Below are 121,896 nucleotides of genomic sequence, written 5' to 3'. Positions count from 1 at the left end.
GGTACAGTCCTGTGAGCTGTGTATCTCATCCTATGCTGTGTGGTACAGTCCTTTGAGCTGTGTATCTCATCCTATTCTGTGTGGTACAGTCCTCTGAGCTGTGTATCTCATCCTATTCTGTGTGGTACAGTCCTCTGAGCTTTGTATCTCATCCTATGCTGTGTGGTACAGTCCTGTGAGCTGTGTATCTCATCCTATGCTGTGTGGTACAGTCCTGTGAGCTGTGTATCTCATCCTATTCTGTGTGGTACAGTCCTGTGAGCTGTGTATCTCATCCTATGCTGTGTGGTACAGTCCTGTGAGCTGTGTATCTCATCCTATGCTGTGTGGTACAGTCCTCTGAGCTGTGTATCTCATCCTCTGCTGTGTGATACAGTCCTGTGAGCTGTGTATCTCATCCTATGCTGTGTGGTACAGTCCTCCGTGCCGTGTATCTCATCCTATGCTGTGTGGTACAGTCCTCTGAGCTGTGTATCTCATCCTATGCTGTGTGGTACAGTCCTGTGAGCTGTGTATCTCACCCTATGCTGTGTGGTACAGTCCTGTGAGCTGTGTATCTCATCCTATGCTGTGTGGTACAGTCCTCTGAGCTGTGTATCTCATCCTATGCTGTGTGGTACAGTCCTGTGAGCTGTGTATCTCATCCTATGCTGTGTGATACAGTCCTCTGAGCTGTGTATCTCATCCTATGCTGTGTGGTACAGTCCTGTGAGCTGTGTATCTCATCCTATGCTGTGTGGTACAGTCCTGTGAGCTATGTATCTCATCCTATGCTGTGTGGTACAGTCCTGTGAGCTGTGTATCTCATCCTATGCTGTGTGGTACAGTCCTCCGTGCCGTGTATCTCATCCTATGCTGTGTGGTACAGTCCTCTGAGCTGTGTATCTCATCCTACCTGTGTGGTACAGTCCTCCGTGCCGTGTATCTCATCCTATGCTGTGTGGTACAGTCCTCTGAGCTGTGTATCTCATCCTATGCTGTGTGGTACAGTCCTGTGAGCTGTGTATCTCATCCTATGCTGTGTGGTACAGTCCTGTGAGCTGTGTATCTCATCCTATGCTGTGTGGTACAGTCCTGTGAGCTGTGTATCTCATCCTATGCTGTGTGGTACAGTCCTCTGAGCTGTGTATCTCATCCTCTGCTGTGTGGTACAGTCCTGTGAGCTGTGTATCTCATCCTATGCTGTGTGGTACAGTCCTGTGAGCTGTGTATCTCATCCTATGCTGTGTGGTACAGTCCTGTGAGCTGTGTATCTCACCCTATGCTGTGTGGTACAGTCCTGTGAGCTGTGTATCTCATCCTATGCTGTGTGGTACAGTCCTCTGAGCTGTGTATCTCATCCTATGCTGTGTGGTACAGTCCTGTGAGCTGTGTATCTCATCCTATGCTGTGTGGTACAGTCCTGTGAGCTGTGTATCTCATCCTATGCTGTGTGGTACAGTCCTGTGAGCTATGTATCTCATCCTATGCTGTGTGGTACAGTCCTGTGAGCTGTGTATCTCATCCTATGCTGTGTGGTACAGTCCTCCGTGCCGTGTATCTCATCCTATGCTGTGTGGTACAGTCCTCTGAGCTGTGTATCTCATCCTACCTGTGTGGTACAGTCCTCCGTGCCGTGTATCTCATCCTATGCTGTGTGGTACAGTCCTCTGAGCTGTGTATCTCATCCTATGCTGTGTGGTACAGTCCTCTGAGCTGTGTATCTCATCCTATACTGTGTGGTACAGTCTTGTGAGCTCTGTATCTCATCCTATGCTGTGTGGTACAGTCCTCCGTGCCGTGTATCTCATCCTATGCTGTGTGGTACAGTCCTCTGAGCTGTGTATCTCATCCTATGCTGTGTGGTACAGTCCTCCGTGCCGTGTATCTCATCCTATGCTGTGTGGTACAGTCCTCCGTGCCGTGTATCTCATCCTATGCTGTGTGATACAGTCCTCTGAGCTGTGTATCTCATCCTATGCTGTGTGGTACAGTCCTCTGAGCTGTGTATCTCATCCTATACTGTGTGGTACAGACTTGTGAGCTCTGTATCTCATCCTATGCTGTGTGGTACAGTCCTCCGTGCCGTGTATCTCATCCTATGCTGTGTGGTACAGTCCTCTGAGCTGTGTATCTCATCCTATGCTGTGTGGTACAGTCCTCCGTGCAGTGTATCTCATCCTATGCTGTGTGGTACAGTCTTGTGAGCTGTGTATCTCATCCTATGCTGTGTGGTACAGTCCTGTGAGCTGTGTATCTCATCCTATTCTGTGTGGTACAGTCCTCTGAGCTGTGTATCTCATCCTATGCTGTGTGGTACAGTCCTGTGAGCTGTGTATCTCATCCTATGCTGTGTGGTACAGTCCTCTGAGATGTGTATCTCATCCTATACTGTGTGGTACAGTCTTGTGAGCTGTGTATCTCATCCTATGCTGTGTGGTACAGTCTTGTGAGCTGTGTATCTGATCCTATGCTGTGTGGCCGGCACGCAGGGGGTTACCGCTCTGTGCCGCCCCCCGCTGGACGCCCCCCGCATTACACAGAGGAGGAGGAGACGTCAGAGCCACAGCCCGGGAGCCGCCGCGCATCACACACACAGGAGAGGACGGAGCCGCAGCTCCCGACAGGTAAGTGCCCGGACCGTCCTACCTACCCCCGGGACACACCGCAAACTTTATCCAGCACACCCCACCCTGCGGGAGACCCCGCTACATCCCCACACAGCGGCGCCTCTGCTCAGCCAGATCCGCCCGGTGCACGAGCGCTGCTCCAGCCCCTGAGTCCCATACAAGAGGCCGGAGCCACAACCGCCCCAGCGCGGGGGCTAGAGTGTCAGCTCATGGGGCAACTGCACCCACCGGCATGTGATCATCCTATAATATACATCATACTATACACAATATCATCACCACACCCGGGGGGAACAGCAGGTAAGTACACAGTCCTCACACATAGGGGGCAGTATTATAGTAGTTATATTCTTGTACATAGGGGGCAGTATTATAGTAGTTATATTCTTGTACATAGGGGCAGTATTATAGTAGTTATATTCCTGTACATAGGGGCAGTATTATAGTAGTTATATTCTTGTACATAGGGGGCAGTATTATAGTAGTTATATTCCTGTACATAGGGGGCAGTATTATAGTAGTTATATTCTTGTACATAGGGGCAGTATTATAGTAGTTATATTCCTGTACATAGGGGACAGTATTATAGCAGTTATATTCTTGTACATAGGGGGCAGTATTATAGTAGTTATATTCTTGTACATAGGGGGCAGTATTATAGTAGTTATATTCTTGTACATAGGGGGCAGTATTATAGTAGTTATATTCTTGTACATAGGGGCAGTATTATAGTAGTTATATTCCTGTACATAGGGGGCAGTATTATAGTAGTTATATTCTTGTACATAGGGGGCAGTATTATAGTAGTTATATTCTTGTACATAGGGGGCAGTATTATAGTAGTTATATTCCTGTACATAGGGGGCAGTATTATAGTAGTTATATTCCTGTACATAGGGGGCAGTATTATAGTAGTTATATTCTTGTACATAGGGGGCAGTATTTTAGTAGTTATATTCTTGTACATAGGGGCAGTATTATAGTAGTTATATTCCTGTACATAGGGGACAGTATTATAGCAGTTATATTCTTGTACATAGGGGGCAGTATTATAGTAGTTATATTCTTGTACATAGGGGGTAGTATTATAGTAGTTATATTCTTGTACATAGGGGGCAGTATTATAGTAGTTATATTCTTGTACATAAGGGGCAGTATTATAGTAGTTATATTCTTGTACATAAGGGGCAGTATTATAGTAGTTATATTCTGGTACATAGGAGGCAGTATTATAGTAGTTATATTCTTGTACATAGGGGGCAGTATTTTAGTAGTTATATTCCTGTACATAGGGGGCAGTATTATAGTAGTTATATTCTTGTACATAAGGGGCAGTATTATAGTAGTTATATTCTTGTACATAGGGGGCAGTATTATAGTAGTTATATTCTTGTACATAGGGGGCAGTATTATAGTAGTTATTCTGGTACATAGGGGGCAGTATTATAGTAGTTATATTCTCGTACAGGGGGGCAGTATTATTGTATGCAGTGGTTGTCTTCCTTGCGTCCTCCGGGGTTAGGGCCCCTGACTGTGGCTCTATACATTCTCTTCCTGTGGGATCAGAGCATAGTGGGTCATTATCCCTCTGCTCCTTCCTCTTATCAGTAATGTAGGTCATAACCTTTGGATTTTGCGTGTATTAAAATATTCGCTGTGATCGGGGTAAGAAAATGAATAAATGGGTCGTCAGGTCACAAAATGTGGTGAGGAAGCCAACAACTGTTAGATTTTCACTGACTCTTAATAATCTCACTCCAGAAATTATCCTGTAATCCAGTGTGATAGGATCCTATTGGACACTGAATATGTAAAACTGCCATCCCATGTTTACATACACTGAATTTAGCAGCGCCTATATAGCAGTACTACATGCAGTATAGTATACCAGTAAAACTGCCACATAGTGCTTACCTAATAGTAACACTGTCAGAATAAATCAATAGTAACGCATGCCGCCATACAGTGCTGAGCTCATGAAATGAACACACGTCACCTAGATGCTGATACCACGCAGTGACACCTAAATCTGCTGTACAGTACCGCCATAATACAGTACTCTGAGCATATAAAGCCGCCCTATAGTGCTGGTATAGTGGCGCCATACAGTGCTTGCGCTATGGCTCAGTCATACCGTATATGTTTTTCAGAGTTATATGACCAGAACTTCACCATGTGGTGATGACGTAGGGCGTGTTTTGGGCCCATGACGGTTCTTCTGACATTATTATTGTTTAGGTCATGACCTGTGGAGGTGACGCGTGATTGGCTGCCCGTTGGGGGGTCCGGATTATAATCTGGCGCACCGTACCATAATCACGTTCTCTATATAATGAGTCAGGACATGAGTCACTAGCTGCTGGAGCCTGCTTGACTGGTCACTGACCGCTGTGTGCCGCCATCATAGAGAGATCACACTGGATAGGATTAGATACATTGTTCTGAAGACTTTATCACACACGGGATAGGATTAGATACATTGTTCTGAAGACTGTATCACACACGGGATAGGATTGGATACACTGCTCTGAAGACTGTAGCACACACGGGATAGGATTAGATACACTGCTCTGAAGACTGTAGCACACACGGGATAGGATTAGATACACTGCTCCGAAGACTGTAGCACACACGGGATAGGATTAGATACACTGCTCCGAAGACTGTAGCACACACGGGATAGGATTAGATACACTGCTCCGAAGACTGTAGCACACACGGGATAGGATTAGATACACTGCTCCGAAGACTGTAGCACACACGGGATAGGATTAGATACACTGCTCCGAAGACTGTAGCACACACGGGATAGGATTAGATACACTGCTCCGAAGACTGTAGCACACACGGGATAGGATTAGATACACTGCTCCGAAGACTGTAGCACACACGGGATAGGATTAGATACACTGCTCCGAAGACTGTAGCACACACGGGATAGGATTAGATACACTGCGCTATATAATGTTTGCTCTGTACATACATCACTCATTTTTTCTGGATGTTGGGACATGTGACGAGTCTTCTCTGTGTTTCTTAGATTTGTCTTGGAGGTGACCCCGGGGCGGTGACATCCTCAGGATGCTGGTGAAGGAGTATCGGATCTGTATGCCGCTTACAACTGATGAGGTGAGCTCCGTTTAGGGGTACAGCGGTCATGAGGGGCAGCTTCACTACTCTTGTAAGACCCTTTTGATCCTGCACGTAGGAGGGGTTACGGATGTTGGGTGTTAGGAGAAGGAGTGTGGGGGTCCAGGCTGATCGCCACCCATATTTACATCTTATAATGTATCACTCCTGGAGTACACCCTGATTTCTCTTCACACCCCGTGTATCACCACATATCGCACTCCTCCTCCTGGAGTACACCCTGATTCCTCCTCAAACCCCGAGTATCACCACATATCGCACTCCTCCTCCTGGAGTACACCCTGATTCCTCCTCACACCCCAAGTATCACCACATATCGCACTCCTCCTCCTGGAGTACACCCTGATTCCTCCTCACACCCCGAGTACCGCTACATATCGCACTCCTCCTCCTGGAGTACACCCTGATTCCTCCTCACACCCCGAGTATCACCACATATCGCACTCCTCCTCCTGGAGTACACCCTGATTCCTCCTCACACCCCGAGTATCACCACATATCGCACTCCTCCTCCTGGAGTACACCCTGATTCCTCCTCACACCCCGAGTACCGCTACATATCGCACTCCTCCTCCTGGAGTACACCCTGATTCCTCCTCACACCCCGAGTATCGCCCGCTCCTCGCACTTTCAGCCACGGTGCTTATTCCCACCCGCCGGGTATTTATAGACAGACGTGGTGACGCTTTGCTTGGAGACAACACACGTGCGGACGCCATCACTCTGCAAACCGGACAACCAGACCCCAAATTAGAGGAGATTTTTATAACAATGTGAGTGATGCTGAACGTATAGAACATGGAGAGCCTCCCCAGTGTAGACCCCTGTGTCATATTATCAATCAGCCAATCCCAGAAACAGATTCTCCCAAATATACTCTGGATTTATATTTATAGCGGAATTCTTAGCGGGTATGTACGTGTTAGTTCAGCGATGATGGAGTTAAATAGTTTTCTTTTTCTTCTAGACACGACTCGAGGTATGACGCTAAGGTGGGTGACAACATGACAGCTTCCGCGTGTTACCGTAGTAACACTGACAGACCTACATGGTTTAAGTGGGAATTACCATTAGCTGGTGAATTATTCTGGGGGGAGGGGTACAGGGTCGCGGGACCTGTTACCCTACAAAAAGAGAGCGCTTACAAGTAATTTCATTATAATATTATGCTCCGGGTCCTTTGACTCCGAGTTATTTTATTTGAACTGATGAGCGGCACATGGGTCAGCCAGAGGGGGCGCCAAATTTTGACATTCTGTAAAATTCAGACGCTCCAGACTTTCCGAAAAGGTCAGGGCTGAGCACGGTAAGAAAATTCAGAACAACTTTGTCATTTAAAAGGGCAGGGGGACGAAACACAAAGAATGACATCCCCTTTAAATGGGACTTGTCACTATTGTTGCTTATTAATAAAGTTTAGTGAAGAGAATCTATAGCCGGTTGCTATGTGCAGTGAGGACACAGTGAAGCAATCATACTTGGCAACCAATCAGATTCCATGATTCTCATGGATGTTTAGCAGATAAAAGCTGATTTGTAATTGGCTGCTAGGGGCCGGATAATAGACTGTAAAACTTTATTGCTTAGACCAGGATTACACAGTAACATTACAATATCAGGGGGTCATGTGATCTCGCTATATGCAATAATTACCGTATTATATTTCATCCAATATCACCTCCCTTCAATAAATGTCATGCATCAATTTCTCATGGTTTTCCACATCTCTGCTTGCTGTCAGTGAACAAGGGAATCCTTGTTCTCATCCTAAAACCAGACCTGAATGATTCTTTCCCTCATTGTTATAGCACACTGTCATGAGCTCTGCAGCTGTGCTACATATAATTGATGCTTCCATTCATTGACAGCAAGGAAAGATGATAAAATGTTTTAGTCAAAATTGCCGGAGGTTTCATAGTTTCATAGTTTATACGGTTGAAAAAAAGACACTTGTCCATATAGTTCAACCAAGGAAGGAAAGGGATTGGATGAGGAAGGGATTTAGGGGAAACAATTCTATATAGCATAGAATGTTGCGACTAAGCAAGTTGTTGCGACTAATTCACGAACATGTAGGTAACGCAGCATACATAGATCTCCCCCGCACCTTACAGAAGTCACGGGACAGAGCGCCTCATTGTCCGCTCCCTCTGTTTAATCTTCTCATCCGTCGCAGGTGTGACAGAGTTTCCATCCCTGTCTTATCACCAAGTAAATCGATGCAACATTTGCGCGTTCCCCCGGCAGAGCTCAGTAAACATTTACCCAGAGCGGCAGTGGCCTCCAGCTGGGATACCTCACGGAGCTGACCGCTATATTATGCTCCCATCATTCTACCCTTCACAGGGCACCCACATGAGCCAACATGTGCAGAAAGCTGAGTGACAACCCACATCAGAACCCATATTTGTTAGGGTGGTGGCACATGTGGCGTTTTTGGGCCGTTTTTAGCCATGCGTTTTCAGATGGTAAAAAACGCATGCGTTTTTTTTAAACGCATCCGTTTTTGGCAAGTTTTACCAATTATTTTAATGTAAACCGTAAGCGATGTGAAAACGTATGACTAAAAACGGCCCAAAAATGGCCTAAAAACGCCACGTGTGCCACCACCCTTAGGCAACCACTTCATCTCTCATATTCCTTCAGGTATCAGGAACCCTGAAATATCATTGTTGGCGCTCTGATAATTCACCCTCTCAAACCTGGGAACATATTTTGGGAAGTCGATGCTATAAATAATCGAACTTGCCCAGAGACGATCAGCAAGATGTGACAATGTGTCAGATTATCCTTATACGACGCGTCGGTCTTGGAGATGAACGTGCTGGGACTTGGAGGAAGGAAGCAGACTGATCCTGAACCACAAGCCCCAGCATCTCCTGCATGATGATATATTGTCACGGTGAAGTAGCCATTCTTATACTAGTCTTTATTCCTGGTCACATCCCATCCTGCAGGGTGACATGCAGACATCCAGCTTTTGGTATGACTGGAGGATAATGTATGATTTTAATCAGAGTTTAACCAAAATGCAAATTTCTCTGGGGGTGACATTAATGGTTGTGGCAGTGCAGAGAGGTTCATCAAATCCATCATTCATGAAACTGTAGTCGCAGCCTATCCCCAGCTTATATGACTTATATCAGAGGGTCTCAGGGAAGATGTAGTGTCCCTTTAAGAGTCCTCTAACATGGCAGAGTGGTGGCCCGGACAGGGAGGCAGCAGATGGCCATTCATGGAGTAAATGAGTCACTTAGTGACTTTTCTCCTGTCACCATTGTAATAACTAATTAACATTCTCCGGCTAATTGAGAATTCGGAGGCGCATATTGTTTCCAGCGGACACCGAAAAGCCGTAGCATACTGACTGCCATCTGGCACCGCCATCGCCTCAGCGTCTTTCTATTAAGACTCCTTATTCCTCTAACCCCCAGTGGATTGTCCCTGGCCATGCCGCGCCTCGTATCCTGTAGCACCAGGGCAGCCATAAGCTGACACCCTCTGTGCCCCTCCTTTCCAGCGCTGCCAACTCTGTACTGGGCACCAGGGACAAAAACATATATATACAGATACATATATACATCCATCTGCATATATGTGGGACAGCCATGGCCTGTCACCTCCTGTGCCCTCTGTTATACCCGCATATACATACAGCAATGCAACCATATCTGCCCATTGTCAGTCTATTAAGCAAAGAACCCTGGAATTTGTCAGGGCGGTCATATTGTCACCCAGCTTTCCCAGACCAGAGACAACTAAAAAGACATTTTTTGTAATTTCTCAGGAGGGGCGGCTGCATACGGGGGTATTCATAATACTATTCACCAGGAGATAAACAGGTTTTTTCGGGTCGTCCTGTTTGCAGGACGTGGGTGTCTTGTCAACACCCGTCCACGCCCGCTGCCGATCCTGGCGCACTGCTAGGGAAGAAGCGGCAGATGAGGAGCAACGAGAAGAACACAGAGACTGTCTGGACCAGAACACGAAGACGCTGGAGCGCTTACAACGCTTATGGGGTTACCACGGCAACTGGGGCGTCTGCCCAATCTGCGTTGTGTTACAATCTGTTTAAGAGTCACAATCTTCCCGTTGTCAATGACGACCACCTCTTCACAACGTTCAGATCCAAAGGAGCAGTCATATTTATCTCCACGGCCAAAAATACTGGAGAGGCTTGGATACAGCAACTCAGGAGACATGTAGCGCACAAAAGAAGTTTAGATACAGCCACTTAGGCAGTATCATGCAGGAGAGGCGTATACGTTGGCTCATTACACAGTTTAACACATCATAGTCTTTGGGGGTCAATATAAAGTATCACACAGGTCAGTCTTGGATACATTGGTGACAGCAGGACCCCATCATCATTGAGGGCTTTTATGGGCCTTATCTTTACAGCCACATAAAAAAAGCGGAGGCCGCCATGCTGACTTCCTGTCCCTGATGTCGCTGTGGAAACTGTCAGCGTCACGGAATCTTCCATGTTAGTTGTTGGTTATAACCTTCTACATCCCCATCCCCCACACATCACCGGCCCAAAAACATACATGTATATGACACCTTCCTGTACCCAAGAGGAGCAAATATACAAAGGGTCTATGAGATTGGTATCACGCGGGATGGGATTAGATACACAGCTCAGCAGACCGTATCACACAGGATAGGATTAGATACACAGCTCAGCAGACCGTATCACACAGGATAGGATTAGATACACAGCTCGGCAGACGGTATCACCTGGGATGGGATTAGATACACAGCTTGGCAGATGGTATCACATGGTATGGGATTAGATACACAGCTCGCCAAACAGTATCACGCAGTATGGGATTAGATACACAGCTCGGCAGACATATGTCAGTGTCACAGTTCTGCTGTGTATTGTAGTTCTATATAAATCACACATATTGAGGTTACAGAGTATGATGCACCTCTGATCTACCACAGCTGATCACAGCGGAGGTGTCGTCACAATGTGAGAGCGTCAGCAGCTGAGCTCATAATTCCCCGGAGATGAGTGATGAGTAAATGTTGATGAATGTGCGTCACGCTGCGACTTTTGTTACTGTATAAATAATACCTTCCTAATTATCTCGCCTTTATTTTCTGCCTCTGATTGGTCCCTCGCTGAGGTGATCAGACGCCATGTTTACTAACATCCTTGGCCTCTCATGTGCTCCAGGAGCTGAAATCATAATGCTGCAGAAATGATTTGTGATCCAAGCACCTTTTATGCTTATTTTATCTGGAAACCATCAGCAAGCTTATGTTGTTGGATCTTGTTTAACCCCTTTAATGAAGCAACCTTGATAAAATTTAATAGTGGAGATAAACTAGTACAAGCCCACGAATGACTGCCCCCCCCCCCCCCAACACAGCGGCCGTAGGTTATGTAGTAGCCATGTCTGATACCAGGAAACTGTCAGCATGTACCCTGCACACAATGTATAACAGACACAGGAAATGCAGAAACCTCAGGAAGTCTCCTGCCGCCTGCATCCGGTCCCACGCGTCACCTGTACAGGGAGGAGACTGCAGCCAGTGCTCTATATTGTCCCTGGAGAAATATGTAGTCATACTGCTGTGCATGTTGTCAGTAGGAGCAGTACTGTGATGTATGGATTAATCTCTGTTAGGGGGTGTGCCCTCACACTGCTGTGTTCTGTGCATTAACTGCCACTCAGTATTGCACAGCAGTGTGGGGACACAGTCCTGCTTCTACTAAAAAACATACACAAAGGTCTGATTACACATCTATCCTGGGACAATAGCTAACACTGGCTGCACAGAGCACAGCAGTGTGAGGACATGCCCCTGTTTCGACAATCCTTTGAAATATAAATCCATATTTCAACCGTATGATTGCACATCTCCTGAATATATTCTGTCAAGAAGCAAAAGTGAGGATGGAGATGAAGTGTTAGATATCAGGAGGGCGTATCGGGTAAGAAGATGGTGTCTCTATAGTAACAAGGGTGACTACCAGCGGCCGCAGCTCTAATTGTGTGAGCACCCGCTAAGGACAGAAGCAGACGCTGCCATCCCCTCACTGCTCCTTAACGTGGGTCAGCGGGTCACCAGTAACGCAGGCGTGACATCATGGGATGACACGAGCAGGAACTGTTTAACCCCCGGTGGGGGCTGCAGATACAGTTTCCTCAAAGGGGTGAATTATTTTAGCATCTGTGGAGAGTCTCCTGCAGTCCTAGTAACAAACTGGTTAATCAGATGCTCACAGAATAACGACATACAGCGGGTATGGAAAGTATTCACACCCCTTTAAATTTTTCACTGCAGCCAATTGGTAAAATTAAGATTTTTTTTTTTTTGCTCATTAATGTGCACTCTGCCCCCCAAGTTCTGTGCCCTTTGCGCCCCAGTAATGTGCACTCTGCCCCCAACTTGACAGAAAAACAACTGAAATGTAGATATTTTTGCTAATTTATTTTAAACAAGTAAAACTAAACTATGACATGGTCATAAGTATTGAGACCCTTTGCTGTGACACTCGTATTTAACTCGCCTGCTGTCCATTTCCTTCTGATCCTCCTTGAGATGGTTCTACTCCTTCACTGGAGCCCAGCTGTGTTTCATTAAAACTGATTGGACGTGATTAGGAAAAGCGCACACCTGTCTATATAAGAGCTCACAGTGCACGCCAGAGCACATAGGAATCATGAAGTCTAAGGAACTGCCCAAGGAGCTCAGACAGAATTGTGGCAAAGCAGAGACCTGGCCAAGGGGACAAAAGAGCTTCTGCAGCACTTAAGTCCCTAAGAGCACAGTGGCTTCCATAATCCTTAAATAGACGACCACAACTCTTCCTCAACCTGGCAGTCCAGCCAAACTAAGCAATCATGGCAGAAGAGCCTTGGTGAGAGGTAAAGAAGAACCACAAGATCCCTGTGGCTGAGCTCCAGAGATATAGCCGAGTCGCCTATCACTGCAGCCTCCAGCAGTCGGGGCTTTATGGCAGAGTCTGGAAGCTTTGCCTCAGTACAAGACATATGAAAGCCGCATACAGTGTGCAGAACACATGGAGGATCCCAGAAATAAGATTGAACTTTGGGGTTAATTCTAAGCGGTGGAGAAAACCAGGTGCCGCTCATCACCTGCCAAATACTCATCACCGGGGGATATTTCAGTTTATCTTCTTTAATAAATCAAATAATAATTAATTAAAAAATCTACATTTCTTGTTTTTTTTTTTTCCCTTTTCTGGCAAGATGGGAGAACAGTGCACATGAGCAAAAAATGAGCAGAACGAGCAGGAAAAGAACTTTTTTGATCTTGCCGATTCTTGTATCTGGTCCTGACTATAAAGCTTCTTTGGATTGATAATATGTTCTTCTTTTTGTGGTTGCAGTACAGGATCGGGCAGCTATACACCATCAGTAAGCATAGCCACCAGGAGAGTGATCGGGGCGAGGGTGTGGAGGTGATGGAGAACCGGGCCCATCATGATCCTGTCTATGGGGACGGCCAGTACACAGAGAAGAGGCTGCACCTGTCCAGGTGAGGGGCGCCAGGTCCAGCCAATAAACATGGCGGAGTGGGAGGAGCCTGTGTGTGAGCAGTAACATGGAGCGGGAGGAGCCTGTGTGTGAGCAGTAACATGGAGAAGGAGGTGCCTGTGTGTGAGCGGTAACATGGAGAAGGAGGTGCCTGTGTGTGAGCGGTAACATGGAGGAGGAGGAGGAGCCTGTGTGTGAGCAGTTACATGGAGGAGGAGGAGCCTGTGTGTGAGCAGTAACATGGAGGAGGAGGAGCCTGTGTGTGAGCTGTAACATGGAGGGGGAGGAGCCTGTGTGTGAGCAGTAACATGAAGGAGGAGGAGCCTCTGAGCAGTTACATGAGGAGCAGGAGCCTGTGTGTGAGTGGTAACATGGAGGAGCAGGAGCCTGTGTGTGAGTGGTAACATGGAGGAGGAGGAGCCTGTGTGTGAGTGGTAACATGGAGGAGGAGGAGCCTGTGTGTGAGTGGTAACATGGAGGAGGAGGAGCCTGTGTGTGAGTGGTAACATGGAGGAGGAGGAGCCTGTGTGTGAGTGGTAACATGGAGGAGGAGGAGCCTGTGTGTGAGTGGTAACATGGAGGAGGAGGAGCCTGTGTGTGAGTGGTAACATGGAGGAGGAGGAGCCTGTGTGTGAGTGGTAACATGGAGGAGGAGGAGCCTGTGTGTGAGTGGTAACATGGAGGGGGAGGAGCCTGTGTGTGAGTGGTAACATGGAGGAGGAGGAGCCTGTGTGTGAGTGGTAACATGGAGGGGGAGGAGCCTGTGTGTGAGTGGTAACATGGAGGGGGAGGAGCCTGTGTGTGAGCAGTAACATGGAGGGGGAGGAGCCTGTGAGAGCAGTAACATGGAGGGGGAGGAGCCTGTGTGAGCGGTAACATGGAGGGGTAGGAGCCTCTGTGAGCGGTAACATGGAGGGGGAGGAGCCTCTGAGCGGTAACATGCAGGGGGAGGAGCCTCTGTGAGCGGTAATATGGAGGAGCCTTAGGCTGGGGCTCAGCTCATTTTTCCACAGAAGGAGGAAGAATCTTCTAGAAGTAATTTATCATCGGTGGATAAGATATGAAAATGAGATGATTCAGGATGAGCTCATAGCTCCGGGACCAGCCAGTAATGTGTTCTGCCACATTGTAACAGACCCTCTGCATTGACAGGCATCATTGATGAGCCAGGAACTACTGGCCGACTGTCAGCCATGCTGATATACTCTGTGCTGCTGTGGGTCTCCACTTCTGTCCATGTTATCATCTCATGAGAGGAGAAGGTTCTCACTGCCCTCATTATAGCGTCCTCCTGAAATACTCTGTGCTGCTGCTGTCTTATTATCAGCCTATCTTCTTACAGCACGACACTTCCCCCATCACATTCCCAGCCTGAAATACTCTGTGCCACCGTGGACTACTACTCAATTATCAGTCCTTCCACTGCCTGATGTATTCAGCACCATGGACAGAACCTGAGAGCCATCCATAAGTCAGCAATATACAGGAGATATGTCCTGCAGTGATTGCTCCCTGTTATCAGCCATTTCATCCCCGGAAGAGGAGACTGTACAGGGGGGATACAATCTATTACTCTCTGTTATCAGCCATTACATCCCGGGGAGAGGAGACTGTACAGGGGGGGGGGGGGGGATACAATCTATTACTCTCTGTTATCAGCCATTACACTCCGGGGAGAGGAGACTGTACAGGGGGGGATACAATCTATTACTCTCTGTTATCAGCCACTACACCCCGGGGAGAGGAGACTGTACAGGGGGGATACAATCTATTACTCTCTGTTATCAGCCATTACACCCCGGGGAGAGGAGACTGTACAGGGGGGGTACAATCTATTACTCTCTGTTATCAGCCATTACATCCCGGGGAGAGGAGACTGCACAGGGGGGGATACAATCTATTACTCTCTGTTATCAGCCAGGGCTGAAACCTGACATTGTGACTGATATCATCCACTCCTTTCGCACTGATATAATCTCTATCCCTTTAAGGATCAGGCAGTATTTTATGCAGCAGGAAAACTATCTTGCAACCTGGGTTTCCATAACAACCACACATTTCACACAAGGGGTTAATTTTGGTGCCTTGCTGCGTGGTCCCGATGCAGGGGGTGCAGATATGAAAAGGTTAATAAGTTCTTCACTAAATCCGATGAAGGTAGCGAAGAAGGACCAGATGTAAAAATGGCTGCCGGGCAGGGGTGACATGGAGGGGGCATCTATGCCATTGCGCTTATTGGGGGGGGGGGTTGTTGTCACGACTGCCCCTTTAAATGTCCTCTCGGCTGTGCTGACGTTTTTGTCCATAAAGTTTCTATTTTCCGTCAGCGCACTTATTTCTGGACTGAAATAAATTTTAATGGGTTTCCAGCTGGAAATATTGGCAGTTCTTACAATCGGGGGCCCGGGGGGAGAGGTCTGTAGCGGCCAGGAATTGATATCCAGGTAGAAGGATCACACACGCCATACACCCAGGGGTTGTCACAGGAGGGGGGAGGGGGGCTGACAGCATCCAGCCGCTATTTATAGCCTCTCTCATCTCACACGGATCCACATTGGCGCTATTTATAGTAACAGTAAGTGGGTCCCTGTTGACAGGCGGCATCTTAATCGCGGCCCCCCTCCTCTCCGCTGCCTCATTCACAACCTTTCGCAGGAGGGGGAGGGGGTCTTATTGCTTTCTATTGATTCACTTTAGTGGTAAAAAAAAAAAAAGGCGACAATTAGTTACCACCTATAACACGGCGTGTGTGTGAGGGGGGCTGTCCATAAGGGGTTAATTGTATGTAATATGCATAAGGATAATCAATATATGGCAGTAATAGGGGGTGGGGTAAGTAGTATGTGAAAGAAAGGGGCCACTTATTGGGATATGTATTTGAGAGGCTAAAGATGGCGGACGAGGGCGGATTGTAAAATGAAATAAAATCGACATCTAGAACTTTCCCTCTTCATAGACGGTTCCCTGTAAGAGATGTGTAGCTATAGGAGTTGCAGAGGTCGTAGCCATCACAGGTTAAAGGTTATGGTCTCCTATAAGATCCATTATAGAAACCTTTTCTGTTTATATCATACCCTTAAAGGCCACGTATTTCATAAAGACCCCACTGCCTACAGAACGCGCCACATTTGTTGTTACCAAAAAGTTCACCAAACCCATAATTAGTTTTTTCATCTTTTAGTTGGCGCTGCGTCATTTTGTCAGTAATTTGTCACATAAAACTAATGAAAGGTCATATCAACCAATCAAATGTCAGTTCTCACTGTGCAGGAGCTTTTCTATAAATGAAAGCAGTAACCTAATTGGTTGCTGTGCAGTGTGGTCTCCATTGCTCTGGTTTCGCTGTGTGTGTCGTTTGTGTATGTGGAGTCACCATGTCCCTCTCTCCTCACAGTAAGTTACCCAGCTGGGCTCGGGCCGTGGTCCCCCGGATGTTCTACGTGTGTGAAAAGGCCTGGAACTACTACCCCTACACGGTGACAGGTAGCGCATACACTTTTTCATATTGTTGTCCTTCCTGACCAATCCTAATTCAGCTTTTATCTGTAAGCCGGCATTGGAAACATGTAACATGCTTCCTGATTGGCTGCACTCGTAACAAGGCCTTGTTTTACTCTGAAGCCTTTTTGCATTAGGCGGCGGCCATTTTATGTGTGACCTCAGTTCTCTGGGGATTTGTAAAGGGGGACAATGGGCAATGTATAACCTACACACCTATCACATCCTAACAGAATGTTTTTTATTTTTTTTCCCTTCCATTAACCCTCACCATCCCGCTCATCCCTGCACACACCAGAATATACGGTAAGTTATGTTCTATTATGTCCTCTGGTCATGATTTTGTCATTGCCTTTTGGAATGTTTTCGGAAGCTTTTATGGTCATGAGCCCCGTGCAGGTCTCTGCCGCGGCCTCCCAGCATGCAATGGGAAACTAGCCAAATTCTGAATGCAGCTTTGGATGTGACTAGAGTAGTATGCACCATGTGATAAGACTTCTCTCCTTCCTCCAGTGCTCCTTTCTCCCAAAATTCTCCATCCACATCGAGACCAGATACTCGGACGACTGTGGCGATAACGACAGTGTAAGTGATCGTGTGACCCGCTGCTTAGCCATCACCACAGGGGGCGCTCCTGAGGGCACTGACCACAATCATCCCTCTTGTTTTACAGATATTCGGTGCAGATGTAGCAGACGAGGCCCATGAGGTCACCCACCTGGACATCGCCTACGATGAGATCCCCGAGCGCTACTTCAAGAGTTCAGAGGTGAGGGGAAACCTCTACAAAGATATGCTGGGAGTAGTGGTTCTGGGATGATGGGTGTGAGACTGGGAGCAATCCGTGACTGACACTGAGATATTGGACCCCTCAATGCGGAGATGAGCAGCGGCTTCTCCCGGTGGGAGTGTGTGTACACATAACATGTCATTCAGCATTTACATGACCTTCTCCCCCAGTATTACACCCCACATGTATATCCTCTCATACCATACCCTGAGCTTCTTCCTCTATTGTAGGATCTCCGGCACTTTGTCTCCAGTAAAACCGGACGCGGACCCTTGAAGGAGGGATGGAGGAGCCACATGCAGCCCATTATGTGCTCATACAAGCTGGTCAATGTCAAGTTTGAGGTGTGGGGGCTCCAGACACGAGTGGAACAGTTTGTACACAAGGTACGTGTAGAGGGTGCACATAGGGGGCAGTATTATAGTAGTTATATTCCTGTACATAGGGGGCAGTATTATAGTAGTTATATTCCTGTACATAGGGGGCAGTATTATAGTAGTTATATTCTTGTACATAGTGGGCAGTATTATAGTAGTTATATTCTTGTACATAGGGGGCAGTATTATAGTAGTTATATTCTTGTACATAGGGGGCAGTATTATAGTAGTTATATTCCTGTACATAGGGGACAGTATTATAGTAGTTATATTCCTGTACATAGGGGGCAGTATTATGGTAGTTATATTCCTGTACATAGGGGGCAGTATTATAGTAGTTATATTCCTGTACACAGGGGCAGTATTATAGTAGTTATATTCTTGTACATAGTGGGCAGTATTATAGTAGTTATATTCTTGTACATAGGGGGCAGTATTATAGTAGTTATATTCTTGTACATAGGGGGCAGTATTATAGTAGTTATATTCCTGTACATAGGGGGCAGTATTATAGTAGTTATATTCCTGTACATAGGGGGCAGTATTATGGTAGTTATATTCCTGTACATAGGGGGCAGTATTATAGTAGTTATATTCCTGTACATAGGGGGCAGTATTATAGTAGTTATATTCTTGTACATAGGGGGCAGTATTATAGTAGTTATATTCCTGTACATAGGGGGCAGTATTATAGTAGTTATATTCCTGTACATAGGGGACAGTATTATAGTAGTTATATTCCTGTACATAGGGGGCAGTATTATAGTAGTTATATTCTTGTACAGAGGGGGCAGTGTTATAGTAGTTATATTCTTGTACATAGGGGGCAGTATTATAGAAGTTATATTCTTGTACATAGGGGGCAGTATTATAGTAGTTATATTCTTGTACATAGGGGGCAGTATTATAGTAGTTATATTCTTGTACATAGGGGGCAGTATTATAGAAGTTATATTCTTGTACATAGGGGGCAGTATTATAGTAGTTATATTCTTGTACATAGGGGGCAGTATTATAGTAGTTATATTCTTGTATATAGGGGGCAGTATTATAGCAGTTATATTCCTGTACATAGGGGGCAGTATTATAGTAGTTATATTCTTGTACATAGGGGGCAGTATTATAGTAGTTATATTCTTGTACATAGGGGGCAGTATTATAGTAGTTATATTCCTGTACATAGGGGGCAGTATTATAGTAGTTATATTCTTGTACATAGGGGGCAGTATTATAGCAGTTATATTCTTGTACATAGGGTGCAGTGTTATAGTAGTTATATTCTTGTACATAGGGGGCAGTATTATAGTAGTTATATTCTTGTACATAGAGGGCAGTATTAGTTATATTCTTGTATATAGGGGGCAGTATTATAGCAGTTATATTCCTGTACATAGGGGGCAGTATTATAGTAGTTATATTCTTGTACAGAGGGGGCAGTGTTATAGTAGTTATATTCTTGTACATAGGGGGCAGTATTATAGTAGTTATATTCTTGTACATAGGGGGCAGTATTATAGAAGTTATATTCTTGTACATAGGGGGCAGTATTATAGTAGTTATATTCTTATACATAGGGGACAGTATTATAGTAGTTATATTCTTGTACATAGGGGGCAGTATTATAGTAGTTATATTCTTGTACATAGGGGGCAGTATTATAGTAGTTATATTCTTGTACATAGGGGCAGTATTATAGAAGTTATATTCTTGTACATAGGGGGCAGTATTATAGTAGTTATATTCTTGTACATAGGGGGCAGTATTATAGAAGTTATATTCTTGTACATAGGGGCAGTATTATAGAAGTTATATTCTTGTACATAGGGGGCAGTATTATAGTAGTTATATTCTTGTACATAGGGGGCAGTATTATAGTAGTTATATTCTTGTACATAGAGGGCAGTATTAGTTATATTCTTGTATATAGGGGGCAGTATTATAGCAGTTATATTCCTCTACATAGGGGGCAGTATTATAGTAGTTATATTCTTGTACATAGGGGGCAGTATTATAGTAGTTATATTCCTGTACATAGGGGGCAGTATTATAGTAGATATATTCTTGTACATAGGGGGCAGTATTATAGTAGTTATATTCTTGTACATAGGGGGCAGTATTATAGTAGTTATATTCTTGTACATAGGGGGCAATATTATAGTAGTTATATTCTTGTACATAGGAGGCAGTATTATAGTAGTTATATTCTTGTACATAGGGGGCAGTATTATAGTAGTTATATTCTTGTACATAGGGGGCAGTATTATAGTAGTTATATTCTTGTACATAGGGGGCAGTATTATAGTAGTTATATTCTTGTACATAGGGGGCAGTATTATAGTAGTTATATTCCTGTACATAGGGGGTAGTATTATAGTAGTTATATTCCTGTACATAGGGGGCAGTATTATAGTAGTTATATTATTGTACATAGGGGGCAGTATTATAGTAGTTATATTCTTGTACATAGGGGGCAGTATTATAGTAGTTATATTCTTGTACATAGGGGGCAGTATTATAGTAGTTATATTCTTGTACATAGGGGGCAGTATTATAGTAGTTATATTCTTGTACATAGGGGGCAGTATTATAGTAGTTGTATTCCTGTACATAGGGGGCAGTATTATAGTAGTTATATTCCTGTACATAGGGGGCAGTATTATAGTAGTTATATTCCTGTACATAGGGGGCAGTATTATAGTAGTTATATTCCTGTACATAGGGGGCAGTATTATAGTAGTTATATTCCTGTACATAGGGGCAGTATTATAGTAGTTATATTCTTGTACATAGGGGGAAGTATTATAGTGGTTATATTCCTGTACATAGGGGGCAGTATTATAGTAGTTATATTCCTGTACATAGGGGGCAGTATTATAGTAGTTATATTCCTGTACATAGGGGCAGTATTATAGTAGTTATATTCTTGTACATAGGGGGAAGTATTATAGTGGTTATATTCCTGTACATAGGGGGCAGTATTATAGTAGTTATATTCCTGTACATAGGGGGCAGTATTATAGTAGTTATATTCTTGTACATAGGGGGAAGTATTATAGTGGTTATATTCCTGTACATAGGGGGCAGTATTATAGTGGTTATATTCCTGTACATAGGGGGCAGTATTATAGTAGTTATATTCTTGTACATAGGGGACAGTATTATAGTAGTTATATTCCTGTACATAGGGGGCAGTATTATAGTAGTTATATTCCTGTACATAGGGGGCAGTATTATAGTAGTTATATTCTTGTACATAGGGGGCAGTATTATAGTAGTTATATTCTTGTACATAGGGGGCAGTATTATAGTAGTTATATTCTTGTACATAGGGGGCAGTATTATAGTAGTTATATTCCTGTAGATAGGGGGCAGTATTATAGTAGTTATATTCTTGTACATAGGGGGAAGTATTACAGTAGTTATATTCTTGTACATAGGGGGCAGTATTATAGTAGTTATATTCCTGTACATAGGGGGTAGTATTATAGTAGTTATATTCCTGTACATAGGGGGCAGTATTATAGTAGTTATATTCTTGTACATAGGGGGCAGTATTATAGTAGTTATATTCTTGTACATAGGGGGCAGTATTATAGTAGTTATATTCCTGTACATAGGGGACAGTATTATAGTAGTTATATTCTTGTACATAGGGGGCAGTATTATAGCAGTTATATTCTTGTACATAGGGGGCAGTATTATAGTAGTTATATTCCTGTACATAGGGGGCAGTATTATAGTAGTTATATTCCTGTACATAGGGGGCAGTATTATAGTGGTTATATTCCTGTACATAGGGGACAGTATTATAGTAGTTATATTCCTGTACATAGGGGGCAGTATTATAGTAGTTATATTCCTGTACATAGGGGGCAGTATTATAGTGGTTATATTCCTGTACATAGGGGACAGTATTATAGTAGTTATATTCCTGTACATAGGGGGCAGTATTATAGTAGTTATATTCCTGTACATAGGGGGCAGTATTATAGTAGTTATATTCCTGTACATAGGGGGCAGTATTATAGTAGTTATATTCTTGTACATAGGGGGCAGTATTATAGTAGTTATATTCTTGTACATAGGGGGCAGTATTATAGTAGTTATATTCCTGTACATAGGGGGCAGTATTATAGTAGTTATATTCCTGTACATAGGGGGCAGTATTATAGTAGTTATATTCCTGTACATAGGGGGTAGTATTATAGTAGTTATATTCCTGTACATAGGGGGCAGTATTATAGAAGTTATATTCTTGTACATAGGGGCAGTATTATAGAAGTTATATTCTTGTACATAGGGGGCAGTATTATAGTAGTTATATTCTTGTACATAGGGGGCAGTATTATAGTAGTTATATTCTTGTACATAGGGGCAGTATTATAGTAGTTATATTCCTCTACATAGGGGGCAGTATTATAGTAGTTATATTCCTCTACATAGGGGGCAGTATTATAGTAGATATATTCTTGTACATAGGGGGCAGTATTATAGTAGTTATATTCTTGTACATAGGGGGCAGTATTATAGTAGTTATATTCTTGTACATAGGGGGCAGTATTATAGTAGTTATATTCTTGTACATAGGGGGCAGTATTATAGTAGTTATATTCTTGTACATAGGAGGCAGTATTATAGTAGTTATATTCTTGTACATAGGAGGCAGTATTATAGTAGTTATATTCTTGTACATAGGGGGCAGTATTATAGTAGTTATATTCTTGTACATAGGGGGCAGTATTATAGTAGTTATATTCTTGTACATAGGGGGCAGTATTATAGTAGTTATATTCTTGTACATAGGGGGCAGTATTATAGAAGTTATATTCTTGTACATAGGGGGCAGTATTATAGTAGTTATATTCTTGTACATAGGGGGCAGTATTATAGTAGTTATATTCTTGTACATAGGGAGCAGTATTATAGTAGTTATATTCTTGTACATAGGGGGCAGTATTATAGTAGATATATTCTTGTACATAGGGGGCAGTATTATAGTGGTTATATTCCTGTACATAGGGGGTAGTATTATAGTAGTTATATTCCTGTACATAGGGGGCAGTATTATAGTGGTTATATTCCTGTACATAGGGAGCAGTATTATAGTAGTTATATTCTTGTACATAGGGGGCAGTATTATAGTAGTTATATTCTTGTACATAGGGGGCAGTATTATAGTAGTTATATTCTTGTACATAGGGGGCAGTATTATAGAAGTTATATTCTTGTACATAGGGGGCAGTATTATAGTAGTTATATTCTTGTACATAGGGGGCAGTATTATACTAGTTATATTCTTGTACATAGGGAGCAGTATTATAGTAGTTATATTCTTGTACATAGGGGGCAGTATTATAGTAGATATATTCTTGTACATAGGGGGCAGTATTATAGTGGTTATATTCCTGTACATAGGGGGTAGTATTATAGTAGTTATATTCTTGTACATAGGGGGCAGTATTATAGTAGTTATATTCCTGTACATAGGGGGCAGTATTATAGTAGTTATATTCTTGTACATAGGGGGCAGTATTATAGTGGTTATATTCCTGTACATAGGGGGTAGTATTATAGTAGTTATATTCCTGTACATAGGGGGCAGTATTATAGTGGTTATATTCCTGTACATAGGGAGCAGTATTATAGTAGTTATATTCTTGTACATAGGGGACAGTATTATAGTAGTTATATTCTTGTCTTCTACCTGCTCTTTCTCTGTAGGTGATTCGAGATCTGCTGATTGTGGGGCATCGTCAGGCCTTTGCCTGGGTGGACGAGTGGTACGGTAAGTTATGCATCTCCTTTGTGTTGTCCATTTCCATCACTTTGTAGTATAATGAGGTAATTCTCAGACTGACATGACACAGGGTCAGGAAGTGGAATTGTCACATCATATCCAGTTACTATTTCCTATAATATTGTTCTGCTATCATGGCTTTAAAGCTGACTGTAAGCTCCTGGGACAAGTCTCCTGATGTGAAATCCATGTCTCTGCTGTATCGTATTTCCTGCAGGCAGCAGCGGATAGATTCCGGATGTGAATGATACGTCTGGGGTTTGGGATGACGCAATGTGATCTAAAATAACTTAATAAAATGAAAGCTATCACATGTGCGGCAGAGCGGCGCTATCATAAAACAGATTATAATACATGAGCATCATGTGTGCGCCAGGAGGGGGGTGCTGGAAATCACCCAGAATCCCCTGCAATCTGTTATTCATACATGAGGTTATCTCTACATTTCCAGGAGGAATAATAGAGGGACGGAGCACTACAGGACTAGAGGGGTGAATGTAATAACACTAAATACTTCATTCTATTTCCCCCGATAGGAATGACCATGACAGAAGTGCGGGAGTACGAGAAGGAGACGCAGGCGGCCACCAATGAGAAGATAGGCCCCGTGGCTCCGACCATCACCATCACACCGGAGAGCCACTGCCCAACCATCCGCAGCGCCCCCGCAACCCCCATCACCGGGGAACCTCCAGAATTCCTCACCCTCCCCAAGGAAAGACCACGCAAGACCTCGGCCCCCGACACCCTGACCCTACCTGAACTCAGAGAGCGAGCGAACGGCCCGGCCAGTAATCACCCGTCCCCTACCGACAGCTGAGAGCGGCCGCCCGGCATAGGGATCAGCCATTCCCTACACATGAATTATCCCGGATACCTGAAGATCACACCGGAAGGCGGAGAGGACACTGACATAAGATGACAGGGGTTAGGGGGCTTCTTCCAGGACTCCTGGGGGCGGAGTCAGGCGAGCGCCATGTGTCCTCCGGTCATTCTGGACTTGTACAGTTTATAACCTGGACCTGAGACCATGGAGGCCCCGCCCCTCATATCTCTCCCCGTGGTGCCCCCTGGTGTACGCCAGTGGTTCTGCCCTCCCAGGGGCCTTCATCAGCTCCACCTCCCGCTGACAATCCTACCTGGCGCCATTCTTTTCTGTGCTGTGGTGATATTTACGCTTTACCCCATGCTCATTTTTATTACAACTTTTTTTAAAAAAAACATTTTACGCCAGAGAAGTTGAACGTCCGTATCCGAACGTTACTCTGCCGCTGTTTTATGGATAAGTCGCAGGACTTTTAAGTTATTGACTTTTTTTTTTTTACCCTTCTACTTAATCTGCAAATTATTACAGTAACAAGAAGTACACGAGACTGTGGCGCCCCCTGGTGACAGAGCACACCCCGTGTTATCCAGGCGCATGTAAATATTAATGATTGTGTATTAAAAATGTCCATAACTTTATTATGTAGGTTGTGTTTTAACTCCTCATATTTGTCAAGATCTCTGCTGCCTGTCTGTGAATGAAAGCAACTTTGTTCATGTTCAGTTCCTATACACACATAGAATAGCAAAGGTTAGGATGTTAGTAGCAGCAGGGCTGTGATGTACATGGTTTTATTTTCTAGGATTGTACTGGAGTTGTCCTCACACTGCTGTGCTCCCTGCAGCCAGTGTTCGGTATTGGCCCTGGAGAGATGTGGACTCAGACCTTTGTGTAAGCCGGTCACAGACTGGAAGGGATGTACATCTTGCCCCGGACTGCTCAGATGGGTGAGATGAGAAAATCTAGGATGTCTGCTGAGCATTAAGTGCTGTGCACTGGGCTGGATTTTTTCGGGAATGGCTGGTAGTGGGACCTGCCATTCCCATCCCCCCCAGTCCACACCTTGTGGAGACACTTGAGGGAGCTCCGGTGATGGGGATTGTCCTCATCAGGGAAGTATAAGAAGCTGCTGGCAGAGTGGACAATGCCAGAGCTCAGCTAGAAAGCCATAAAGGAGTTTGTTCCTGTTGGAACTAGTTCAGACAGCGCAGGACAACCTGTTACTGCAGGTGAGGAAACCATTTTCGGTTTAGTTGGCGCCCAGACGGGTGATTATTTGATACTCTGTTTCTGTGCTGCATTTGAATAGCGCTGTAGAGTGAATAAAACTCAACATTTGGACTGTTCTCCTTGGAGTCTGTTATTGCCGAACACCCAGAAACCCCAGATCCTGACAATTGTTAGTAGCAGCAGGACTGTGAAATATTTATATTCCAGGATTGTACTAGGGGACGTGTCCTCACACTGCTGTGCTCTTAGCTCTCTGCACTGAACCGTGTCACAACCCCTCCCGTCCCCCTTGCTGTAGTCTTAGTATACAATTTATACTCTGAGAATAGGTGATGAGGCTGAATCAAGATGTTAGGAGCACAGCAGTGTGAGGAGACGCCCCAAATAGATGTTAGGAGCACAGCAGTGTGAGGAGACGCCCCAAATAGATGCTAGGAGCACAGCAGTGTGGGGAGACGCCCCAAATAGATGCTAGGAGCACAGCAGTGTGGGGAGACGCCCCAAATAGATGCTAGGAGCACAGCAGTGTGAGGATACGCCCCAAATAGATGCTAGGAGCACAGCAGTGTGAGGAGACGCCCCAAATAGATGCTAGGAGCACAGCAGTGTGAGGATACGCCCCAAATAGATGCTAGGAGCACAGCAGTGTGAGGATACGCACCAAATAGATGCTAGGAGCACAGCAGTGTGAGGAGACGACCCAAATAGATGCTAGGAGCACAGCAGTGTGAGGATATGCCCCAAATAGATGCTAGGAACACAGCAGTGTGAGGAGACGCCCCAAATAGATGCTAGGAGCACAGCAGTGTGAGGCGACGCCCCAAATAGATGCTAGGAGCACAGCAGTGTGAGGATACGCCCCAAATAGATGCTAGGAGCACAGCAGTGTGAGGAGATGACCCAAATAGATGCTAGGAGCACAGCAGTGTGAGGAGACGCCCCAAATAGATGCTAGGAGCACAGCAGTGTGAGGAGACGCCCCAAATAAATGCTAGGAGCACAGCAGTGTGAAGAGACGCCCCAAATAAATGCTAGGAGCACAGCAGTGTGAGGAGACGCCCCAAATAGATGCTAGGAGCACAGCAGTGTGAGGAGACGCCCCAAATAGATGCTAGGAGCACAGCAGTGTGAGGATACGCCCCAAATAGATGCTAGGAGCACAGCAGTGTGAGGAGACGCCCCAAATAGATGCTAGGAGCACAGCAGTGTGAGGATATGCCCCAAATAGATGCTAGGAGCACAGCAGTGTGAGGAGACGACCCAAATAGATGCTAGGAGCACAGCAGTGTGAGGATACGCCCCAAATAGATGCTAGGAGCACAGCAGTGTGAGGATACGCCCCAAATAGATGCTAGGAGCACAGCAGTGTGAGGAGACGACCCAAATAGATGCTAGGAGCACAGCAGTGTGAGGAGACGACCCAAATAGATGCTAGGAGCACAGCAGTGTGAGGATACGCCCCAAATAGATGCTAGGAGCACAGCAGTGTGAGGAGACGCCCCAAATAGATGCTAGGAGCACAGCAGTGTGAGGAGACGCCCCAAATAGATGCTAGGAGCACAGCAGTGTGAGGAGACGCCCCAAATAGATGCTAGGAGCACAGCAGTGTGAGGAGACGCCCCAAATAGATGCTAGGAGCACAGCAGTGTGAGGAGACGCCCCAAATAGATGCTAGGAGCACAGCAGTGTGAGGAGACGACCCAAATAGATGCTAGGAGCACAGCAGTGTGAGGAGACGACCCAAATAGATGCTAGGAGCACAGCAGTGTGAGGAGACGACCCAAATAGATGCTAGGAGCACAGCAGTGTGAGGAGACGCCCCAAATAGATGCTAGGAGCACAGCAGTGTGAGGAGACGCCCCAAATAGATGCTATGAGCACAGCAGTGTGAGGAGACGCCCCTAATAGATGCTAGGAGCACAGCAGTGTGAGGAGACGACCCAAATAGATGCTAGGAGCACAGCAGTGTGAGGATACGCCCCAAATAGATGCTAGGAGCACAGCAGCGTAAGGATACGCCCCAAATAGATGCTAGGAGCACAGGAGTGTGAGGAGACGCCCCAAATAGATGCTAGGAGCACAGCAGTGTGAGGAGACGCCCCAAATAGATGCTAGGAGCACAGCAGTGTGAGGAGACGCCCCAAATAGATGCTAGGAGCACAGCAGTGTGAGGAGACGCCCCAAATAGATGCTAGGAGCACAGCAGTGTGAGGAGACGACCCAAATAGATGCTAGGAGCACAGCAGTGTGAGGAGACGCCCCAAATAAATGCTAGGAGCACAGCAGTGTGAGGAGACGCCCCAAATAGATGCTAGGAGCACAGCAGTGTGAGGAGACGCCCCAAATAGATGCTAGGAGCACAAGAGTGTGAGGAGACGCCCCAAATAGATGCTAGGAGCACAGCAGTGTGAGGAGACGCCCCAAATAGATGCTAGGAGCACAGCAGTGTGAGGAGACGACCCAAATAGATGCTAGGAGCACAGCAGTGTGAGGATATGCCCCAAATAGATGCTAGGAACACAGCAGTGTGAGGAGACGCCCCAAATAGATGCTAGGAGCACAGCAGTGTGAGGCGACGCCCCAAATAGATGCTAGGAGCACAGCAGTGTGAGGATACGCCCCAAATAGATGCTAGGAGCACAGCAGTGTGAGGAGATGACCCAAATAGATGCTAGGAGCACAGCAGTGTGAGGAGACGCCCCAAATAGATGCTAGGAGCACAGCAGTGTGAGGAGACGCCCCAAATAAATGCTAGGAGCACAGCAGTGTGAAGAGACGCCCCAAATAAATGCTAGGAGCACAGCAGTGTGAGGAGACGCCCCAAATAGATGCTAGGAGCACAGCAGTGTGAGGAGACGCCCCAAATAGATGCTAGGAGCACAGCAGTGTGAGGATACGCCCCAAATAGATGCTAGGAGCACAGCAGTGTGAGGAGACGCCCCAAATAGATGCTAGGAGCACAGCAGTGTGAGGATATGCCCCAAATAGATGCTAGGAGCACAGCAGTGTGAGGAGACGACCCAAATAGATGCTAGGAGCACAGCAGTGTGAGGATACGCCCCAAATAGATGCTAGGAGCACAGCAGTGTGAGGATACGCCCCAAATAGATGCTAGGAGCACAGCAGTGTGAGGAGACGACCCAAATAGATGCTAGGAGCACAGCAGTGTGAGGAGACGACCCAAATAGATGCTAGGAGCACAGCAGTGTGAGGATACGCCCCAAATAGATGCTAGGAGCACAGCAGTGTGAGGAGACGCCCCAAATAGATGCTAGGAGCACAGCAGTGTGAGGAGACGCCCCAAATAGATGCTAGGAGCACAGCAGTGTGAGGAGACGCCCCAAATAGATGCTAGGAGCACAGCAGTGTGAGGAGACGCCCCAAATAGATGCTAGGAGCACAGCAGTGTGAGGAGACGACCCAAATAGATGCTAGGAGCACAGCAGTGTGAGGAGACGACCCAAATAGATGCTAGGAGCACAGCAGTGTGAGGAGACGACCCAAATAGATGCTAGGAGCACAGCAGTGTGAGGATACGCCCCAAATAGATGCTAGGAGCACAGCAGTGTGAGGAGACGCCCCAAATAGATGCTAGGAGCACAGCAGTGTGAGGAGACGCCCCAAATAGATGCTAGGAGCACAGCAGTGTGAGGAGACGCCCCAAATAGATGCTAGGAGCACAGCAGTGTGAGGAGACGCCCCAAATAGATGCTAGGAGCACAGCAGTGTGAGGAGACGACCCAAATAGATGCTAGGAGCACAGCAGTGTGAGGAGACGACCCAAATAGATGCTAGGAGCACAGCAGTGTGAGGAGACGACCCAAATAGATGCTAGGAGCACAGCAGTGTGAGGAGACGCCCCAAATAGATGCTAGGAGCACAGCAGTGTGAGGAGACGCCCCAAATAGATGCTATGAGCACAGCAGTGTGAGGAGACGCCCCTAATAGATGCTAGGAGCACAGCAGTGTGAGGAGACGACCCAAATAGATGCTAGGAGCACAGCAGTGTGAGGATACGCCCCAAATAGATGCTAGGAGCACAGCAGCGTAAGGATACGCCCCAAATAGATGCTAGGAGCACAGGAGTGTGAGGAGACGCCCCAAATAGATGCTAGGAGCACAGCAGTGTGAGGAGACGCCCCAAATAGATGCTAGGAGCACAGCAGTGTGAGGAGACGCCCCAAATAGATGCTAGGAGCACAGCAGTGTGAGGAGACGACCCAAATAGATGCTAGGAGCACAGCAGTGTGAGGAGACGCCCCAAATAAATGCTAGGAGCACAGCAGTGTGAGGAGACGCCCCAAATAGATGCTAGGAGCACAGCAGTGTGAGGAGACGCCCCAAATAGATGCTAGGAGCACAAGAGTGTGAGGAGACGCCCCAAATAGATGCTAGGAGCACAGCAGTGTGAGGATACGCCCCAAATAGATGCTAGGAGCACAGCAGTGTGAGGAGACGACCCAAATAGATGCTAGGAGCACAGCAGTGTGAGGATATGCCCCAAATAGATGCTAGGAACACAGCAGTGTGAGGAGACGCCCCAAATAGATGCTAGGAGCACAGCAGTGTGAGGCGACGCCCCAAATAGATGCTAGGAGCACAGCAGTGTGAGGATACGCCCCAAATAGATGCTAGGAGCACAGCAGTGTGAGGAGATGACCCAAATAGATGCTAGGAGCACAGCAGTGTGAGGAGACGCCCCAAATAGATGCTAGGAGCACAGCAGTGTGAGGAGACGCCCCAAATAAATGCTAGGAGCACAGCAGTGTGAAGAGACGCCCCAAATAAATGCTAGGAGCACAGCAGTGTGAGGAGACGCCCCAAATAGATGCTAGGAGCACAGCAGTGTGAGGAGACGCCCCAAATAGATGCTAGGAGCACAGCAGTGTGAGGATACGCCCCAAATAGATGCTAGGAGCACAGCAGTGTGAGGAGACGCCCCAAATAGATGCTAGGAGCACAGCAGTGTGAGGATATGCCCCAAATAGATGCTAGGAGCACAGCAGTGTGAGGAGACGACCCAAATAGATGCTAGGAGCACAGCAGTGTGAGGATACGCCCCAAATAGATGCTAGGAGCACAGCAGTGTGAGGATACGCCCCAAATAGATGCTAGGAGCACAGCAGTGTGAGGATACGCCCCAAATAGATGCTAGGAGCACAGCAGTGTGAGGAGACGACCCAAATAGATGCTAGGAGCACAGCAGTGTGAGGAGACGACCCAAATAGATGCTAGGAGCACAGCAGTGTGAGGATACGCCCCAAATAGATGCTAGGAGCACAGCAGTGTGAGGAGACGCCCCAAATAGATGCTAGGAGCACAGCAGTGTGAGGAGACGCCCCAAATAGATGCTAGGAGCACAGCAGTGTGAGGAGACGCCCCAAATAGATGCTAGGAGCACAGCAGTGTGAGGAGACGCCCCAAATAGATGCTAGGAGCACAGCAGTGTGAGGAGACGACCCAAATAGATGCTAGGAGCACAGCAGTGTGAGGAGACGACCCAAATAGATGCTAGGAGCACAGCAGTGTGAGGAGACGACCCAAATAGATGCTAGGAGCACAGCAGTGTGAGGAGACGCCCCAAATAGATGCTAGGAGCACAGCAGTGTGAGGAGACGCCCCAAATAGATGCTAGGAGCACAGCAGTGTGAGGAGACGCCCCAAATAGATGCTAGGAGCACAGCAGTGTGAGGAGACGCCCCAAATAGATGCTAGGAGCACAGCAGTGTGAGGATACGCCCCAAATAGATGCTAGGAGCACAGCAGTGTGAGGAGACGCCCCAAATAAATGCTAGGAGCACAGCAGTGTGACGAGACGCCCCAAATAAATGCTAGGAGCACAGCAGTGTGACGAGACACCCCAAATAAATGCTAGGAGCACAGCAGTGTGACGAGACACCCCATATAGATGCTAGGAGCACAGCAGTGTGAGGAGACGCCCCAAATAAATGCTAGGAGCACAAGAGTGTGAGGAGACGACCCAAATAGATGCTAGGAGCACAGCAGTGTGACGAGACACCCCAAATAAATGCTAGGAGCACAGCAGTGTGACGAGACACCCCATATAGATGCTAGGAGCACAGCAGTGTGAGGAGACGCCCCAAATGTAAATCCATATAGCGCAGTCCCGTTGCCACTTACAGGTGTTTGATTATAGATGTCCCCAGGGACAATACATAGTACTGGCTTCAGTCTGTATGGTCAGGCCTGCTGACAGGTTCCCTATCCTTATAGCATGGTGACAGCACAGCGCCCCCATGCTGCAGGTCATGGGATTCCCTTTGCACTGCGCTGTCTCTCTGTTATCAGGCGAGTGCTGATCCTTATCTATAAGGTGCAGTGTGATACTGGGAGAACAGCGCGATACATACAATAGATTGTCAGCCCCGAGGGCGATGTGTATAGTTATCACAATACTGTCTCCGACATCTGTGGAACATAATTCACTTCCATTACTGGGTGTGTAGTCTATTCATTGACAGCAAGCGGAGATCTAGTAAGGAGCCACCAGTTACTGTTCATTATTCTACAGCAGTTTATGCTTCACCCGGATACAGCACAGAACTTTCCAGGAATCTGAATTATTTATAATTCACAGAACCGAGACGTTCAGGTGTCATCAAACTAACATTATATTCAGCGATAACTGCGGGGGAGACTCATGTCAGACACCTCCCGAGAAACACAGGACCCCGTGTCATCCCTGACATCAAACACAATGTTTAGGCTCAAGGCCCCGAGGATCACCCAGAGGGAAATACTTCACTACCAAAACATTTCCAGTCCCTTCTACTTTAACCCCTATAATGCTGGAGGTTTTATGTGTGAGGACAAGTATAATACTGCTCCCTATGTACAGGAATATAACTACTATAATACTGCTCCCTATGTACAGGAATATAACTACTATAATACTGCCCCCTATGTACAAGAATATAACTACTATAATACTGCCCCCTATGTACAAGAATATAACTACTATAATACTGCCCCCTATGTACAGGAATATAACTACTATAATACCGCCCCCTATGTACAGGAATATAACTACTATAATACTGCCCCTATGTACAAGAATATAACTACTATAATACTGCCCCCCTATGTACAGGAATATAACTACTATAATACTGCCCCCCTATGTACAGGAATATAACTACTATAATACTGCCCCCTATGTACAGGAATATAACTACTATAATACTGCCCCTATGTACAGGAATATAACTACTATAATACTGCCCCTATGTACAAGAATATAACTACTATAATACTGCCCCCCTATGTACAGGAATATAACTACTATAATACTGCTCCCTATGTACAGGAATATAACTACTATAATACTGCCCCCTATGTACAAGAATATAACTACTATAATACTGCCCCCTATGTACAAGAATATATCTACTATAATACTGCCCCCTATGTACAAGAATATAACTACTATAATACTGCTCCCTATGTACAAGAATATAACTACTATAATACTGCTCCCTATGTACAGGAATATAACTACTATAATACTGTCCCCTATGTACAGGAATATAACTACTATAATACTGCCCCCTATGTACAGGAATATAACTACTATAATACAGCCCCCTATGTACAGGAATATAACTACTATAATACTGCCCCCTATGTACAAGAATATAACTACTATAATACTGTTCCCTATGTACAAGAATATAACTACTATAATACTGCCCCCATGTACAGGAATATAACTACTATAATACTGCCCCCTATGTACAGAAATATAACTACTATAATGCTACTTGTCAGTAGAAGAAAACCTCTGAGGTTCTGATAATCACCATAAATCAGTTTCAGATCATCTATGTATATAGTTCTCCATGTGTCCTGGTGTCATGTGACTATATACTACAGATGTGACATCACTGATGGATTAGATCCTTCTACTTGTCTCCATCTAGTGGTCATTTCCTGTACTTCTCCTCCTCCTTCACATTATATAGATATAATTTATAGAGATGAGTCTCGGTGGTTTATTATAACAATCACATACAGATGTTTATATGATGAGGAGAATGAGGGACTTCCGTGGACCCCCAGACACGGCTCTGGGGGGAGTGGGGGGGAGATGTATATAGTAGAAGCTTCTGGCCATGTGACGCTCAGTCCTAGGCCTCGTCCTCCAGCTCCCCCATGTTGGGCTCCTCATCCCCCCATGTGGCGCCTCTGATCAGCAGGTAGTAGGCGTTGCTGCTCACGGGGGTCTTGTTGGGGTCTGACTGGACCTGCTCCGGCTTCTGAGAAGAGAACGGGAATGGTCCAGAGTCCAGAACGTGAGCTTCCAGCTCCGCCAGGATCTGCAGGGAAGACTTCAGCTCCTGCTCACTGCAAGGGATAACACAGAGGAGAAACTACAACTCCCATCATGCCCTGACAGCTGGAGAGGTCAGAGGTCGCCTCCATCACTTACCTGTACATGGTGAAGAGGACCGGGATGTTGTAGTCACGCAGGAGCAGCAGTGTCGGGAGCCAGCCCTCCGTGAGACCCCGCGAGGCGTGAAACCCTGGCCACGGAGAACAAAACCGCTTAATCATAAGATGTGGATCAGTACCAGGAGAACCTCATCACTATCCTCAGTGGTGAAACCTACAACAACCAATCAGAGCTCAGCTTTTATGTCCTCAGCGGCCACGAGAGCTGAGCTCTGACTGGATGATACGGCAAATGTGGACAACTTTACACTAAGTCTATTGTTCTCTATTCATTGACTGCAAGCAGAGTCCTATGGAAAGAAAGCGTTGGTGCCCACCTACTATAAGCCTGAGTAATGGCCGCTTCCCTGTGTTGATGTTCTGCAGCACTGGCTTTCCCCCACCTGCCTGACTCTGAGCTCTCCTCAGCTGTCCCGGGACGTCTCGGCCGGATTATTACTGCTGTCTATCTCACGGAAACTAAGAACTTCTCCTGGCGGGCGTGAGGCTACCGGTCCTGGCAGCCGGGGGTAGGATCAACAAGCTGGACATGAAATTCAGGGCCACATGTCTACAAGGACTGTAAATACACAGGATTCTTTAGGGTCCAGGCTGAGGACTCGGTGGTAACCTCATCCTTCTGGAGAACCTCATCCTTCTTGTTTTGTATTATGTATGTCGGAGCTAACTATGGCTTACACGTATGGCTGCCCCTGGTTTGGGGTCTTCAGAATCCCATGTACGGCCAAAGAAAATAATAAAAATAGGTCTGAACTGCGACGGATCAAGTATCAAGACCAACAGATGGATGGGGCCTGACGTCACACATACCTGGATGGAATCCCACCACCAGATCGGGTCTGGCTGCTCGGTCATTCTCCACCAGCGTCTCCCAGAAGTCGTGGTATAGGCTCTTGTATCCGCTCACATACACTGTACCACGTGGTCCATAGGACGTCAGCGGTGGCCTCATCACTGGACCGTCCACCACTTCAGGTCCGATCAGAACAACTTCCAGGCCCTGGTTTCTGGGAAACATCTTTCCCAGCTCATCGTAGTCTGTGGCCCGGATGTTTAGGGTTTCTATGTGAGAAGCTCCAACTACGTGGACAGTGACCGGTCCATTGTATGGGTCAATGCGGAAGGTGTTTATGGCAAAGCCAATGGTCACCGGCCTCGTGAAGAAATCGGTGGTTAGACGCTTGACCGACTCTAGGAGGTCATTGTTTTCTGGTTTGGGTTTTCCGGCGTTGGACCAAAGGATTCCCATATAGCGTCCCACCATGATGGCCTCTAGTTTTTCCTCCAAATTTTCCTGCATAGCAAACCAGTCATCCCACGTCTTCATATCTGTGATGGACTTGGTCCAAGGCGAAGTCGGAAAAGGGATGTCACCTAAGGACAATGTACAACATCAATAAGTCATGGGCCACAACAGTGGTCACCAACCTGTCATCAGCTTCTGGAGACCACCGGTCCCTAGTGTCCTCAAGACAACATATGCAACCACAGACGTGGTGCATCGTCTGGGTGGAAACATACCAAAAATTCTAGAAACTTCATGCTTTGACTACCTGTAAATATCAGCCACTCCACGAGCCTGTCCATGGCCGCCAGCTTCAGCTTCTTGCAGAACTTCTTATGTACCGGCCAGTTCTCCCTCTGACACTCCGAAGAACAGTAGTAGATGTTCTGACACCTGGACGAAGCAATGGATGGGGGAAGGGTGAGATGTTTTTGTCAATTTGAACCATTTAAAAATAAGTATTTTCTGTTGGAACAGATCCGGAGATTGAAGTCCCACCACTGGAAGTCTACGTCACCATCCACATGAATATCTACATCCTTGATGCAGTGGGGTCCATTACCCAGTCCATTCGCGATCCAGCGGCGCGTTCTCTGCGGTGGATTGGGGTCTTCCGGCGATTCACTAAAGGCGGCGGTTTCTCCGAATGTTGATTGGTCTCCATGACAATGACTGAACCAGAAGAGGTCTTCTAAGTTGTGCCTCCTCAGGCTTTGGGGCTTTAGCCACAGATGTCCTCACAGGTTGTCACCACCTTCCCTCATGCTCCATCATGGACGTGCGGTTTAGGTTTCGATGAGCCTCGCTCTGAGTGGTTGCGATGTTTTCCTTAGTTCAGTTGTTGTGGAGGACCATCACTACAACCCATTAGTCAATATTTTTTTACGGGGCCCAGCTCTGGCCAATATCCTAAACCCTCTGGATTGTGAATGTAGAAGGTTACGAGGGGATTGTGGTGGAGATCCCGAGTGTGAGATTCTTGATCATTTATATATAGCGCTGATAGGTCACCGGTAATCTCCAGGAGATTAGAGGGGCTTAGAGACCACACACTGATGGAGCCGCACCACCGCTGGGCCTGGAGGACACATGAGGAGGGTGAGATTGTTACAATACACATTCTTCAAGGTTTGACCACTTTGGTGTCCACCATGGACCTGTGGCATCTAGTATTCCTGCATCTATGGGGATCGTGTCTACTCCACCCTCTACGGTTGTGTCTTGATCTCACGATTATGGTAGGAGATGTTCTGATGGTGTCTGAGAATGGTCACTTACCTCTTACATCTCCTCATGGCACGTGGATCAGGAAGCCGGGACGGGAGCTTTTTGCACTGTGCACAGAATTTGTAGGTGTCCTCCATTTTCTGAAACATCTCGGAATACGTCCGAATGCCAAAATTGGTGGCAAAACTGTTGCCTTCGACGGCGGATCTGGTCAGAGAAGAGATGACAGGTGACCACTAGAGGTCAGGGGTGAGAGCACACAATGGTGGAGGTCAGGAGAAGGAGGACACATGAGCACCTGTACTCCTCCAAGCTCTTCATGTTCAGCTTCTGGAGGATGACGCTGGACAGGCCCGGGACGTTACTGTCCATGGCCATGAACCCCAGGGAGTCGGTGTAGTAACTGCTGAGCGCTGTAGGGGGCTCCACACTCTGCTTCTTGGAAGCCTTCAGCTTAGAGGAGACTTTCTTAGGAGACATCGTGATCAGCTAAGGACAACTACGAGGGAGAAGAAGACAACATGACCTACCTACAGGTTATCATCTTTTATCATAGACTCCTCAAGGACACTTACCTCTCATCTCCGGACCCCATGCAATATCATGGAGCCCTCACTGTTCTTATACAGAGACTGGAGGAACACCTACCTCTTCTTTTACAGACAAAAGGAATACTAACCTCTAGATGAACAACCACCACTTCTCATGCATTGACCATACAAACACCTACCTCTGCTTACAGAGACCTCAAGAACACCTACCTCTTATGTACAGAGACTGTAGGAACACCTACCTACTCTTTCAATAAGACCATAGAATCACTACCCTTTCTTATACAAAGTCTACAATAACACCTACCTCTACTTATACAGAGACTATAGGATCACCTACCTCTTTGTATATAACCTTCCTCTTCTTATACGGAGGCTATGAGATCTCTCACCTACCTCTTGTTATTATTGACATCCCACAGATGCCATTGGCCGTCACCCTGGACACTTATCGCCTGTCACCGGTGATTACAGCCGGGCACCAGGACGCGTCGCCCTATAATTAGACGCTTCCCGCATTGTCCAGGAATCTCTAGACGGGAGTGACACCAGGAGCCGACAAGTACGGGGTCATGACCTCCAGGCACCCAGCTCATTGTCACTTTCATCATGACACTAATACACAGGTATCAGCCCCTACCCTCCTCCTAATACAAAGGTATCAGCCCCTACCCTCCTCCTAATACACAGGTATCATCCCCTACCCTCCTCCTAATACACAGGTATCAGCCCCTACCCTCCGCCTAATACAAAGGTATCAGCCCCTACCCTCCTCCTAATACACAGGTATCAGCCCCTACCCACCTCCTAATACACAGGTATCAGCCCCTACCCTCCGCCTAATACAAAGGTATCAGCCCCTACCCTCCGCCTAATACAAAGGTATCAGCCCCTACCCTCCTCCTAATACACAGGTATCAGCCCCTACCCTCCTCCTAATACACAGGTATCAGTCCCTACCCTCCGCCTAATACAAAGGTATCAGCCCCTACCCTCCTCCTAATACACAGGTATCAGCCCCTACCCTCCTCCTAATACACAGGTTCAGCCCCTAACCTCCTCCTAATACACAGGTATCAGCCCCTACCCTCCGCCTAATACAAAGGTATCAGCCCCTACCCTCCTCCTAATACACAGGTATCAGCCCCTCACCTCCTCCTAATACACAGGTATCAGCCCCTACCCTCCTCCTAATACACAGGTATCAGCCCCTACCCTCCTCCTAATACACAGGTATCAGCCCCTACCCTCCTCCTAATACACAGGTATCAGCCCCTACCCTCCTCCTAATACACAGGTATCAGCCCCTACCCTCCTCCTAATACACAGGTATCAGCCCCTGAACTCCTCCTAATACACAGGTATCAGCCCCTACCCTCCTCCTAATACACAGGTATCAGCCCCTGACCTCCTCCTAATACACAGGTATCAGCCCCTACCCTCCTCCTAATACACAGGTATCCTCCGTCCTCCGTATAGTGACATGTAATGCAGTTATATAGGTCGGGGGTCCGCGCTGTCCTCTGTATAGTGACATGTAATGCAGTTATATAGGTCGGGGGTCCGCGCTGTCCTCTGTATAGTGACATGTAATGCAGTTATATAGGTTGGGGGTCCGCGCTGTCCTCTGTATAGTGACATGTAATGCAGTTATATAGGTCGGGGGTCCGCGCTGTCCTCTGTATAGTGACATGTAATGCAGTTATATAGGTCGGGGGTCCGCGCTGTCCTCTGTATAGTGACATGTGATGCAGTTATATAGGTCGGGGGTCCGAGCTGTCCTCTGTATAGTGACATGTGATGCAGTTATATAGGTCGGGGGTCCGCGCTGTCCTCTGTATAGTGACATGTAATGCAGTTATATAGGTCGGGGGTCCGCGCTGTCCTCTGTATAGTGACATGTGATGCAGTTATATAGGTCGGGGGTCCGCGCTGTCCTCTGTATAGTGACATGTGATGCAGTTATATAGGTCGGGGGTCCGCGCTGTCCTCTGTATAGTGACATGTGATGCAGTTATATAGGTCGGGGGTCCGCGCTGTCCTCTGTATAGTGACATGTGATGCAGTTATATAGGTCGGGGGTCCGCGCTGTCCTCTGTATAGTGACATGTGATGCAGTTATATAGGTCGGGGGTCCGCGCTGTCTTCTGTATAGTGACATGTGATGCAGTTATATAGGTCGGGGGTCCGCGCTGTCTTCTGTATAGTGACATGTGATGCAGTTATATAGGTCGGGGGTCCGCGCTGTCCTCTGTATAGTGACATGTGATGCAGTTATATAGGTCGGGGGTCCGCGCTGTCCTCTGTATAGTGACATGTGATGCAGTTATATAGGTCGGGGGTCCGCGCTGTCCTCTGTATAGTGACATGTGATGCAGTTATATAGGTCGGGGGTCCGCGCTGTCCTCTGTATAGTGACATGTGATGCAGTTATATAGGTCGGGGGTCCGCGCTGTCCTCTGTATAGTGACATGTGATGCAGTTATATAGGTCGGGGGTCCGCGCTGTCCTCTGTATAGTGACATGTAATGCAGTTATATAGGTCGGGGGTCCGCGCTGTCCTCTGTATAGTGACATGTGATGCAGTTATATAGGTCGGGGGTCCGCGCTGTCCTCTGTATAGTGACATGTGATGCAGTTATATAGGTCGGGGGTCCGCGCTGTCCTCTGTATAGTGACATGTAATGCAGTTATATAGGTCGGGGGTCCGCGCTGTCCTCTGTATAGTGACATGTAATGCAGTTATATAGGTCGGGGGTCCGCGCTGTCCTCTGTATAGTGACATGTAATGCAGTTATATAGGTCGGGGGTCCGCGCTGTCCTCTGTATAGTGACATGTGATGCAGTTATATAGGTCGGGGGTCCGCGCTGTCCTCTGTATAGTGACATGTGATGCAGTTATATAGGTCGGGGGTCCGCGCTGTCCTCTGTATAGTGACATGTAATGCAGTTATATAGGTCGGGGGTCCGCGCTGTCCTCTGTATAGTGACATGTAATGCAGTTATATAGGTCGGTTTAGGTTTCGTGCTCTGTGTGACATCTCCATTACATGCGCTAAATATATGTTTACATTCCCCCCTCCTTATACAGGGGCCGCTCAGACAGATGAGGGATGGATGGACCCTATCACATGGAGCCCACCCTGACTAATGGCAAGTATGTGACATGACGGATGGTGGAGGGAACCCGAGCCCCAACACATACAGGGGGGCAGCACCCAAATACGGTACTACAGGTGGTGGTGGGGGGGGGGGGGTAATTATTAGATACATACACTGGGAGTTATTTATCATTGGCAGAAAAAAGTGGGGAAAAAAATTACCAGAGACTTTTCCCACCAGTCACAAATCTCGGCTTCAACTCCACGAAAAGCCAGAATTATGGCGGACAATCGCACGTGCTCCCAGAGGATGCGCAGCCCCCATTATTCTACTCATCTGGGGATTATTATCAAATTATAACAAATTACAGAAACTGCAGAAAGATTCATTAAAGGTCCAGGACACAGGAGCACCACGAGGAGCCCCCCTAATAATACATAACCCCCCAGATATCAGATAGAGAGAGATAGGAGATACATCACTATATATAAGAAGACATAGATAGAAAGATAGATAGATAGGAGATAGATAGATAGGAGATACATAGATAGGAGATAGATAGATATGAGATAGATAGATAGATAGATAGATAGATAGGAGATACATAGATAGGAGATAGATAGATAGATAGATAGATAGATAGATAGATAGGAGATAGATAGATAGATAGATAGATAGATAGATAGATAGATAGGAGATAGATAGATAGATAGATAGATAGATAGATAGGAGATACATAGATAGGAGATAGATAGATATGAGATAGATAGATAGATAGATAGATAGGAGATACATAGATAGGAGATAGATAGATAGATAGATAGATAGATAGATAGGAGATAGATAGATAGATAGATAGATAGATAGATAGATAGATAGGAGATACATAGATAGGAGATACATAGATAGATAGATAGATAGATAGATAGATAGATAGATAGATAGGAGATAGATAGATAGATAGACAGATAGATAGGAGATAGATAGGAGATAGATAGGAGATAGATAGATAGATAGATAGATAGATAGATAGATAGATAGATAGATAGCTAGCTATGAGTTCGATGAGATGTCCCCTGGTCGGGGTGTTACCTGCACGCTCCTCTCTGCTCTCCCGTCTTATAAGGTCCTGGGTTGGGGCTGATGACCCTGTAACTCTCTGTCCGTCTTCCCCCTCCAGCACATTAGTGGGATCACATCCCGGGGCGGCCCTCACAGCTGCCAAATTTTTAACAACCTGTCTCTCTATTAATATCCATCCTGTCTGTCTCACAGGTTGGTGTAATGGTCTGCAGGAGCCGAGAACCTCAATGTATCACCTGCTGCATGCCAGTTATACAGTACCACACAGGATGGGATTAGATACACAGCTCAGCAGTCAGTACCACACAGGATAGGATTAGATACACAGCTCAGCAGTCAGTACCACACAGGATGGGATTAGATACACAGCTCAGCAGGATGTACCACACAGGATAGGATTAGATACACAGCTCAGCAGTCAGTACCACACAGGATGGGATTAGATACACAGCTCAGCAGGATGTACCACACAGGATGGGATTAGATACACAGCTCAGCAGTCAGTACCACACAGGATGGGATTAGATACACAGCTCAGCAGGCAGTATCACACAGGATAGGATTAGATACACAGCTCAGCAGGCAGTATCACACAGGATAGGATTAGATACAAAGCTCAGCAGGCAGTATCACACAGGATAGGATTAGATACACAGCTCAGCAGACAGTACCACACAGGATGGGATTAGATACACAGCTCAGCAGACTGTATCACACAGGATAGGATTAGATACACAACTCAGCAGACTGTATCACACAGGATAGGATTAGATACACAGCTCAACAGACAGTATCACACAGGATAGGATTAGATACACAGCTCAGCAGACAGTATCACACATGATAGGATTAGATACCCAGGTCAGTTGACAGTATCACACAGGATTGGATTAGGTACACAGCTCAACAGACAGTATCACACAGGATAGGATTAGATACACAGCTCAACAGACAGTATCACACATGATAGGATTAGATACACAGCCCAGCAGACAGTATCACACAGGATAGGATTAGATACACAGCTCCGCAGACAGTATCACACAGGATAGGATTAGATACACAGCTCAACAGACTGTATCACACAGGGTAGGATTAAATACACCGCTCAGCAGACAGTATCACACAGGTTTGGATTAGATACACAGCTCAGCAGACAGTATCACACAGGGTAGGATTAGATACACAGCTCAGCAGACAGTATCACACAGGGTAGGATTAGATACACAGCTCAGCAGACAGTATCACACAGGATAGGATTAGATACACAGCTCAGGAGACTATATCACACAGGAGAGGATTAGATACACAGCTCAGCAGACAGTATCACACGGGATAGGATTAGATACACAGCTCAGCAGACAGTACCACACAGGATGGGATTAGATACACAGCTCAGCAGTCAGTACCACACAGGATAGGATTAGATACACAGCTCAGCAGTCAGTACCACACAGGATGGGATTAGATACACAGCTCAGCAGGATGTACCACACAGGATAGGATTAGATACACAGCTCAGCAGTCAGTACCACACAGGATGGGATTAGATACACAGCTCAGCAGGATGTACCACACAGGATGGGATTAGATACACAGCTCAGCAGTCAGTACCACACAGGATGGGATTAGATACACAGCTCAGCAGGCAGTATCACACAGGATAGGATTAGATACACAGCTCAGCAGGCAGTATCACACAGGATAGGATTAGATACAAAGCTCAGCAGGCAGTATCACACAGGATAGGATTAGATACACAGCTCAGCAGACAGTACCACACAGGATGGGATTAGATACACAGCTCAGCAGACTGTATCACACAGGATAGGATTAGATACACAACTCAGCAGACTGTATCACACAGGATAGGATTAGATACACAGCTCAACAGACAGTATCACACAGGATAGGATTAGATACACAGCTCAGCAGACAGTATCACACATGATAGGATTAGATACCCAGGTCAGTTGACAGTATCACACAGGATTGGATTAGGTACACAGCTCAACAGACAGTATCACACAGGATAGGATTAGATACACAGCTCAACAGACAGTATCACACATGATAGGATTAGATACACAGCCCAGCAGACAGTATCACACAGGATAGGATTAGATACACAGCTCCGCAGACAGTATCACACAGGATAGGATTAGATACACAGCTCAACAGACTGTATCACACAGGGTAGGATTAGATACACCGCTCAGCAGACAGTATCACACAGGTTTGGATTAGATACACAGCTCAGCAGACAGTATCACACAGGGTAGGATTAGATACACAGCTCAGCAGACAGTATCACACAGGGTAGGATTAGATACACAGCTCAGCAGACAGTATCACACAGGATAGGATTAGATACACAGCTCAGGAGACTATATCACACAGGAGAGGATTAGATACACAGCTCAGCAGACAGTATCACACGGGATAGGATTAGATACACAGCTCAGCAGACAGTACCACACAGGATGGGATTAGATACACAGCTCAGCAGTCAGTACCACACAGGATAGGATTAGATACACAGCTCAGCAGTCAGTACCACACAGGATGGGATTAGATACACAGCTCAGCAGGATGTACCACACAGGATAGGATTAGATACACAGCTCAGCAGTCAGTACCACACAGGATGGGATTAGATACACAGCTCAGCAGGATGTACCACACAGGATGGGATTAGATACACAGCTCAGCAGTCAGTACCACACAGGATGGGATTAGATACACAGCTCAGCAGGCAGTATCACACAGGATAGGATTAGATACACAGCTCAGCAGGCAGTATCACACAGGATAGGATTAGATACAAAGCTCAGCAGGCAGTATCACACAGGATAGGATTAGATACACAGCTCAGCAGACAGTACCACACAGGATGGGATTAGATACACAGCTCAGCAGACTGTATCACACAGGATAGGATTAGATACACAACTCAGCAGACTGTATCACACAGGATAGGATTAGATACACAGCTCAACAGACAGTATCACACAGGATAGGATTAGATACACAGCTCAGCAGACAGTATCACACATGATAGGATTAGATACCCAGGTCAGTTGACAGTATCACACAGGATTGGATTAGGTACACAGCTCAACAGACAGTATCACACAGGATAGGATTAGATACACAGCTCAACAGACAGTATCACACATGATAGGATTAGATACACAGCCCAGCAGACAGTATCACACATGATAGGATTAGATACACAGCTCCGCAGACAGTATCACACAGGATAGGATTAGATACACAGCTCAACAGACTGTATCACACAGGGTAGGATTAGATACACCGCTCAGCAGACAGTATCACACAGGTTTGGATTAGATACACAGCTCAGCAGACAGTATCACACAGGGTAGGATTAGATACACAGCTCAGCAGACAGTATCACACAGGGTAGGATTAGATACACAGCTCAGCAGACAGTATCACACAGGATAGGATTAGATACACAGCTCAGGAGACTATATCACACAGGAGAGGATTAGATACACAGCTCAGCAGACAGTATCACACGGGATAGGATTAGATACACAGCTCAGCAGACAGTACCACACAGGATGGGATTAGATACACAGCTCAGCAGTCAGTACCACACAGGATAGGATTAGATACACAGCTCAGCAGTCAGTACCACACAGGATGGGATTAGATACACAGCTCAGCAGGATGTACCACACAGGATAGGATTAGATACACAGCTCAGCAGTCAGTACCACACAGGATGGGATTAGATACACAGCTCAGCAGGATGTACCACACAGGATGGGATTAGATACACAGCTCAGCAGTCAGTACCACACAGGATGGGATTAGATACACAGCTCAGCAGGCAGTATCACACAGGATAGGATTAGATACACAGCTCAGCAGGCAGTATCACACAGGATAGGATTAGATACAAAGCTCAGCAGGCAGTATCACACAGGATAGGATTAGATACACAGCTCAGCAGACAGTACCACACAGGATGGGATTAGATACACAGCTCAGCAGACTGTATCACACAGGATAGGATTAGATACACAACTCAGCAGACTGTATCACACAGGATAGGATTAGATACACAGCTCAACAGACAGTATCACACAGGATAGGATTAGATACACAGCTCAGCAGACAGTATCACACATGATAGGATTAGATACCCAGGTCAGTTGACAGTATCACACAGGATTGGATTAGGTACACAGCTCAACAGACAGTATCACACAGGATAGGATTAGATACACAGCTCAACAGACAGTATCACACATGATAGGATTAGATACACAGCCCAGCAGACAGTATCACACATGATAGGATTAGATACACAGCTCCGCAGACAGTATCACACAGGATAGGATTAGATACACAGCTCAACAGACTGTATCACACAGGGTAGGATTAGATACACCGCTCAGCAGACAGTATCACACAGGTTTGGATTAGATACACAGCTCAGCAGACAGTATCACACAGGGTAGGATTAGATACACAGCTCAGCAGACAGTATCACACAGGGTAGGATTAGATACACAGCTCAGCAGACAGTATCACACAGGATAGGATTAGATACACAGCTCAGGAGACTATATCACACAGGAGAGGATTAGATACACAGCTCAGCAGACAGTATCACACGGGATAGGATTAGATACACAGCTCAGCAGACAGTACCACACAGGATGGGATTAGATACACAGCTCAGCAGTCAGTACCACACAGGATAGGATTAGATACACAGCTCAGCAGTCAGTACCACACAGGATGGGATTAGATACACAGCTCAGCAGGATGTACCACACAGGATAGGATTAGATACACAGCTCAGCAGTCAGTACCACACAGGATGGGATTAGATACACAGCTCAGCAGGATGTACCACACAGGATGGGATTAGATACACAGCTCAGCAGTCAGTACCACACAGGATGGGATTAGATACACAGCTCAGCAGGCAGTATCACACAGGATAGGATTAGATACACAGCTCAGCAGGCAGTATCACACAGGATAGGATTAGATACAAAGCTCAGCAGGCAGTATCACACAGGATAGGATTAGATACACAGCTCAGCAGACAGTACCACACAGGATGGGATTAGATACACAGCTCAGCAGACTGTATCACACAGGATAGGATTAGATACACAACTCAGCAGACTGTATCACACATGATAGGATTAGATACCCAGGTCAGTTGACAGTATCACACAGGATTGGATTAGGTACACAGCTCAACAGACAGTATCACACAGGATAGGATTAGATACACAGCTCAGCAGACAGTATCACACATGATAGGATTAGATACCCAGGTCAGTTGACAGTATCACACAGGATTGGATTAGGTACACAGCTCAACAGACAGTATCACACAGGATAGGATTAGATACACAGCTCAACAGACAGTATCACACATGATAGGATTAGATACACAGCCCAGCAGACAGTATCACACATGATAGGATTAGATACACAGCTCCGCAGACAGTATCACACAGGATAGGATTAGATACACAGCTCAACAGACTGTATCACACAGGGTAGGATTAGATACACCGCTCAGCAGACAGTATCACACAGGTTTGGATTAGATACACAGCTCAGCAGACAGTATCACACAGGGTAGGATTAGATACACAGCTCAGCAGACAGTATCACACAGGGTAGGATTAGATACACAGCTCAGCAGACAGTATCACACAGGATAGGATTAGATACACAGCTCAGGAGACTATATCACACAGGAGAGGATTAGATACACAGCTCAGCAGACAGTATCACACGGGATAGGATTAGATACACAGCTCAGCAGACAGTATCACACGGGATAGGATTAGATACACAGCTCAGCAGACTGTATCAGACATGGAATTACACATCATAGGCTTGGACGTGCCATGTCTAGCAGGCACTTACAGCCCAGGAGGCAGGTGGTCTGGGTGTAAGAAGGGCTGCAGGGCTGTAAGGACCTCCCTGGGGGTAGTAATGGTCCCGGGCTGATGGTATAGGGGAGGCCGGTGATGATAGAGCAGCCGGCCCAGGGACACACAAGGAGACAGTAATTCTTTTAATGGACCCGGATCTCAAACAGCGGTAAAGGATGTGTAGGATCTGTAACTGGTAGCAGGCAAGGCCGAGGTAGAACTGGTTTAACTCTGGGGCTTTCTCAACACTGCAGCAAAAGATTTTTCTCCCTTTTGTAGCCTCTTCAGCTCTGCTACATCACTGTTATCACTGTACCCACAGCTCTCCTCTCTCTCACTGGCCCCTCCAGCCAGTCCTACAGAGGAATCACTTTGATAAACTATGGATCCTCTCCTCCAGAAGGCTCTGGGCTGTCAGCCAATGATGCAGCCTGCTCACTGCCAGGTGAGGACAAACAATAAACATGCATCAAAAATATGATAATGACATATGTGGAAACACAGTCCAATAGGAGCCATGTTGATCCACCTTGCCCAATCAGCAGGACAGTTGTCTAATAGACATACAGAGCTCGATCTTAGGCTGGTGTTCACATTGTGTTTTACAAAACAAAACAAAGGCTGTCCGAAACATAAAATATATGTTAACGCAATCGGTAAGCTATCTTCAAAACAGCCATTGCATTGCGTTCCAAAACTCATTGTGTGAACGCACCCTTAGAAATACAGACAGGAGCGGGATGATCAGGCCACCAAGTACAAGACCACAGGGATTGCCCAGGCAGAGCGTAGTAGAGCGCACTCTGGGTCACTACAGATACACTAGATTGCAGTATCACACAGATCTGGCTTAGATACAGTCACACACTGTGGGTGCGTCCGTAAGTTGCGTTTATATTGCTTTTACAATGTGTTTACATTAAGTTAAAAAACATGTTAATATTGTGTTTGTGTAAACACATTGTAAACATGATGTAAACATAATGTAAACATTATGTAAACACAATGTTAATGCAATGTCTACATAGTGTAAATGCAATTGGATTGTGTTTACAATGCATCAATAAATGCAACATTTTAATGCACCACAAGGCGATTATTTTGCCTCCCTCCGCGCAGACGCCTTGCTCTGATACTGAATCCTTTCGCCGCCATCTTCTCAGGTTTTTCCTGATCTCTTGCTCTGGTTTTCTAGAAGAAGTTGTGTCAGAATTTCCTGGAAAATAAGAAAAAAAGTGAAAAATTAATTTCCCTTGTATTAACCCCTGCGGGGACGTCGTGGATGCGGCCAGTGACATTCCCCCCCCCCCCGGCGCTCTTTATAGCTGCAGACAGATCCCGTCCTCGTCTCGTTACATCTCATTAGGGCTATTTTTAGACTCTGATATTAGAAGTCAGCGGCAGCGAGTGCAGAGGCTTGTGATGGATTCAGGAGAATTTTACAAGAAAATCAATTAAGCGAATGAAGAGGCGACAGGGGATGAGAGGTCCGAGGTACAGGAGGGGGGTCCTTACCCAGACAATGGGATTCAACATGATATATATATATACAGACGGACATGCACAATACGCCTTACAGCAGTGGTGGCGAACCTACGGCACGGGTGCCAGAGGCGGCACTCTGAGCCCTTTCTGTGGGCACCCAGGCCATCACCCCAGCATGAAGTTCACCAGAAAGAACTCAAAGGATCTTCCTGCAGAATCTTCCTACAATGATAGGTAAATTTGCCCTCCTCCTTTCAACTGCGTTGGTGTCTTTAGGAGGCTGAATGACTGAAAGTTATCAAAGAACAAGGAGAAATAAATTACAGCTTAAATTGCTGCGCTGGCACTTTACAATAAATAAGTGGCTTTTGGTTGAAGTTTGGGCACTCAGGCTCTAAAAGGTTCGCCATCACCTCCTTATACAATATGCCCCCCCCCCCCCCTTCCTTTTTATAATGTTTTTAAAAGTCCAGACAACCCCTTGAAGGCCCGAGTTTGTTCAGTGTCTCAGTTTTTCATGCAAGTTTTTGGGGAGTTTCCAATGCATTTTCAATGCGCTTTACATGCGCAGATAACGCAGGACTGAGCTCTATCTTTTCTATGGAAATCTATCAGTGAAAAACGCATTGGACTCGTATGTGTCTCAGAGTGCGATGTGTTTTTGATGCTTCTCCATAGACCTGCAAAAGATTTCGGCCGGCGGCTCACATGGCGTTTTAAACCCGTTTTTGGGCCGTTTTTAAGCAGCCTGTTTAAAAAAATGCACCCGTTTTACAAATTATCTTGATTAAAACGGGTCAAAAACGTATGTGTTTATTTAATGGACTGCTTAAAAACGGCCCAAAAACTAGTTCAAAACGTCATGTGTGCCGCCAGTCTTAGACCCGTATGTGTAAAAATGTCTGAAAGTCTGAAAAAACCCATTGATTACAATGGGTCAGAGTGCAATGCAAGTTGTGCACGTTAAAAGCAGAACAGGCGTGAAAAAAAAAAACGCGGAAAGGGGCCGAAGGGTAGTGACACACATGGCCTTTTTGGTAGTGCGTTTTCAGGTTGAAAAAAACTAAAAACAGCCCAAAAACGGGCTACAAACGCCATGTGTGTCTTCACCATTACGCTGGCGGCACACGTGGCCTTTTGAACCTGTTTTTGGGCCGTTTTTAAGCAGTCGGTTAAAAAAACGCATCCGTTTTTGACAGGTTTTTACCAATTATCTTAATTAAAATAGTTTCAGTTTTTAATCGCATGCGTTTATTAACGGACTGCTTAAAAACGGCACGTGTGCCGCCGGCATAAGAAGTGTGAGCGATCTTTGACTTGCGCTGGGAGGGGATTGCAGGTTTCCATTTTTTTGCAACTTTTTAGGCACAAAACAATTGTAATCTGGAGGCGAAAGACAAAGATGAACAAGGTACAAACCAGGTATAATGTGGAGGGCGCTGGGGGCACACTAAAAAGGCACAAAAAGTGACAAAAATATGCACTAAACCCTAAAAAGTGACACAAATCTGCACTTAACTCCAAAAAAGAGCCCCCATTACATGATGTCCCTTATATGTGACACCCCCAGTGCAGCACAGAGCCCCCATTTGTATAATCCCAAACTACGCACCTTTATCCCATTCTACAGATCGGACTACAACTCCCAGGATCCTTCACTATGCGGCTGTAGGACAAGGAATTCTGGGAAATGTAGTTTACCTTTACCGCGTTGTGAGAGAACGTGTCCTGTTACCCAGCAACGGACAGCGCGGCCGCGAAGGATGTCGGGAGATCGGAGCTGGTTGCTTGGAGACGGTGCACGCTGATCTCTCCCGGGCAGGTGGGTGCTGGGGTCTTTAGTCGGGGCGGGCACCCAACTTTCCTGGTGTCCTGAGAGACCCAGCCCTGATCGGTGCGTTGGGATGACTAACGATAGGCCATTCAGGAGCCTGGGAGAGCTGGGTAACTCCACTATGGCCTCTATTATAGGCTGTCACTCTGGGGAGGAGGATCAGGAGTCAGGAAAGCTGGTTGATGGCATTTGAATGGTTAATCACTCAGCTTTTCTGGGCTACTGAAAGGTATTAGCAGCTTCAGCTGCCCCTGTGCCTAGAGGTCACAGATAGCTGTGGGGTCAGAGGTCAGGGGTCACAGCTATCAAGGGGTGACTAAAGCTGTGAGACACCCTAAAAAATCCAGAATCAGGCCCTCAGGCCCGGATCACAGAGATATAGGGGTAACATCCGGTCACTCCCCTCAGTGTCCACCATAGCAGAGGGGGCGCTGTAACCCCTTCCATGCCTGGGGCAGTGGCTCTCTTGTACGGATCCTGATATTAGGGGGTCTCTAGTTGTGCTCCGGCAGGTGGTACCCCCATCCTTCATCTCTCTCCTCTCTCCTCAGACCGGTAGCTATGGAGACGTCGCTGGAAGATGCGAGGACGCGGCCCCCCGCACCGGTGCACATCACGGTTCTCCGAGCACATGACCTGGTAACACCTCACATCTAGCACCTCGTATCTGCCGCCTATTAACCCTTCACTGTCCAGGAGATGCAGGGAGCGGGGGCTATGACTGAGAAATCAGGGTCATCACCTTCTATACATGAAGCCACTTATGGGTTAATTCGTCCGATTCCTTAAGGGTCTTGTATAAATTAGAGGTCACCTGATTATTTCCGGGGATCTTGGCTTTTATGAGAATTCATACTGGTGTAGAGGGTAATAGGTGTTAACTACGGACTGCAGTGAAGAAGGGGTTAATAGTAATAGTCCAGGACACTATACAGGTAATGGTGACCTCACTAGAGGGTCAGGGTAATGAAGGGGTTACCTGTAATTCCTGTGGTGGTCCAGGATATGGCAGGAAGTAGCCTATGTGATCTTGGACAGTGAAGGGTTAAGTGTTAGCGGTGACCTGGGCTAGAGAATGTGATGACCTCCCTGGTGGGCTGGGGTAGTGAAGTGATAACCTCCCTGGTGGGCTGGACTAGAGAATGTGATAACCTCCCTGGTGGGCTGGGGTAGTGAAGTGATAACCACCCTGGTGGGCTGGACTAGAGAATGTGATAACCTCCCTGGTGGGCTGGGGTAGTGAAGTGATAACCTCCCTGGTGGGCTGGACTAGAGAATGTGATAACCTCCCTGGTGGGCTGGGGTAGAGAAGTGATAACCTCCCTGGTGGGCTGGGGTAGAGAAGTGATAACCTCCCTGGTGGGCTGGGGTAGAGAATGTGATAACCTCCCTGGTGGGCTGGGGTAGTGAAGTGATAACCTCCCTGGTGGGCTGGGGTAGTGAAGTGATAACCTCCCTGGTGGGCTGGACTACAGAATGTGATAACCTCCCTGGTGGGCTGGGGTAGTGAAGTGATAACCTCCCTGGTGGGCTGGGGTAGAGAAGTGATAACCTCCCTGGTGGGCTGGGGTAGAGAAGTGATAACCTCCCTGGTGGGCTGGGGTAGTGAAGTGATAACCACCATGGTGGGCTGGACTAGAGAATGTGATAACCTCCCTGGTGGGCTGGGGTAGTGAAGTGATAACCACCCTGGTGGGCTGGGGTAGTGAAGTGATAACCACCCTGGTGGGCTGGACTAGAGAATGTGATAACCTCCCTGGTGGGCTAGGGTAGAGAATGTGATAACCTCCCTGGTGGGCTGGGGTAGTGAAGTGATAACCACCCTGGTGGGCTGGACTAGAGAATGTGATAACCTCCCTGGTGGGCTGGGGTAGTGAAGTGATAACCTCCCTGGTGGGCTGGACTAGAGAATGTGATGACCTCCCTGGTGGGCTGGACTAGAGAATGTGATGACCTCCCTGGTGGGCTGGACTAGAGAATGTGATAACCTCCCTGGTGGGCTGGGGTAGTGAAGTGATAACCACCCTGGTGGGCTGGACTAGAGAATGTGATAACCTCCCTGGTGGGCTGGGGTAGTGAAGTGATAACCACCATGGTGGGCTGGACTAGAGAATGTGATAACCTCCCTGGTGGGCTGGGGTAGTGAAGTGATAACCACCCTGGTGGGCTGGGGTAGTGAAGTGATAACCACCCTGGTGGGCTGGACTAGAGAATGTGATAACCTCCCTGGTGGGCTGGGGTAGTGAAGTGATAACCACCATGGTGGGCTGGACTAGAGAATGTGATAACCTCCCTGGTGGGCTGGGGTAGAGAATGTGATAACCTCCCTGGTGGGCTGGGGTAGTGAAGTGATAACCACCCTGGTGGGCTGGACTAGAGAATGTGATAACCTCCCTGGTGGGCTGGGGTAGTGAAGTGATAACCTCCCTGGTGGGCTGGACTAGAGAATGTGATGACCTCCCTGGTGGGCTGGACTAGAGAATGTGATGACCTCCCTGGTGGGCTGGGGTAGAGAAGTGATAACCTCCCTGGTGGGCTGGACTAGAGAATGTGATGACCTCCCTGGTGGGCTGGGGTAGTGAAGTGATAACCTCCCTGGTGGGCTGGACTAGAGAATGTGATAACCTCCCTGGTGGGCTGGGGTAGAGAAGTGATAACCTCCCTGGTGGGCTGGGGTAGAGAATGTGATAACCTCCCTGGTGGGCTGGGGTAGTGAAGTGATAACCACCCTGGTGGGCTGGACTAGAGAATGTGATAACCTCCCTGGTGGGCTGGGGTAGTGAAGTGATAACCTCCCTGGTGGGCTGGGGTAGTGAAGTGATAACCACCCTGGTGGGCTGGACTAGAGAATGTGATAACCTCCCTGGTGGGCTGGGGTAGTGAAGTGATAACCTCCCTGGTGGGCTGGACTAGAGAATGTGATGACCTCCCTGGTGGGCTGGACTAGAGAATGTGATGACCTCCCTGGTGGGCTGGACTAGAGAATGTGATGACCTCCCTGGTGGGCTGGACTAGAGAATGTGATAACCTCCCTGGTGGGCTGGGGTAGTGAAGTGATAACCACCCTGGTGGGCTGGACTAGAGAATGTGATAACCTCCCTGGTGGGCTGGGGTAGTGAAGTGATAACCACCCTGGTGGGCTGGACTAGAGAATGTGATAACCTCCCTGGTGGGCTGGGGTAGTGAAGTGATAACCACCCTGGTGGGCTGGACTAGAGAATGTGATAACCTCCCTGGTGGGCTGGGGTAGTGAAGTGATAACCTCCCTGGTGGGCTGGGGTAGTGAAGTGATAACCACCCTGGTGGGCTGGACTAGAGAATGTGATAACCTCCCTGGTGGGCTGGGGTAGTGAAGTGATAACCTCCCTGGTGGGCTGGACTAGAGAATGTGATGACCTCCCTGGTGGGCTGGACTAGAGAATGTGATGACCTCCCTGGTGGGCTGGACTAGAGAATGTGATGACCTCCCTGGTGGGCTGGACTAGAGAATGTGATAACCTCCCTGGTGGGCTGGGGTAGTGAAGTGATAACCACCCTGGTGGGCTGGACTAGAGAATGTGATAACCTCCCTGGTGGGCTGGGGTAGTGAAGTGATAACCACCCTGGTGGGCTGGACTAGAGAATGTGATAACCTCCCTGGTGGGCTGGGGTAGTGAAGTGATAACCACCATGGTGGGCTGGACTAGAGAATGTGATAACCTCCCTGGTGGGCTGGGGTAGAGAAGTGATAACCTCCCTGGTGGGCTGGGGTAGAGAAGTGATAACCTCCCTGGTGGGCTGGGGTAGAGAAGATGTAAATGATGGCATCTCTGGTGGGAGAGGGTGACAGTGGGGTCACCAGTAATGGGGTAATCTTGGTTAGGGAGGGGTTATGGGTAACATTAGTTGGGTTGATAGTTTCCCTCCTGGCCTGGGGTAGCAAAGAGTGAAAGGTACCATTTTTTGTGGTCTGGAGGGTATATGATGGTCCACTTGGTGGCCCAGGGTAGTAAAGTGTTAATAATAATCTCCCTGGTGGTCTAGTGTAGTGAGGGGTCTGGAGGTGGGGGGGGGGGCGGTGAAGGTGTATATGATGGCCCCCTTAGTGGCCTAGGGAAGTAAAGTGTTAATGGTAACATCATTCTAGGGAGTGTGGGGTCATATTTGGGTGGTCTGGGGTGGTCTGGGTCCGGACCCCTGGTGCTTCCCGTGCTGAATGTCATTTTTCTTGCACAGAGAGGAGTTAAAGGTGACGCCCCGGTGACTTATATCAGGTCTGAGTATAATAACGTCCTCCTGGGAGACTCCCCCAAACTGGAGACGACCCCCGACGCCACCACCGAGTACAACTTCACCTCCAGCTTTGACATCGGGGGAGAAAGTCCTCACAGCCTGGATGATGTGGCCCACAAACCCGTCTTATGTAAGTAGCCGGTGCGGCCCGTTACCCCTGGGACCCCATAGAGGTACATGTTAGGGGGGGTCAATGTATAGATTTTACATCTGGGGCTTCATGTTACGCCACCTAGTGGTAGACCCTGGTATTGCGCCCCCTGACCTCTTCTCCTTCTCCAGTGACTGTCATTGAGATCTTACCCAAAGAGAAGAAGCAGAAGGAGGAGAAAACCTGCGTCCTGGGGCAATCAGCGGTGGATCTGCTGCCCCTCCTGCGGGGTGAGTAATCTGTCTGCCATCTAGAGGGGGGCACTGACTCCTCTGAACCCTGCACCCCAAATCTTTTCAAATTTTGGGGAGCCTTTACGCTTCACATCTGGGACAGTTTGAGTCTGTCCGGACCCCTGGTGTGGGGATTTCTATGCACCATGAGACCTTCTCATGGGTCGGTACCTCCAGCCCCTCTGCCCATTATTTGTCCGCACCCGGATCTCACTTTGGGGGATATCCTTTACTGGACTGATAGGACACCAGTATCCGATTCAAGGCACCGCAGGAGCCAGATAGCCTTGCCCTTTACTGTAGAGGGTCAGTATGACGTCTGTGGTTCCCAGGAGAGGGTCCTGACTATATGAGGGGGTCCAGGCCGCAGGAGTCGTCACCTGTGACAGGGATTTGGACGCGCTCCCCATGACCAGGCACTGAACCCTCCGATGAGCCTTAGATCTGGGATACTTTACATTCTGTCAGCTGCATTGGCCCCGCAGAGCAGGAAGATTTACCGCCCTGTCCGGTGCCCACTCACATTGTGCCCCCCAGGGAGTTTTCTCAGGATAATCCTTAGTTGCTGCAGAGCGGGATTACAAGGAATTTATAGCCGAGTCTTAAGACGTCTTCTAATTGATCCGCAGCTCATCAGAGGGGATGTGTGCCTCTCCTGCACAATAAGCGCTCATCATCCAGCACCTCACATACACAAGTCCTGGGGGCGCAACAGCCCCTATTACCCAAACACTGCACAGCATGGGGGCTCTGACCCCTCTGTGACTACACCCTCCATACACAGCGAGCTGCCATGTCCTGTGTGTCCTGACACCTTTCTATCATAGCCAGCAGTGGTCAGGGGTCAGCATGGGCGCTCTGACCCCTCTGTGACTACATCCCCCATACACACCGAGCTGCCATGTCCTGTGTCCTGACACCTTTCTATCATAGCCAGCAGTGGTCAGGGGTCAGCATGGGCGCTCTGACCCCTCTGTGACTACATCCCCCATACACACCGAGCTGCCATGTCCTGTGTGTCCTGACACCTTTCTATCATAGCCAGCAGTGGTCAGGGGTCAGCATGGGCGCTCTGACCCCTCTGTGACTACACCCTCCATACACAGCGAGCTGCCATGTCCTGTGTGTCCTGACACCTTTCTATCATAGCCAGCAGTGGTCAGGGGTCAGCATGGGCGCTCTGACCCCTCTGTGACTACATCCCCCATACACACCGAGCTGCCATGTCCTGTGTGTCCTGACACCTTTCTATCATAGCCAGCAGTGGTCAGGGGTCAGCATGGGCGCTCTGACCCCTCTGTGACTACACCCTCCATACACAGCGAGCTGCCATGTCCTGTGTGTCCTGACACCTTTCTATCATAGCCAGCAGTGGTCAGGGGTCAGCATGGGCGCTCTGACCCCTCTGTGACTACACCCTCCATACACAGCGAGCTGCCATGTCCTGTGTGTCCTGACACCTTTCTATCATAGCCAGCAGTGGTCAGGGGTCAGCATGGGCGCTCTGACCCCTCTGTGACTACACCCTCCATACACAGCGAGCTGCCATGTCCTGTGTGTCCTGACACCTCTATCATAGCCAGCAGTGGTCAGGGGTCAGCATGGGGGCTCTGACCCCTCTGTGACTACACCCTCCATACACAGCGAGCTGCCATGTCCTGTGTGTCCTGACACCTTTCTATCATAGCCAGCAGTGGTCAGGGGTCAGCATGGGCGCTCTGACCTCTCTGTGACTACACCCCCCATACACAGCGAGCTGCCATGTCCTGTGTGTCCTGACACCTTTCTATCATAGCCAGCAGTGGTCAGGGGGCAGCATGGGTGCTCTGACCCCTCAGTGACTACACCCCCCCATACACAGGGAGCTGCCATGTCCTGTGTGTCCTGACACCTTTCTATCATAGCCAGCAGTGGTCAGGGGTCAGCATGGGTGCTCTGACCCCTCAGTGACTACACCCCCCATACACAGCGAGCTGCCATGTCCTGTGTCCTGACACCTTTCTATCATAGCCAGCAGTGGTCATGGGTAAGCATGGGCGCTCTGACCTCTCTGTGACTACACCCCCCCATACACAGCGAGCTGCCATGTCCTGTGTGTCCTGACACCTCTATCATAGCCAGCAGTGGTCAGGGGTCAGCATGGGCGCTCTGACCTCTCTGTGACTACATCCCCCATACACAGCAAGCTGCCATGTCCTGTGTTTCCTGACACCTTTCTATCATAGCCAGCAGTGGTCAGGGGTCAGCATGGGTGCTCTGACCTCTCTGTGACTACACCCCCCATACATAGGGAGCTGCCATGTCCTGTGTGTCCTGACACCTTTCTATCATAGCCAGCAGTGGTCAGGGGTCAGCATGGGCGCTCTGACCCCTCTGTGACTACATCCCCCATACACAGGGAGCTGCCATGTCCTGTGTGTCCTGACACCTTTCTATCATAGCCAGCAGTGGTCAGGGGTCAGCATGGGTGCTCTGACCCCTCTGTGACTACACCCCCCATACACAGCGAGCTGCCATGTCCTGTGTGTCCTGACACCTTTCTATCATAGCCAGCAGTGGTCAGGGGTCAGCATGGGTGCTCTGACTCCTCTGTGACTACACCCCCATACACAGCGAGCTGCCATGTCCTGTGTCTCCTGACACCTTTCTATCATAGCCAGCAGTGGTCAGGGGTCAGCATGGGTGCTCTGACTCCTCTGTGACTACACCCCCCATACACAGCGAGCTGCCATGTCCTGTGTGTCCTGACACCTTTCTATTATAGCCAGCAGTGGTCAGGGGTCAGCATGGGTGCTCTGACCCCTCTGTGACTACACCCCCATACACAGCGAACTGCCATGTCCTGTGTCTCCTGACACCTTTCTATCATAGCCAGCAGTGGTCAGGGGTCAGCATGGGTGCTCTGACTCCTCTGTGACTACACCCCCCATACACAGCGAGCTGCCATGTCCTGTGTCTCCTGACACCTTTCTATCATAGCCAGCAGTGGTCAGGGGTCAACATGGGTGCTCTGACTCCTCTGTGACTACACCCCCATACACAGTGAGCTGCCATGTCCTGTGTGTCCTGACACCTTTCTATCATAGCCAGCAGTGGTCAGGGGTCAGCATGGGGGCTCTGACCTCTCTGTGACTACACCCCCCATACACAGCGACCTGCCATGTCCTGTGTGTCCTGACACCTTTCTATCATAGCCAGCAGTGGTCAGGGGTCAGCATGGGTGCTCTGACCCCTCTGTGACTACACCCCCTATACACAGCGAGCTGCCATGTCCTGTGTCCTGACACCTTTCTATCATAGCCAGCAGTGATCAGGGGTCAGCATGGGTGCTCTGACCCCTCTGTGACTACACCCCCCATACACAGCGAGCTGCCATGTCCTGTGTCCTGACACCTTTCTATCATAGCCAGCAGTGGTCAGGGGTCAGCATGGGCACTCTGACCCCTCTGTGACTACACCCCCATACACAGTGAGCTGCCATGTCCTGTATGTCCTGACACCTTTCTATCATAGCCAGCAGTGGTCATGGGTAAGCATGGGTGCTCTGACCTCTCTGTGACTACACCCCCCCATACACAGCGAGCTGCCATGTCCTGTGTGTCCTGACACCTTTCTATCATAGCCAGCAGTGGTCAGGGGTCAGCATGGGCGCTCTGACCCCTCTGTGATTACACCTCCCATACACAGCGAGCTGCTATGTCCTGTGTGTCCTGACACCTTTCTATCATAGCCAGCAGTGGTCAGGGGTCAGCATGGGCGCTCTGACCCCTCTGTGACTACACCCCCATACACAGCGAGCTGCCATGTCCTGTGTGTCCTGACACCTTTCTATCATAGCCAGCAGTGGTCAGGGGTCAGCATAGGTGCTCTGACCCCTCTGTGACTACACCCCCCCCCCATACACAGCGAGCTGCCATGTCCTGTGTGTCCTGACACCTTTCTATCATAGCCAGCAGTGGTCAGGGGTCAGCATGGGTGCTCTGACTCCTCTGTGACTACACCCCCATACACAGCGAGCTGCCATGTCCTGTGTCTCCTGACACCTTTCTATCATAGCCAGCAGTGGTCAGGGGTCAGCATGGGCGCTCTGACCCCTCTGTGACTACACCCCCCATACACAGCGAGCTGCCATGTCCTGTGTGTCCTGACACCTTTCTATCATAGCCAGCAGTGGTCAGGGGTCAGCATGGGCGCTCTGACTCCTCTGTGACTACACCCCCCATACACACCGAGCTGCCATGTCCTGTGTCTCCTGACACCTTTCTATCATAGCCAGCAGTGGTCAGGGGTCAGCATGGGCGCTCTGACCCCTCTGTGACTACACCCCCCATACACACCGAGCTGCCATGTCCTGTGTCCTGACACCTTTCTATCATAGCCAGCAGTGGTCAGGGGTCAGCATGGGCGCTCTGATCCCTCTGTGACTACACCCCCCATACACAGCGAGCTGCCATGTCCTGTGTGTCCTGACATCTTTCTATCATAGCCAGCAGTGATCAGGGGTCAGCATGGGCGCTCTGACCCCTCTGTGACTACACCCCCCATACACAGCGAGCTGCCATGTCCTGTGTGTCCTGACATCTTTCTATCATAGCCAGCATTGGTCAGGGGTCAGCATGGGTGCTCTGATCCCTCTGTGACTACACCCCCCATACACAGCGAGCTGCCATGTCCTGTGTGTCCTGACATCTTTCTATCATAGCCAGCAGTGGTCAGGGGTCAGCATGGGTGCTCTGACTCCTCTGTGACTACACCCCCATACACAGCGAGCTGCCATGTCCTGTGTGTCCTGACATCTTTCTATCATAGCCAGCAGTGATCAGGGGTCAGCATGGGCGCTCTGACCCCTCTGTGACTACAATGAAACCTTGTGTCTTATCACCTCTTCCTTTCATAGAATTTTTGTTTCTTTGTTTCTCTTTAAATCACTTTTTGTGTCTTCAGGTGAATGTAATTTCCGGGTTTCTGTCCCCCTGTACCCTGTCCAGGGGTCTCCTTTGGAGAATGCCCAACCAGATGCCAAGGTAATCATCAAACCGGGAGGAAAAGTTTTATGGAAAACAGATGTTCTGGAGCTTTCTAATAGACTTTATAGAACTTATTGCCATTTCAGAAATCTCTGCTTGCTGTCAGTGAACTGTAAAATTGTTTTGTTATAAAAACCCAGCTTCATCTATAACATCTCAGAGCTGAGGGTTTGTCACCATAACATTCATTACGTCCCCTCTGATGATGACTGATCCCACATAGAGAACAATGCTGGCAGAACAGCTCCATCCTCTGTGTAGTGGACAACCGGAAAACTGCAGCTTGGATGGCGCTGTCCTTCCATCTCTGTCTCCTTAAGCTGAGTTTGGTGCCAGAGGCAAATGATTTTTGGGGTTCCTGAGTGTTGGTCCCCACCAGCCGGATAAGGTGTGAGATGATGACCCGTCCTATGGATCTGCCTTCAGTATTTCAAAGCTGGAAACCTCCTTGATCTGTTGAATACAGTTTAGCACATACATTCAGAAAGGAATCTCGGAGTGTTTCCATTCACTGACAGTAAGCAAAGATCTGGAAAATCTCTGAGAATTGGATGGCATTGAAGTCTCTAGTGTAGCTCTCATCACTTCTTCATCTCTCCATGTTTCAGCCCAGCCTGGAGGTGGCGGTGTCGGTCCCGGTGCCTTTACTCACTGAGTCACAGATCAGTCAGGGGAATGTGCTGCGAGTGACCATGGAAGCTGCGTACTGTGTCCCCGAATCCTGGACCCCCAGCGGCCCCCAGTACAACTATGTCACCAGCCTGCAGATCCCCTCTGTGGGAGAGGTAGGACAACTCTCAGACCCCACACATTACAGATCTGTACACACTACTGTATGGGGACGTATGGCCACACGTGAGGCACCGTACCGCTCAGTGACTGGGAAATAGATAGGACATGTCTTATCTATCCCTGTGTTATGGCCCATACACCATGCATTGCTATGGAGAGGGGAGGGGGTCCTTCCTCCTCCTCTCCATGACACCGAACATATGCCCGGGCACATATGTATGGTGGGCATACGTTTGTGTGCATGCAGCCTTATGCTCCATCCACTTCCAGAGCTGCACTCACTGTTTTGCTTGATGCACAGTCCAGATCAGTAATGAATTGAAGTCTGGTCTGGGGCCTGATACTAATATAGATGGGGTTTTTTAACTGAAAATAGTTATGGTATCGTATCTGGCATCTGAAATGAATGTAGGGGTCTCAACTCTGATAATATAGTTGTCTGATGTCAGGTCTGGGGTCTAATATTATTATAGGAGTCTGGTCTGGGGTCTGATATTATTATACAGGTCTGGTCTGGGGTCTGATATTATTATACAGGTCTGGTCTGGAGTCTGATATTATTATACAGGTCTGGTCTGGAGTCTGATATTAATATACAGGTCTGGTCTGGGGTCTGATATTATTATACAGGTCTGGTCTGGGGTCTGATATTATTATACAGGTCTGGTCTGGGGTCTGATATTATTATACAGGTCTGGTCTGGGGTCTGATATTATTATACAGGTCTGGTCTGGGGTCTGATATTATTATACAGGTCTGGTCTGGGGTCTGATATTATTATACAGGTCTGGTCTGGGGTCTGATATTATTATACAGGTCTGGTCTGGAGTCTGATATTATTATACAGGTCTGCCTGGGGTCTGATATTATTATACAGGTCTGGTCTGGGGTCTGATATTATTATACAGGTCTGGTCTGGGGTCTGATATTATTATACAGGTCTGGTCTGGGGTCTGATATTATTATACAGGTCTGGTCTGGAGTCTGATATTATTATACAGGTCTGCCTGGGGTCTGATATTATTATACAGGTCTGGTCTGGGGTCTGATATTATTATACAGGTCTGGTCTGGAGTCTGATATTATTATACAGGTCTGGTCTGGGGTCTGATATTATTATACAGGTCTGGTCTGGAGTCTGATATTATTATACAGGTCTGGTCTGAGGACTGATATTATTATACAGGTCTGATCTGGGGTCTGATATTATTATACAGGTCTGGTCTGGGGACTGATATTATTATACAGGTCTGATCTGAGGACTGATATTATTATACAGGTCTGGTCTGGGGTCTGATATTATTATACAGGTCTGGTCTGGGGTCTGATATTAATATACAGGTCTGGTCTGGGGTCTGATATTATTATACAGGTCTGGTCTGGAGTCTGATATTATTATACAGGTCTGGGGTCTGATATTATTATACAGGTCTGGTCTGAGGACTGATATTATTATACAGGTCTGGTCTGGAGTCTGATATTAATATACAGGTCTGGTCTGGGGTGTGATATTATTATACAGGTCTGGCCTGGGGTCTGATATTATTATACAGGTCTGGTCTGGGGTCTGATATTAATATACAGGTCTGGTCTGGGGTCTGATATTATTATACAGGTCTGGTCTGGAGTCTGATATTATTATACAGGTCTGGGGTCTGATATTATTATACAGGTCTGGTCTGGGGTCTGATATTATTATACAGGTCTGGGGTCTGATATTATTATACAGGTCTGGGGTCTGATATTATTATACAGGTCTGGTCTGAGGTCTGATATTATTATACAGGTCTGGTCTGGGGTCTGATATTATTATACAGGTCTGGTCTGAGGACTGATATTATTATACAGGTCTGGTCTGGGGTCTGATATTATTATACAGGTCTGGTCTGGGGTCTGATATTATTATACAGGTCTGGTCTGAGGACTGATATTATTATACAGGTCTGGTCTGGGGTCTGATATTATTATACAGGTCTGGCCCTGGGGTCTGATATTATTATACAGGTCTGGTCTGGGGTCTGATATTATTATACAGGTCTGGTCTGAGGTCTGATATTATTATACAGGTCTGGTCTGAGGACTGATATTATTATACAGGTCTGGTCTGGAGTCTGATATTAATATACAGGTCTGGTCTGGGGACTGATATTAATATACAGGTCTGGTCTGGGGTCTGATATTATTATACAGGTCTGGCCTGGGGTCTGATATTATTATACAGGTCTGGTCTGGAGTCTGATATTATTATACAGCTCTGGTCTGGGGTCTGATATTATTATACAGCTCTGGTCTGAGGACTGATATTATTATACAGGTCTGGTCTGGGGTGTGATATTATTATACAGGTCTGGGGTCTGATATTATTATACAGGTCTGGGGTCTGATATTATTATACAGGTCTGGTCTGAGGACTGATATTATTATACAGGTCTGGTCTCTTGTCTGATATTAATATACAGGTCTGGTCTGAGGACTGATATTATTATATAGGTCTGGTCTGGGGTCTGATATTATTATACAGGTCTGGTGTCTGCTATTATTATACAGGTCTGGTCTGAGGACTGATATTATTATACAGGTCTGGTCTGGTGTCTGATATTATTATACAGGTCTGGTCTGGGGTCTGATATTAATATGCAGGTCTGGTCTGAGGACTGATATTATTATACAGGTCTGGTCTGGAGTCTGATATTAATATACAGGTCTGGTCTGGGGTGTGATATTAATATACAGGTCTGGTCTGGAGTCTGATATTAATATACAGGTCTGGTCTGGAGTCTGATATTATTATACAGGTCTGGTCTGGAGTCTGATATTATTATACAGGTCTGGTCTGAGGACTGATATTATTATACAGGTCTGGTCTGGAGTCTGATATTAATATACAGGTGTTCTGGAGTCTGATATTAATATACAGGTCTGGTCTGGGGTCTGATATTATTATACAGGTCTGGTCTGGGGTCCGATATTATTATACAGGTCTGGAGTCTGATATTAATATACAGGTCTGGTCTGAGTCTGATATTAATATACAGGTCCGGTCTGGGGTCTGATATTATTATACAGCTCTGGTCTGGGGTCTGATATTATTATACAAGTCTGGTCTGGGGTCTGATATTATTAAACAGGTCTGGTCTGGGGTCTGATATTATTATATACGTCTGGTCTGGGGTCTGATATTATTATACAGGTCTGGTCTGGAGTCTGATATTATTATATAGGTCTGGTCTGGGGTCTGATATTATTATACAGGTCTGGTCTGGGGTCTGATATTATTATACAGGTCTGGTCTGGAGTCTGATATTATTATACAGGTCTGGTCTGGGGTCTGATATTATTATACAGGTCTGATCTGGGGTCTGATATTATTATACAGGTCTGGTCTGGGGTCTGATATTAATATACAGGTCTGGTCTGGGGTCTGATATTATTATACAGGTCTGGTCTGGAGTCTGATATTATTATACAGGTCTGATCTGGGGTCTGATATTATTATACAGGTCTGGTCTGGGGTCTGATATTATTATACAGGTCTGGTCTGGAGTCTGATATTATTATACAGGTCTGGTCTGGAGTCTGATATTATTATACAGGTCTGGTCTGGAGTCTGATATTATTATACAGGTCTGGTCTGAGGACTGATATTATTATACAGGTCTGGTCTGGGGTCTGATATTATTATACAGGTCTGGTCTGAGGACTGATATTATTATACAGGTCTGGTCTGGAGTCTGATATTAATATACAGGTCTGGTCTGGGGTGTGATATTATTATACAGGTCTGGTCTGGGGTCTGATATTAATATACAGGTCTGGTCTGGGGTCTGATATTATTATACAGGTCTGGTCTGGGGTCTGATATTATTATACAGGTCTGGGGTCTGATATTATTATACAGGTCTGGTCTGGGGTCTGATATTATTATACAGGTCTGGGGTCTGATATTATTATACAGGTCTGGTCTGGGGTCTGATATTATTATACAGGTCTGGTCTGAGGTCTGATATTATTATACAGGTCTGGTCTGGGGTCTGATATTATTATACAGGTCTGGTCTGGGGTCTGATATTATTATACAGGTCTGGTTTGGAGTCTGATATTATTATACAGGTCTGGTCTGAGGACTGATATTATTATACAGGTCTGGTCTGGGGTCTGATATTATTATACAGGTCTGGTCTGGGGTCTGATATTATTATACAGGTCTGGTCTGAGGACTGATATTATTATACAGGTCTGGTCTGGGGTCTGATATTATTATACAGGTCTGGCCCTGGGGTCTGATATTATTATACAGGTCTGGTCTGGGGTCTGATATTATTATACAGGTCTGGTCTGAGGTCTGATATTATTATACAGGTCTGGTCTGAGGACTGATATTATTATACAGGTCTGGTCTGGAGTCTGATATTAATATACAGGTCTGGTCTGGGGACTGATATTAATATACAGGTCTGGTCTGGGGTCTGATATTATTATACAGGTCTGGTCTGGAGTCTGATATTAATATACAGGTCTGGTCTGGGGACTGATATTAATATACAGGTCTGGTCTGGGGACTGATATTATTATACAGGTCTGGCCTGGGGTCTGATATTATTATACAGGTCTGGTCTGAGGACTGATATTATTATACAGCTCTGGTCTGGGGTCTGATATTATTATACAGCTCTGGTCTGAGGACTGATATTATTATACAGGTCTTGGGTCTGATATTATTATACAGGTCTGGGGTCTGATATTATTATACAGGTCTGGTCTGAGGACTGATATTATTATACAGGTCTGGTCTGAGGACTGATATTATTATACAGGTCTGGTCTGGGGTCTGATATTATTATACAGGTCTGGTCTGGGGTCTGATATTATTATACAGGTCTGGTCTGGGGTCTGATATTAATATACAGGTCTGGCCTGGGGTCTGATATTAATATACAGGTCTGGTCTGAGGACTGATATTATTATACAGGTCTGGTCTGGGGTCTGATATTATTATACAGGTCTGGTCTGGGGTCTGATATTATTATACAGGTCTGATCTGGGGTCTGATATTATTATACAGGTCTGGTCTGGGGTCTGATATTAATATACAGGTCTGGTCTGGGGTCTGATATTATTATACAGGTCTGGTCTGGAGTCTGATATTATTATACAGGTCTGGGGTCTGATATTATTATACAGGTCTGGTCTGGGGTCTGATATTATTATACAGGTCTGGTCTGAGGACTGATATTATTATACAGGTCTGGTCTGGAGTCTGATATTAATATACAGGTCTGGTCTGGGGTGTGATATTATTATACAGGTCTGGTCTGGGGTCTGATATTAATATACAGGTCTGGTCTGGGGTCTGATATTATTATACAGGTCTGGTCTGGAGTCTGATATTATTATACAGGTCTGGGGTCTGATATTATTATACAGGTCTGGTCTGGGGTCTGATATTATTATACAGGTCTGGGGTCTGATATTATTATACAGGTCTGGGGTCTGATATTATTATACAGGTCTGGTCTGAGGTCTGATATTATTATACAGGTCTGGTCTGGGGTCTGATATTATTATACAGGTCTGGTCTGAGGACTGATATTATTATACAGGTCTGGTCTGGGGTCTGATATTATTATACAGGTCTGGTCTGGGGTCTGATATTATTATACAGGTCTGGTCTGAGGACTGATATTATTATACAGGTCTGGTCTGGGGTCTGATATTATTATACAGGTCTGGCCCTGGGGTCTGATATTATTATACAGGTCTGGTCTGGGGTCTGATATTATTATACAGGTCTGGTCTGAGGTCTGATATTATTATACAGGTCTGGTCTGAGGACTGATATTATTATACAGGTCTGGTCTGGAGTCTGATATTAATATACAGGTCTGGTCTGGGGACTGATATTAATATACAGGTCTGGTCTGGGGTCTGATATTATTATACAGGTCTGGTCTGGAGTCTGATATTAATATACAGGTCTGGTCTGGGGACTGATATTAATATACAGGTCTGGTCTGGGGACTGATATTATTATACAGGTCTGGTCTGAGGTCTGATATTATTATACAGGTCTGGTCTGGGGTCTGATATTATTATACAGGTCTGGTCTGGAGTCTGATATTATTATACAGGTCTGGTCTGGGTGTGATATTATTATACAGGTCTGGTCTGGGGTCTGATATTATTATACAGGTCTGGTCTGGGGTCTGATATTATTATACAGGTCTGGTCTGGGGTCTGATATTAATATACAGGTCTGGCCTGGGGTCTGATATTAATATACAGGTCTGGTCTGGAGTCTGATATTATTATACAGGTCTGGTCTGGGGTCTGATATTATTATACAGGTCTGGTCTGGGGTCTGATATTATTATACAGGTCTGGTCTGGGGTCTGATATTATTATACAGGTCTGGTCTGGGGTCTGATATTAATATACAGCTCTGGTCTGGGGTCTGATATTATTATACAGGTCTGGCCTGGGGACTGATATTATTATACAGCTCTGGTCTCTTGTCTGATATTAATATACAGGTCTGGTCTGAGGACTGATATTATTATATAGGTCTGGTCTGGGGTCTGATATTATTATACAGGTCTGGTGTCTGCTATTATTATACAGGTCTGGTCTGAGGACTGATATTATTATACAGGTCTGGTCTGGTGTCTGATATTATTATACAGGTCTGGTCTGGGGTCTGATATTAATATGCAGGTCTGGTCTGAGGACTGATATTATTATACAGGTCTGGTCTGGAGTCTGATATTAATATACAGGTCTGGTCTGGGGTGTGATATTAATATACAGGTCTGGTCTGGAGTCTGATATTAATATACAGGTCTGGTCTGGAGTCTGATATTATTATACAGGTCTGGTCTGGAGTCTGATATTATTATACAGGTCTGGTCTGGAGTCTGATATTAATATACAGGTCTGGTCTGGAGTCTGATATTAATATACAGGTCTGGTCTGGGGTCTGATATTATTATACAGGTCTGGTCTGGGGTCCGATATTATTATACAGGTCTGGAGTCTGATATTAATATACAGGTCTGGTCTGGGGTCTGATATTATTATACAGCTCTGGTCTGGGGTCTGATATTATTATACAGGTCTGGTCTGGAGTCTGATATTATTATATAGGTCTGGTCTGGGGTCTGATATTATTATACAGGTCTGGTCTGGGGTCTGATATTATTATACAGGTCTGGTCTGGGGTCTGATATTATTATACAGGTCTGGTCTGGAGTCTGATATTAATATACAGGTCTGGTCTGGGGTGTGATATTAATATACAGGTCTGGTCTGAGGACTGATATTATTATACAGGTCTGGTCTGGGGTCTGATATTATTATACAGGTCTGGTCTGGAGTCTGATATTAATATACAGGTCTGGTCTGGGGTGTGATATTAATATACAGGTCTGGTCTGGGGTCTGATATTATTATACAGGTCTGGTCTGGAGTCTGATTTTAATTTACAGGTCTGGTCTGGGGTCTGATATTATTATACAGGTCTGGTCTGGAGTCTGATATTAATTTACAGGTCTGGTCTGGGGTCTGATATTATTATACAGGTCTGGTCTGGAGTCTGATATTATTATACAGGTCTGGTCTGAGGTCTGATATTATTATACAGGTCTGGTCTGGGGTCTGATATTATTATACAGGTCTGGTCTGGGGTCTGATATTATTATACAGGTCTGGTCTGGAGTCTGATATTAATATACAGGTCTGGTCTGGGGTCTGATATTATTATACAGGTCTGGTCTGGGGTCTGATATTATTATACAGGTCTGGTCTGGGGTCTGATATTATTATACAGGTCTGGTCTGGAGTCTGATATTAATATACAGGTCTGGTCTGGGGTCTGATATTATTATACAGGTCTGGTCTGGGGTCTGATATTATTATACAGCTCTGGTCTGGAGTCTGATATTAATATACAGGTCTGGTCTGGGGTCTGATATTAATATACAGGTCTGGTCTGGGGTCTGATATTAATATACAGGTCTGGTCTGGGGTCTGATATTATTATACAGGTCTGGTCTGGAGTCTGATATTAATATACAGGTCTGGTCTGGGGTCCGATATTATTATACAGGTCTGGAGTCTGATATTAATATACAGGTCTGGTCTGAGTCTGATATTAATATACAGGTCCGGTCTGGGGTCTGATATTATTATACAGCTCTGGTCTGGGGTCTGATATTATTATACAAGTCTGGTCTGGGGTCTGATATTATTATACAGCTCTGGCCTGGGGTCTGATATTATTAAACAGGTCTGGTCTGGGGTCTGATATTATTATATACGTCTGGTCTGGGGTCTGATATTATTATACAGGTCTGGTCTGGAGTCTGATATTATTATATAGGTCTGGTCTGGGGTCTGATATTATTATACAGCTCTGGTCTGGGGTGTGATATTAATATACAGGTCTGGTCTGGAGTCTGATATTAATATACAGGTCTGGTCTGGGGTGTGATATTAATATACAGGTCTGGTCTGGGGTCTGATATTATTATACAGGTCTGGTCTGGGGTCTGATATTATTATACAGGTCTGGTCTGGGGTGTGATATTAATATACAGCTCTGGTCTGGGGTGTGATATTAATATACAGGTCTGGTCTGGAGTCTGATATTAATATACAGGTCTGGTCTGGGGTGTGATATTAATATACAGGTCTGGTCTGGGGTCTGATATTATTATACAGGTCTGGTCTGGAGTCTGATTTTAATATACAGGTCTGGTCTGGGGTGTGATATTAATATACAGGTCTGGTCTGGGGTCTGATATTATTATACAGGTCTGGTCTGGAGTCTGATTTTAATATACAGGTCTGGTCTGGGGTGTGATATTAATATACAGGTCTGGTCTGGGGTCCGATATTATTATACAGGTCTGGTCTGGAGTCTGATATTATTATACAGGTCTGGTTTGAAGTCTGATATTAATATACAGGTCTGGTCTGGGGTCCGATATTATTATACAGGTCTGGTCTGGAGTCTGATATTATTATACAGGTCTGGTTTGAAGTCTGATATTATTATACAGGTCTGGTCTGGGGTCTGATATTATTATACAGGTCTGGTCTGGGGTCTGATATTATTATACAGGTCTGGTCTGGGGTCCGATATTATTATACAGGTCTGGTTTGAAGTCTGATATTAATATACAGGTCTGGTCTGGGGTCCGATATTAATATACAGGTCTGGTCTGGGGTCTGATATTAATATACAGGTCTGGTCTGGGGTGTGATATTAATATACAGGTCTGGTCTGGGGTCTGATATTATTATACAGGTCTGGTCTGGAGTCTGATATTAATTTACAGGTCTGGTCTGGGGTCTGATATTATTATACAGGTCTGGTCTGGAGTCTGATATTATTATACAGGTCTGGTCTGAGGTCTGATATTATTATACAGGTCTGGTCTGGGGTCTGATATTATTATACAGGTCTGGTCTGGGGTCTGATATTATTATACAGGTCTGGTCTGGAGTCTGATATTAATATACAGGTCTGGTCTGGGGTCTGATATTATTATACAGGTCTGGTCTGGGGTCTGATATTATTATACAGGTCTGGTCTGGGGTCTGATATTATTATACAGGTCTGGTCTGGAGTCTGATATTAATATACAGGTCTGGTCTGGGGTCTGATATTATTATACAGGTCTGGTCTGGGGTCTGATATTATTATACAGCTCTGGTCTGGAGTCTGATATTAATATACAGGTCTGGTCTGGGGTCTGATATTAATATACAGGTCTGGTCTGGGGTCTGATATTAATATACAGGTCTGGTCTGGGGTCTGATATTATTATACAGGTCTGGTCTGGAGTCTGATATTAATATACAGGTCTGGTCTGGGGTCCGATATTATTATACAGGTCTGGAGTCTGATATTAATATACAGGTCTGGTCTGAGTCTGATATTAATATACAGGTCCGGTCTGGGGTCTGATATTATTATACAGCTCTGGTCTGGGGTCTGATATTATTATACAAGTCTGGTCTGGGGTCTGATATTATTATACAGCTCTGGCCTGGGGTCTGATATTATTAAACAGGTCTGGTCTGGGGTCTGATATTATTATATACGTCTGGTCTGGGGTCTGATATTATTATACAGGTCTGGTCTGGAGTCTGATATTATTATATAGGTCTGGTCTGGGGTCTGATATTATTATACAGCTCTGGTCTGGGGTGTGATATTAATATACAGGTCTGGTCTGGAGTCTGATATTAATATACAGGTCTGGTCTGGGGTGTGATATTAATATACAGGTCTGGTCTGGGGTCTGATATTATTATACAGGTCTGGTCTGGGGTCTGATATTATTATACAGGTCTGGTCTGGGGTGTGATATTAATATACAGCTCTGGTCTGGGGTGTGATATTAATATACAGGTCTGGTCTGGAGTCTGATATTAATATACAGGTCTGGTCTGGGGTGTGATATTAATATACAGGTCTGGTCTGGGGTCTGATATTATTATACAGGTCTGGTCTGGAGTCTGATTTTAATATACAGGTCTGGTCTGGGGTGTGATATTAATATACAGGTCTGGTCTGGGGTCTGATATTATTATACAGGTCTGGTCTGGAGTCTGATTTTAATATACAGGTCTGGTCTGGGGTGTGATATTAATATACAGGTCTGGTCTGGGGTCCGATATTATTATACAGGTCTGGTCTGGAGTCTGATATTATTATACAGGTCTGGTTTGAAGTCTGATATTAATATACAGGTCTGGTCTGGGGTCCGATATTATTATACAGGTCTGGTCTGGAGTCTGATATTATTATACAGGTCTGGTTTGAAGTCTGATATTATTATACAGGTCTGGTCTGGGGTCTGATATTATTATACAGGTCTGGTCTGGGGTCTGATATTATTATACAGGTCTGGTCTGGGGTCCGATATTATTATACAGGTCTGGTTTGAAGTCTGATATTAATATACAGGTCTGGTCTGGGGTCCGATATTAATATACAGGTCTGGTCTGGGGTCTGATATTAATATACAGGTCTGGTCTGGGGTGTGATATTAATATACAGGTCTGGTCTGGGGTCTGATATTATTATACAGGTCTGGTCTGGGCTCTGATATTATTATATAGGTCTGGGGTGTGATATTATTATACAGGTCTGGTCTGGAGTATGATATTAATATACAGGTCTGGTCTGGGGTCTGATATTAATATGCAGGTCTGGTCTGAGGACTGATATTATTATACAGGTCTGGTCTGGGGTGTGATATTATTATACAGGTCTGGTCTGGAGTCTGATATTAATATACAGGTCTGGTCTGGGGTGTGATATTAATATACAGGTCTGGTCTGGAGTCTGATATTAATATACAGGTCTGGTCTGGAGTCTGATATTATTATACAGGTCTGGTCTGGGGTCTGATATTAATATACAGGTCTGGTCTGGAGTCTGATATTAATATACAGGTCTGGTCTGGGGTCTGATATTAATATACAGGTCTGGTCTGGGGTCTGATATTATTATACAGGTCTGGTCTGGGGTCCGATATTATTATACAGGTCTGGTCTGGAGTCTGATATTATTATACAGGTCTGGTCTGGGGTCTGATATTAATATGCAGGTCTGGTCTGAGGACTGATATTATTATACAGGTCTGGTCTGGAGTCTGATATTAATATACAGGTCTGGTCTGGGGTGTGATATTAATATACAGGTCTGGTCTGGAGTCTGATATTAATATACAGGTCTGGTCTGGAGTCTGATATTAATATACAGGTCTGGTCTGGGGTCTGATATTATTATACAGGTCTGGTCTGGGGTCTGATATTATTATACATGTCTGGTCTGGGGACTGATATTATTATACAGGTCTGGTCTTGGGTCTGATATCATTATACAGGTCTGGTCTGGGGTCTGATATTATTATACAGGTCTGGTCTGAGGACTGATATTATTATACAGGTCTGGTCTGGAGTCTGATATTATTATACAGGTCTGGTCTGAGGACTGATATTAATATACAGGTCTGGTCTGAGGACTGATATTATTATACAGGTCTGGTCTGGGGTGTGATATTATTATACAGGTCTGGTCTGGAGTCTGATACTAATATACAGGTCTGGTCTGGGGTGTGATATTAATATACAGGTCTGGTCTGGGGTGTGATATTAATATACAGGTCTGGTCTGGGGTCTGATATTATTATACAGGTCTGGTCTGGAGTCTGATTTTAATATACAGGTCTGGTCTGGGGTCTTATATTATTATACAGGTCTGGTCTGGAGTCTGATATTAATATACAGGTCTGGTCTGGGGTCTTATATTATTATACAGGTCTGGTCTGGAGTCTGATATTAATATACAGGTCTGGTCTGGGGTCTTATATTATTATACAGGTCTGGTCTGGAGTCTGATATTAATATACAGGTCTGGTCTGGGGTCTTATATTATTATACAGGTCTGGTCTGGAGTCTGATATTAATATACAGGTCTGGGGTCTTATATTATTATACAGGTCTGGGGTCTGATATTAATATATAGAGACTGAACATATTTAGCCGGGTCCCACTCATCCGAGCCACGTCCACAGCTGATCCCGTAGTGACTTCTGTTTCCTATTCTGATGCAGAGAGAATCCACTCTCATCTTTTCCAATGGTGTCCTGAAAGCAGGCGGGGAGAGCGAGCCCTTGTCACGACAGAAGAGGTGGCCCATGAGCGGGATCTCTGCTCCAGGCGCTCAGCATATCCCAGAATCCTTCATTCTCTCTGCGGCCTACGAAGAAGAGGACGGAGAGATGAACCGGAAAGAGGTCAGTGGTGAAGGGGGAGGGGAGGATCTTTACCTGTTAAAACCATTTAGGTCCCTATTTAATTTTCCAAGCAGACGTAAAGCTGTAATCTGATTGGTTGCAGTAGGCGGTATTTAAGCTCTGCTATTGGACAGCTCTATAACCTGCACATGTCTTCCTGTAGGACAAGGATTTCCGTATTGAAGCTGAGACCCACAAAAAGCGAGTGACGTGGGACACAGAGAGACGTTGTTACCTGGATCAGGCGGCAGTCATCAGGTGACCGGATGACCCCTATATACAGTTAGGGCCAGAAATATTTGGACAGTGACACAAGTTTTGTTATTTTAGCTGTTTACAAAAACATGTTCAGAAATACAATTATATATAATATGGGCTGAAAGTTCACACTCCCAGCTGCAATATGAGAGTTTCCACATCCAAATCGGAGAAAGGGTTTAGGAATCATAGCTCTGTAATGCATAGCCTCCTCTTTTTCAAGGGACCAAAAGTAATTGGACATTGGACTCTAAGGGCTGCAATTAACTCTGAAGGCGTTTCCCTCGTTAACCTGTAATCAATGAAGTAGTTACAAGGTCTGGGGTTGATTCCAGGTGTGTGGTTTTGCATTTGGAAGCTGTTGCTGTGACCAGACAACATGCGGTCAAAGGAACTCTCAACTGAGGTGAAGCAGAACATCCTGAGGCTGAAAAAAAAGAAGAAATCCATCCGAGAGATAGCAGACATGCTTGGAGTAGCAAAATCAACAGTCGGGTACATTCTGAGAAATAAGGAATTGACTGGTGAGCTTGGGAACTCAAAAAGGCCTGGACGTCCACGGATGACAACAGTGGTGGATGATCGCCGCATACTTTCTCTGGTGAAGAAGAACCCGTTCACAACATCAACTGAAGTCCAGAACACTCTCAGTGAAGTCCAGAACGCTCTCAGTGAAGTCCAGAACGCTCTCAGTGAAGTCCAGAACGCTCTCAGTGAAGTCCAGAACGCTCTCAGTGAAGTCCAGAACACTCTCAGTGAAGTCCAGAACACTCTCAGTGAAGTCCAGAACGCTCTCAGTGAAGTCCAGAACGCTCTCAGTGAAGTCCAGAACACTCTCAGTGAAGTCCAGAACACTCTCAGTGAAGTCCAGAACACTCTCAGTGAAGTCCAGAACACTCTCAGTGAAGTCCAGAACACTCTCAGTGAAGTCCAGAACACTCTCAGTGAAGTCCAGAACACTCTCAGTGAAGTCCAGAACACTCTCAGTGAAATAGGTGTATCTGTCTAAGTTATCAGTAAAGAGAAGACTCCTTGAAAGTAAATACAAAGGGTTCACATCTAGATGCAAACCATTCATCAATTCCAAAATTAGACAGGCCAGAGTTACATTTGCCGAAAAACACCTCAAGAAGCCAGCTCAGTTCTGGAAAAGTATTCTATGGACAGATGAGACAAAGATCAACCTGTACCAGAATGATGGGAAGAAAAAAGTTTGGAGAAGAAAGGGAACGGCACATGATCCAAGGCACACCACATCCTCTGTAATACATGGTGGAGGCAACGTGATGGCATGGGCATGCATGGCTTTCAGTGGCACTGGGTCACCTGTGTTTATTGATGACATAACAGCAGACAAGAGTAGCCGGATGAATTCTGAAGTGTACCGGGATATACTTTCAGCCCACATTCAGCCAAATGCTGCAAAGTTGATCGGACGGCGCTTCATAGTACAGATGGACAATGACCCCAAGCATACAGCCAAAGCTACCCAGGAGTTCATGAGTACAAAAAAGTGGAACATTCTGCAATGGCCAAGTCAATCACCAGATCTTAACCCAATTGAGCATGCATTTCACTTGCACAAATCCAGACTTAAGATGGAAAGACCCACAAACAAGCAAGACCTGAAGGCTGCGGCCATGGGTTCCAGACTTAAGGCAGTGATTGCCTCCAAAGGATTCGCAACAAAATATTGAAAATAAAAATATTTTGTTTGGGTTAAGTTTATTTGTCCAATTACTTTTGAGCTCCTAAAATGTGGAGTGTTTGTAAAGAAATGTCTACAATTCCTATATTTTCTATCAGATATCTTTGTTCAACCCTTCAAATTAAACGTTACAATCTGCACTTGAATTCTGTTGTAGAGGTTTCATTTCAAATCCAATGTGGTGGCATGCAGAGCCCAACTCGCCAAAATTGTGTCACTGTCCAAATATTTCTGGCCCTAACTGTACATGTGTCTTATTAAAGATGGGGTCCTAGCATGGGGGTGACCCCTTTATGTGGCACCCCAGAATTTCTCCTGTACCCCCAGTACGTATGACAGCAGTAACCCTGCTTGCCTTTAGTATGTTATCTATCACTGCACTTCTCCCCTTCCACAGTTTACAGAAGCGGATTGCGGAGTGCCGGTATTGGCCAGTGGAGATCATGAGGGCGCCATTGTCCCCTGCTGGAAAGTCCAAACCAGGAAAAGCAGAAAAAGTAAGTGCCCCCATACTGTATGTACCTACCTAGACAGCAGGCTGTAGATAAGAATATTTTATACCCAGAGGTCAATACTGAGGTAAGTTTGTTCTGGAACTGTGGCGCCATGTACTCTGTGTACAGATGATGAGCTGAAGGCTTTCCTTCTGTTCCTGCAGCAGTCGGGTGAGGAGGACGGGCAGATCGCTTTCCACGGAGTGGCCTATGTGAACTTGGTGCCCCTGCTCTACCCTGGAGTCAGACGCCTGCGCGGTGCCTATAAGATTCTGGCCTATCAAGACGCTGAGGTGCTGGAGAAGGTAAGACTGAGACCCATATACAACCCCTTACCCAAGATATACCCACACACGCCCACAGCGTCCATATAGCCGCCCACCAGACCGTTTTTAAACACAATGAAAACTGAAAAAAAACGTACACTGGGGCTTATTTACTAAGGGTCCGCGTGCGCACTTGTGTCAGACTCTCTGACGTTCTTGGGGATTGCAGGGCTTTGAGAGGTATTTAGCAGGTGTCTGCACTGAGATTGTGTTGCATGCAACTGGATATTGGCGCAGCTGCACTGCTTTCATGCGACACAAATGAGCGCGGGATTTAACATTCAAATTTTGTCGCAAGACAATGCACTTACATGCACCAGGAAGAAGAAGGTGAACTCCGGGGACCTGAGCGGGGAAGCGACACATGCAGGATATCGGGCGCATGATTTTAGTGAATCGCGGCACAGTGCATTATACACGGACAATGCACTTTCGGTGAACTCCGTCGGACAGGTAAGTAAATGAGTCCCAGTGTGTGACAGTAACCTGAGGCTGTGTTCACACGTTGCGTTTTGGACGCGTCAGGATGTGTTTTTCTTCATTGCTGTAATTGTAAGCAGTTATGAAACACGACTTCTTACACTTAAAGCAATGGCGAAAAACGCTTCCACAGTAGCCAAACGCATTGTAACATTTATAAACGCGTGCGATCTGACACACACGTTTCTGCGTATCCAAAACGGCAAGTGTGAATGCACCCTCAATCCTTCCTGATATAATACATCTCACAGCTGAGGGTTTGCTACAGCTGTATCCAGTTTAGACAATCCTAATCCTCTGTGATCTCAACACATCAGCGAAGCAAATCTCTCTCTTGTCTTTACAGTTTGTTACAGTGTATCAGTGCAGGTAAAATGGACCAGTTTGGATTGGACTGTTTAGATCTTAGTGTATCATTTATACTGGATGCTGTTGTAGCAAACCTGAGCTGTGAGTAGTCTGTTTAGCTTTTCAGGCTCACATTCTCGTTCAGTGAGAGGAAGCAGAGATCTTTATTCATACTGTATACAGGTGCCAGGGATGCCTCTGGGGGGCACCCACCTCTGGCTGTCATACAGCGATCACTGCTGGAGACAATCCCCCCCTCCGTGTCGCCCCCATCACTGACGTCCTCTGCTCCTTCTTCTTGCAGACAAGATCCCATCACAGTGTCCTGCGTGACTTTGCTCGCCAGAACAGTCTGATGAGTAAACTGGCAGCCGCCCCGCCGGGCCTCAACTCTCCTCATGTGAAGCCTGCGCCCAGCCGCGTAACCAGAGAGGAGAAGGGCACCAAAGAGAGAGAGGGCAGCCGACGGGTGAGTAACCCCCCTGTATGTCCCAGCACTGGAGAACACATCACAAAACTAAAGCAGCTCAGGATGTCCCATTCACTGACAGCCAGCAGAGTAATTGGAATGATAATACTTCTGGAGGTAGAATGATGGATGCAGGGACAGTCCAGCCGGTTCCTTACACCTCCCTCCATTATATGTATCCTGGGAGCAGCGTGATAAGAGCCGATGCCAGGAGGAGACGCCAGACACCAAGGTCATTACTCTGCATCTCACCTCAGTACTGACAGCGGGCGTCTCATGTCTCACTACACAACTAAGAGAAGCTCCGACTGATGTGTATTCATATAGACCATGGAGTTACATCCTGTATTATACCCCAGAGCAGGGGCGGCTCCAGGATTCAGTGGGCCCCTGGGCGACAGAGCCTTAATGGGCCCCTTTGCAGTGAACTCATGTGGCAGCATTCAAAATTTTAGTCCCCTGTCGTAAAATATTCCCTAGTTTATTATATCAAAGAACCTCCTCTTGGTTATTTTACATAAGCCCCTCACACCCTATGGATTCAATAGATACAGCCACCCCACCTCCATGGATCCATTATGTACAGCCTTATGTGGGCTCCCCAGCAGTCACTGTGTACATACATGACATTACTTATCCTGTACTGATCCTGAGTTACATCCTGTATTATACCCCAGAGCTGCACTCACTATTCTGCTGCTGGTGCAGTCACTGTGTACATACATGACATTACTTATCCTGTACTGATCCTGAGTTACATCCTGCATTATACTCCAGAGCTGCACTCACTATTCTGCTGCTGGTGCAGTCACTGTGTACATACATGACATTACTTATCCTGTACTGATCCTGAGTTACATCCTGTATTATACCCCAGAGCTGCACTCACTATTCTGCTGTTGGTGCAGTCACTGTGTACATACATGACATTACTTATCCTGTACTGATCCTGAGTTACATCCTGTATTATACTCCAGAGCTGCACTCACTATTCTGCTGTTGGTGCAGTCACTGTGTACATACATGACATTACTTATCCTGTACTGATCCTGAGTTACATCCTGTATTATACCCCAGAGCTGCACTCACTATTCTGCTGTTGGTGCAGTCACTGTGTACATACATGACATTACTTATCCTGTACTGATCCTGAGTTACATCCTGTATTATACCCCAGAGCTGCACTCACTATGCTGCTGCTGGTGCAGTCACTGTGTACATACATGACATTACTTATCCTGTACTGATCCTGAGTTACATCCTGTATTATACCCCAGAGCTGCACTCACTATTATGTGCTGGTGCGGTCACTGTGTACATACATGACATTACTTATCCTGTACTGATCCTGAGTTACATCCTGTATTATACCCCAGAGCTGCACTCACTATTATGTGCTGGTGCGGTCACTGTGTACATACATGACATTACTTATCCTGTACTGTTCCTGAGTTACATCCTGTATTATACCCCAGAGCTGCACTCACTATTCTGCTGCTGGTGCAGTCACTGTGTACATACATGACATTACTTATCCTGTACTGATCCTGAGTTACATCCTGTATTATACTCCAGAGCTGCACTCACTATTCTGCTGCTGGTGCAGTCACTGTGTACATACATGACATTACTTATCCTGTACTGATCCTGAGTTACATCCTGTATTATACCCCAGAGCTGCACTCACTATTCTGCTGTTGGTGCAGTCACTGTGTACATACATGACATTACTTATCCTGTACTGATCCTGAGTTACATCCTGTATTATACCCCAGAGCTGCACTCACTATTCTGCTGCTGGTGCAGTCACTGTGTACATACATGACATTACTTATCCTGTACTGATCCTGAGTTACATCCTGTATTATACTCCAGAGCTGCACTCACTATTCTGCAGCTGCTGCAGTCACCGTGTACATACATGACATTACTTATCCTGTACTGATCCTGAGTTACATCCTGTATTATACCCCAGAGCTGCACTCACTATTCTGCTGTTGGTGCAGTCACTGTGTACATACATGACATTACTTATCCTGTACTGATCCTGAGTTACATCCTGTATTATACCCCAGAGCTGCACTCACTATTATGTGCTGGTGCGGTCACTGTGTACATACATGACATTACTTATCCTGTACTGATCCTGAGTTACATCCTGTATTATACCCCAGAGCTGCACTCACTATTATGTGCTGGTGCGGTCACTGTGTACATACATGACATTACTTATCCTGTACTGATCCTGAGTTACATCCTGTATTATACCCCAGAGCTGCACTCACTATTCTGCTCCTGGTGTAGTCACTGTGTACATACATGACATTACTTATCCTGTACTGATCCTGAGTTACATCCTGTATTATACTCCAGAGCTGCACTCACTATTCTGCTGCTGGTGCAGTCACTGTGTACATACATGACATTACTTATCCTGTACTGTTCCTGAGTTAGATCCTGTATTATACCCCAGAGCTGCACTCACTATTCTGCTGCTGGTGTGGTCACTGTGTACATACATGACATTACTTATCCTGTACTGATCCTGAGTTACATCCTGTATTATACACCAGAGCTGCACTCACTATTATGTGCTGGTGCGGTCACTGTGTACATACATGACATTACTTATCCTGTACTGATCCTGAGTTACATCCTGTATTATACCCCAGAGCTGCACTCACTATTCTGCTGCTGGTGCAGTCACTGTGTACATACATGACATTACTTATCCTGTACTGATCCTGAGTTACATCCTGTATTATACTCCAGAGCTGCACTCACTATTCTGCTGGTGCAGTCACTGTGTACATACATGACATTAGTTATCTTGTACTGATCCTGAGTTACATCCTGTATTATACCCCAGAGCTGCACTCACTATTCTGCTGCTGGTGCAGTCACTGTGTACATACATGACATTACTTATCCTGTACTGTTCCTGAGTTACATCCTGTATTATACCCCAGAGCTGCACTCACTATTCTGCTGCTGGTGCAGTCACTGTGTACATACATGACATTACTTATCCTGTACTGATCCTGAGTTACATCCTGTATTATACCCCAGAGCTGCACTCACTATTCTGCTGCTGGTGCAGTCACTGTGTACATACATGACATTACTTATCCTGTACTGATCCTGAGTTACATCCTGTATTATACCCCAGAGCTGCACTCACTATCTGCTGGTGCAGTCACTGTGTACATACATGACATTACTTATCCTGTACTGATCCTGAGTTACATCCTGTATTATACTCCAGAGCTGCACTCACTATTCTGCTGCTGGTGCAGTCACTGTGTACATACATGACATTACTTATCCTGTACTGATCCTGAGTTACATCCTGTATTATACCCCAGAGCTGCACTCACTATCTGCTGGTGCAGTCACTGTGTACATACATGACATTACTTATCCTGTACTGATCCTGAGTTACATCCTGTATTATACTCCAGAGCTGCACTCACTATTCTGCTGCTGGTGCAGTCACTGTGTACATACATGACATTACTTATCCTGTACTGATCCTGAGTTACATCCTGTATTATACCCCAGAGCTGCACTCACTATTCTGCTGCTGGTGCAGTCACTGTGCACATACATGACATTACTTATCCTGTACTGATCCTGAGTTACATCCTGTAAATCTTTTATTTTATATAAAAATGAAAAACATAACAACAATAAACATAATTGAAGCCATAACTTCTGGCAAAATAATTACAACAAATATAATCATAAATAAACTTACAAAACCTCCTGGCCCAGCCACACACACTCACCACATACTCAGCATGAGAACAACCAAAACCCTCACACAGTCCCACCACCTAATTTATTTATTTTTTTTTTAATAATGTTTTTTTTTTCCCCATAAATAACTAAAGAATACACAGCAAAAAAAAGACATAAAACAGGAAATAAAAACATTAAATATAACTAAATCCCACGCCCATCACCCCCTCCCCCCAGACACTGGTCTAACGTCCAAAGTTTGCGCTATATAGTCCAGACCAGTGCCCAGGATCGTATAGTCCAAGTCCCGTCCACCCCCCTCCCAACCTAACACCCTAACACCAACACCCCAAAACCAACCAGCCTATATACACAAGAACTATAACTACATAAATACACACTGTACACAAGATACAAACACATTAAACAAATCAACATAACAAAACCAAACCACATAAAGCCCAGGTTCGGCGCCTGCAAGCCCAACATCACTATAACCTCAGATACAAAACAAAAATCTACAGTGCAGAATCAGCCCAACACCAGGAGCGGAGATGACAGGCTAAGGGACACTAAAGGAGAACCCCCTCCAAAGGAGAGAGGCCCTCCCCGTGCCCAGCCTCTCATGCTCCAGAGAGCGCACCTTCACCAGGTCACCCAGAATGTTCCTAACCACCTCATCCACCGGGAGGATTTTACGCTGCGTCGTACGCACCGTGCGTTCCACGTGTGGTACCTGACCACTAGGCTAACTAGGAATAACGTGCAGCGGTCCCGGCCACCCAGGCCTCTGAATGCTCCATAGGCCCACTCCGCATAGGAGAGACCGGCCAACCCGGGCCAATGGATGGAAGCGCCCACCCGGTTGTACACCTCTGTGTTAAAGGGGCACTGAAGCAGGAAGTGGTCCATGCTCTCCAGCAGACCACCGCACTCCTCCCGGGGACAACCCCTTTCCTCAGAGCTCCTACACTTCAGATTGTCCCTCACACACAGCTTTCCATGGAAGCAGCGCCAAGTCACGTCCCAAAACTTCAAGGGGATCCTGATGGAATTCAAAAGACCTAAACCCACCCCAAGATCCCGACTTGGGCAATCCCTGAGGGCCAGAGGCTTCTGGAAACGGGCAAACAGAACCCTCTTGTCAAGGATTTTCCTCGACATGGTCCTGATCTCCCACATTCCCAGACCCCACCGGCGAATCACCTTCAGAACCGGGGTAGCGTAAGCCGGAAGATGCCCATGTGGTGTACGAAGATCCTTCACTTGCCCTCCTGTCTCCCATTCCTGGAAGAAAGGCCTAAACCATCCCCTGCAGGAGTATACCCACGGAGGAGCCCTCTCTTTCCAGAGGTTTGCTACATTGATCTTAAGAAAGGTATTCACTAGGAACACCACAGGGTTGACCATACACAACCCTCCTTGTCTCCTCGTGCGGTAAGTAACCTCCCTCTTGATTAGGTTCAGCCTATTCCCCCATAACAGCTGGAAGAACAGACTGTAGACCCGAGTCCAGAGGGGTTCTGGCAACATGCACACACTGCCCAGATATATCAGCAATGGGAGCAGGTAGGTTTTAATCAGGTTAACCCTTTCTCTGAGGGTCAAAGACCAACCCTTCCACTGGTCCACCCTCTGAGCGGCGATCTTAAGCCTGCCGTCCCAGTTTTGCATGGGGTAATCCCCCTGGCCAAATTCGATGCCGAGAACTTTGGCAGAGTTTTGGGGCCCTGGAAGAGTGTCCGGGAGATCAAAGCCTGGATCCCCCTCTCCCAGCCAGAGACTCTCACACTTATCCCGGTTGATCTTGGACCCAGAAGCCTCTGAGTAGCGGTCAACCTCTGACATCACCCATTGCGCCTCCCCTCTCGAGGACACAAAAACGGTGACATCATCGGCATACGCTACCACCCTTAGAGTGGCTTCCGGTGCTGCCCGGTCCATCCCGACTCCCACTAACGGCCCACGATCAACCCTCCTAAGGAATGGGTCAATCGCGAACACGTATAAAAGTGGGCTCAGAGGACAACCCTGGCGAACACCAGACCCAACCTCAAAAGAGCGGCCAATCCAACCGTTCACAAGCGGGAAACTCTCTGCCCCTGCGTACAAAACCTTTAGCCAATTGACAAACTCCCCCGGCAGGCCATACCTCAGAAGGACAGACCAGAGGTACTCGTGGTTAACCCGATCAAACGCTTTTGCCTGATCCAAGGACAGCAAGTACCCCTTCCAGTTACCAGCCCTGCCCTGCTCCACTGCCTCCCGAACACAAAGCACAGCACTAAATGTACTGCGGCCTGGAACAGAGCAGTGCTGGGTCCCCGAAAGGAGCCGGGGCGCAAACTGCACCAGCCGATTAAACAGCACCTTTGCCAAAACCTTTCTGTCCGTATTGAGAAGCGCTATGGGACGCCAGTTCTCAATACGAGATCGGTCCTTACCCTTTGACAGGATGATCAGGGCAGACCTCCTCATTGACTTCGGCAGAGCGCCCGAGGAAAGACACTCATTATATACATCGGTCAAGAGGGGAACCAAGGCGTCCTTAAAGGTCTTATAAAACTCAGATGTTAAGCCATCCGGACCTGGCGATTTCTTGAGGGCGAGCCCTTCAATCGCCCGGCTGACTTCCTCTTCCCTGATCATCTCTGTCAAAACATCAAGAGAGGGGTCTACTCCTGGCTCAGGGACAGTTTCAGCCAGGAAAGCCGACATCACATCCCGATCTAGATCCTTCCTGCCCAAGAGGTGTGAGTAGAAGGATCTGACGACCTCCAGAATCCCTGATCTGGACCTTTTCAGGGATCCCGTACTGTCAACCAGTCCCGTGACAACTTTACCATTCACTGACATCTTGCAGTTTCTGTAAGGGTCGGGCGAGCGGTATTTCCCGTAATCCCTCTCAAAAACCAAAGATGCGTGTCTATCGTACTGACACCTCTTCAGCAAGGATTTCACTCTGGAGATGTCCTCACGACTACCTCCAGTCGAGACGAGATGCTCGAGTTTCCTCCTCAGGCCCTGATACAGGCGGTACCTGTCCAGGCTCCTGAGGCTCGAGAGCTGGCGGAAGAATCTCGCCACCCTTTTCTTGAGCATCTCCCACCACTCTGACTTACTGCTACAAAGGCCCAGCAATGGTACCTGGCTCTGAAGAAAGTCCTCAAAGGATTGTCTTATCTCTGCTTCTTCCAGGAGAGACGAATTGAGCTTCCAGTAGCCTCTTCCCATCCGGGGGGTCTCTGTAACATTCAGAGAAAACAAAATTAGACAGTGGTCGGAGAACTCCACCTCAACAACGGACACTGCTGAAGAAATGGCTTCCTCCTTTAAATAAAACCTGTCTATTCTAGACCTGCAGCTACCCCTATAATAGGTGAACCCCGCGTGGCCTGGGGTGTGCCGGATTTGGACATCCACCAGGCGAGCCTCACTAGCTATGCTATTAAGAGCGACGCTATCATAAGTCAGCTTGTCTCTGGAACCTCCCCTATCCTGGGACCTCGTGACAGCATTGAAGTCCCCTCCAAAGACCACCTGCCGACTTGTAAAAAGGTAGGGCTTGATCCTCATAAAGAGACACTTCCTGTCCCACTTGGACTGGGGACCATAGATGTTAATTAGGCGCAGTTCTTGTCCCTTCATGAGGACATCCAGGATCAGGCACCTCCCCATTTCTAACTCAATAACTCGTCGGCATTCTACCGGTGCGGTAAAAAGGACCGCCACTCCGCTATACGGCTCGGCCGCAAGAGACCAATAGGAAGGCCCGTGTCTCCATTCCCTCTTAGCTTTAAACACGGCCGCCAAATCTGGCAGCCTGGTCTCCTGCAAAAATAAAATGTCAGCTTCAACGCGGCCGAGAAAATCAAAGGCCGCAAATCTAGCCGCATCAGACTTAATGCTGGCGACATTAATGGACGCCAGCGTCAACGGAGTGGGTGCCGCCATCATGAGTGATTGAGTTAGACGGCTTTTTTCTTACTAACTCCCTTCCCCCTACTGTCCTCTGAGGATGATCCCTTTTCCCTTTTCCCTTCAGAATTGGGGCAACTTCTTTTTAACGAAATTGAGGTGTCCATGTTATTACTGGCCCCCAAGGACCCACCCGGACCACCCTCTCCTTCGTCCTTGTCTCCTGACTCTGAGTCAGTCTCCCACTCTGAGGACCCAGCATCCCCAGAGGATAGAGACTCGGCGCCCCCTGCAGGCTGCTCCGCCGCCACCTCCAGAACCCCACCCTCAGCCTCTCCTTCCGAGGAGGCGATCTCATCGAGGGTGAGGAACTGGTTGGAAAGCTCAACCAGAGGGGAGGAAGTTTTCCCTTCCTTAGGTACCTTAGATACGCCGCGTTTTTTCTTTTTCTGCTTGCGCTTATTTTCTAGCCAAATCCTGTTATCCTCATCCATACTCTCATAATGGGAGGACGTGGAGGACATGGCACCTGTCTCGCGCTCCATCCTCCTGACCTCCTCATCCAACTCATCATCCCTCAGGGCCTCAGTAGCATGACCAGCCTCTGAGGAAGGACCAAGGGTCACCCCAGCAACCTGAGGTTTCCCCAGGTCTCTCCCTTTTTGTCTGGCTTCAAGCCGCCTCAACTGAGAAGGTGACTTATTCTTACTTTTCTTCACAGGCCCCTTAGCTCCTCCACCTCTGCTGGTACCTTCCCCAGCAGAAGCAACCTCATGGCTCTCCTCCACTGGGGTCACAACCGCATTGGCAAAGGAGCGAGGACAACGGCTGAAAGGGTGACCGAGCTCACCACACAGGTTACACCTAATGTCCTTACAGGATGCAGCGAGATGACCTAGCCCACCACACAAAGCGCACTTCTGCACTTGGCAGCTGGCGCTAAAGTGTGTGGGGTCACCGCACCTGTGACAGACCTTCGGCTGCCCCTGGTAGAAAATCAGGATTCTGTCTCGCCCAAGAAAGGCTGAAGAGGGAATGTGAGCGACTGTGCCGCCTGAACACTTCAACTTCATCATGAAGGTCCAGGCTCCAGACCAAATGCCAAATTCATCGCGGTTTTTCTGAGGTACCTGTACAACCTCACCATAACGACTGAGCCAAGTCATGATGTCCATGCAAGAAAGTGACTCGTTACGGGTCAAAACGGTCACTTTCTTGACTGTGTTTTGGCGAGACACTGCTTGCACAGCAAAGTCTCGCCATGCGGGCTCGTTCTTTGCCAGCTCATAATTCGACCAGAAGAGCTCTAAGCCCTCCGGCCGAACAAAGCTGACATCGAACTCCGGAGTACCATAAGGATGTATCAGGGCAAAGATGTCACTAGCCCTGAAGTTCATCTTCAGGAGGAGCTCCACCACCCTTGACCTGGGTGGGCATGCGTCACTGCCCCTCCAGCGAAGACGAACCACATTCCTACGGGAAGCTCCGGGCCCAGTTGTGGGTAAAGACCATACAGTCTCTCCCCCCCTTTTCTCTTGGAAGGCTGCCAGGCCATGCCTGTCTGTCCAGAAGGACAGATCAACATCTCTCCCCTCTACAGTGATTGACTTTTCCCCTCTCCTGAGAGCCTCCAGAAGACGCCTTTGCAAAACGCTGTTCCCAGAGCCAGGAGACAAGGAGTTAACCCCACTTGCCCCAGCGGTGACACTCGCATAGCTCCTTATGGGAGCGGCCACCACTGGGGGTGCAGATGGACCAGCACTCACACCAGGATCCCCCTCAGCGCCATTCACCACCCCCACATTCACCACACTATGTACATTACCGCCTCGCTTCCTTGCATCACTCACACCAGCTGGGCCAGGAGGACCTGGGGTTGCCTCAGCGTCACTGGGCACTGGGGGTAGAGCCACCTCCATAGCTGATACAGCCTGAGAAGAGGCAGCTCCAACCCCGATCTTACTTGTGCCCTCTGCCTCATTGGCATTAACCCCTTGTTGTCCAGCAGTTTTTCTAAGGTTTGAGCATCGCTGCTCGCTGGATGAAAGAGGCCTCCTGTCTTTATTGACTCCGGACAGTCTCTTATGGTCATCTCCAGGGTCAGATGCACCAATACAGAATAACACTTTTCCTGCGCCTTTCTCTGCAGGCTGCACAGGACGCTTGGGAGGCGCCGCACCACAAGCCCCAGCAGCCCCATCACACTGCCGCTGCTCACCGGAGCTAGATGCAGCCACAGCGCTAGGGGCCACAGGAGCCACCGTCCCTGGCACCGGGCCACCCCCCCCCTCCCACTGGGGGGCAGCGCACAGTACCAGGACCTGCTGGATCGCCCTCACTGTCCGGCCTTTCGGCCGATGCCTTCCCTGCACCATCCTTGCTACTACAAACAAGGCTGGTGCTCTGCGCCATGATGGAACGTGGCTTTGCAATCTCCCCGCACCCTGGCACCGAGTCCACTGCAGGATTCGTGCTGGGCTGGGTAACGGGGCCTACACGACAAGCTGGCACTGCTGCCCGCCCGGAGGGAACAGGGAGGGGACGAAACACCAGATTCACCTCCTGAGACGCCTTGGTCTTCCTGGCTCTCTTCTTTCTCTTTGGGTCGTCATCTGGCATATCATCGCCGAAGGAGAAGTTCTGGAGGTGAACTGGGGACTCAAGCTGACGGATCTGAGCCATTAGCACCCCCCCCTGGCCGCTGTCATCACTTTCCTCCTCCAGGTTGGCAGAGCCGCAGCCTGATGGTAATGGCGCTTGCTCCGCAGGCAGCCTGTCGTGCGAGGCCTGCTGGTGTTGGTGCAGGCCACCAGACGGACACGGCAGGTCTTCCTCATCCTCCTCATCATCACCATCGCCTTCATCCGCCTGGATCTCAAGCCCCTTTTGCTTTCTCAGCTGCTCTTGTTGCATTTTTTCAAATCTGGTGTCATTCTCAAGCTTTTCCCGGAACGGACCGCTGTTTTCACGGATAAGCCGACGCTTCTCCTCCAGAGCGGTGACCTCGGCTTTAAGCCTGTTGATGGTGGTAAGAAGATCAGACTTTTTCTTCTTAGTGGCCACCCCCGCTAGGGCCAAGGTCTCCCTTATCTCCTCCTGGAGCCTCCTCAGCGCTTTTCCAGCTTCCTCGTACTCACGGAGGTGCTCAGCAATCCGGGAGCCATAGATGGAAGCAGACTCCCGGGCCTTAAGGTCACCCCATGCTTTTTGCACACCTCCGTGAGCACCCAGCTTTTCAGCTGAACCACCCAGCTTTCCCGCACAGTCACTCAGCTTTCCAGGAGGAGCACTCAGGCTGATGTTACTTGCCTTGATCTTCTGTGAACCGGAGACCTTGCGGCTTCCCTGGGTCTTGGGGGTGGCAGCCGAGGTCACATCGCTGCGTCCTTGGCTCCGGACAGATCTTCTCACCCCCTGCGCTTTGGCCGGCAACTGGCTTCTCCTGCCCCCCGCCGGCCTGGTTCGGGAGGCAGAAGCATGGGATTTTCTTGGCTCACTCATCCCACAGAACCCACTCCCTCCCTGGGGAGGAGAGAGCAGGCCTGGGTGGATGGAGATTGCTCCAGGTGGTGCAGGAGCTCAGCAGCACACAACCACACCCGTCAGTAGCTCACAGCAAAATGAGTCAGCACGAACTATTCTGCTGCTGGTGCAGTCACTGTGTACATACATGACATTACTTATCCTGTACTTATCCTGAGTTACATCCTGTATTATACCCCAGAGCTGCACTCACTATTCTGCTGCTGGTGCAGTCACTGTGTACATACATGACATTACTTATCCTGTATTATTCTCTAGAGCTGCGCTCACTATTCTGCTGCTGGTGCAGTCACTGTGTACATACATGACATTACTTATCCTGTACTGATCCTGAGTTACATCCTGTATTATACCCCAGAGCTGCACTCACTATTCTGCTGCTGGTGCAGTCACTGTGTACATACATGACATTACTTATCCTGTACTGATCCTGAGTTACATCCTGTATTATACCCCAGAGCTGCACTCACTATTCTACTGCTGGTGCAGTCACTGTGTACATACATGACATTACTTATCCTGTACTGATCCTGAGTTACATCCTGTATTATACCCCAGAGCTGCACTCACTATTCTGCTGCTGGTGCAGTCACTGTGTATATACATGACATTACTTATCCTGTACTGATCCTGAGTTACATCCTGTATTATACCCCAGAGCTGCACTCACTATTATGTGCTGGTGCGGTCACTGTGTACATACATGACATTACTTATCCTGTACTGATCCTGAGTTACATCCTGTATTATACTCCAGAGCTGCTCTCACTATTCTGCTGCTGGTGCAGTCACTGTGTACATACATGACATTACTTATCCTGTACTGATCCTGAGTTACATCCTGTATTATACCCCAGAGCTGCACTCACTATTCTGCTGCTGGTGCAGTCACTGTGTACATACATGACATTACTTATCCTGTACTGATCCTGAGTTACATCCTGTATTATACCCCAGAGCTGCACTCACTATTCTGCTGGTGCAGTCACTGTGTACATACATGACATTACTTATCCTGTATTATTCTCTAGAGCTGCGCTCTGTCACAGTGTTTCAGTCTCTTCTTCCCTCTCTGCAGATGTCGGCAGTGTTGCGATCCTCAGAGGTGACGGACATTGACCCTGTGGTGATGAGTCAGACAGTGCCAGCTAATACTGAGGGGCAGGTAAGTGACGCTGGAATATAAAGCTCTTAAACATAACCTTATGGGGGCGCTGATTACTATTGTGAGGAGGTGATGGGGGTAGTATCATCAGTCCGCTGCTGGCCCCCGTAATCCTTGGCTCGTGCTGCCATCTTGTGGTCACATTAGTTAATTCACTTTCCTAAATCGCTCAAAATATGAACTATAGAAAAGTCATTATTATAAGTGGTTATTATAATCTAACTTTTGCCAATTTGCTTTGTAATTTATGTCATTTCCTCCACTTTGGAATAATTTACATAATGTAATGCCTTGTCCTATGGGAACGCTGTATATGTGGTGATGGGACTATATATATATATATTGGTATATATGGTAATAATCTCCATAGCGAGGATGTTACTCCCAGGTAAGACACGCAATGTAGTGGTGTTATGGTCCTCCCTGGACACATACATTTGGGGGTCACATCACATGACATCTGATCTCTGTGCAGCAATATGTGGAGTCCGGGACGTACCTGGTGCTGGAGCTGACCCTGGAGAAGCCATTAGTCCCCAAGCGCATGGCGGAGGAGATGGCACTGAGGCAAGTGATGAACATCTCTCATCTGATGTCACATGACCAGGGGGGCTCCATTGTATTGATATTGATGTCCTATCCCTCAGTTCTATTGCTCCCCTTCCAGGAACTCTGCTATATCCTACCTCATTGTCCTGTAACCAAGATAACTGGATGGAGCAGGAGCCTCCCCCTTCTGCGCCCAAAGCCCCCACCCATCTGAAAATGGAGACAGTCATCAGAATATAAGCAGGGGTCCCCACGGCTGCTCTGATAACAGATAACATACCGCCATTCTCTTTGTAGTGGCTGAGCTGTGTTACTGCAGCCAAGCTCCCATTAACTCTAATTGTAGCTGCCCCTCAGTCCAGCCGTTACACAGTCCAGCCGTTACACAGAGCTGTGATTGTTGCACCACAGAAGACACAGGGGTCTTCAAGCGTCACACCCTCTACAAATCCGATATGTTGGCCACCTATCCTACGATGACTTGCTCCATTTACAGATGGGAGGGGTTAATGGGTGGAGCTTAGTCAAGGGGGAGGGTTTCACAATCTTCCTACTGTTGACTGGGCAGAGGGGGGAGGCTCCTGCTGCAGCCAGTTGTCTTACAGGACAGTGAGAAGGAGGAGGGAAATATGGCTCCTCCTGGGACACAGTAAAGATAATTAGGAAGAAAGTGAAGGAGAAGGAGTTAGGCTCTTCCTCTGCATCTTTACATGATGTGTGACTGCGTCTCTATGGCCTACTGTGATGCCCCAAATCTTTGCAGGGTGAAGGAGCTTGTACCCTCCAGGCCTCAGATTGGGCGCCGCACGGCCGGGGCAGAGAAGGTGAGGGTTTGTGGTGTCTTCTCATGATGCCTGCCATACACGGGGCAGTACTGATCCGCTCATGTGTCCTCCTCAGGCGGTGGCAGATTACCATAGCCAGGTCACCAGCATCACCAGCGCCATCTTGGATGAGTACTGCCAGCTATTCGAGCAGCAGGAGTCCAGCGCCATAGATGTGGATCCGCAAGTCCTGGAGGAACAGAAGTGTCAGCTGAACTATGAGCTGAACTGCTCCGGCAAATACTTTGCCTTTAAGGAACAGCTAAAGGTGGGTATGATGAGTGCCCTCAGTGCCCAGAGCAGTGTCAGTCTTTACTGCAGTTCTGGATTTGTATTCGTCACGCAGGAGGCATTTGTGTTGTGTCTGTTTGCAGCACTCGGTGGTGAAGATTGTCAGAGAGAAATATCTGAAGACCACGGCGTTCGAGGACCGCGATCAGCTGCAGACCTTCCTGAGCGAGCTCTACATCTACCTCGTAGATCAGATGCACATCGCTCTCAACAAGGTGCAGGCTCTATACTGTAATGCTGAGCTGTGTGTCTCTATGGTGACAGACTACAAACAAATCCTTTGTGGTCTGAATCTCTTATGTCTAATGAAAGACAGCGACACGTGGCTGTAGGGTCAGACTACACAAGGTATGGAAACCATGGAAACGCATAGATCAGCAGAGAGGCTGTGTACAGGACATTTTTATTAATCAGTTTTTCACTTCGGATGGACTTTCTTGTGCTGATCCTCATTTTCCGTGCAGACCCTGTTTGATGACAGAGAGGAGGCCGCACCACCCCCCATGACAGACACCGAGCTGCTCCTGCGATTCGCCAAGGAGGCAGAAACAATGGAGGATTATAACTTAGCCGAAATGTATTACCAAGAGGTGAAAAAAAGGATAAAAACATGTGACTGGGCACACATACTGCACCACGCCGGGCACACATACAGCACCACGCCGGGCAAGCATACTGTGTCATGCCGGGCACGCATACAGCACCACGCCGGGCACGCATACTGTGTCACGCCGGGCACACATACAGCACCACGCCGGGCACGCATACAGCACCACGCCGGGCACGCATACTGTGTCACGCCGGGCACGCATACTGTGTCACGCCGGGCACACATACAGCACCACGCCGGGCACGCATACAGCACCACGCCGGGCAAGCATACTGTGTCATGCCGGGCACGCATACAGCACCACGCCGGGCACGCATACAGCACCACGCCGGGCACGCATACAGCACCACGCCGGGCGCGCATACTGTGTCACGCCGGGCACACATACAGCACCACGCCGGGCACACATACAGCACCACGCCGGGCACACATACAGCACCACGCCGGGCACGCATACAGCACCACGCCGGGCACGCATACTGTGTCACGCCGGGCACACATACAGCACCACACCGGGCACACATACAGCACCACGCCGGGCACATATACTGTGACACACGCCGGGCACAAATACTGTGTCACGCCGGGCACACATACAGCACCACGCCGGGCACATATACTACATCACGCCGGGCACATATACTGTGACACACGCCGGGCACACACAGCGCCATGCCGGGGCATGCATACTGTAATTAAGGGACATATTTTATCCCAAGGTTTGTTCCCATTGCTTTAGGGGTGAGATTAATGTGTTGGGGTGCAGGTGACCCCTCACCTTTCTGTCTTTGTCTTGCCCCCAGAGGTTGGCTCGGGAGCGGCAGCGTTGCGACCACTGGTTGGATTACGGCTGCTTTAAGCTTTTGGTCGGTGACTATATCAAGGCGCAGGAATGTTTCCACGAAGCTTTGGTCCTAAACCGGGAACATCTGCACAGGTGAGGACCACAGGGCAGAGGGGCAGCCATCATTGCTGCTGGTGCAGGGGGCCCCCTTGTGGTGGACATGTAGTAATGACCGTCCTGTGCTCTGTGCAGCCTCCTCCTGTGCGGTATAGTGGCTCTAATAATGGACAACCCTGAGGATGCTGAGGTCTTCTTTGAGGACGCTACATGTGTGGCCCCCACTAGTGCCCTGGCCTGGACTGTGCTGGGTAAGACCCCCACTGCCCCCACTCCCACCATGGCTGCCCGCTGTGGATAGAGGACAGCAGAGCCGCTCACCCTTCTCTGTGTCCTTCCTCCAGGCCTGTTCTATGAGATCCAGGGAAATGACATCCGGATGGAGATGGCCTTCTCCGAGGCAGGGAAGCTCCACCAGGTGGCACTAACAGTGGACAGAGCTAGGGAGCGGGCTGAGTCTGGAGTCCTGAGCGGCGGGAAGACCACGGGTGCAGGGGGAAGTGAGAATGGTAATGGAGGATGTTATATACTGGAGAGGCCTGAAATACTCTGTGCTGCTCCTCACTAGTAGATAATGATCCCTTATTCTTGTTGCATGGTGTGAAGCCTCTAAGGCAGGGATGGCAGCCCCAGATGACAGTGTACCCACCACTCCGCGGGCACAGTCCCGCTCAGAAGTTCCCTCCAGGAGCAACCGGCCCCCCAGGGAGAAGACCCCCCGCACTGTGCCCAAGTCTGCTTCATCTGTCGTCTCCAAGAGCAAAGCTGGAAGTGACAGAAGTGAGGGTCCTGTCGGATCAGGGTTTTGGGGGTCTAAATTTGAGATGATCCAGGATAGCGGGTTTAAATGAAAGGGTTGTCCTTCTCAACCCGCCCAGTAGCCTCATTGTATCTTCTGTTTACAGGGGCAGACGCCAGCGCCGACCACAACCCCTCACCCGCTGCCACCAGCATCTACATGGAAGCTGCCAAATTCCTGGCACAGGTCAATGCCACGCAGGTCTGTAAGATGGGCAGCAGTTACAGGCTCCAGATCTCTAATGCCTCTCACAGCTGAGGGTCTGGACATCTGTATTTAGTCTGGAGTCTCCGCTCTGAGCAGAACTCATCAGAGGTTTCTCTTCTGTCCTGGTGGTTTGTTACAGTGTATCAGTGCAGGACAGGATTGCTGGGGTGAGCTGCTGATGGGTATCCCAGTGTGTAGCCATCTTTATGTAGTATACATACTACATATAGATTTACATTCCAGGATTGTAGTGTCCTCACACTGCTGTGCTTTGTGCATTGAAATAGTCCACAGTCGCTCCTCTGTGAGTAAAAACTTCAGCAGGCTTCTGGTTTGATACTACAGCAGTGACTCAGAACAAAGAGGAAGGGCTGTGGAGAAGCTTATGGGGTATCCCCATCAAGACAAGTTTCCCCAGTAGACACCGGATAACAAAATAACACATTGGGGCAGATTTACTTATCCGATCCGCGGTGCGTTGTCCGACGAGGATTCGGGTCCGGCGCGATTCACTAAGATCGTGCGTCTGAGTTCTTCGCCGAGGTCCGCCGGAGTTCACCAGCTTCTTTCCGGTGCATGTGAGTGCTTGTTCTTGCGACACATTTCCTTTTTTAAATTCCGCGGTTTGTCCGAATCCGTCGTGTTGTCCAAAGTCCACGCCCCCCCCCCCCCATTTCTGTCGCGTGCAAGCCGGCGCCGATGCGCCACAATCGGATCGCGTGCGCCAAAAATCTGGGGAAATTCGGGGCAAAACAGAAAAAATCGGGAAACCCGACGAAAGTGTGGCGTTCGGACCCTTAGTAAATGAGCCCAATTGTGTAATTCACTGTTATTAACATAGATAAAGATATTTCCAAACTCTATCAGTCCAATTTTGGTTGCCCCTGGATATGACCGTAAATCTTCTGACTATGGTCGGATTCTTCTCATGAATAGCTTCTCTTGTCTGCACACTGCAGTGCTCTCTACCTCCTGCCCCTCCCCCCTCCTGCATCACAAGGCCAGCTCAGACACAAGCTCTTCCTACTGGCCAGAAGCAGTGTGCAGAGACTTACTCCACAAGATATTGACAGATAAGGCCTTTATCCAGAGCCAGCTGTGTGTGTTATAGGTGAGGTAACAGAGCTGAGAGTGTCATTGCTTGTTATATGCATCTCATGGATCTCATCTCTGATCTGTCTTGTCTCTCTTTCTATGTGTCAGATGCCAGTAGAATGTTCAGAAGCTAAATAAAAGTGTAGATAAACCCTGTACCCTGATAATCTAAGCACATTGTCAGCACACAGCATCTCATAGCACAGAGGAATCATGAAGTGTCTGCTTAGAGTCCCTGCACACACTCTGGGATCTTACACGACCATCACTGAGTGATGGGAACTAAAACAGCAATAACACGGAGTAAAATTGTAAAGTAAAAATGATCTTTATTGTGTAGACATCACTAGGGGGTAAAAATGACACAACATACACAAAGGTCTGGTTACACATCCAAGGAAAATACCTAACGCTGCCTCTGCAGAGCACGGCGGTGCTGATGACAGGTTCTCTTCAGTGTCTGCAGATATGTCCTGTACACCTTTATGTGATATGTTGTTGGGTTTAGTTTGTGCAGAGGGCGCTGTCACATGATCTCCTGAGCCCGGATGGTGGGCCGGGCTGCCAGTACCACCTCCTCTGTGCCCAGGTGCACCTGCAGAGGAAAGAGTTTGATGCCGCTAATGAGAACCTGCAAGAAGCTTCACAGATTGACCACCAGGTGAGTGCCCCCTCCCCAGAGCATGAGCTTAGACAGAGGAGAAGTGTCCTGTATACATCATGTTCTCCCCATTACAGAACCCGGATCTATGGGCTCTCACCGGGCACGTGCGCTACATGAGCGGCAGGAAGGGCGAGGCACGACAGTGTTACGAGCATGCACTCAGCTTAGTGGCTGATGCCTCAGAGATTCACTCCATCTACCTCCGTCTGGGATCCATCTATCTGCAGGAGGGAGAGGTAGGTGACTTCACCAGCAGAATAGTGAGCGCAGCTCTGAAGTAGCTCAGGATCAGTACAGGATAAGTAATGTCATGTATGTACACAGTGACTGCACCAGCAGCAGAATAGTGAGTGCAGCTCTGGAGTATAATACAGGATGTAACTCAGGATCAGTACAGGATAAGTAATGTCATGTATGTACACAGTGACTGCACCAGCAGCAGAATAGTGAGTGCAGCTCTGGGGTATAATACAGGATGTAACTCAGGATCAGTACAGGATAAGTAATGTCATGTATGTACACAGTGACTGCACCAGCAGCAGAATAGTGAGTGCAGCTCTGGAGTATAATACAGGATGTAACTCAGGATCAGTACAGGATAAGTAATGTCATGTATGTACACAGTGACTGCACCAGCAGCAGAATAGTGAGTGCTGGCTCATTCCCCTGTGAACTGCTGACGGGTGTGGTTGTCTGTGGCTGAGCTCCTGCACCACCTGGTGGAAGACCAATCCACCCAGGCCTGCTCTCTCCTCCCCAGGGAGGGAGTGGGTTTTCTGGGATGAGTGAACCAGGCAAATCCCAGGCTTCTGCCTCTCGGACCAGGCCGGCGGGGGGCAGGAAAAGCCAGATACCGGCCAACATGGAGGGGGTGAGAAGATCTGCCCGGACCCAAGGACGCAGCGATGTGACCTCGGCTGCCACCCCCAAGACCCAGGGAAGCCGCAAGGTCTCCGGAACACAGAAGATCAAGGCAAGTAACATCAGCCTGAGTGCTCCTCCTGGAAAGCTGAGTGACTGTGCGGGAAAGTTGGGTGGTTCAGCTGGAAAGCTGGGTGCTCACGGAGGTGTGCAAAAAGCATGGGGAGACCTTAAGGCCCGGGAGTCTGCTTCCATCTATGGCTCCCGGATTGCTGAGCACCTCCGTGAGTACGAGGAAGCTGGCAAGGCGCTGAATAGGCTCCAGGAGGAGATACGTGAGACCTTGGCCCTAGCGGGGGTGGCTACACAGAAGAAAAAGTCTGATCTTCTTAACACCATTGACAGACTTAAAGCCGAGGTCACCGCTCTGCAGGAAAAACGACGGTTGATCCGGGAGCACAGCGGTCCGTTCAGGGAAAAGTTGGAGAACGACGCCAGATTTGAGGAGATGCGCCAGGAGAAGCTGAGAAAGCTGAAGGGGCTTCAGATCCAGGCGGATGAAGGCGATGGCGATGATGAGGAGGATGAGGAAGACCTGCCGTGTCCGTCTGGTGGCCTGCACCAACACCAGCAGGCCTCGCACGACAGGCTGCCTGCAGAGCAAGCGCCATTACCATCAGGCTGCGGCTCTGCCAACCTGGAGGAGGAAAGTGATGACAGCGGCCAGGGGGGGGCGCTAATGGCTCAGATCCGTCAGCTCGAGTCCCCAGTTCACCTCCAGAACTTCTCCTTCGGCGATGATTTGCCAGATGACGACCTAAAGAGAAAGAAGAGAGCCAGGAAGATCAAGGCGTCTCAGGAGGTGAATCTGGTGTTTCGTCCCCTCCCTGTTCCCTCCGGGCGGGCAGCAGTGCCAGCTTGTCGTGTAGGCCCCGTTACCCAGCCCAGCACGAATCCTGCAGTGGACTCGGTGCCAGGGTGCGGGGAGATTGCAAAGCCACGTTCCATCATGGCGCAGAGCACCAGCCTTGTTTGCAGTAGCAAGGATGGTGCAGGGAAGGCATCGGCCGAAAGGCCGGACAGTGAGGGCGATCCAGCAGGTCCTGGTACTGTGCGCTGCCCCCCAGTGGGAGGGGGGGGTGGCCCTGTGCCAGGGGCAGTGGCGGTGGCTCCTGTGGCCCCTAGCGCTGTGGCTGTTGCTTGCTCCGGTAAGCAGCGGCAGTGTGATGGGGCTGCTGGGGCTTGTGGTGCAGCGCCTCCCAAGCGTCCTGTGCAGCCTGCAGGAAAGGGCGCAGGAAAAATATTATTTTGCATTGGGTCATCAGACCCAGGAGATGGTAACAAGAGACTTTCCGGACTTCATAAAGATAAGAGACCTCATGCATCTAGTGAGCAGCGGTGCACAAACATTAAAATAGCTGGTCAACAAGGGGTTAATGCCAATGAGGCAGAGGGCACAAGTAAGATCGGGGTTGGAGCTGCCTCTTCTCAGGCTGTATCAGCTATGGAGGTGGCTCTACCCCCAGTGTCCAGTGACGCCGAGGCAACCCCAGGTCCTCCTGGCCCAGCTGGTGTGAGTGATGCAGGGAAGCGAGGCAGTAATGCACATAGTGTGGTGAATGTGGGGGTGGTGAATGGTGCTGAGGGGGATCCTGGTGTGAGTGCTGGTCCATCTGCACCCCCAGTGGTGGCCGCTCCCATAAGGAGCTATGCGAATGTCACCGCTGGGGCAAGTGGGGTTAACTCCTTGTCTCCTGACTCTGGGAATAGCGTTTTGCAAAGGCGTCTTCTGGAGGCTCTCAGGAGAGGGGAAAAGTCAATCAGAGGGGAGAGAGGTTGATCTGTCCTTCTGGACAGACAGGCATGGCCTGGCAGCCTTCCAAGAGAAAAGGGGGGGAGAGACTGTATGGTCTTTACCCACAACTGGGCCCGGAGCTTCCCGTAGGAATGTGGTTCGTCTTCGCTGGAGGGGCAGTGACGCATGCCCACCCAGGTCAAGGGTGGTGGAGCTCCTCCTGAAGATGAACTTCAGGGCTAGTGACATCTTTGCCCTGATACATCCTTATGGTACTCCGGAGTTCGATGTCAGCTTTGTTCGGCCGGAGGGCTTAGAGCTCTTCTGGTCGAATTATGAGCTGGCAAAGAACGAGCCTGCATGGCGAGACTTTGCTGTGCAAGCAGTGTCTCGCCAAAACACAGTCAAGAAGGTGACTGTTTTGACCCGTAACGAGTCACTTTCTTGCATGGACATCATGACTTGGCTAAGTCGTTATGGTGAGGTTGTACAGGTACCTCAGAAAAACCGCGATGAATTTGGCATTTGGTCTGGAGCCTGGACCTTCATGATGAAGTTGAAGTGTTCAGGCGGCACAGTCGCCCACATTCCTTCTTCAGCCTTTCTTGGGCGGGACAGAATCCTGATTTTCTACCAGGGGCAGCCGAAGGTCTGTCACAGGTGCGGTGACCCCACACACTTTAGCGCCAGCTGCCAAGTGCAGAAGTGCGCTTTGTGTGGTGGGCTAGGTCATCTCGCTGCATCCTGTAAGGACATTAGGTGTAACCTGTGTGGTGAGCTCGGTCACCCTTTCAGCCGTTGTCCTCGCTCCTTTGCCAATGCGGTTGTGACCCCAGTGGAGGAGAGCCATGAGGTTGCTTCTGCTGGGGAAGGTACCAGCAGAGGTGGAGGAGCTGAGGGGCCTGTGAAGAAAAGCAAGAATAAGTCACCTTCTCAGTTGAGGCGGCTTGAAGCCAGACAAAAAGGGAGAGAACTGGGGAAGCCTCAGGTTGCTGGGGTGACCCTTGGTCCTTCCTCAGAGGCTGGTCTTGCTACTGAGGCCCTGAGGGATGATGAGTTGGATGAGGAGGTCAGGAGGATGGAGCGCGAGAAAGGTGCCATGTCCTCCACGTCCTCCCATTATGAGAGTATGGATGAGGATAACAGGATTTGGCTAGAAAATAAGCGCAAGCAGAGAAAGAAAAAACGCGGCCGATCTAAGGTACCTAAGGAAGGGAAAACTTCCTGCCCTCTGGTTGAGCTTTCCAACCGGTTCCTCACCCTCGATAAGATCGCCTCCTCGGAAGGAGAGGCTGAGGGTGGGGTTCTGGAGGTGGCGGCGGAGCAGCCTGCAGGGGGCGCCGAGTCTCTATCCTCTGGGGATGCTGGGTCCTCAGAGTGGGAGACTGACTCAGAGTCAGGAGACAAGGACGAAGGAGAGGGTGGTCCGGGTGGGTCCTTGGGGGCCAGTAATAACATGGACACCTCGATTTCATTAAAGAGAAGTTGCCCCAATTCTGAAGGGAAAAGGGAAAAGGCATCATCTTCAGAGGACAGTAGGGGGAAGGGAAATAGTAAGAAAAAAGCCGTCTAACTCAATCACTCATGATGGGGCACCCACTCCGTTGACGCTGGCGTCCATTAATGTCGCCAGCATTAAATCTGATGCGGCTAGATTTGCGGCCTTTGATTTTCTCGGCCGTGTTGAAGCCGACATTTTATTTTTGCAGGAGACCAGGCTGCCAGATTTGGCGGCCGTGTTTAAAGCTAAGAGGGAATGGAGACACGGGCCTTCCTATTGGTCTCTTGCGGCCGAGCCGTATAGCGGAGTGGCGGTCCTTTTTACCGCACCGGTAGAATGCCGACGAGTTATTGAGTTAGAAATGGGGAGGTGCCTGATCCTGGATGTCCTCATGAAGGGACAAGAACTGCGCCTAATTAACATCTATGGTCCCCAGTCCAAGTGGGACAGGAAGTGTCTCTTTATGAGGATCAAGCCCTACCTTTTTACTAGTCGGCAGGTGGTCTTTGGAGGGGACTTCAATGCTGTCACGAGGACCCAGGATAGGGGAGGTTCCAGAGACAAGCTGACTTATGATAGCGTCGCTCTTAATAGCATAGCTAGTGAGGCTCGCCTGGTGGATGTCCAAATCCGGCACACCCCAGGCCACGCGGGGTTCACCTATTATAGGGGTAGCTGCAGGTCTAGAATAGACAGGTTTTATTTAAAGGAGGAAGCCATTTCTTCAGCAGTGTCCGTTGTTGAGGTGGAGTTCTCCGACCACTGTCTAATTTTGTTTTCTCTGAATGTTACAGAGAACCCCCGGATGGGAAGAGGCTATTGGAAGCTCAATTCGTCTCTCCTGGAAGAAGCAGAGATAAGACAATCCTTTGAGCACTTTCTTCAGAGCCAGGTACCATTGCTGGGCCTTTGTAGCAGTAAGTCAGAGTGGTGGGAGATGCTCAAGAAAAGGGTGGCGAGATTCTTCCGCCAGCTCTCGAGCCTCAGGAGCCTGGACAGGTACCGCCTGTATCAGGGCCTGAGGAGGAAACTCGAGCATCTCGTCTCGACTGGAGGTAGTCGTGAGGACATCTCCAGAGTGAAATCCTTGCTGAAGAGGTGTCAGTACGATAGACACGCATCTTTGGTTTTTGAGAGGGATTACGGGAAATACCGCTCGCCCGACCCTTACAGAAACTGCAAGATGTCAGTGAATGGTAAAGTTGTCACGGGACTGGTTGACAGTACGGGATCCCTGAAAAGGTCCAGATCAGGGATTCTGGAGGTCGTCAGATCCTTCTACTCGCACCTCTTGGGCAGGAAGGATCTAGATCGGGATGTGATGTCGGATTTCCTGGCTGAAACTGTCCCTGAGCCAGGAGTAGACCCCTCTCTTGATGTTTTGACAGAGATGATCAGGGAAGAGGAAGTCAGCCGGGCGATTGAAGGGCTCGCCTTCAAGAAATCGCCAGGTCCGGATGGCTTAACATCTGAGTTTTATAAGACCTTTAAGGACGCCTTGGTTCCCCTCTTGACTGAGGTATTCAATGAGTGTCTTTCCTCGGGCGCTCTGCCGAAGTCAATGAGGAGGTCTGCCCTGATCATTCTGTCAAAGGGTAAGGACCGATCTCGTATTGAGAACTGGCGTCCCATAGCGCTTCTCAATACGGACAGAAAGGTTTTGGCAAAGGTGCTGTTTAATCGGCTGGTGCAGTTTGCACCCCGGCTCCTTTCGGGGACCCAGCACTGCTCTGTTCCAGGCCGCAGTACATTTAGTGCTGTGCTTTGTGTTCGGGAGGCAGTGGAGCAGGGCAGGGCTGGTAACTGGAAGGGGTACTTGCTGTCCTTGGATCAGGCAAAAGCGTTTGATCGGGTTGACCACGAGTACCTCTGGTCTGTCCTTCTGAGGTATGGCCTGCCGGGGGAGTTTGTCAATTGGCTAAAGGTTTTGTACGCAGGGGCAGAGAGTTTCCCGCTTGTGAATGGTTGGATTGGCCGCTCTTTTGAGGTCGGGTCTGGTGTTCGCCAGGGTTGTCCTCTGAGCCCACTTTTATACGTGTTCGCGATTGACCCATTCCTTAGGAGGGTTGATCGTGGGCCGTTGGTGGGAGTCGGGATGGACCAGGCGGCACCGGAAGCCACTCTAAGGGTGGTAGCTTATGCCGATGATGTCACCGTTTTTGTGTCCTCGAGAGGGGAGGCGCAATGGGTGATGTCAGAGGTTGACCACTACTCAGAGGCTTCTGGGTCCAAGATCAACCGGGATAAGTGTGAGAGTCTCTGGCTGGGAGAGGGGGATCCAGGCTTTGATCTCCCGGACACTCTTCCAGGGCCCCAAGACTCTGCCAAAGTTCTCGGCATCGAATTTGGCCAGGGGGATTACCCCATGCAAAACTGGGATGGCAGGCTTAAGATTGCCGCTCAGAGGGTGGACCAGTGGAAGGGTTGGTCTTTGACCCTCAGGGAAAGGGTGAACTTGATTAAAACTTACCTGCTCCCATTGCTGATATATCTGGGCAGTGTGTGCATGTTGCCAGAACCCCTCTGGACTCGGGTCTACAGTCTGTTCTTCCAGCTGTTATGGGGGAATAGGCTGAACCTAATCAAGAGGGAGGTTACTTACCGCACGAGGAGACAAGGAGGGTTGTGTATGGTCAACCCTGTGGTGTTCCTAGTGAATACCTTTCTTAAGATCAATGTAGCAAACCTCTGGAAAGAGAGGGCTCCTCCGTGGGTGTACTCCTGCAGGGGATGGTTTCGGCCTTTCTTCCAGGAATGGGAGACAGGAGGACAAGTGAAGGATCTCCGTACACCGCATGGGCATCTTCCGGCTTACGCTACCCCGGTTCTGAAGGTGATTCGCCGGTGGGGTCTGGGAATGTGGGAGATCAGGACCATGTCGAGGAAACTCCTTGACAAAAGGGTTCTGTTGACCCATTTCCAGAAGCCTCTGGCCCTCAGGGATTGCCCAAGTCGGGATCTGGGGGTGGGTTTAGGTCTTTTGAATTCCATCAGGATCCCCTTGAAGTTTTGGGACTTGACTTGGCGCTGCTTCCATGGAAAGCTGTGTGTGAGGGACAATCTGAAGTGTAGGAGCTCTGAGGAAAGGGGTTGTCCCCGGGAGGAGTGCGGTGGCCTGCTGGAGAGCATGGACCACTTCCTGCTTCAGTGCCCCTTTAACACAGAGGTGTACAACCGGGTGGGCGCTTCCATCCATTGGCCCGGGTTGGCCGGTCTCTCCTATGCGGAGTGGGCCTATGGAGCATTCAGAGGCCTGGGTGGCCGGGACCGCTGCACGTTATTCCTAGTCAGTCTAGTGGTCAGGTACCACACGTGGAACGCACGGTGTTTAGTATCGACGCAGCGTAAAATCCTCCCGGTGGTTGAGGTGGTTAGGAACATTCTGGGTGACCTGGTGAAGGTGCGCTCTCTGGAGTATGAGAGGCTGGGCACGGGGAGGGCCTCTCTCCTTTGGAGGGGGTTCTCCTTTAGTGTCCCTTAGTCTGTCATCTCCGCTCCTGGTGTTGGGCTGAAGCTGACACTGTAGATTTTTGTTTTGTATCTGAGGTTATAGTGATGTAGGGCTTGCAGGCGCCGAACCTGGGCTTTATGTGGTTGGTTTGTTATATGTTGATATGTTTAATGTGTTTGTATTTTGTGTACAGTGTGTATTTATGTAGTTATAGTTAATGTGTATATAGGTGGTTGGTTTTGGGGTGTTGGTGTTAGGGTGTTAGGTTGGGAGGGGGGTGGACGGGACTTGGACTTTATGATCCTGGGCACTGGTCTGGACTATATAGCGCGAACTTTGGACGTTAGACCAGTGTCTGGGTGGGAGGGTGATGGGCGTGGGATTTAGTTAGTTATATTTAATATTTAATGTTTTTATTTCCTGTTTGTCTTTTTTTTTGCTGTGCATTCTTTAGTTATTTATGGAAAAAAAAAAAAAAAATTATAAAAATTTATATAAAAAAAAAAAAAAAAAAATTTAGGTGGTGGGATTGGGTGAAGGTTTTGTTTTATAATGCTGATTGTGTGGTGTGTGTGTGGCTGGGCCAGGAGATTTTTGTAAGTCTCTTTTAGTTTGTATTATTGTTTTGTTATTATTATTATTGTTTTGTTTTGCCAGAAGTTATGGCTTGATTTATGTTTATTGTTGTAATGTTTTTCATTTTTATATATAAAATAAAAGATTTACAGGATGTAACTCAGAATCAGTACAGGATAAGTAATGTCATGTATGTACACAGTGACTGCACCAGCAGCAGAATAGTGAGCGCAGCTCTAGAGAATAATACAGGATAAGTAATGTCATGTATGTACACAGTGACTGCACCAGCAGCAGAATAGTGAGTGCAGCTCTGGGGTATAATACAGGATGTAACTCGGGATCAGTACAGAATAAGTAATGTCATGTATGTACACAGTGACTGCACCAGCAGCAGAATAGTGAGTGCTGCTCTGGGGTATAATACAGGATGTAACTCAGGATCAGTACAGGATAAGTAATGTCATGTATGTACACAGTGACTGCACCAGCAGCAGAATAGTGAGTGCAGCTCTGGGGTATAATACAGGATGTAACTCAGGATCAGTACAGGATAAGTAATGTCATGTATGTACACAGTGACTGCACCAGCAGCAGAATAGTGAGCGCAGCTCTAGAGAATAATACAGGATAAGTAATGTCATGTATGTACACAGTGACTGCACCAGCAGCAGAATAGTGAGTGCAGCTCTGGAGTATAATACAGGATGTAACTCAGGATCAGTACAGGATAAGTAATGTCATGTATGTACACAGTGACTGCACCAGCAGCAGAATAGTGAGTGCAGCTCTGGGGTATAATACAGGGTGTAACTCAGGGTCAGTACAGGATAAGTAATGTCATGTATGTACACAGTGACTGCACCAGCAGCAGAATAGTGAGTGCAGCTCTGGGGTATAATACAGGATGTAACTCAGGATCAGTACAGGATAAGTAATGTCATGTATGTACACAGTGACTGCACCAGCAGCAGAATAGTGAGTGCAGCTCTGGAGTATAATACAGGATGTAACTCAGGATCAGTACAGGATAAGTAATGTCATGTATGTACACAGTGACTGCACCAGCAGCAGAATAGTGAGTGCAGCTCTGGAGTATAATACAGGATGTAACTCAGGATCAGTACAGGATAAGTAATGTCATGTATGTACACAGTGACTGCACCAGCAGCAGAATAGTGAGTGCAGCTCTGGAGTATAATACAGGATGTAACTCAGGATCAGTACAGGATAAGTAATGTCATGTATGTACACAGTGACTGCACCAGCAGCAGAATAGTGAGTGCAGCTCTGGAGTATAATACAGGATGTAACTCAGGATCAGTACAGGATAAGTAATGTCATGTATGTACACAGTGACTGTACCAGCAGCAGAATAGTGAGTGCAGCTCTGGGGTATAATACAGGATGTAACTCAGGATCAGTACAGGATAAGTAATGTCATGTATGTACACAGTGACTGCACCAGCAGCAGAATAGTGAGTGCAGCTCTGGAGTATAATACAGGATGTAACTCAGGATCAGTACAGGATAAGTAATGTCATGTATGTACACAGTGACTGCACCAGCAGCAGAATAGTGAGTGCAGCTCTGGGGTATAATACAGGATGTAACTCAGGATCAGTACAGGATAAGTAATGTCATGTATGTACACAGTGACTGCACCAGCAGCAGAATAGTGAGTGCAGCTCTGGAGTATAATACAGGATGTAACTCAGGATCAGTACAGGATAAGTAATGTCATGTATGTACACAGTGACTGCACCAGCAGCAGAATAGTGAGTGCAGCTCTGGGGTATAATACAGGGTGTAACTCAGGGTCAGTACAGGATAAGTAATGTCATGTATGTACACAGTGACTGCACCAGCAGCAGAATAGTGAGTGCAGCTCTGGGGTATAATACAGGATGTAACTCAGGATCAGTACAGGATAAGTAATGTCATGTATGTACACAGTGACTGCACCAGCAGTAGAATAGTGAGTGCAGCTCTGGGGTATAATCTCTGTTCTATAAGTCTTGCTCTTCTTTTTTTAGTATGACAAGGCAAAGAACACCTACCTTGCAGCGTGTAAGCGCTCTCCTACCTGTCTCACCTGGCTCGGCGTTGGCGTCTCCTGTTACAGGGTAAGGTGATCACATGATATATTGTTTGTTTCTCTCCGCTTGCTGCCAGTGAATGGAAACATTTGTAGTCCAGCATCTCTTCATAGCTCATACGTAACCAAACCTGTGCTCACTGACAGCAAGCAGAGGTCCTGCCTGTGGTGTATTGATGAGACTACTCTCGTTCTCAGCTGGATGAGCTGCAGGAGGCGGAGGATGCTCTCTCTGAGGCCAATGCTCTCAATAACAACAATGGGGAGGTGTGGGGCTACCTGACCCTCGTCTGCCTGAAAGTAAGTGACCCCCATCTATATCCGCTGGGGTTATGCTGTGTTATTCGGGGGGTTGTACAGCAGAGACTCATCTATCTCTGACGTCTCTTGTAGACGGGAAGACAACTGGAAGCGGAACAGTCGTACAAGTACACCCGGAAGGTGAGTGCCCCCCGCGCAGGTCTGCGCCCCCCGTGTGATGGATGCCCCGGGGTATAACACATCGTCCTCTGTCTCTTACAGTTGAATGTGCAGGACCAGACCCTGATGACGGAGATCCAGCAGCTGCAGGAGGAGGTGGGCTTCGGAGACCCTTCATTCTGACGAGTCCTGGGGGAGGAGCTAATACTTTTTATTGATATTAATAAAGTTATTTAGTCATGAAATAATCTGTGTGTCCGGTGTCTCTGAGTGCGACTGCAGTGTAAAGAATGGGGGGCTTATTACTTACACATAGGGGGAGGTGGGGGGTCTCCAGGATTAATGGGACCCCACTGAGGAGACAGTGCCTGACATTACTCATATAGATCATCACTGTGTATTATCTCTGTACTGTGACATCACTGTGTATTATCTCTGTACTGTGACATCACTGTGTATTATCCCTGTACTGTGACATCACTGTGTATTATCTCTGTACTGTGACATCACTGTGTGTATTATCCCTGTACTGTGACATCACTGTGTGTATTATCCCTGTACTGTGACATCACTGTGTGTATTATCCCTGTACTGTGACATCGCTGTGTGTATTATCCCTGTACTGTGACATCACTGTGTGTATTATCCCTGTACTGTGACATCACTGTGTGTATTATCCCTGTACTGTGACATCACTGTGTTTTATTTCTGTACTGTGACATCACTGCGTGTATTATCCCTGTACTGTGACATCACTGTGTATTATTTCTGTACTGTGACATCACTGTGTGTATTATCCCTGCACTGTGACATCACTGCGTGTATTATCCTGTACTGTGACATCACTGTGTGTATATCCCTGTACTGTGACATCACTGTGTGTATTATCCCTGTACTGTGACGTCACTGTGTGTATTATCTCTGTACTGTGACATCACTGTGTGTATCATCCCTGTACTGTGACATCACTGTGTGTACTATCCCCTGTACTGTGACATCACTGTGTGTATCATCCCTGTACTGTGACATCACTGTGTGTATTATCCTGTACTGTGACATCACTGTGTGTATCATCCCTGTACTGTGACATCACTGTGTGTATTATCCCTGTACTGTGACGTCGCTGTGTGTATTATCCCCTGTACTGTGACATCACTGTGTGTATTATCCCTGTACTGTGACGTCGCTGTGTGTATTATCCCCTGTACTGTGACGTCACTGTGTGTATTATCTATGTACTGTGACATCACTGTGTGTATTATCCCTGTACTGTGACATCACTGTGTGTATTATCTCTGTACTGTGACATCACTGTGTGTATTACCCCCTGTACTGTGACATCACTGTGTGTATAATCCCTGTACTGTGACATCACTGTGTGTATTATCCCTGTACTGTGACATCACTGTGTGTATTATCCCTGTGCTGTGACATCACTGTGTGTATTATCCCTGTACTGTGACATCACTGTGTGTATTATCCCTGTGCTGTGACATCACTGTGTGTATTATCCCTGTACTGTGACATCACTGTGTGTATTATCCCTGTACTGTGACATCACTGTATTATCCCTGTACTGTGACATCACTGTGTGTGTTATCCCTGTGCTGTGACATCACTGTATTATCCCTGTACTGTGACATCACTGTGTGTATTATCCCTGTACTGTGACATCACTGTATTATCTCTGTACTGTGACATCACTGTGTGTATTATCCCTGTGCTGTGACATCACTGTGTGTATTATCCCTGTGCTGTGACATCACTGTGTGTATTATCCCTGTACTGTGACATCACTGTGTGTATTATCCCTGTACTGTGACATCACTGTGTGTATTATCCCTGTACTGTGACATCACTGTGTGTATGATCCCTGTACTGTGACATCACTGTGTGTATTATCCCTGTACTGTGACATCTCTGTGTGTATTATCCCTGTACTGTGACATCACTGTGTGTATTATCCCTGTACTGTGACATCACTGTGTGTATTATCCCTGTACTGTGACATCACTGTGTGTATTATCTCTGTACTGTGACATCACTGTGTGTATTATCTCTGTACTGTGACATCGCTGTGTGTATTATCCCTGTACTGTGACATCACTGTGTGTATTATCCCTGTACTGTGACATCACTGTGTGTATTATCCCTGTACTGTGACATCACTGTGTGTATTATCCCTGTACTGTGACATCACTGTGTGTATTATCCCTGTACTGTGACATCACTGTGTGTATTATTCCCTGTACTGTGACATCACTTTGTGTATTATCCCCTGTACTGTGACATCACTGTGTGTATTATCCCTGTACTGTGACATCATTGTGTGTATTATCCCCTGTACTGTGACATCACTGTGTGTATTATCCCCTGTACTGTGACATCACTGTGTGTATTATCCCTGTGCTGTGACATCACTGTGTGCATTATCCCTGTACTGTGACATCACTGTGTGTATTATCCCTGTACTGTGACATCACTGTGTGCATTATCCCTGTACTGTGACATCACTGTGTGTATTATCCCTGTACTGTGACATCACTGTGTGTATTATCCCTGTACTGTGACATCACTGTGTGTATTATCTCTGTACTGTGACATCACTGTGTGTACTACCCCCTGTACTGTGACATCACTGTGTGTATTATCCATGTGCTGTGACATCACTGTGTGTATTATCCCTGTGCTGTGACATCACTGTGTGTATTATCCCTGTACTGTGACATCACTGTGTGTATTATCCCTGTACTGTGACATCACTGTGTGTATTATTCCCTGTACTGTGACATCACTTTGTGTATTATCCCCTGTACTGTGACATCACTGTGTGTATTATCCCTGTACTGTGACATCATTGTGTGTATTATCCCCTGTACTGTGACATCACTGTGTGTATTATCCCTGTGCTGTGACATCACTGTGTGTATTATCCCTGTGCTGTGACATCACTGTGTGTAATTATCCCTGTGCTGTGACATCACTGTGTGTATTATCCCTGTACTGTGACATCACTGTGTGTATTATCCCTGTACTGTGACATCACTGTGTGTATGATCCCTGTACTGTGACATCACTGTGTGTATTATCCCTGTACTGTGACATCACTGTGTGTATTATCCCTGTACTGTGACATCACTGTGTGTATTATCCCTGTACTGTGACATCATTGTGTGTATTATCCCCTGTACTGTGACATCACTGTGTGTATTATCCCTGTGCTGTGACATCACTGTGTGTATTATCCCTGTGCTGTGACATCACTGTGTGTAATTATCCCTGTGCTGTGACATCACTGTGTGTATTATCCCTGTACTGTGACATCACTGTGTGTATTATCCCTGTACTGTGACATCACTGTGTGTATGATCCCTGTACTGTGACATCACTGTGTGTATTATCCCTGTACTGTGACATCACTGTGTGTATTATCCCTGTGCTGTGACATCACTGTGTGTATTATCCCTGTACTGTGACATCACTGTATTATCCCTGTACTGTGACATCACTGTGTGTATTATCCCTGTACTGTGACATCACTGTGTGTATTATCCCTGTGCTGTGACATCACTGTGTGTATTATCCCTGTACTGTGACATCGCTGTGTGTATTATCCCTGTACTGTGACATCACTGTGTAGTATCCCTGTACTGTGACATCGCTGTGTGTATTATCTCTGTACTGTGACTTCACTAGGTGTATTATCCATGTACTGTGACATCACTGGGTGTATTATCCCTGTACTGTGACATCACTGTGTGTATTATCCCTGTACTGTGACATCACTGTGTGTATTATCTCTGTACTGTGACATCACTGTGTGTATTACCCCCTGTACTGTGACATCACTGTGTGTATTATCCATGTGCTGTGACATCACTGTGTGTATTATCCCTGTGCTGTGACATCACTGTGTGTATTATCCCTGTACTGTGACATCACTGTGTGTATTATCCCTGTACTGTGACATCACTGTGTGTATTATTCCCTGTACTGTGACATCACTTTGTGTATTATCCCCTGTACTGTGACATCACTGTGTGTATTATCCCTGTACTGTGACATCATTGTGTGTATTATCCCCTGTACTGTGACATCACTGTGTGTATTATCCCTGTGCTGTGACATCACTGTGTGTATTATCCCTGTGCTGTGACATCACTGTGTGTAATTATCCCTGTGCTGTGACATCACTGTGTGTATTATCCCTGTACTGTGACATCACTGTGTGTATTATCCCTGTACTGTGACATCACTGTGTGTATGATCCCTGTACTGTGACATCACTGTGTGTATTATCCCTGTACTGTGACATCACTGTGTGTATTATCCCTGTACTGTGACATCACTGTGTGTATTATCCCTGTACTGTGACATCACTGTGTGTATTATCCCTGTACTGTGACATCACTGTGTGTATGATCCCTGTACTGTGACATCACTGTGTGTATTATCCCTGTACTGTGACATCACTGTGTGTATTATCCCTGTGCTGTGACATCACTGTGTGTATTATCCCTGTACTGTGACATCACTGTATTATCCCTGTACTGTGACATCACTGTGTGTATTATCCCTGTACTGTGACATCACTGTGTGTATTATCCCTGTGCTGTGACATCACTGTGTGTATTATCCCTGTACTGTGACATCGCTGTGTGTATTATCCCTGTACTGTGACATCACTGTGTAGTATCCCTGTACTGTGACATCGCTGTGTGTATTATCTCTGTACTGTGACTTCACTAGGTGTATTATCCATGTACTGTGACATCACTGGGTGTATTATCCCTGTACTGTGACATCACTGTGTGTATTATCCCTGTACTGTGACATCACTGTGTGTATTATCTCTGTACTGTGACATCACTGTGTGTATTACCCCCTGTACTGTGACATCACTGTGTGTATTATCCATGTGCTGTGACATCACTGTGTGTATTATCCCTGTGCTGTGACATCACTGTGTGTATTATCCCTGTACTGTGACATCACTGTGTGTATTATCCCTGTACTGTGACATCACTGTGTGTATTATTCCCTGTACTGTGACATCACTTTGTGTATTATCCCCTGTACTGTGACATCACTGTGTGTATTATCCCTGTACTGTGACATCATTGTGTGTATTATCCCCTGTACTGTGACATCACTGTGTGTATTATCCCTGTGCTGTGACATCACTGTGTGTATTATCCCTGTGCTGTGACATCACTGTGTGTAATTATCCCTGTGCTGTGACATCACTGTGTGTATTATCCCTGTACTGTGACATCACTGTGTGTATTATCCCTGTACTGTGACATCACTGTGTGTATGATCCCTGTACTGTGACATCACTGTGTGTATTATCCCTGTACTGTGACATCACTGTGTGTATTATCCCTGTACTGTGACATCACTGTGTGTATTATCCCTGTACTGTGACATCATTGTGTGTATTATCCCCTGTACTGTGACATCACTGTGTGTATTATCCCTGTGCTGTGACATCACTGTGTGTATTATCCCTGTGCTGTGACATCACTGTGTGTAATTATCCCTGTGCTGTGACATCACTGTGTGTATTATCCCTGTACTGTGACATCACTGTGTGTATTATCCCTGTACTGTGACATCACTGTGTGTATGATCCCTGTACTGTGACATCACTGTGTGTATTATCCCTGTACTGTGACATCACTGTGTGTATTATCCCTGTGCTGTGACATCACTGTGTGTATTATCCCTGTACTGTGACATCACTGTATTATCCCTGTACTGTGACATCACTGTGTGTATTATCCCTGTACTGTGACATCACTGTGTGTATTATCCCTGTGCTGTGACATCACTGTGTGTATTATCCCTGTACTGTGACATCGCTGTGTGTATTATCCCTGTACTGTGACATCACTGTGTAGTATCCCTGTACTGTGACATCACTGTGTGTATTATCTCTGTACTGTGACATCACTGTGTGTAGTATCCCTGTACTGTGACATCGCTGTGTGTATTATCTCTGTACTGTGACTTCACTGGGTGTATTATCCATGTACTGTGACATCACTGGGTGTATTATCCCTGTACTGTGACATCACTGTGTGTATTATCCCTGTACTGTGACATCACTGTGTGTATTATCTCTGTACTGTGACATCGCTGTGTGTATTATCCCTGTACTGTGACATCACTGTGTGTATTATCTCTGTACTGTGACATCACTGTGTGTATGATCCCTGTACTGTGTGTATCACCCGTGCACTGTGTGTATCACCCCTGCACTGTGTGTATCACCCTTGCACTGTGTGTATCACCCCTGTACTGTGTGTATCACCCCTGCACTGTGTGTATCACCCCTGTGCCGTGTGCATTACTCCCTGTATTGTGTAGGTCTCTCTGTGTATAGGCGCAGGCTACGTTTATCGCTGAGTAGATGACGTCTCTGTTATATACAGGCTGCGGTTGCCTGGCAATGGTTTTGCCTCCGGCGTTACGTCATCAGCCTGCGACCTGTCTCTAGGGGCGGGGAGATGCTGTGGCGGTTGTCAGGGCTGGGAGATGACGTCACGCGGTACAGTTGGTGGCGGCGGGAGGATTGAGCTGCGGAGCCGGAGACATGACAGGAGGTACCGGGAGCGGAGAGCAGCCGTGGGGACGTGTAATACAGAGAGGGGGGACGTGTAATGCAGAGGAGGGGGGACGTGTAATGCAGAGAGGGGGGGACGTGTAATGCAGAGGAGGGGGGACGTGTAATGCAGAGAGGGGGGGACGTGTAATACAGAGAGGGGGGACGTGTAATGCAGAGAGGGGGGACGTGTAATACAGAGAGGGGGGACGTGTAATGCAGAGGAGGGGGGACGTGTAATACAGAGAGGGGGGACGTGTAATACAGAGAGGGGGGACGTGTAATACAGAGAGGGGGGACGTGTAATACAGAGAGGGGGGACGTGTAATGCAGAGAGGGGGGGACGTGTAATACAGAGAGGGGGGACGTGTAATGCAGAGGAGGGGGGACGTGTAATACAGAGAAGGGGGGACGTGTAATACAGAGAGGGGGGACGTGTAATGCAGAGAGGGGGGGACGTGTAATACAGAGAGGGGGGACGTGTAATACAGAGAGGGGGGGACGTGTAATGCAGAGAGGGGGGGACGTGTAATACAGAGAGGGGGGACGTGTAATGCAGAGGAGGGGGGACGTGTAATACAGAGAAGGGGGGACGTGTAATACAGAGAGGGGGGACGTGTAATACAGAGAGGGGGGACGTGTAATGCAGAGAGGGGGGGACGTGTAATACAGAGAGGGGGGACGTGTAATGCAGAGGAGGGGGGACGTGTAATGCAGAGGAGGGGGGGACGTGTAATACAGAGGGGGGGGACGTGTAATACAGAGAGGGGGGACGTGTAATGCAGAGGAGGGGGGACGTGTAATGCAGAGGGGGGGGACGTGTAATGCAGAGGAGGGGGGACGTGTAATGCAGAGAGGGGGGACGTGTAATGCAGAGGAGGGGGGACGTGTAATGCAGAGGAGGGGGGACGTGTAATGCAGAGAGGGGGGACGTGTAATGCAGAGAGGGGGGGACGTGTAATGCAGAGAGGGGGGGACGTGTAATGCAGAGAGGGGGGGACGTGTAATGCAGAGAGGGGGGACGTGTAATGCAGAGAGGGGGGACGTGTAATGCAGAGAGGGGGGACGTGTAATGCAGAGAGGGGGGACGTGTAATACAGAGAGGGGGGGACGTGTAATACAGAGAGGGGGGACGTGTAATGCAGAGAGGGGGGACGTGTAATGCAGAGGAGGGGGGACGTGTAATACAGAGAGGGGGGGACGTGTAATACAGAGAGGGGGGACGTGTAATGCAGAGAGGGGGGACGTGTAATGCAGAGGAGGGGGGACGTGTAATGCAGAGGAGGGGGGACGTGTAATGCAGAGAGGGGGGGACGTGTAATGCAGAGAGGGGGGACGTGTAATGCAGAGAGGGGGGACGTGTAATACAGAGAGGGGGGGACGTGTAATACAGAGAGGGGGGGACGTGTAATACAGAGGGCACCGGGGGGACGTGTAATGCAGAGAGGGGGGACGTGTAATACACAGGGGACACTGGGGGTGGATGTGTAATACACAGGGGACACTGGGGGTGGATGTGTAATACACAGGGGACACTGGGGGTGGATGTGTAATACACAGGGGACACTGGGGGTGGATGTGTAATACACAGGGGACACTGGGGGTGGATGTGTAATACACAGGGGACACTGGGGGTGGATGTGTAATACACAGGGGACACTGGGGGTGGATGTGTAATACACAGGGGACACTGGGGGTGGATGTGTAATACACAGGGGACACTGGGGGGGTGCCATGTATAACCTGTCCCCTCTTGGCGCAGTGTGGCAGCACCCGTATGTGAATATCTTTAAGTTGGTGCAGTTGGAGGAATGGAAGCGGGCGAGCAGGGAAGGAGACGTCACCGCCCTCATGGTAACAGTCTCACATTTGCAGCAGTTTTGCTTTCTGGCTTGTATCCAAATCCTTACATGTGCTTCATGTCTCCCCCTGCAGGAGCGAGGCCTGAAGTGCACTGTCTACAAGATTCGGGGGTCCGTCCCTGCAGGAAACTACATCCAGATCCCCAAGACCAGCAGCCAGAGCCTGGGGCTGAGCGGCCGCCACCTCTACCTGCTCCTCAGGCCGCTGCCCGGGAAGCACTTCGTGGTCCATGTGGACGTGGGCGCAGAGGTGGGGGAGGGGTGGTCTCTCCGTGGAGGGGGCGCAGAGGTGGGGGAGGGGTGGTCTCTCTGTAGAGGGGGCTCGGAGGTGGGGGAGGGGTGGTCTGTAGATAACATATCCGGTTTTTCTCCAGGACGGACGGACCATCCGCATCTCCTTCTCCAACCTCTTCAAGGAGTTTAAGTCCAGCGCCACGTGGCTGCAGTTCCCCTTTGTGTGCGGAGCAGTGAAGGGCTCGGTGTATGACAGCACAGCGCAGAGCGCCCGCCATGGTGAGAGCACGTGTGACCCCTACACTCCTGATAGGTGCTGACCCCTGACCTGTCCCCTCTCCCCTCCCAGGTCTGGTGGGTCCGGCCCCCTCAGGGTCCAGGTGGACGTGTCTGATGTTGGATCTCCGCTCAGTCCTCTCTGTGTATCTGAACCGGAGATACAGCCACGTGCGGAGCGTCAAGCTGTGCGCCAACCTAATGGTGAAGAACCTGGTGACCAGTGACCTCGTCTTCAACCCTGGTAAGACGCGATGGCACCTGAGGGCTGATGGTTTAATGCTGTGACCCCTGAAACGCTTAGGAAGCGGCTGTCTGACGTGCACTGCCCCTCCAGTAACTCCAGTTTCGCTCTCATTCCAGAGGTGACGTATTCAGCGGCGCGACAGACCAAGACTTTACCGGATGGAGTCGCTCCGATGCCTCGGGAATTCTCATTTCCAGTTCCAAAAGGAGAGAAGTGGCAGGACCTGTATGACTACATAAGGTGGGAGACCCCTAGACACCAGGACCTGGCGCAGAGCCGCCCCATAATCCCTGCACAGGCGGCCATGTTTATAGTGTCTGACTGCCAGAGGGGAAGGGGGTCACCAGCTGAGACCCCAGTAGGATATTTATTGGTATTGTCCTGTTTCTACTCCCATTGCACACGACTGAGGGTGATTTCTATTCATTGAGGGTTCATGATCTTTCTTTTAGATTTCCCTCAGAATCTTCCAAGCTGCCGTACGATTCCATCCAGAAAGGGGAAGCTTCTGCCGCCACCACAGGTGAGAGCATCACTTATAGGAAAACCATAGGCAAGCAGCTCTATCGGGCACAAAATATGTCCTGTTCTAGACTGCAGAGCTGCACTCACTGTTATGCTGGGGGTTTCAATAATAGACTGGTAGAATAGTGAGTGCAGCTCTGGGGTATAATACAGGATGTAACTCAGGATCAGTACAGGATAAGTAATGTCATGTATGTACACAGTGACTGCACCAGCAGCAGAATAGTGAGTGCAGCTCTGGAGTATAATACAGGATGTAACTCAGGATCAGTACAGGATAAGTAATGTCATGTATGTACACAGTGACTGCACCAGCAGCAGAATAGTGAGTGCAGCTCTGGGGTATAATACAGGATGTAACTCAGGATCAGTACAGGATAAGTAATGTCATGTATGTACACAGTGACTGCACCAGCAGCAGAATAGTGAGTGCAGCTCTGGAGTATAATACAGGATGTAACTCAGGATCAGTACAGGATAAGTAATGTCATGTATGTACACAGTGACTACACCAGCAGCAGAATAGTGAGTACAGCTCTGGGGTATAATACAGGATGTAACTCAGGATCAGTACAGGATAAGTAATGTCATGTATGTACACAGTGACTGCACCAGCAGCAGAATAGTGAGTGCAGCTCTGGAGTATAATACAGGATGTAACTCAGGATCAGTACAGGATAAGTAATGTCATGTATGTACACAGTGACTGCACCAGCAGCAGAATAGTGAGTGCAGCTCTGGGGTATAATACAGGATGTAACTCAGGATCAGTACAGGATAAGTAATGTCATGTATGTACACAGTGACTGCACCAGCAGCAGAATAGTGAGTGCAGCTCTGGGGTATAATACAGGATGTAACTCAGGATCAGTACAGGATAAGTAATGTCATGTATGTACACAGAGACTGCACCAGCAGCAGAATAGTGAGTGCAGCTCTGGGGTATAATACAGGATGTAACTCAGGATCAGTACAGGATAAGTAATGTCATGTATGTACACAGTGAGTGCACCAGCAGCAGAATAGTGAGTGCAGCTCTGGGTATAATACAGGATGTAACTCAGGATCAGTACAGGATAAGTAATGTCATGTATGTACACAGTGACTGCACCAGCAGCAGAATAGTGAGTGCAGCTCTGGAGTATAATACAGCATGTAACTCAGGATCAGTACAGGATAAGTAATGTCATGTATGTACACAGAGACTGCACCAGCAGCAGAATAGTGAGTGCAGCTCTGGGGTATAATACAGGATGTAACTCAGGATCAGTACAGGATAAGTAATGTCATGTATGTACACAGTGAGTGCACCAGCAGCAGAATAGTGAGTGCAGCTCTGGGTATAATACAGGATGTAACTCAGGATCAGTACAGGATAAGTAATGTCATGTATGTACACAGTGACTGCACCAGCAGCAGAATAGTGAGTGCAGCTCTGGAGTATAATACAGGATGTAACTCAGGATCAGTACAGGATAAGTAATGTCATGTATGTACACAGTGACTGCACCAGCAGCAGAATAGTGAGTGCAGCTCTGGAGTATAATACAGCATGTAACTCAGGATCAGTACAGGATAAGTAATGTCATGTATGTACACAGTGACTGCACCAGCAGCAGAATAGTGAGTGCAGCTCTGGGGTATAATACAGGATGTAACTCAGGATCAGTACAGGATAAGTAATGTCATGTATGTACACAGTGACTGCACCAGCAGCAGAATAGTGAGTGCAGCTCTGGAGTATAATACAGGATGTAACTCAGGATCAGTACAGGATAAGTAATGTCATGTATGTACACAGTGACTGCACCAGCAGCAGAATAGTGAGTGCAGCTCTGGAGTATAATACAGGATGTAACTCAGGATCAGTACAGGATAAGTAATGTCATGTATGTACACAGTGACTGCACCAGCAGAATAGTGAGTGCAGCTCTGGAGAATAATACAGGATGTAACTCAGGATCAGTACAGGATAAGTAATGTCATGTATGTACACAGTGACTGCACCAGCAGCAGAATAGTGAGTGCAGCTCTGGGGTATAATACAGCATGTAACTCAGGATCAGTACAGGATAAATAATGTCATGTATGTACACAGTGACTGCACCAGCTGCAGTATAGTGAGTGCTGCTCTGGAGCGTGTGTACAAGGGCTGTATCCGTATCCTCTGTGTCTTGCAGGTGCTCCCCCTTCTGGCAGTCCTGTACGGCTGCGCCCTCGCTCTGTCACCATCAGTAAACCAGTACAGGACAGGGTCTCCCTCATCCAGCAGATCACGACGCCCAAACAGGTGAGTCCCTCCTCCACTTCTCCTCACCTGCTGTTGTTTCGGTCTCCACTGATTGTCTTGTCTGTCTCTCAGCTTCCTCGCCGCTCTCTCCTACAAGCCGACTCCATCCCTGAGCGCTACCTGTCAGTACGTGGGAGACCTGCAGAGGGCGATGAGGGGGAGAGTGTCGCTGCAGTGGAGGATGACGGAGGGGTCCACGTGTATGCGCACAGGGGGAGGAGCCTCAGCATCTACAGACATAATGCGGGGACTGAGGAGGTGAGTGGGGGGTCAGTGATGACATCATCCTGTGAGATACATGGGGGTCAGTGATGACATCATCCTGTGAGATACATGGGGGTCAGTGATGACATCATCCTGTGAGATACATGGGGGTCAGTGATGACATCATCCTGTGAGATACATGGGGGGCAGTGATGACATCATCCTGTGAGATACATGGGGGGCAGTGATTACATCATCCTGTGAGATACATGTGGGGTGGTCAGTGATGACATCATCCTGTGTGATACATGAGGGGGGGCAGTGATGACATCATACTGTGTAATATATTAGGAGGGTCAGTGATGACATCACACTGTGTGGTATATCAGGGGGGGGTCAGTGATGACATCATCCTGTGTGATACATGAGGGGGGGCAGTGATGACATCATACTGTGTGATACATGAGGAGGGGGCATTGATGACATCATCCTGTGTGATACATGGGGGGTCAGTGATGACATCATACTGTGTGATACATGAGGGGGGTCAGTGATGACATCATCCTGTGTGATACATGAGGGGGGGGGGCAGTGATGACATCATACTGTGTGATACATGAGGAGGGGGCAGTGATGACATCATCCTGTGTGATACATGGGGGGTCAGTGATGACATCATACTGTGTGGTATATCAGGGGGGGCAGTGATGGCATCATAGTGTGAGATACATGGGAGGCAGTGATGACATCATCCTGTGAGATACATGGGGGGGGTCAGTGATGACATCATCCTGTGAGATACATGAGGGGGGTCAGTGATGACATCATACTGTGTGGTATATCAGGGGGGTTAGTGATGACATCATAGTGTGAGATACATGGGAGGCAGTGATGACATCATCCTGTGAGATACATGGGGGGGTCAGTGATGACATCATCCTGTGAGATACATGGGGGGTCAGTGATGACATCATCCTGTGAGATACATGTGGGGTGGTCAGTGATGACATCATCCTGTGAGATACATGAGGGGGGGCAGTGATGACATCACACTGTGTGGTATATCAGGGGGGGTCAGTGATGACATCATCCTGTGTGATACATGAGGGGGGGGCAGTGATGACATCATACTGTGTGATACATGAGGGGGGGGCAGTGATGACATCATCCTGTGTGATACATGGGGGGGTAGTGATGACATCATACTGTGTGATACATGAGGGGGGTCAGTGATGACATCATACTGTGTGGTATATCAGGGGGGTCAGTGATGACATCATACTGTGAGATACATGAGGGGGGGCAGTGATGACATCATACTGTGTGGTATATCAGGGGAGGCAGTGATGACATCATCCTGTGAGATACATGGGGGGGGTCAGTGATGACATCATCCTGTGAGATACATGAGGGGGGTCAGTGATGACATCATACTGTGTGGTATATCAGGGGGGTTAGTGATGACATCATAGTGTGAGATACATGGGAGGCAGTGATGACATCATCCTGTGAGATACATGTGGGGTGGTCAGTAATGACATCATACTGTGTGATACATGTGGGGTGGTCAGTGATGACATCATACTGTGTGATACATGTGGGGTGGTCAGTGATGACATCATACTGTGTGATACATGTGGGGTGGTCAGTGATGACATCATACTGTGTGATACATGTGGGGTGGTCAGTGATGACATCATACTGTGTGATACATGTGGGGGGGGTCAGTGATGACATCATACTGTGTGATACATGTGGGGGGGTCAGTGATGACATCATACTGTGTGATACATGAGGGGGGGCAGTGATGACATCATCCTGTGAGATACATGGGGGGTCTCCCCGTGCCCCTGCTTATTCTCCGCTGCTATCACAGGTCATCCACACTGCAGCCCACAGACCGGTCACATTATCTGCAGATCCCCAGGACAAGGTGAGGACTCCCTGCACTGTGCGGGCGATAGATAGGGGGCGACACTCAGGACACCTCCATGTTCACCATCATTTTACCTTCCAGAAATTACTTCCTGATCCAATCCTGAAACTGAGGAAAATCATCGGATTTGGCGGCTGCACCGAGCGCTGTGTAAGTAACTAGTGATATTCCTGCACCAAATCCTGCAATAACTACTACTCCCATCACCTGCTTTCCATTACACTACTCCTCCCATTATCCTCTTTTATGTCCTGTCCATCACACTGCATATCACTACTCCTCCCATCCTCCTCTATTATGCTGTGTCCATCACACTACATATCACTACTCCTCCCTTCATCCTCTATCATGTCCTTTCCATCACACTGCATATCACTACTCCTCCCATCCTCCTCTATTATGCTGTGTCCATCACACTGCATATCACTACTCCTCCCATCATCCTCTTTTATGTCCTGTCCATCACACTACATATCACTACTCCTCCCTTCATCCTCTATCATGTCCTTTCCATCACACTGCATATCACTACTCCTCCCATCCTCCTCTATTATGCTGTGTCCA

The 121,896-nt window shown here is 47.7% G+C and overlaps 4 protein-coding genes across 12 annotated transcripts in view; 3 read left to right on the top strand and 1 right to left on the bottom strand.

The window, feature by feature from the left end:
- Positions 1-2,480: 2,480 nt before the first annotated feature.
- Positions 2,481-25,202, top strand: LOC140074689 (cytoplasmic phosphatidylinositol transfer protein 1-like). The gene is made up of 10 exons (XM_072119767.1): positions 2,481-2,606; positions 5,650-5,738; positions 13,129-13,277; positions 16,671-16,759; positions 17,073-17,080; positions 17,288-17,359; positions 17,448-17,543; positions 17,795-17,950; positions 23,663-23,726; positions 24,275-25,202. Exons 2-10 carry the CDS (start codon positions 5,691-5,693, stop codon positions 24,556-24,558), a joined length of 966 nt encoding a protein of 321 aa, XP_071975868.1. The 5' UTR covers positions 2,481-2,606; positions 5,650-5,690; the 3' UTR covers positions 24,559-25,202.
- Positions 25,203-33,810: 8,608 nt separating this feature from the next.
- MSS51 (MSS51 mitochondrial translational activator) lies at positions 33,811-50,876 on the bottom strand. 6 transcript variants are annotated; one of them, XM_072119761.1, is made up of 8 exons: positions 50,554-50,876; positions 48,543-48,672; positions 37,077-37,277; positions 36,830-36,985; positions 35,820-35,944; positions 35,077-35,640; positions 34,244-34,337; positions 33,811-34,158 (listed from the first exon to the last, which is right to left on the bottom strand). In XM_072119761.1, the coding sequence occupies exons 3-8, from the start codon at positions 37,256-37,258 to the stop codon at positions 33,942-33,944; spliced, it is 1,338 nt and encodes a 445-aa protein (XP_071975862.1). In that variant the 5' UTR covers positions 37,259-37,277; positions 48,543-48,672; positions 50,554-50,876; the 3' UTR covers positions 33,811-33,941. The 6 variants fall into 6 exon arrangements, with proteins under 6 accessions (XP_071975862.1, XP_071975863.1, XP_071975865.1 ...); XM_072119762.1 differs by having other exon boundaries at positions 50,643-50,876; XM_072119764.1 differs by lacking the exon at positions 50,554-50,876 and adding an exon at positions 50,361-50,493.
- CFAP70 (cilia and flagella associated protein 70) lies at positions 50,610-107,399 on the top strand. Of its 3 annotated transcripts, none has more exons than XM_072119757.1 (28): positions 50,610-50,763; positions 51,327-51,414; positions 54,991-55,177; positions 55,330-55,428; positions 60,376-60,455; positions 61,067-61,243; positions 73,877-74,059; positions 74,223-74,317; positions 76,423-76,522; positions 76,684-76,824; positions 77,978-78,142; positions 90,423-90,509; positions 90,985-91,076; positions 91,822-91,882; positions 91,959-92,150; positions 92,257-92,388; positions 92,638-92,763; positions 93,587-93,720; positions 93,820-93,935; positions 94,029-94,193; positions 94,291-94,464; positions 94,590-94,684; positions 96,294-96,446; positions 96,524-96,685; positions 106,670-106,759; positions 106,930-107,031; positions 107,125-107,172; positions 107,254-107,399. In XM_072119757.1, the coding sequence occupies exons 2-28, from the start codon at positions 51,337-51,339 to the stop codon at positions 107,332-107,334; spliced, it is 3,315 nt and encodes a 1,104-aa protein (XP_071975858.1). In that variant the 5' UTR covers positions 50,610-50,763; positions 51,327-51,336; the 3' UTR covers positions 107,335-107,399. The 3 variants fall into 3 exon arrangements, with proteins under 3 accessions (XP_071975858.1, XP_071975859.1, XP_071975860.1); XM_072119758.1 differs by lacking the exon at positions 50,610-50,763 and adding an exon at positions 50,771-50,835; XM_072119759.1 differs by lacking the exon at positions 50,610-50,763 and adding an exon at positions 50,798-50,885.
- A 6,208-nt stretch (positions 107,400-113,607) lies between these two features.
- Positions 113,608-121,896, top strand: part of WDR90 (WD repeat domain 90) — a 716,604-nt gene continuing 708,315 nt past the window's right edge. For both annotated transcript variants that reach the window (XM_072119756.1, XM_072119755.1), the window contains exons 1-11: positions 113,608-113,759; positions 115,521-115,612; positions 115,694-115,870; positions 115,995-116,133; positions 116,204-116,374; positions 116,494-116,617; positions 116,830-116,900; positions 119,083-119,192; positions 119,265-119,450; positions 121,273-121,329; positions 121,414-121,482. In XM_072119756.1, the coding sequence (XP_071975857.1) occupies positions 113,750-113,759; positions 115,521-115,612; positions 115,694-115,870; positions 115,995-116,133; positions 116,204-116,374; positions 116,494-116,617; positions 116,830-116,900; positions 119,083-119,192; positions 119,265-119,450; positions 121,273-121,329; positions 121,414-121,482 (1,206 nt within the window). In that variant the 5' untranslated portion in view covers positions 113,608-113,749. The remainder of the gene's footprint in view (positions 113,760-115,520; positions 115,613-115,693; positions 115,871-115,994; positions 116,134-116,203; positions 116,375-116,493; positions 116,618-116,829; positions 116,901-119,082; positions 119,193-119,264; positions 119,451-121,272; positions 121,330-121,413; positions 121,483-121,896) is intronic.

The sequence above is a fragment of the Engystomops pustulosus genome, chromosome 8, assembly GCF_040894005.1.
Source record: "Engystomops pustulosus chromosome 8, aEngPut4.maternal, whole genome shotgun sequence".
Lineage (NCBI taxonomy): Eukaryota > Metazoa > Chordata > Amphibia > Anura > Leptodactylidae > Engystomops > Engystomops pustulosus.
This window is presented reverse-complemented; position numbering and strand designations above follow the sequence as displayed.

Coding starts and splice junctions, on each gene's coding strand:
- LOC140074689 (XM_072119767.1), top strand. CDS start 5,691: ATGCTGGTGAAGGAGTATCGGATCTGTATGCCGCTTACAACTGATGAG. Junction 5,739..13,128: donor TGCCGCTTACAACTGATGAG/GTGAGCTCCGTT, acceptor TTGTGGTTGCAG/TACAGGATCGGGCAGCTATA. Junction 17,951..23,662: donor TGGAACAGTTTGTACACAAG/GTACGTGTAGAG, acceptor CTTTCTCTGTAG/GTGATTCGAGATCTGCTGAT.
- MSS51 (XM_072119761.1), bottom strand. CDS start 37,258: ATGTCTCCTAAGAAAGTCTCCTCTAAGCTGAAGGCTTCCAAGAAGCAG. Junction 35,641..35,819: donor GGAGTGGCTGATATTTACAG/GTAGTCAAAGCA, acceptor CATTGTCCTTAG/GTGACATCCCTTTTCCGACT. Junction 34,159..34,243: donor GTCCTCTTCACCATGTACAG/GTAAGTGATGGA, acceptor TATCCCTTGCAG/TGAGCAGGAGCTGAAGTCTT.
- CFAP70 (XM_072119757.1), top strand. CDS start 51,337: ATGGAGACGTCGCTGGAAGATGCGAGGACGCGGCCCCCCGCACCGGTG. Junction 91,077..91,821: donor GCGGAGGAGATGGCACTGAG/GCAAGTGATGAA, acceptor AAATCTTTGCAG/GGTGAAGGAGCTTGTACCCT. Junction 94,465..94,589: donor CAAAGCTGGAAGTGACAGAA/GTGAGGGTCCTG, acceptor TTCTGTTTACAG/GGGCAGACGCCAGCGCCGAC.